The sequence below is a fragment of the Lytechinus pictus genome, chromosome 3 (assembly GCF_037042905.1).
Source record: "Lytechinus pictus isolate F3 Inbred chromosome 3, Lp3.0, whole genome shotgun sequence".
NCBI lineage: Eukaryota > Metazoa > Echinodermata > Echinoidea > Temnopleuroida > Toxopneustidae > Lytechinus > Lytechinus pictus.
In genome coordinates this window covers 27,744,828-27,889,006 of record NC_087247.1, presented here as the reverse complement: position 1 = coordinate 27,889,006, position 144,179 = coordinate 27,744,828, and the positions used below count along the sequence as shown (strand labels likewise).

At 35.6% G+C, this 144,179-nt stretch overlaps 8 protein-coding genes across 11 annotated transcripts in view; 5 read left to right on the top strand and 3 right to left on the bottom strand.

Moving 5' to 3' along the window:
- Positions 1-15,443, top strand: part of LOC129282890 (uncharacterized) — an 18,077-nt gene extending 2,634 nt beyond the window's left edge. For 2 of the 4 annotated variants that reach the window (XM_064096752.1, XM_064096751.1), the window contains 9 exons: positions 1,045-1,250; positions 6,267-6,477; positions 7,509-7,642; positions 11,294-11,404; positions 12,618-12,696; positions 13,291-13,534; positions 13,819-14,359; positions 14,657-14,843; positions 15,175-15,443. In XM_064096752.1, the coding sequence (XP_063952822.1) occupies positions 1,161-1,250; positions 6,267-6,477; positions 7,509-7,642; positions 11,294-11,404; positions 12,618-12,696; positions 13,291-13,534; positions 13,819-14,359; positions 14,657-14,843; positions 15,175-15,428 (1,851 nt within the window). In that variant the 5' untranslated portion in view covers positions 1,045-1,160 and the 3' untranslated portion in view covers positions 15,429-15,443. Of the gene's footprint in view, positions 1-1,044; positions 1,251-6,266; positions 6,478-7,508; positions 7,643-8,620; positions 10,283-11,293; positions 11,405-12,617; positions 12,697-13,290; positions 13,535-13,818; positions 14,360-14,656; positions 14,844-15,174 lie in introns of those variants that run through there. The other 2 variants (XM_064096750.1, XM_064096749.1) reach the window with 2 other exon arrangements.
- Positions 15,444-36,233: 20,790 nt separating this feature from the next.
- LOC135153563 (uncharacterized) lies at positions 36,234-39,849 on the top strand. The gene is made up of 3 exons (XM_064096748.1): positions 36,234-36,578; positions 36,903-37,051; positions 37,539-39,849. The coding sequence occupies exons 1-3, from the start codon at positions 36,322-36,324 to the stop codon at positions 37,712-37,714; spliced, it is 582 nt and encodes a 193-aa protein (XP_063952818.1). The 5' UTR covers positions 36,234-36,321; the 3' UTR covers positions 37,715-39,849.
- Positions 39,850-41,736: 1,887 nt separating this feature from the next.
- LOC135153562 (uncharacterized) lies at positions 41,737-45,591 on the bottom strand. Its single transcript, XM_064096747.1, has 3 exons — positions 45,070-45,591; positions 43,788-44,024; positions 41,737-43,244 (listed from the first exon to the last, which is right to left on the bottom strand). The coding sequence occupies exons 1-3, from the start codon at positions 45,432-45,434 to the stop codon at positions 43,076-43,078; spliced, it is 771 nt and encodes a 256-aa protein (XP_063952817.1). The 5' UTR covers positions 45,435-45,591; the 3' UTR covers positions 41,737-43,075.
- Positions 45,592-46,212: 621 nt separating this feature from the next.
- On the top strand, positions 46,213-56,891 carry LOC129257501 (uncharacterized). Its single transcript, XM_054895836.2, has 6 exons — positions 46,213-46,525; positions 47,152-47,237; positions 48,069-48,210; positions 49,780-49,989; positions 51,161-51,299; positions 53,293-56,891. The coding sequence occupies exons 1-6, from the start codon at positions 46,285-46,287 to the stop codon at positions 53,462-53,464; spliced, it is 990 nt and encodes a 329-aa protein (XP_054751811.2). The 5' UTR covers positions 46,213-46,284; the 3' UTR covers positions 53,465-56,891.
- Positions 56,892-60,908: 4,017 nt separating this feature from the next.
- On the top strand, positions 60,909-73,888 carry LOC129257502 (ADP-ribosylation factor 4-like). The gene is made up of 6 exons (XM_054895837.2): positions 60,909-61,142; positions 65,192-65,272; positions 66,034-66,143; positions 67,541-67,612; positions 68,898-69,023; positions 69,465-73,888. The coding sequence occupies exons 1-6, from the start codon at positions 61,076-61,078 to the stop codon at positions 69,546-69,548; spliced, it is 540 nt and encodes a 179-aa protein (XP_054751812.1). The 5' UTR covers positions 60,909-61,075; the 3' UTR covers positions 69,549-73,888.
- Positions 73,889-74,440: 552 nt separating this feature from the next.
- Positions 74,441-96,600, top strand: LOC129257503 (zinc finger MYND domain-containing protein 10-like). The gene is made up of 12 exons (XM_054895838.2): positions 74,441-75,000; positions 76,950-77,058; positions 85,505-85,672; positions 86,247-86,326; positions 86,749-86,827; positions 87,687-87,775; positions 88,898-88,998; positions 89,627-89,799; positions 90,368-90,493; positions 91,151-91,272; positions 92,502-92,627; positions 94,289-96,600. Exons 1-12 carry the CDS (start codon positions 74,897-74,899, stop codon positions 94,383-94,385), a joined length of 1,374 nt encoding a protein of 457 aa, XP_054751813.2. The 5' UTR covers positions 74,441-74,896; the 3' UTR covers positions 94,386-96,600.
- A 992-nt stretch (positions 96,601-97,592) lies between these two features.
- Positions 97,593-113,496, bottom strand: LOC129257504 (pleckstrin-like). Its single transcript, XM_054895839.2, has 9 exons — positions 112,774-113,496; positions 111,883-112,041; positions 111,018-111,187; positions 104,739-104,833; positions 104,031-104,206; positions 103,387-103,557; positions 102,672-102,755; positions 101,663-101,741; positions 97,593-101,162 (listed from the first exon to the last, which is right to left on the bottom strand). The coding sequence occupies exons 1-9, from the start codon at positions 112,819-112,821 to the stop codon at positions 101,014-101,016; spliced, it is 1,131 nt and encodes a 376-aa protein (XP_054751814.1). The 5' UTR covers positions 112,822-113,496; the 3' UTR covers positions 97,593-101,013.
- Positions 113,497-121,939: 8,443 nt separating this feature from the next.
- LOC129257505 (mucin-2-like) lies at positions 121,940-140,558 on the bottom strand. The gene is made up of 9 exons (XM_054895841.2): positions 139,887-140,558; positions 137,038-137,290; positions 133,162-133,244; positions 131,896-132,251; positions 131,222-131,459; positions 129,935-130,056; positions 128,575-129,412; positions 127,307-127,661; positions 121,940-125,192 (listed from the first exon to the last, which is right to left on the bottom strand). The coding sequence occupies exons 1-9, from the start codon at positions 140,457-140,459 to the stop codon at positions 124,606-124,608; spliced, it is 3,405 nt and encodes a 1,134-aa protein (XP_054751816.2). The 5' UTR covers positions 140,460-140,558; the 3' UTR covers positions 121,940-124,605.
- Positions 140,559-144,179: the final 3,621 nt, after the last annotated feature.

The window sequence follows — 144,179 nt, the reverse complement described above, 5'->3', positions numbered from 1 at the left end:
ATAAACAAAACCTTTACTTTGTCTCATTTGTCCTTTATATCAACTACGATACTTAAATATTACCTTGCCTCTAAACTATATACTCTGAGGCATTATTGACTAGCAATAACTTTACTCAAACCAATAACTAGGCTTTCATTTCACCTTCACTGTATGTGTTATTTGTAATTATCAGGGCTTTAAAATGCACCAAAAACTGGCATTAATGCCTTATTTCCAAACTCATACATATACTGTATCCTTTTCAACAACTAGAACCAAATGTAGCTAACAAAGAACAACATTTGTTTATTTGACATTCCATTTCGTTTACAACTCTGAACATGAATAGCCTACTATGCACTGTGTGCGAGATTACCACACAGTACCGTACCGATATGCTATTACGCAACACTCTTCATGTGCATGTCCAATTACCTATCAATGTACAATGTCAATATACGTTTATCACACGTGTATTCTATACGTAAACTCCAAACACTTTCACCAAAGTTATGAGCTAAATTAACAACAAATTAATTATCGTCTCGAGTTAATTTTGGTTCCATATATTCAGTTAAACATTACATTACGGAAATATAAAGGTCCTTTTACTTACAACATTGGACTTGTACCGATTATCTTGAATTCTACTGTAAAGTCACGACGGGCTGAACTTTAAATCTTGGTCGATCTTGGCAAGGCAAATTTCCAACGCCCTCTATCGACCCAGATAAATGATGCTACAACTCAATTAACGTCTCTGACGTCATGTTAAATATTTCAAAGAAAAAATACACTTTCTAAATCTTACAGTCGCATTATACTATAAGATATTAAAGTTGAACACAGCCTCATCAAAAGATTATGTGAAGACACCTACTGTATTCTATCCTGTATTTAACTTTTTTTTCTGACATAAATCTATAAAAGGGATTAGGTTTCCCATGTGAAAAGAGCTGTTTGCCTTCTTTTGTGACACACATTGATTTTAAGTTCATTCATTCAATATACTTTTATTTGCTTATTACTTGCCTTTCTCACAATACATCTTATCTTTCATAGAACTTCTGGTATCTGCCCTGATTAAGTTTGAGGACGATGGACTATTCAGAGTGAAAGGGGCTTGGGAAACTGCCTTTGTTATTTACAACCATTTATGTAACCTCAGCGAAACCAGTATGGTCCTCTCCCTGAAAATGGGAGAAGAAGGAATGGTGAAACTTTGCTCACACAATATTGATAAATACAGAGGAAAAATATCACTGCGGGTGAGTAAACACCACGGTTTGTACCAGAGAAAAGGTTGTATACATGAGGGTTCAGGGCCCAGGGCAATGTTGTCCCCCCCCCCCTAAATGCTCAAGAGAAACCTAAAAAATAAAATGAAAAAATAAACAGAAAATCCCCATGCAATGCAATGATAAAGGGCAAGTCCAAGAAAAGGTCACCCTGGAAGGAAAAATTTCATCTTTAATTTAAGAAGTTATCTTTGGTGGGGTAAGAAAGCCCAAATGTTGAATTTTAAAATTTCATTAGGAAAACTGTGATAATATGCATTTTTATGCTAATTTGGAGCACCTAATTTGCATAATTGGTAAAATGGGCGTTACGTATGGGACAATTTTAAAAACTCATAGAAAATAATAACAAAACTTCTGAGATTTAGTCATAGGTGGGACATGGACCCCCTAACATCTTATTACTTTTGGGGGAAAAAAGTGGTGTCATCTAATTAATTATGCAAATTAGGTCTTGTCCAAGGATGGAATGTCCCATACGTAACATTTTGAGGATGTTTTTTTAAGTTATTTCTCATAATACAATACTTGTATTGTTGCATCTCTGGGAAGTTCTAATTCATTAAGTATGGAAATGTTATACCACAAAAAGTTTCAAAAATAGAGTTTACTTTTTAATTAAAAGTTAATTAAAAAAATGTTACGTACGGGACAACATGTTACGTATGGGACATTTACACATAATGTCAATTGGGAGATTTGTGTACAAAGTGAATGGAGAAAAACCAATTTCAAGAGTGCTCTAAAAAGTGATTATTTACCTTTTCTTTAGTTTTTAAAGACTGATTTGTTATGAATACTGAATAATGAAAACGATTGAAGCGAAAAAATTGTGAAAATTGAAAAATATGAAAAAAATAAAAAACAATAGAAATACATAAGAAATTCATGAACCATGAAAAAAAAGTTGAAATTACTTATTTCCTTTTCAGTCATATCAAATATGTCTCAATAGAAAATTTTAAAAGAAAGAAACTCTTTTGTTATTTCCATATTTTAAATTATTTCAATTTTTTGAATATGGGGAAAATTGTGTACGTTCTCTATGGGGACAAAATGTCCCATACGTAACTGTCCCATACGTAACATGTCATTAATTTGTTTAATTAGAGTCTGTAATTAGAGGGATTTGGCTTATGACATGAAACTTGCCTTAGATATACTAGAGTATTGTGACTTCTATCACAATAACTTACAAGTTGTCAAATGAAATACTTTCAGAGAATTCTCAACTTGAATGTTTTTTTTTTTTTTAATTGTCTTTTTTTTGCGTCCCATACGTAACGACACATCTTTTCTCTCTAAAAGGTCAAGGTCATATATCATTTTTTGCATGATTATTCTTCTCCTAGATGTCTACCATCATGAGGGTATTCAATCTAATCAAATTCATTTAACGCTATTTTTCAGGTCATTAAAGCCTCTGAAATGTCCCATACATAACGCGCGCGAATTCTTGGACTTGCCTTTAAGCTTCTCCACTGTTTAAAGTAGCCCCCAAAATTAAAAAAATATATATATATATATCATTTTTGTCTGGTATGTTCACATAAGTTTACAAATGCATAGTGCAAGCAATAAGTTAATTAAAGGAATTAAAATGTTCATAAACCTAGAAAAGTGTGAGCAAAATTTTTGAATGAAAGAATTTGTATATTATAAAGAAAAGGGGGAAAAGCATTGAGTTTTATATTTTGTTGTTTCTTCCGAATTAATGAAAGGAATGAAGAAAGAGCCAAGAAAAAATGTTGGTTTAAGGTTCTTACATTTTTATGTTTTATGCAATGTGAGTCTTTCAAAGATATTTCATTTTGTGATTTAATGTACAGTCAGACGGCAGGTCCCAAGAAAGTGGCTTCTTTTATCCAAGTGATATTCATGACTTGAGATGTTTTGCATATTTAGTGAGCTTGATGCGGACCGAAACACCTCTTTTCATTCGGTCATTGCTGCTCTAATTGTGCATCGAATTTCATGAATTTGGTATCATTGTAAAGAAGAAAAATCATTCTTCCAGGTCATGTGTTTGAATTTATTCAAAGATTTTGTAATATAGGTTAAAATTTTGATCTAAAATATGCTACAAAATAATTATTTTCACCTGACAAAAGCTGCTATTTTCACACTTTATTTTTGTTTGAGCCCAAATGATTTTAGATCATGATATAGCTGAATATGTATGCTTTAAAATGATATAGGTTTCAAAATAAGAATTGGTTTAATCGGGTCAAGATCACACTTTTCATTTGCCAAGTACATAAAGCAGCTTGAAAACAAGAATACTGCACTCTGATTGGTCAAAGAGACCACACACAGGCAAATTCCAACGGTTCCAGTGTCTGGGTTCATGGGAAGGTCACACTTCCCATGTGATAATCTCCTCAAATACCCCGCACCTGTTGTTCTGTGAACCTTATCCAGCCAATCAGAACTCTGGGTTTCATGCAAGTACAAAATTTCAGAAATCTCGTCTTGTACCTTGGTGGGAAAAGTGTGATCTTGACCTGATTAAAAGGTGCCGCATATCAAGAGTGGCATTGTGAGAAAGTACAGAAGTTCAGCTTTATGGTGATATACAGTAGATATTATTGAGGCTCAAAATAAAAAGTTTTGCACAATTTGCAAAAGAAAACAGAGGAAGAAAATTCAGTTTTGAGGCACATTTTCAGGCCAGAAATTTACTTATTTAACAAAATATTGTATACAAAATAAATGACCAATATGAAAGAGTAACATTTACTCTATCTGATGGTGCTATAATATTTCATTTAACTTGAGGTTAAAACAGGTAAATTCTTAGAGAAAGAAAATCTCACGAATCGCAAGATTTTGCAAGGAGGAGGATTCAGCCACGAGATGATTTGGATGAATCTGGCCTTTTTGCTCATTAGCATAGGGACCTGCGGTCTGACTGTCAAAAATGTGGCTGTGATTTTTCCTTTACTATCAAAATTAATCAAAGGAAACATAAATCATGAATTTTACATTTATTTATATCAGCTACAGTGTCTATCAGGAATAATATCAAGATGGAAAAAAGAATCACATGACTATAAAGTATATATGTCTATATAATAATACCAAATGTATCATTAATTTAAAGTAAACTAGATATTTTAGATTCGAAATATTTGAAAAAATACAGTAATCTGTTGCACTTGCAATTATGCAAGCTTTGTATCAGCATTATAACCTTACAATAAATGGTTGATTAAATTGGAGTAAATTGAGTACAGGATACACAGTTGCAGCAAACATTTCCTTTCTATCGGAAGTATTACCGTTTCCTGTAATAAGATCTGGGGCCCGTAACACAAAACTTAGCAATGATTGTAGAACATTTTTCTACGATTGATTCCATTGACTACAGTGTACAATCAATCGTGAAAATCAAGCGTACGATCAATCGCTAACCTTTGTGTTACGGGACCCAGGATCCTGTTGTATAATACCTCTTTATTCAGTTGTTTAAAGGGCGCTGTTGTAAAAGTATAAGTAAATTATATGTTATATAAACATTATTTAAACATTTTATGCCAATTATAAATAATACTAAATGTCATTTCCTTTTTTAATAGTAAATGAAGATTTTCCAAATATTGTTAGTTAAAAAAAATTGAAAATATTTTCTTTATTTGTAAATTATATAGTTTGTCCCTTCAATTTATTTATAATTAGTTTTGAATATTAATTATTTATAAATAATAGTAAACAAATTAGTTCTTATTCATTATTAACAATTATAATTTCAAATAATTATTTACAAATAATTAAATTTCATTTTGTATTATTTATGAATAATGACATATCATGCTTAAATAACAATTATATAGTACATATTTTGCTTAAATAATACTTTTTACAAATGGCACCCACAGTGGTGACTAAGATAGAAACTTAAAAAAAAACTTTATTTTGTTGGATGTTGAGCAATGTTACTATGGTAGTCAGTGACTACCATAGTAACATTGCATCCCTTGGTCAATATCTCACCTTCTATAGTGGCCACTATTAATCAGCTTCACTGAAACTTTGGACTCTTGACGGTAGTTGAATAGTCCTTGCACTTGCAGCTGAATCTAAACACGAATCTTACTCTTAGAATAATGATTATATTCAATAATCATAGGTGTTTGGTGGATTGAAACAGATACATGTATGCAATATCATACAAAAAAAAACTAACTCATTAAAAAAAATACTCTCTGTCCAGTACATTGCACAGTATTTACAATATATGGTAAATCTAAGATGGCCCCTAACCTGTCTATAATGGCCACCTGTCTATAGCATTGACCAATTTTGTCATTTCCCTTCGGTGGCCACTATACACAGTTTGAGTGGACATGGATAACTTAACAGCTTTATTGAACACCTTGTGGTAATATGTATCTGAAGTGTATTAAACGTTCATTTTACCTCCATAATCCAGTATTCTATTTCGTAAAGTTCAGTCTTTTTTTTTCCTTTTTCTCATGAATTTACTAGTTACAGTTTCATGTAAAACAGTCTGTAGGTTTTCTTGAATTGCTCTCACTCAATCAAATTAAAAAAAAATCTGCCAAGGCTCTCATGGTAATATATTACACTATAGGTAATTGTAATTCTTCCCCCTTTTTGATTAGATTTTCATTGTTTTCCTATTCTTTTCTGTGCCATGAAACATCTTTTTATGATGGATGCCGGGGCGTTAAAAATGTCCATATTATTATTTATCTTATCATCACTTGTGTTTTCACTAGATTTTGATCCCCATGTGGAGTACATTTAAACTTTGCTGTAGTGAGACCATCCACAGGAAACAAAAAATGTTGCCTTCAAATTCAAAGACAGGTGGCTGCTATATACAGGTTCTTAGACATAAACTGTCTTGATGGGAATCTATTTTAGTGGTCACAATAGTGAGTTGGTTGCTGTAGAGAGATGGCTGCTAACAGGTTCTACTGCACTTATCACAAGTTTCTTTTTGTACTTTTTTCATTAAAGGACATTCAATCTCTAATCCGCGTCTCCCTGAGCATCCTATGCAATATGTCGACCACGCCCGGCAACAGGCACCTGTTTCGGGAAGAGGGTGTGGCCAAAAAGATGCAACCGTACCTGGAGGGTGACCCTTTTTTTAAAACCATCTGTATGATAACCCTTGCCTATATCATTGAGGAAGGACAGGAAGAGACTCTCGTAGAAAAGGAAGCTGGTAAAGTATATACTAGTAGATGGGGTTTTTAAACACAATATTATCAATCAGTCTTTTTTTTTTTTTTTTTTTTAGTTCTGTTTTTTATGCAATTTGCTCATTACCCAATAATTTTTTTTATTTTTATCAATTTTTATTCTTGATCTATGGAAAGACTTTTAAAATATGATTTTAATGATGATCCTGGTTAGTCAAATTTTCTTGATTGTATAAAATAGTAGTAATAAAGGTGCTGCTTTTCCGACTGCGATGGCGGCGGAGTCAACATTGGAATCTTAACCAAGGTTAAGTTTTTGAAATCTCATCATAACGGCCTAGTTCATGAAACTTGGACATAAGAGTAATCAAGCATTACTGAACATCTTGCCTGAGTTTCAGGTCACATGACCAAGGTCATATGTCATTTAGGGTCAATGAACTTAGACCATGTTTGAGGAATCAATATCGAAATCTTAACCAAGGTTAAGCTTTTGAAATGTTGTCATAACTTCGAAAGTATATGGACCTAGTTAATGAAACTTGTGAGGTCAACAAACTTTGGTAATGTTGGGGGAATTTGTGGAATTGTCATCATAACTTTAAAAGTTTATAGATCTAATTCATGAAACATAGACATAAGTGTAATCAAGTATGAATGATTGTTTTGCACACGTCTTTGGTCACATGATTATGGTCAAAAGCCAATTTGGGTCAATGGACATAGTATTTTATTATATGAATTTTTTCGTTTGTTGCTATATTAAATCACGTAATGCAGGCGAGACTGCCAAAGACGTTCCACTTGTTTAAGTAAAAGAAAGAAAAGAAAAAAGGAAGAGAGATGAGCTCAAAAAGTCAAGAATTATATGTCGTGTAACTCATATTACATGTGTATATCAAATGAGAAAGCCCAAGTTGTCCTCCCCCCCCCCATATCAAAATACCCTGGTGCCACCCTTGCTTACAGGGTGTAGCTGTTGATAGTTTCTAAAGATTCTTAAAAATTGTATTCCTTATTCTCATTTGTGAAAATTGATTGAAATTATTTACAGATACCTTAGAGTACCTGGTAGGCATCCTTCGAGATGCTTTGAAGAGCCCCGACAAGAGGTTCCGAGGGTTGTGTGACCGAGAGATCGCTTCAGCTCTCGGTAGGTTAGCTGTCCACGATAGTAATAAATGCAAGGTAAATTCCAATTTTTATATATTTTTTATATTTGAGAACTGAATTGCAGGGATGCCACTTTTCAGACTGAAGTCAGAATTCAGACTTTTAAGACTTATTTTCAGCTATAGAAAACACATTTTTTCTAAGTGATTTGCGAAGTTTTTCTTTATCAATCTTAGTGGCATCTTTTAAAATGTTATTGCAAGTTTGTGAGTGAAGAAACTTGGAGGCATTCAAAGGAATTTACAAATGAATTCTATCTGAGAAAACATTTTAGAGAGGATTTCATGAAGATCATGCTACCAGATTGATCTATTCCAGTGCTTAATGCGAAAATACTGAAAAATATTTGGCGGTAATTCCCAACCTATTTTGGTAAATTATCACATTTTCTAATGTCTACAGGATATTCACCTATTACCCATTCACAGCCATTTTTGCTAAACATGATATAATTTCGCTTTATTTTTAGTTAGTCTTGTTTGCCAATAGAAAATACCTTCTTAGCCTAAGACAAGTTTGTTTGATGAAATAAACTGATAATAGGCCAAACTGTCATTGGTATGGAAAAGTAATGTTGATTAAATGGCTATTCATTTAATCATTCAAAAAAATTATGGATAATTGGATAATTTATGGATAATTATAATATATGCAAATATAATAATATATATATAACGATATTACATTTCACGTGTTGGACATAGATGAGATAAAAGAGGCAAAAAGGTAATGCATTATACTAGTTCCAACAGAGTTTATTTTCAAGTCCAAATTTTCGACGTAAATCCCACGTCTTCTTCAGGGTTACAATAAAGCTCACAGTGACAAAATATTGTAACCCTGAAGAAGACGTGGGATTTACGTCGAAAATTTGGACTTGAAAGTAAACTCTGTTGGAACTAGTATAATGCATTACCTCTTTGCCTCTTTTATATATATATATTATGATACATACAAATATATACGTGCATATGATGTAGAACGTTTTTTGTAATTAGATTGACATTAATATTAAAGTTGATATAAGAAGACGATCACAAAAGTAGAGATCTTTACATCATTAGAAAGCTTTCAACCTACTTAATATCAATAAGTTAATTTAAGACAATAAAACGAATTGAAAATATTAAAAATAAGCGATTAAAACTACCTAAATATGGAAGTCATCGACGCCAATTCTCACGGCGTGAATTCGGTTCGTTTTGTGTGACGTCACGTCATGGCACTATTTGTTTTGACAAAGTGGTGGGGCCCTGTGTTGTGTGGAAAGTCTTCGTCGATATACTCCCGATACATTGTTGTTTGAGAGCTTATGATGTTATTACGAGTCAATTTGTTGTTTTCTTTCGATTCATTTTGAATAGATAAACAACACAAAACATTATAATACCCAAAATATTATTTTTATATCATGTAATAGACTTTTTTTGGGGGGGAAGAGAAACCACAGTGGTGCAAGGTGTGTGGGTATACTGTACTGTAATGAACAAACATACTTGCGAAACTTGGAGCAAATAGAACGAAGTGTGTTAAACTATCGTCGATATTTCAAACTTAATTGTGACTATACACATAATCAACTATGTTTTTTAGCCTAAATCATCCCATCGAAGAAATACTTAATGTGAGGATATTAGTTAAAAGGGAAGTTTAAATCACGATTTCTCGACTGTCAAATGCAAGCCGACGACATTTGTTGTGATATATCTATCCGCGAGTGATGCGGCTATTGCACACAAGCGAGCGGAATCGACAAGGTTGGAGGCGCCTGGCCTGTGGGGCTGGTAAGTTGCACGCTCCGCTAAAGTTATGCTCTAGTGACCCGGTTACTCCGTTGCTGCTTGGATTTTATACTCTCGGAAATTTGGTAATTTTGTTTTGATAGTCTGATTTTCTGCTTTATAGTGCTTGTCTGTGTAGAGATTAGTAATGAAGGATGGTGATGGGCCGTCAGGTTTGGAGAAAGAAGAAAAGGGGAAGGCAAAAAAGAAGGATTCCGGAGGGTATCGATGCATGGTGATGCATTGTTCGTCGACTTATGCAACCACTACTGTACATACGATGCCAGGGCCGATGCCTCGACCTGGAGGTACCGGTAGGTTTAGCTCCTACCAAATGGCATGGATCAACTTTATCAAAAGACACCGTGTGTTCGACCACTCAAGGGTGAGACATATTCATGTGTGTAGCCTGCATTTTGATCAATCACAATATGATCAGACACAGCTCAAAATGTTTGAACTGGGACTACGTAAATTGCCTCCGAAGCTGCTGGCAAATGCCATTCCCCATATCTACAATCCTACTGCTGACCCTGCCAGTGGCAGTGGACATGGACACCGTGATGGCACCCTTCTACATGTATCTCCTAAAGTGAGATCTAACTTTAGTACTTCAACATTGGCTAGCCCTTCATGTCCTTCCGCTAATGTTGTCCCGTCTGCCTCATCATCATTGGATGATCAGGACCCAGATAGATCATCTACATTTGTTGGCCTTGAGCATGAACATGATGGTGAAGACTACTCTCAGTACTCTCAGACTCCAGTGAGCGCAGTGTCGGCACCGCTGGAGCCAGTGGCTGGAACTGCAACTTCGCCGACCTCTCAGGATGTTCGTAGGAAACGACAACGAACTTCATATAGCCGGAAGAAAGTGAGTAAATCATCTAGAATTTAATAAGGCATGTTAGGACTTAATAGGAGTCTAATCAGTGTATTATTTTTTTTGTCACGATAGGTCATTTGGGCAAAAATAATTTTCAGAGTAGAATCTAGAGTAGATCTACATCTAGACTTGCCTCTCATCATTACGGGTGTCTAATGTTAGTTCCAACAATCAAATATGGATATTTTACATGTCTAGAGCCAAATCTAGACTCATTAAATGAAACATCAATATGAGGGGGGGGGGGGATGTGTAATGTAGGCCTTCATATATATCTATATATAGAGTGTGAAGCTCAACACTCAGTCATATTGGTGTATCGGTAAATGTTGAATGCTGGTGTTCTACTTCTGACAACTTGCTTTGGTCTAAAGGAAAAGCAAATTTATTCAATTTCGGTCAGGTCTGAACAGCAGTGCTTGGGTCTGATGGGTCGTCAAATATTTTTTTATGCCATGCCGGTGACGATATTTCCCAATTGAATAATAGGGACGTTGTATACACATTCCAAATTCATCTTGTTTATTAATTTTTTTTCCAATAAGAAAAATCATAGGAGGCACAACATGCCCCCCCCCCCCACCCTTGCACCAACTGCAACTTTTGGATGTCGTTACACATTCTACATGTAGCACACATGATATTAATTTTCTTGATTTTGAGTAAGATGTAAAATTTACTACATGATCTCCAAGCAAAAGAGGGATCAGAGAGAGCATAACCAGTATATTCACAATGTTGACTTGATGACCTGAATAAGTGTTCCTTAACTTCCTTTAGTTTCTGATAACACATCAATGTATATGTTTAATCTTAGCAGATTTATACGTAGGACTTTTCTCTCTCCTGTTCTCCAACTCTATACTCTTCAATGTACAGTATTTATAGGTTCTGTTTGTACTGCTTTTTACATTGTCATGACCGTATTTTGTTTTCCCCACCAAAATTATATTCATGAGATCATGATGACCATAGTTACTTCTCTACTTTATTTGGTAGGAGGTTGTCGAGATAACCGAGGAGTATACACGGAAAGATGATGAGGAACGAGCCTCGGCACGTACCAAAGATATTCTTGGGCGTAGTAAAGGTTTCCAGTGCTCGGTGAAGGTAGGTGAAATTGAACTATTGAACGATAATGCTATGACATGAAAGGACAAGTCCACTCCAACAAAAAGTTGATTTGAATAAAGGAGAAAATTCCAGCAAGCATGACACTGAAAATTTCATCAAAATCGAATGTAAAGTTTTCATGTATGACATTTTAAAGAACTAATGTCACAAAATAGGCAAGTGAAGGAACTGATGACATCACTCACTATTTCTTTTATATAAATATTCAAAATATTTTAATTTTCTCAATTGTCCTGTGAAACAAAGTTTTCTTTCTCCCTGAACGTATGGAATTGCCATTGTTTTAACATTTTATGGTTCAGTCAAGCTGGTCCTCATTGCCAAATCTGTTTTAAAAAGAAATGTTGTGTACTGTAATTCAAACAAAGAACAAAAGAAATATTGAGGGACATCATACATGTACATGTAGATTCTCTCATTTGCTTACATGTGACTAAATTGTGCATGCATATAACCATTTAAGTGAAAAATAAGCAGAACTTTTAAAATGTACATGTAATTATTCAACCATCTTTTTTTTTTACATCTTAATATTGATGAAATTTTCAGCTTGTTTGTCTTGTTTGTTTTATTTATTCATTATTCTTGACAAATTGGATAATATATGAGGGGCACAATGTCCCTCAACCCTGGGTGTATTGTTGTTGCACAGGTTATTTTGATGAAACTGGATTTGTTTTTTGAAAAAATTTCTTCACCTCCAACTTTCTAAAAATTGAAGTAAACCATACACTGTGTGTGTATGGGGGAGAGTGTATTTGTACAGTATATAATTGTCATGGGTGTTATCAAGGATAGTACTTTTTTTTCTATTTCATGCCATAGGCAGATTTTTTTTAAAGCAAATTAAACAAGTTCAGTACATGACACAAATGTTTTATGGATATTGGAGGGAAATGTACAAATTTTTTTCTGCATGTTAATGGCCATCATGGATGTTTTGATCAGAAGCAGAATGTTCATAACAGTTTGAATGCATACAACATGTAGTCCTGGTAGTGTAGCAAAAGTAACTCAAGAACCATCACTTATCCAAAATGCACATTTATTTCAGTAGCATTAACTAATTTACATCCTTAGGTTCATGGAGTTGCAACTTTTTAGTTTCTATTTCAACTACCAAGTGATTCATGTGTCTCTTCAGTCAAAATACTTGTGAGTAACCATTAATAAACTAATCAATTTTCAGATGGTTCATCGGAGAGTTGGCATTCGGAAACAGAGGCGCACCTGCAAAGTGCAAGTAAAGCCCATCACTGTGTCAAAGGGTAAGTGGAGAAAATGATAAAAGCAAGTCTTTGTGATTTTGATAAATGGAGGATCATTTTGAATGCGTTCTAATCGAGCATAATACATGCACCACCAATGTTCATGATCATGGGAGGCTTGGGTGTTGACAACCTGAAATTTTCAGTAATAATAACGTCGACTTATCTCTAATATTCAATGTGAACAAATTTACTTGTATGTATAATACAGGAATTTTTTACCAGATTATGACCCCCCCCCCTTTTTTTTAAAGGAGGATACATAAAAATCTTCAATGTCAAGTTTATACACGTACATTCCGTATTCCTAAGTGATGGTACATGTAATTTCCATTTGACTGAGACAGAAATCTGTTGAATGATCCCGAGAGATGTGATAACAGTTTGAGCCACAAATTATTTCTATGGTCTCCAGGATTTTTGTTTAGTTTTATTTCTTGTTTTTGTTTTGCAGTTTTTCATTTAGATTTTTTTTTTTTTTTTTAGTTACTGTTCTAATTTATTCTTGAGTCTTACAGTCCAAATAGGAAAGTAGCCTACATGTAGTGTAATAGGAAATATGTTGCTTTTACATTTTCATGTTCTTCATGATAGGAAAGCAAGTGAATTTTCCGAAAGAGCGTGCAGCAGATCTTTGTGATGCAGTCACACAGACTGAAGGAATTTTTGTGTTGAAAGCAGCCAACCAACATGTTGAAAAAGAAGCAGTGGATGATGTCGAGGATGAAGCAACGGATGATGAACCAGCAGATGATGAACCAGTGGATGATGAGACCAAGGACCCCACATATATTCCAGGTGAAGAGACCAACTCACCACGCAAAGAAGGGCAGTCAAGGTAAATTTTGTTTTATCCTATTAAATTCATTTGACATAAATATACAATACCCTATTCTTGACATTGTTCATTAATTTTAGTAAAATACAAAGCTGTTTGACATCACAAAAATACATAAATATAAAACCTGATCTAAATAATATATGGTGAATATGCAACTACCTGTGATCAGTACATGCAAATTCAACTGTATTTGTCATTTTTCTTTTCAGTAATGCCTCGGAATACTTGTAATCCTGAATTCTTTCTTCTTATTTTCTATTTGTTGTTTGTCTTCTTTACAGATCTGAACCAAAGAGCCCTTTAATGCAGGAGAAGTTTATCGTGTTTGAGAGTAACCTGATGGAGCTCTTTGAAGTATGCATCTCTTGCCTTTCTAAGAATGTGCATGTGGAAAAAGTTTCTTCACAATCTTTAGGATCTGCACTGAAAGTTGTGACAACCTGCCTAGACTGTGGTCTTCGCCGGGAATGGCTCAGTCAGCCAAAGGTTGGTGACATCTACGCGGGCAACATGCTTTTGTCTGGTGCTATTCTGTTTGGAGGAAGTAGTCCCACTAAAGTGCTTCGTGTCTTGCGACACATGAATGTGAAGGCCATTACAGTGGAAACATTCATGAAACACCAGCGAGAGTACCTTCAGCCAGCAGTCATCAGAGTAGCCAAGAAGGAGCAGAGGAAGCTGATCAACGAAATTCCAGAAGGGGAGCCTCTCATCCTTGGTGGTGATGGGCGGTCTGATTCTCCGGGCCACTGTGCAAAGTATGGATCGTACACCTTGATGGATCTCAAGAGGAACAAAATCTTGGATGTGCAATTGGTCCAGGTATGGCAAGAAATTTTCTTTTACAATTCTTTTACAATTCATAATCAATATTTGGGTGAGTGCTATGGGAATCGAACAGATCAAATTAAACTGGCATGCATTGTTATATAGATATATGTATGCATAGCTTGAAAAAAAAGTTATTTTTATAACTTTAAGCCACATTACTCTTTCAAAATGTATTTCTTCTACTCAGAATTTTTCATTGCAAAGGGAATCAATTTGCCATTTTTTTTTCCTATCACATTTCCTAAATTGGTATTTAAATTGTTGTTGCATCCTTATATTTTCTTACAGAGCAATGAAGTTCGCAATAGCAATGCGATGGAGTTGGAAGGTCTGGCAAGGGGACTCACTAGTCTGAAGGAGAAGGGGGTCAATATACGTATGCTGGTGACAGATAGGCACCTCCAAGTGGCTAAATGGCTCCGAGAGAATTATCCTGACATCAATCATAGATATGATGTGTGGCATATTGCGAAAGGTATGCAGGAAGTACTTTCATTTCTCATAATTATCCTTTGTTTTTATGTTTTGTTATGTATTATGTTGAATTGAGAACAATGTCCGGTCCATTATGTTGAATTAAGAATAATTCCAGGTCCTTCCTCCATTTTCCCCTTTATTTTCAGAACATGATGGGGGGGGGGGGGGGGCTTGGTCACCATATGCCCATCAATGAGAAATTGTATCCTCTGAAAGTAAGGTTTTCTTTCATGTTTGCTCTGATAGTAACAGTCCCTTGTGTAGAGATCATTTCTTATTGACATGCATAGATATATTGAATAAGAAACTTGGTTGAATTATCATCTTAGGTCTGAAGAAAAAGATCATCGCAGTGTCCAAGCTGAAAGATTGTGAAGTTGTTGGCAGATGGAAGCGGTCCATCAACAACCATGTTTATTGGTGCGCCTCATCAACCCCAGATGGTGATGGAGAGGTCATGGTGGCCAAGTTCAAGTCTATCCTAAATCACATGCGGAACATACATGAAAACCACAGTGACGTCTATCCTGCATGCTCTCATGGAGAGAATCATGGACAAAGAGAGTGGATGAGGCAAGGTTAGTATTGCTAGGACAGTTTTTTTGCATGTTAAGTAACATATTTAGTGAAGATTAGTGGATGCAAAACAATGATAACTGCTTGATTGCTAAAACAAACGATTACTTGCCAGTAAAATTTGCAGGGGCGATTTTAACAATTTAATGATGCCCTACCAATTTTGATAATTCAGCTTTGATGTGCAAGTAGTCAGGTTGTCACAATTTTTAGGCAGGAGAATGTGTCTTAACTTTGGTCTCCCTAAATTCAGTGTGAAAGGAATAATGTATGAACTTAAACTTGCCTACATGTACATCCAATGCTGATTTATGGTACATATGGTGTGCAGAGTGAGATTTGAATTGACTGTGATAAGAGAACATGCATGTATCACGACCTGAGAAGCGAGTCAATATCAAATGTCAATTTATTTAGCTATGCGAATTCACATAAAAAAACAAGATACTGTAGATTGTGTCTTAATCGTGTCATGACGAAAAAGGGTGATGGCACAACAAATGATGACTGTGATGGGTATGCAGACTTTTATAGATATACACCATGTGTAAGTTATTTATCTAATCCTTTTCATTTTGATAATTACAAAATAGTACATACTACATTGGATCAAAGAAGTACAGGAAGCAATGAGAATATTTTACATTTAAGTTTAAGGCGGGACGTCAATATCCGGGAGGGGTGTGCAAACGCGTTTGCACGCCCTCATTACTTTTCATGCACGGGCTTGCACGCCACGAAGTTAATGAGGTTGAATTTGCATATCAATAGAGCACCCTTGCGATCATCGCGGAGTGACATAACGAGCCCGTGCAGTCGCGTTCTGGCACTTCTATTGTTCCCGGGCATTGGGCTGGCAAGCCTAGAGGAATTTATTGGCGCGTGTAGAGAAGTTCCTTACCTCAATTGTTTGCCGTGAAATGTTGTGAGGGTGCAACTACTAGTATAATGAATGACGATGTGTGCCGTAATTAATTGGTTGGAAGGCGTGACAAGTATTCAAAGGGACAAGAACCTGGACGCAAAAATTTTGCTCCGGCGAATCGCTTATTCATGCTTACACCTTCGTCACATTTGCTATACGGCGGCCGTACGGCGAGTCAATAACAGCCGTTTTAACATTTTATGTACGAGCTACATAATGTGGTTTGTATAAAAATGAATAAAATGGCTGCATTCGACTCGCCGTACGGCCGCCCTAGAGCAAATGTGACCAAGGTATTAGTACCTGATGATGTGAGCTTCCAAAAATATGTATATAATTCCCGTAAATTCCTGACAAAGATGGAAAGGGAAATAAATTTTGTTTTGGCTACCAGCGGAAGTAAAATGCGATCCGTCAAAGCGTTCGATCAACCGCGGCGACTGCGCACAACGTCTACAGGCGCTGGACCCACTGAATCAGCTTGCAGAGCTCTGTTCGCTCCTGAAGATGTGACTACAACCGTGCCTATAATAATTCCAAAAACGCTGACAAATACGGCCGCATTGTCACTGGTACGTGATTCCTCCGAATTAGTCCTCAGAAAAGTTTAGTCACGACTCAGTATCGTTCTTGCGGTGTACCCGCACGCTTAATATCAGTTTAGATACCATGTGCGCGCAAGCATACACAATACAAGGTACTTGAGGCAGAGCTTTGCCGCTATGAAACAATCTTCTCTTTACGCCACGTATAGCTCCAATAGCTCTAGCTTTTGCAGTAGCGTACGCAGAATTTTTGAAAGGTAGAGTTCGAGTTCAATGAAAATTTGACAGAGGTTTTCACTCCCCCCCCCCCCATTAGGTCTTTTCATAAAAAAAAAATTACAAGCAATTTTTTTTTATCTAAGTGGAGGGGGGGGGGGTGAACTCCTGCAACATTCCCTGACCTTACCTCGGTCATTTTTGCTCTATGACGGCCGTGCGGCGAGTCAAAAACAACCGTTTTAACATTTTTTTTTGTAATAGCTACAAACACGTGGTCTGAATAAAAATGGATAAAACAGGTGTTTCCGACTCACCGTACGGCCGCCGTAGAGCAAATATGACCGAGGCATTAGGAACGCAAAATCATGAGGATGGAAACTTGGATAAAGCAATGTACATTATTCAATATTTGTTATGACTTCTCTTAATATCATGAAATGGCTGAGCAAATTACTTGTATATTTCTTTAAATAACTCAAAATGATGAAGAAACGAGTATTGATTTGAAATTATGAAATGATGAAGATTGACTTGCATTTTTACATTACAAATGTTTATTTTGCTTCTCAAATGGGGGGCATGGACCGACTGTGCCCCCCTGCATCCTCCAATGCTCATGGGTACTAGCATTCGTATTTATGCATACAACTTGTTGAAATCCTCATCCATTCCCATTTCCCAGTCATGTTCAGTTCTTAATCTCCTTTGTTATTCGTTCTTTGAGTAGTTCGTAGTGGTCAAGAATTTGTTTAAATTATTCTCAAGACCCCAATGCACTTGAGTTACTTCGTTTTAGGAAAGATAACTCTTAAAGTCCCTTTGAAGCTTTGAAGTGAATGCCCTGGAGCGACTTGAATGGGTTCGATTAACTAACACCGTCTCGCACGTGTTGCGAACAAAGAAGGTGTGAAAATTACAATTAACAACTAACAATAGGAAGAATCCGTTTCAACTGAAGTTACGCAACGATCTCTGATAATCTCTAATTGTGCTTTCTTGACCCCAATGAATCCTCCCAAACCACATTGTCCAATGACGGAACTACTACAAGTAGTCAGCGTTTGTGAAAACGGAATGATGATCGAGGATGATATAATGGTGATGGTAATAATGATGTTGGTGATAATGAAGAAGGATAAGGAGGATGAGGATGAAAGCGATGGTAATGATGATGACGATAATAACATTTTTTTGTTTTTTAATCTATAAACATAATGATGTGTGAATAAAAAAAGACATTATGATCGTGATGATGACATCGAAAAGAAAGGTAATGATGGCTGATTATGATAATGGTGATGATTATGATTGTAATCCCAACGATGATGGCAATGACAAGAATGGTGATAATAATAATTATAATGTTGTTATAATGGTGATGGTAATAATGATGGTAATTGATCACGAGAATATTTATTACGACAAGATTGCTGATTATGGTAGCAATATAGTGATGATCAGAGGATAATATTTTGCTGTGGGGGACAATAATGATGCACCCTATGAACAAAGGATATATCCTCTGCTCCGCCGCCCGCGGTGATGATTTATTAATGTTTTATGATGAATTTATTAATGTTTTATGATGACGGTGATAATGACAGTGATGAAGGTGCTGAGATTAATTATGATAATAATCCTAGTTTTGATGATTACAATGATTATGATTATGGCGATTGTGATGGCATGACAGTGGGGGAAGGGGCATGCTTGTCGAGATTGAATTTCATTTGAAAATTAAAGGTAGGTCCTAGACTGAACAGTTTCATGAGTGTTTCTCACCAAGGCGAACTTCTACTTCAAGCTAATTACGGAGCTGCAACTCTCTTTAGTTGGTTCGAGATTCGACCCATGAACCTCATATACAGAGAACGAATGATCAATAACCAGGTAACATAATGGTATACGATGTCAATTATGGACGAATTTTTCTCCTTATGTCTATTTATCGTATGGTTGACATCACAATGAGGCAAAATTTGATTGCATGGTGACTTCTTAAAAAAAATCCTAAGTTTGGGATTTTTAAGGGGAAGGTAACACTTATGCTGGATTTTCCCCAACAAATATGATTTTTTAATCTTGTAAGAATGATGGTTGAGTGAACAGGAATTGTAAATTTAGTGTAGCCTATTCATCTTGTAGACCTAAGCAGTGTGTTTTGTGAGTCAGAGTAATGTGATGGTACCTGTTACAAGCGAGAGGGCGAGATATGGTAAGACTTGGTTGAAAGGGCATTCATCATCTTTTTGTCATTTTACAAATAAAATTCTTATGTATCTCCACCCCCCTCAATTTCCCAGACCCCTCTCACTTCCTGGATGGTAGCCTATTAAAAACTTATTTGCCACTGAAGTGACCAGTGGCTGATAGTAATTTTTTTCTTCTTTTTATTGAATGATTACCAAGAAATTGACTTGATTATAATTTATGAAATACTTTATTGAAAAACTGAATGTTTGATTGATTACATTGCCCATTGAAATAGTTGATTTATTGATAAATTGTTGATTGATAGGAAAAGTTGATGCCCCAATTATCATTATAATTAAATTAACATTCTGCTCTGGACTTCACGCGTACATGACAATAAAAATCAGTCACTCAACAGAAGGGGTGGGCGAGAGAGAGGGAGGGGGGCTAAAATGTTCTGTTGACCATTTTTCCATCAACCTACTTCTCCCACTTACGTCAAATCTCACCCCCTATTTTCCTGACTCCAATGAACACATTGCTGAGAGCCACATGATAATGTTGAAATGTTGCCCAAGATGTGTAATTTTGTGTAATTTATGTGTAATTTTTGTTCAATTTAATAATTCATGAAACTTGCTTAAACATTCATAACTGGTTGATCAATAATTTATCACAACGCCCTTAACATTGCAAGTTCCAAAGCCAAATGATTTGCCCGTAATATCTGGATTTGCCCCTCAAAAACTGACAAAAAATGGAAGGCTAATTCCAGCCCAGCATAATTATCATACCATTTGTTTCAGTAGGCAGTGTTCGCTCAATCGTGATAGTATTTCAACTTTTTGGTGTCATATGAAAGTTGATTTTAATGGCTTCCATAACATGCAAGTCTTTCCCCCCAAAGTGATATATTTTTTATTTGGCAGCCATTTCAAAAGTGTATAGTTTTTTTTGTGGGGGCGCACTGTGGTAGTAGAAGGGAATAGTTATAATGCCCGTAAAAGAAAAAAATTATAAAATAACCAGAGAACCAAATAAACGAAAAATCCATACTCCACAACCCGAGCCTCAAAATAGAGGCTCTTCAAAAGTCCGGCAAATGCAGAACTTGCTCTTGTATAAGTGACTCGACCCTGGCCTGGTACTTCTCCAATACCCAGTAGAGTCGAGACGACGCGTCGCGACGGTTGGCCGTGGATCTACAGGTAGTCAACGGGGGTCAAAGCTTGTGCAGTCGGAGGCAGCCGGACTTGTGCAAAACAATTCCACTCACAATTTTACGATTGGAAGCCAGCATTAAGAGAAATGTAACAAAGTCGGGTACAAATACATATTTCTAATACCGGTAGATATAAAACTTTAATGCATGACTGATTACGACCCTTTATGTGATAATCACTTCTCTTCAAGTCGGATCTGACTTTTAGATAATAGATAATCTACACATTTCCGTTTCACGAGTCGTTACTCGTATTATGGTATCGGCAAAGTGAAAATAAAAGATCAATACAGTCGAGCCATAAGAGAAAAATTACGAGGAAATTAATTACGTGCAAGTCAAGCATGTTCGATTGATACACGTTTGTAAAAAGTAAAACACACACATTAATTATATAATTGATTTATTTGTTTTCTCATGTCTTAAAGATAAAATAGACCTATGTTTTTATCATAAAGACCAGCCGCCATTAACAAATTTAATAAATATCATCCCGTGTCTTTTCTTTGATCATGTAATGTTTAGAAACATAGCTGCTGCATAATTAGTGTGATTCATTTTTGTTTTGTCAAAATTATCTCATCGGCGATTCCGTTAAAAATGCCCTATAATGGGACCTAGAGTTACATGTATATTTGTATTTTACGTGCATTAAAGCCATCGACAAGCTATGAATCGGCTTGGAGAAGACATGCACGCAACTATAATAGAGTCTATAACCATGGACCTACTAGTACACAGTAGTAGGCATTCAGCATGTTCAGGGTTTCACATTCAAACCGCTATACGCAATCTATAGCATAACGTCAATTGAAACGGATTTTCCCTTTTGTTAGCTGCTTTGTGATTTTCACACCTTCATCCATTGTTCTCAAAACGTGCTAGACGGCGTAATTGACCCAATTCAGGTTCAAGGGGTCGTTATAGCTATATAGGATCGTTGACTTCAACCAAGGACCTATAGATGTACAGTGCAGGCACATTATGGCCCACTCTAGACAGTTGCATGAAATCACCCGAAATATCTTAAATATTCATGAATGCATAATGAGGGCGCGAAATCTGATGATATTATGGCCTGAAATCTGGACATTTCAAGCACCTTTGTAACTATAAATATGATGCATCAAGTTAATATATTTAACCATTAATGCGAACGCAAACCGTGAGCCAATTTTTTTGATAAACTGTCATGAATGAAAAGGGGATTTCAAGTAGTTTGTTGTATAATCAATATTGAGACATACATAACTCGCCAATCAAAATGCAAGCGTGCAGCGCTAGCTAAGGCGCGATAGCACACACAGACCCAAAAAGGGATATTTTGAAAATTTATGGAATGCACGAGAATAATAGGTACCAATCAAAATTCGCGAGTGCGCAGCACGAACAGAAAATATTAATATTCAGACCATAAAACTGACATGTTTACAGAGCACTTTTTAAAAATCAATTTGTAAATCACACAAAATAATGAAGTTAAATTTCCGAGGTGAAATGTGTTTTGTAAATTAACTTTCAAACTTGATATCTAAACTCATTGAACAAGATATGAAAATCACCTAACAGGCAATGCGAGGGCGAAGCACGAGCGAAAATTGTATAGAGTGACATGAAAGATTTTTTCCCCCCAAGTCTTTCCCTCATCTTCCTCTTCTTTTTACTCCTCTCTTTTCCCTCCTCTTTTCCCTTTTTTCTATCTTTTTTGCTCGTCCAAGGGGGGGGGGGGGGGGGGGGGGGGGAGTCCCTCGCGCCCCGAACCGCCTATGCTCTACGGAAAACAAGGTATCGTAACGAAATGCATATATAATATATTTTAACCTGTTGACACCTTCAAACAATCTTAAAAGATGTCCTGATAGATCGCAAATATGAAAGGCTACCAACTGACTTCTATTTTGTCTTATCTACGTTTCCAACTTGTCGAGAAAATGCATCTTTAATATTTCTTAACGGAGAACAATTAAGGGATCATAACGAAAGGCATATCAAATCTATTGTGTCTTGTTGACCCCTAAAAACAATTTTTAAAACATGTCCTGATAGATCGCACACCCATCTGAGATGTTTTTTACTTCTATTCTGTTTTATTTACGTTTCCAACATCGTCAAGAAAAGACGCATTTAATATCTCTTAACGGAGAACAAGGGATCACAACGAAAGGTATATCAAATATAATTTAACTTGTTGACACCTAAAAACAATTTTAAAACATGTCCTGATAGATCGCACACCCATCTGAGATGTTTGTGACTTTTATTTTGTTTTATCTACGTTTCCAACTTTGTCGAGAAAATGCATCTTTAATATTTCTTAACGGATAACAGGGGATCATAACGAAAGGTATATCAACTCTATTTTAACTTGTTGACCCCTAAAAACAATTTTAAAACATGTCCTGATAGATCGCACACCCATCTGAGATGTTTGTGACTTCTATTTTGTTTTATCTACGTTTCCAACATCGTCGAGAAAAGACGCATTTAATATCTCTTAACGGAGAACAAGGGATCACAACGAAAGGTATATCAAATATAATTTAACTTGTTGACACCTAAAAACAATTTTAAAACATGTCCTGATAGATCGCACACCCATCTAAGATGTTTGTGACTTCTATTTTGTTTCATCTACGTTTCCAACATCGTCGAGAAAAGACGCATTTAATATCTCTTAACGGAGAACAAGGGATCACAACGAAAGGTATATCAAATATAATTTAACTTGTTGACACCTAAAAACAATTTTAAAACATGTCCTGAATGATCGCACACCAATTTGAGATGTTTTTTACTTCTATTCTGTTTTATTTACGTTTCCAACATCGTCAAGAAAAGACGCATTTAATATCTCTTAACGGAGAACAAGGGATCACAACGAAAGGTATATCAAATATAATTTAACTTGTTGACACCTAAAAACAATTTTAAAACATGTCCTGATAGATCGCACACCCATCTGAGATGTTTGTGACTTTTATTTTGTTTTATCTACGTTTCCAACTTTGTCGAGAAAATGCATCTTTAATATTTCTTAACGGATAACAGGGGATCATAACGAAAGGTATATCAACTCTATTTTAACTTGTTGACCCCTAAAAACAATTTTAAAACATGTCCTGATAGATCGCACACCCATCTGAGATGTTTGTGACTTCTATTTTGTTTTATCTACGTTTCCAACATCGTCGAGAAAAGACGCATTTAATATCTCTTAACGGAGAACAAGGGATCACAACGAAAGGTATATCAAATATAATTTAACTTGTTGACACCTAAAAACAATTTTAAAACATGTCCTGATAGATCGCACACCCATCTGAGATGTTTGTGGCTTCTATTTTGTTTCATCTACGTTTCCAACATCGTCGAGAAAAGACGCATTTAATATCTCTTAACGGAGAACAAGGGATCACAACGAAAGGTATATCAAATATAATTTAACTTGTTGACACCTAAAAACAATTTTAAAACATGTCCTGAATGATCGCACACCAATTTGAGATGTTTTTTACTTCTATTCTGTTTTATTTACGTTTCCAACATCGTCAAGAAAAGACGCATTTAATATCTCTTAACGGAGAACAAGGGATCACAACGAAAGGTATATCAAATATAATTTAACTTGTTGACACCTAAAAACAATTTTAAAACATGTCCTGATAGATCGCACACCCATCTGAGATGTTTGTGACTTTTATTTTGTTTTATCTACGTTTCCAACTTTGTCGAGAAAATGCATCTTTAATATTTCTTAACGGATAACAGGGGATCATAACGAAAGGTATATCAACTCTATTTTAACTTGTTGACCCCTAAAAACAATTTTAAAACATGTCCTGATAGATCGCACACCCATCTGAGATGTTTGTGACTTCTATTTTGTTTTATCTACGTTTCCAACATCGTCGAGAAAAGACGCATTTAATATCTCTTAACGGAGAACAAGGGATCACAACGAAAGGTATATCAAATATAATTTAACTTGTTGACACCTAAAAACAATTTTAAAACATGTCCTGATAGATCGCACACCCATCTGAGATGTTTGTGGCTTCTATTTTGTTTCATCTACGTTTCCAACATCGTCGAGAAAAGACGCATTTAATATCTCTTAACGGAGAACAAGGGATCACAACGAAAGGTATATCAAATATAATTTAACTTGTTGACACCTAAAAACAATTTTAAAACATGTCCTGAATGATCGCACACCAATTTGAGATGTTTGTGACTTCTATTTTGTTTTATCTACGTTTCCAACATCGTCGAGAAAAGACGTATTTAATATTTCTTAACGGAGAACAAGGGATCATAACGAAAGGTATATCAAATCTATTTTAACTTGTTGACACCTAAAAACAATTTTAAAACATGTCCTGATAGATCGCACACCCATCTGAGATGTTTGTGACTTCTATTTTGTTTTATCTACGTTTCCAACATCGTCGAGAAAAGACGTATTTGATATTTTTAACGGACAACAAGGGATCAAAACGAAAGGTATATCAAATATATTTTAACTTGTTGACCCCTCGAAAAATATGTATCACCAATAAATATGAGATGCTACCAACTTCGATTTTGTTTTATCGACGTTTCCAACTTTGTCGAGAAAATGCATCTTTAATATTTCTTTACGGAGAACAGGGGATAATAACGGAAGGTATATCAAATCTATTTTAACTTGTTGACCCCTAAAAACAGCTTTAAAACATGTTGTGATAGATCGCACACCCATCTGAGATGTTTGTGACTTCTATTCTGTTTTATTTACGTTTCCAACATCGTCGAGAAAAGACGTATTTAATATTTCTTAACGGAGAACAAGGGATCACAACGAAAGGTATATCAAATATATTTTAACTTGTTGACCCCTCGAAAAATATGTATCACCAATAAATATGAGATGCTACCAACTTCTATTTTGTTTTATCGACGTTTCCAACTTTGTCGAGAAAATGCATCTTTAATATTTCTTTACGGAGAACAGGGGATAATAATGGAAGGTATATCAAATCTATTTTAACTTGTTGACCCCTAAAAACAGCTTTAAAACATGTTGTGATAGATCGCACACCCATCTGAGATGTTTGTGACTTCTATTCTGTTTTATTTACGTTTCCAACATCGTCGAGAAAAGACGTATTTAATATTTCTTAACGGAGAACAAGGGATCACAACGAAAGGTATATCAAATATATTTTAACTTGTTGATACCTAAAATCAATTTTAAAACATGTCCTGATAGATCGCAAACTATTCTGAGATGTTTGTGACTTCTTTTCTGTTTTACTTTCCTTTCGTCAATTATATTTCGTCATGGAGAACGGGAGTTCATAACGAAAGGTATACAAAATATATTTTCACTCGTTCGCCCCTCAAAACAATTTAAAAGCATGTCCTAATCCGCCACCGTTTTGCTTGCGCGACTCTCGTAAACACGGATTTTTTTTTTTTAATTGGTAGGGCCTACTTTGTACAGGAAGCTAGCCCCAGGCAACCCCTATTAGGTGAGCGGCCAGAAGCCAAAAAGTGCCTTATTTCTTGACTTTAATCCCCCCGGCTGGATCAAAGCAAAATCATACATCAATTTAAAGGAAATTTTCTGAATTTTTCGGAATTGGGCATTAAAAATGGTGTAATGTGTAGCATCACCATGGAAACCAGCCTTGAATAAGCCACGCCCATTTTAAATACTTATTGAATATTTCTTGTGAATATTGATTTTTTACTCATTAATTTGAATTATCAGGTATTTTTTCTTATTTTCAAAGGATAGATCCACTATATATTGTAAGAAGAATTACTGAAAAACAACTTAGCATGAATTTTATGAACATTTTCTCAGAAACTGTTGCCTAGCAACAAAAATTTCCTTAGCAACCATTTAGCTCCTTAAGTAAACCACTTATTTTTCCATTTCAAACCTAACTTTCAACTTTTTAACTAGGTTAAATTAAACCAAATAAATTACACCAATGAAATTCTATGAAGTATCATTGAAAAATAATAAAAAGAACTGAAAACCCCCATTTTAACCATTGCGAACCTCAAATAAATTTGCTAAGCTCTAACTGACATACCCCTTCACATTGTACAAATCGCCATATTATGTTCATTTTGACTGCGTGCATTGAAACATGTATGTACAAGTCACATACTTTATATTTTGTGGTGACAAAGTTGATTGAGTTAATAATACCTGATCAATTAACATGTAGTATCTTGTCTTCAATAGAACAACAACAAAATGACCATTTCATATTACCTATGGATACCAATTCATTGCCTAGCAACGACTATTTTCCATAGCAACGACTATGTTAACACTCTTTTCCCTGGACAAATCTGTGGAAAAATAGTCCATTATGAGCAATAATACTGACACAATTATCATATAGATGCCTACAACCTCGTTTTCAATAATCATTCAACAAACTGACTATTTTATAGCTTCCTTGGAGACAAAGGTGTTGCCTAGAAACAATATTCCCTAGCAACGGCTATGTTACCACTCTTCCTCTCGGCCAAATGTGCTGAGGAAGTTGTGCCTTAGAGTAAAAATATTGAGAAAATTAACATGATAGTTTGTTATCGATAGGCAAACAGCATTCCGGAGTTGTACCATTATCTACTGACACAGTTCCATTGCCTAGCAACACTATTTACCTTAGCAACGATGTATTTTTCCCCTTAAAAATCTTGAGGAAAATAATCCACTTTTAAGTGTGCAGTACTATTTGTTAAAGGGATGGTCCAGGCTGAAAATATTTCTATTTAAATAAATAGGGTAAAATTCACAAAGCTAAATGCTGAAAATTTCTTAAAAATCGGATAACAAATAACAAAGTTATTGAATTTTAGAGTTTATCAATATTTTTTAAAACAGTTATATGCACATCGTCATGAATATTCATTAGGTGGGCTGATGATGTCACATCCCCACTTTCCTTTTTCTTATATTAATACATGAAATCCTAAATGTTTCATTATTTCATACATGCGTAAATGATGTGTCTGCATTATGATGAAATAATTTGCGGCAATAATAACTAATGTACTTAATCAGTTGTCAATCCAATTGTTTTAGTTCTTGGTAGAACAATTTTGAATAAACCTAATTTCATATAATAAATTACAAAAGAAGAAGTGGGGATATGACATCATCAGCCCACCTAATGAATATTCATAAAGATATACATAAAACTGTTTCACCGGAATAATGCAAATCTTTAAAATTTAATAACTTGTTATTTCTTATCCGATTTTGATCAAATTTTCACCATTTTGCTTTGTGAATTTTACTCTATTAGTTGAGATATAGAGATTATCCAGCCTGGACCATCCCTTTCAATAATATACCTACATGCATACTGGCAATGGTAAATTAAAGGACACCACTTCATTTCTCTTATTTCTAAAAAAAATCATTTATCCTTGTTTGTATATTGCTTGTCTACCAATTCTAAACAGTGCGATGAGCATGGCATTTAAACTTATCATACATAAAAGAGCAGCTTTAAAGAGAAATTTAAATGTTGAAGATAAAAAGAGAATAATATGGTTTGGAGGATTCATAGCTGGGTACATAACATTTTTTTAGTGTGCTACAGTAGGTATAGCATTGATGATATATTAGAATGGACAACACTACTCTTCAGGCACAGTCCCTGATTTGATCATAAAGTGGGTCTTCACCTAAGGCTTGTACAGATATTTTTTTTCAATTTCAGGGACGTCCTATACTCCATTAAGTCATTGGCAGAGGCTTTTGGCTGCATATTCAGATCACTTTCCTCGAGTGAATATGGAATGGTTAACAAATGGATCTGTTTTGTCAAATAATACCTAATCACCCATGCATGTCCAACTTCCAAGGTTGTGTCTGGGTGGAGGCTGTAGCCCAAAGATGCCAAAGTTGTGAGTTCGACAAGTTTCTGTTGAAACTTTAATACTATTAAAGTGTCAGAAGTTAAATCACAGGGAACTTTTCATGTCACTTTCAATTTGATAACTCAAGAAATCAGAGGGATGAAAGTATGAAAACCTGGGATCTTAAGACTTAATATGATGGTTGTTTACCTGATTACTAAGAAAGCATGAATGCTTGTAAGCAAACAACCCAGAGGACCGACAGCTTAATGTCCTCTCCAAAACCTGGTAACATGGTAATGAGGATGCGCCTTACAAAAGAGCACTAATGTACCAAGTGGGAATCAAATCAAGGTCACCGGAATCCGAAACCCCCGCTCTATCGACTGAGCTATCATTCCTGATTAGGCCAAGAAAAGGCCAAGAAAACCATGAAAGATAGAAAGGCTTACTAAATTGGGAGATGTTTTCTATGTCTATATAAGTGTCATTATGTAATATGGCATGATGTTTGCACACATCTATTGAGACAACAAGGGAGGGGCATACAAGAAAAGTCCCTAAATATGGAGAGGAGGCATATCAGCTTAAGTGGTCTTTGATGTTGTCCTTCAGGTATTTTCTGCTACAGCGATAGTGTCAGTGACTCCGGATGTTAAAAACTGATGCCTTAAATACTCAGTTTAAGAAAAGATGTCTGAAAGAAAAGGATTCCTCTCAACATGCATACACATGTAAAGGACATCGACAAAGCTTCGAGAAAAGCTTCGGGAAAAACAGGTACACATGCCACTATTGTCGGGCTTACACTAACGCTACTGTTCGTTCCATGGAGATTTAGATCACGCAAATGCACTCCCAACATCCAGCAGTATCATCTGACAAATAGTGTAATCCCTAGAGCTAGCAACTACAATTACTTGGGTGTTACAGTTTCTTCTGATCTGCGATGGAACAAGCATTGCCAATTCGTCCGGCAGAAAGCAAGTCGTACTCTTGGACTCTTTCCTCTTGTACAAGAGATGTGAAGTCGAGTGCCTACACATCCTTAGTGCGCCCCCAACTAGTATATGGCTGTGAGGCCTGGAATCCTGCTTGAGCAAGTACAAAGATCAGCGGCTCGCTTCGTGTACTCGGACTACAGGATTTCCACATCACCTTCATCTCTTGTGACGTCATTGGAATTGGATGCACTACACACACGCCGAATCCTTGCCCAATGTTCCCTCTTTCACAAAATCCACTACCATCATGTCTTCATAACTCTTCCACTTATCGTCACCCCAGCAACATTTTATACAAGACATGATCACAACTTGAAGTACATCATACCTGAAGCCACAATCGACCCCTTCAAGTTCTCGTTCTATCCAAGAACGATAAGGAACTGGAACAACCTACCCAGCTCAGCTGCCAACACCAAAGGAATGCCCAGTTTCAAGGAGGCTGCTCTCCCTGCCATCAGAATGATGCAGCCCCCTGTTGGATCCCAAATGATTTAAATTCAAAAGCTTGGTTTTTACTTGCACTCAGCATAGCATGTTTAACTGTACATATAAAAAATTGCTATGTCTATCCATCACCATTTCTGCACTTCATGATGCTCCTTCCAGTGGCTCACTTTATTCATCATCCCAGTATAGCTTCTGTATGAGCTGCCAAAGGGATCACTACATCAAGTATCAAGTAATGTAAATCTTTAAAGACATCCATGGTATAAGAAATATGTCTGAGAATATATCTAAAACTGATGTAATTGGGATGATACCCCTACAGTATTGCTAAAACATACTAATCTGTATTTGTAATGATGATTTGTTCATATAATAAGGCTGGAACATCTAAATTACAGCCATAATTTTGTATCGCTGCTTGAATGGAGTGGGAAAACATTGAACTGTGCAATAATCTCTAAAGTAATAATCAATCATCAGTGTGCCAAAACGAACTCAGTGATGATCTGGCAAGTCTAACTCCTTACTGTCCTATAAATCATCTCCAAAAAGACCCCCCAATAAGAGTGTATTCCACCTTAAAAACAGAGAGCAGATCAAAACCTGAGGGTCAGGTGGTAAAAAGCCAACCTACCTTGGCGTCATTCTAGACCTTTTTTCATAGAAAGAACATGCTGCCAAAACAAATGCAAAATTTGGAGCAAGGAATATCATTCTGAAGAAGCTGGGAGACAGATTGGGAATTGACAGATGCCAAATCTATCTGTACCACAGCTCTTGCTCTATGCTTCTCCACTGCTGAGTATGCAGCCCTTGCTGCTATATTGACCCCAAGTCTTGAATGGAGCTTGCAGAGCCATCACTGGCTGTTTGCGACTAACAGAAGTGGGTAATCTTTACCTACTCTGTATTATTGCCCCACCGTACGTCAGAAGAGAAGTCATCAGCACAGATGAAAGAAAAAAAAATCAAGAACATAGTATTCCACTCGTCAACCATGAACCTGCCAAGAGACTCAAATCTAGACACAGTTTTCTCCGCTCAACAGAATCCCTTGATGACTCTGCACGCATGAAAGCGTCACCCTCTGGTCTAACAATCTCCAGTCTGTGATGCACAATCTCACCTATGGACTTAGTACATCACTATCCAGGTCCAAGTGAAGAATGGCCTACCTGATCTCGTTTGAATCGCCTATGGGGCTACAATAGGGCAGGAGAAACTACCTGTAACTGTAAGGATGATCATAGGATACAAAACTTTTGTGTCTGCTCCCTCCTACCAGAGCTATGAACTGCCACTGCCTTTGCCACTGCACGAGAGTCTTTTCACAGGAAAATATCATGTAATTCTTGTACCATTAACAGGACACGACATCTGTAGTGACCTAAGAAGAAGTTTGTCATTAATTATCTTACTGGTAGAAGACACCTATTTATGGTAATCTGACATTTGGGGAAAAATGATTATTTGCTCAAGGGTTGTTTGATGGGGGAGGGAGCAGGGACTTAATTGGTTCCTGATGGGGTTGTCGGTTAGGCTAAAACTTTGCTGAAAAGGTGCCTATATTCTGATTGTTAGTGTTTTAAGGTGAAAATTACAATTTGCCAGTGAATGAGCAAAGACATTCGATGCTAACAATCTTACCCCATATCTACATACCCCCTTAAAAAGCCACCTTTTGGAGAGACAAACTCCTGCACACCTAGGCTCTCTTTGGTCATAGTATACTGCATGGTTTTAAAGGGCAATATTTGCTCTGTGCCCATCTTCTCGGGTCACTACACAAGTCCTGTGTAGTAGAGGGTTCATGCAAGATCTGGCTTTTGGGTTGAACGACTCCAGGGGTCCGTTTCATAAAGGACTTGCAACTGTTGGAACTTTGCCATTATGGCAACTACCATGGTAACAGGGCTCATCAGCCAATCAGAATCAAGGTTGCCATGGTAGTTGCCATAATGGCAAAGTTACAACAGTTGTAACTCTTTATGAAACGGGCCCCAGATCTTTGGAAGCGCACGGCTCTGGTGGGGGGGGGGGGTGCAAACCAAAAGGTGATGCACTGTCTGATCTTCCCCTCAGTCGTAGATAGTGTCTGCATCCCTGCTGTAGCCCCGAACTGCATATTAAGGACTTGCACCTTCCTGATCCAGACCATAGGCGATTAAGACATAGTCAGGATGACCATTCGTCACTTGAACCCGGGGGCGTGATTCGCTAGGTCACATGGAAAGCTTTTGCGTCATAGACTGGAGGTGGTTTGACCATTATAGGGGGATCCTTTGACTGTGTGCATAGCCATCAAGGGATTCAGTCAAGTGAAGTGAAGGATTCGAGTCTCTTTTTGGCAGGTTCATAGTTAAAGAGTGGAAGAAGGACATATTTTTCTTTGCTTGTTTTTCCACCCATTCTGATACCTCTATGTGTGGGGGACTGTGCCACACACTAGGTAAAGATCATCTTCTCTTTTGGTAGCGGACAGTCGGAAATTGCTCTGCAAGCAGCATTGAGGATTGGGTTAAACTTGAAGCGTACAGCAGAGCTTTTGAACGGATGGTTTGGCATCTGTTCCCCATATCGTGTTAGCAAGCCTCTTTTTGATGTTGTTCCTTTCTCCAGCTTTTGCCTTTGTCTCGGCAATATGTTCTTTGTACGCAATAGTGACGTCAAGGTAGGCAGGCTTGCTGGCATGTTTCATTCACTTTCAAGTTTCAACACCATCTGACCAGCAGTTTCCGGTCTGCATCTCTATTGTTAAGGTGGAAGACGCTAAGTTGGATTTTCTCTGGATAGTAAAGAGTCAGATATGCCAGAGCATCACTGAATGTTTTTCCACCTCTTCTGCTTTTATGAGGCAATGCACAGTTCATCAGCATAGGTAGCTCTTGGTGTTTGGGTGGATTAGTTGGTCGTTTGTGTATTTGGACAAGGACAATTCTTTGTGGGGGACCATTTTTCTGCCTCCACCATTTGCTGCTGGAACCACTGAGATTCACAAACAACCGGTTTGGGGGCATGTTCTGAATTAGCCTTGTCAACTTGACGTCCTTTGTCATCACAATGACTTTCCTCGTAAGTAGGCCTACCCTATGATTAACTGGTTCATAAGCTGCAGAGAAGTCAACAAAGGCTGCTCCAGTTTTCAGACCTTCCTCAAACCATCTGATGTACTGAGTCAGATTCAGTACTTGATAAGTAAAGGACTTTCCTGGCCTGAATCTTGCCTACTTGAATGAGGAACTCAGTCACAAAGGGAGCAATGCGGTTAAGCAGGAGCCTTTCAAAGGGATTGTGTGTGTGACAGAGTAGAGAGATGGTTCTGTAACTCCTTGGGCTGATTGGGTCTTTGCCTAGCTCGAGTTAGGCAACTACCCTCAATTTCCTCTTGCCATATTTTTTTCATGCAAACAGTCGATTAATATGTCAGCAGCCATTGGGCTGCAACAGGTCCAAGAAGTGTGATCTGCTCACAGAGGACATCTAATCCAGGTTCCTTGTTGCTCTTCATTATAATAGCATAGCACAAGCAGACAAGACGTTCATGCTGAATTGTCTTGTGTTTTCAAATGACTCTTCAGTTGGGACGCTGTCTCTGCTCTTTTAGGGAGGTTGGCCCTTCGCGGGCAATAAATAGGGTGACCATGACTGTACACAAGAAGATAGTGGGTCACTTGGTCGGTGGTCACTAGGGGTATAGTTTGAGATATAGTCGCATAGTCGTTTTCAATGATCCGAATTGTTTTCCTGGCTTTTCTGCTGTAGTGAGTCATATCCATTGATTTGTTAAATCACTGTCACTTTATTTTGTTACTATCCATAATGGCAGTTGTCTATTTCCCCCCACATTCAAGTGTATCGGCACCAAAGGGGTAATTCTCAAAGCTCCTGAAAATTTTATTGTACAGCAGCTTCGTCATCCGTCAAGCCAGGAGAATAGTTTGTATACGGCCTCCTCGTGGAATATTTTTATGTGATGATTTCTTCAACAGCTTTCCAAATGTGTCGTAATGAGTACGGAGTGCTGGAAGATCCTGTGGGTAGGTATTCGGATATATGACAAACTGCTCCCAGATTGCTTTCTTCAGGGTGAAACGTCTGTGAAAGGGAACTGTGCGTGGAGTGATGTCTGCATTCACCTTCAGCCCAATCGGTCGATGTTGAGTGTGCGGGAGAGGGTCAAGCACAACCTTCTCACATTTTGTTCGGTGATGCAATCTGATTTGCATCTGACCAGTTCTCCTCAAGTTTTCCATTTCATTGGTTTATCCATACCCCCAGATAATGCTGTAACTGTTTAAATCCCCAATAATTACATTTCCTCGATCGGAGATGGCTTTTCGGGGAAGGGAGGAAGATTGGTTAGGAGGTTTATAGAAAGAACTTAAATAAATACTCATAACTTCAATGGTTAGGACTTTGCCCGTTAGCTTGATGAGAGGCCTACTCCTAATTAATTCTACTTAAACAGATATTTGACCTGCTAATTAACTGCTGAAATCAGTAATGCCCATAAAGAATGTATAGGGACTAACCGGTTTTAGTGAGCAACAGGCTCAGATTAGAGTAATTTTTGTTGTCTACTTGATAGATTTACGACATACTGAAGATCTCTTGATCTGTGTTTAAATCAGGGCAGGTGATCATTGGAAAGCTTTTTTTCACCAGGTTGTGCAGATAAACCAGCAATACAGCTTGAAGGTCTGCAAGTAGTCTATTGTGTTAACTGTCCCATTGCCCATGCATTGGTATGATAAAAAAAAAAGGGGGGGGGAACCTTGCAACACAGGAAAAATGCCAGAATTGCAGATAAAAACTTTGATAGAGCATTGTGATTTACACATTTTAGTAGGTACCCCCAAAAGTAATTAGCTTTTGAGTTCACAATCACTACAGTTTAGTAATTATATTTGCCATACTGATAAATAATTTTGTTTTCCCATTGCAGACACTTTAAAACTTATTGAATGGTCTTGGATATGTATTTCCCTTCCTAACATGTACGATAAAAAGTTCCAAATAACAAACTACCCATTTCCTCTCCCATTGCCGTATGCTGTGAAAGGTTACATTTTTAAACTGAAAATTTTCACAAAATTCACCAAAAGTGTGCAAGATATCCTTCAATTTACTGAAAAAGCGCCCCTTGCCAAACTCAGTAGCTTCGCTCCCTCGCTTTGTTTCTTGGAATTTTTTTAATCGTTTTGCCACCCCAAGGAAAAAAATGTCTGCATACAGCCATGCCCTCTCTCAATATGCCGACTGCCTGACCAGATGGGTGAAACTAATTGTCATAAATGCTTAGAATAATATAAGATGCATTTTGAGGACAAAAAAGGGAATTTTTTGGGAGGTTACAGGCTTGAAATATCACCAAAAAGTGATGGTTGCTAGAGAAAATGCTGTTGCTAGGCAACACAATGGTTTCCATAGGTAACGGAAAAATCTATGAAGTACTCTATTATTTAGATTAGAACAGATAACGTGACACAGCAGGGTATCTAAGAATGATTTATAACAATATTATAAAATCCATAAAATGATGCCGATATAGTCGTAAATACACACAAACATATTAGTGATATCCGTCACATGCAGGGGTTAATCAAACATGGCAATAATGTAATTTTTCATGATCATTAATGCATTATACATCCTAGTTATCCTCTTTTATCCCTTTTTCATCAAAATTCACCTTCTTCATTAGTTTTTACAAATTAAAAACTAAAAAAAAATGATAAAATGAATTAATCTGGTCAAAAAATAAGAGAATATTGAAAAATGAATATGGTTGCTAGGGAAAAAATGTTGCTAGGCAACAGTTTTGAAATCAAATATAGATGAAATATATATTTGGTTGCTAGCCGTTATCATATCATTCAATCTGTAGTGATTTTATCCTCGTAAAGTCTATATTCATATATAAATTAGTGTAATTAATTAACAAATATAAATGATAAGTTACTGCTTTGCATTTATCACAAAAATGGGCGTGGCCTATTCAAGGCTGGTTTCCATGGTGAAGCTACACTGTGCGACACTTTTAATTCTCAGTTCTAAAAAATTCTGAAAATTTCCTTCAAAATGATGCATGTTTTTGCTTTGATCCAGTCGGGGGGATTAAAGTCCCAAATTTTGGCCTCTCGCCGCTCGCCTATATTCCCCCTCTCGTAGATCCGCCCGCACCTCACGCGCTGCAAAGCTTCGCTGCAAATGTTGATCCGACGTGCACGCCGAACACTGACCTCAATTTATGTGAAGTGTACGCTGGCGCGCTGTGTGTGTGTGTGTGTATGTGAACCTGCACTATTCAGTGTATTCTCGTGCGACGCTCCGGCGGATTAGCCAATAGCGATCGAGATAATAATTGCCCCGTTCCCCAGCGTGTACGGATTATGCAAATTAGCTTTAATGTAGAATATAACGGTACTTCGTACTAATCTCTTGGAACTCCTTTGCACACTCTCATTATGGAACAATGGCTATGCACGCGTTGGAACGCATTTGGGGTTTTGACGCCTCGCCTAACTCCTGTTTTATTTTTTAAATTCACAGGTACGAAACCGTTTGAAAAGTTGTCTGAGGAACTATCAAAAACCAGACTGTTGAATGACATGAAGAAAATGTCTCCTGTTGACCAGACCAGTTCAGTCGAGGCCTTTCATAGTGTGATGCTCTATTGGTGTCCTAAGATGCTGGCCTACTCATATGCCGGGATGAAGTGCAGGTAAAAAAAATTGCAAGTCTATGTAGTTGATTTTTGGGTTGAATGAGTGTGGAAATACGTGCTTGACCGAAGCGGTGATTGAAAGTAAATGGCCCTCAACCTCATTACAAAGATTTCTATATTATTCTTCATCATATTCTTGAAGAAAAGCTTTGTCATAGTTTTAATAAAATAGATTAAAGTTTTTACATATTAGTCATGATATGTCTACATGTACTGTACATGTATAAAGCCCAATAGTGATATCGTGGTAGAGAACATCTTGTACTAAAATCGATTACAGTTATTATTTTATTTTTTTCTTTGTACTCTGATTATTTGTAGATTACATCTTGCCGCCTTGCACTGGAATGAGAATGCTGGTCGAAGTCATGCAACTAAGGCAGATGGGACACCTATGTACCGTATCAATTACCCCAAAGCCAAAGAAGGCGGCCACACAGTTTCCAAAGTGTTGACAGCTTGCACATTCAGTGAGTATATTTCAACCTCCCTTCCCCTGTAAAATAATTGTTAGAAAATAGGGGGTCTTATGTTAATGTGTATGTACTTATGAATTTTGTCGTCTGTACTCTAGGTGATTGATATTTTGTAAGGTAATAAAATCAATAAATTATGAAGAAGTATCCTAAAGACAGTTCACATAGAGATCTGCATTGTTAGAAATACTTGCCATGCGTGTGTTTATTCATTTGCCTCCTGAATGATATGCCAGTGCATGTCATGGTGGCAATGTAATGCGATTATAAGATTTTTTTATTTTTTTATTATTAAGCAGATTTTCACAAGGTTTTGTATTTTCTGTATTTGTTTCATTTTCACATTGCATATAATAGAAGAGAAGCAAGTGCTTCTTGCTTATTTTTCTTTACTTACATGTAATTTTGATTTTTTTTTTTTTTTTTTCTTGTGACTTTTAGATACTAAATACATTTGAAATTGATATATTTTTTTTCATAGATTATGTGAGAACACTCATGGAAGAGACAATGCAACTAGTGTCTGGAAAACAAAAGATCCGGTCTACCATCCCAGAACTGGAGGGAAAGCCACCATTGTGCTCAGGAGTTGATCGTCCAAGTAAAGCAGAGGCCATTGATCAGTTACAGGTACATCGTCGATTTTCAAAGGAGTAGAGATGACATTGTGAACATTAACCTATCTATTCCTGGAAGGAAAGCTCTCAAACAAGTACCTGTGGCACCCTGTGATTCCTACCTATTGTTGGAACTATTTTGCTCCTGTCAGGATTCTATGTACATGATACATCTATATGTAATGTTTGTAGATTGATGGAAAATACAAGTGCTAATTCAAATTTATATCATTTGACATGAAAACAATTATGAGAATTTAACGAAGGAAAATATGCCTAAGTCAAATCTTTTGGGCCCACAGCCATCTATTTTTCTTTTTTACCTTTAATTGGTATATTGCACATTATTTTCCATAATACATGTATGTTCTATGGAAGGCTGAACCATACAAAATTACCTGTATTTGATATCTGATTCATTGACATCTTTAAAATCATAGTCTTTACAGTGTTCCTTTGCAATATACATTTACACTGTATGTGTACATATTGACATTGTTTTGACACATTATGGCTTGACATTGAAGCTGGAGTTAATCTTTGAATAAGTATTGATGCATTTCCTTTAACTTGCCAAAATTAGACAAGTTGCAATAATACGATATGTTCATTGAGATTGACATCATTTATATTTTCATTATGGAAGGCTTCATAAAGAATTTGGCTGTCCTTCCTAATTCTTGTTTGATGAAATAAGTTTGTGGTGAGCTGCCTGATGTATGTTCATTGCGAGATGATCATAACTTGACTTTTGCCATCTTTGCAGTGTCGTTCTGCATCGTTTATATAAATTGTCATTTCAAGTTGGAGCTTGATGCAATTGAAACTGGAGTTTATCTTCAAATGGTATGAACATGTTTAAAAATGACAATTCCCTCTAACTTGCCAGAAAAGTCTTACTCATGTTGCAATAATATGATATATATTCAGTGAGAACTCATTTATATTTTTATCATAGTATTTAATTAGCTATTGCCAAATGAATGATAAGGGTCTACAATCATGTATGCATTAGCTGCTATTTTTCCACCTTGTTTGTAAGATGACTTATGCTTTATATTTTTAAAAGATTGTCAGAGTTTTTGAAGTGATAAAGTTCTGAATCATTACTGCACTAACTATCTCCAGTGGTGAAAACATGTTTGTCATTATATGCATTTTATTTGTAATTTGATGATTCAAAAAGGGGAGTTTTTGCAAGAAAGGTCTCCAGATTTTGTTTCTCAAGTCAGTTTGATGGTACATTTGTTAAATTTTTGTTGAAGGTGGAATACTGATTGTTCGATATAAACACTTTTTTTCTAGACTTAGAGCAGTATTTAGACTAGTAGATTTACACTATGTACATGTATGTTTATGTAAAGATTATCTGATTCAATGGACTCTGAAGTTTATTCTTATGCTTTATTAGGAAGCAGTAAGTACTATTCATCTCAAGATCTGAACCTTATCAGAAAGTATGCTTAGAAACTTTTGATGTTTTAGTTTTTTGTTTGTATTATATGTAAAAAGAATTATGTTAGGTGTACTTCATTAGATGCTTGGTTCTTTTCAACACCATTGCTTTACTTGTACTTCTCAACCTCAATAACTTGACAGGAATTGTCGAGATGTTGGATTAGTTGAAAAAAAATGTAGGGATTATAAAAAAAGTTGTTTGACAGTATGCTTGGTACTTTTCAACACTTTTATTGTACGTGTATATGTACTCATCAATTTTATTTGCATTATTACAGGCCTTGTTTTGCATTAACAAAATTATGCTAGTTAGTACTTGCAGTGGCAGATCCAGGGGGGGGGGGGGGGGCTTCTGATCAGTGCCCTCCTTTGGAGAGTCAATATTTTCAATGTGTATAATAATTATTTCGTTTCTTTTTCTCGTCAAATTTTCCTTGGGTAAAATGTGCCCCCTTTTTGGAAAATCCGGGGTCTGCCCCAAGTACTTGCATACATGCATCTTGTGGTCATCAAAATTCATTGCTGTACAATTACTTTTCAGTGTTAGTATCTATATCAAAAAAATTTTCATAGCCTTTGGAAAAGAAGTTGGTTTCTTGTCAGTCTGTTCTTTTTCTATATTGATGATTTGATATTACATTTGTTTTGACCAAGACTTACATATATATTTTGTTTTCATCGCCAATAAAAAGTTGTGCATTTAGAGAAACACATCTGAACTACTTTGTTTTTAATACAATTATTTATTCTCTTCATGAATGGCAGGTCTGGAGGTAGATCAAAGTTTGGTATTAAGTATGTGCCACTGGGGTGGGTGTGAAAATATCTTCTCTACCCATCTCGATTTATTTTATGAAAAATGTACATGTGTCTTTACACATCTTTTTCATACAATTTATATCAATTTTATAACAAAATTTTAATATTTGAATGCATCTGTTATAGGATTGCAGACCTTTTCAGAATATGGCACCATATTCCAAACTTAGACCTTCTCATAATTTTTTGTCTCATCATTGGCCATGAACCCGTGGTTTTGCGATAGAAATACATAAAAAATCTGAGGAATCCTTTGATAAAGCGGGAGGGGTACCGTAAGTGTTCCTCGAAGCAGCGCTACAACTAATAAGGACAATGATCTTATTCCTGTTCCTTGTCATAATAATAAATGCACAATTTCTTTGACAAAGTTTACCCTCAGCCAATCAACGTGATCCATAGGCCTATTTGCACCTCAAACAGTTATTGCAAGTTTGTTAAAAAAAGTTTATGAAACGTCCCCAGGTTTTTTTCCTTCTTTGTTAGAATGGAAAAATATCATGGGAGAGGGACAGGGGACTGTCGGCCCTCTTGAAAACTCTGTTAAAATATGTTTCCCCAGATTTTCATGTTTTAAATTACCATGGTATTTTGATGGGGGGTGGGGCAAGATCCACATCCTAATTTATTTTTCTTATTGAATAGTAGGGATAGGCAGTTACACAATGAGGGAGCACAAACCCTGATGGTAGATGTCCATCAATGAGAATTCAAACATTAAATTTATTTTATATTATACACCTCATGATTTTTTTAATTATGAAAAAGGGAAAGTAAGAAAAGGAAGGAAAGAGAGAACAAAGGAAATAGAGAAGTATTGGTTGTGTATTTGAGAAACGTTTGACTTGACCCAACTTTTTAAGTACCTTGGTACCAATGCCCATACACAGCAGGGGGGGGGGGGGGTCTCCCTAAATTTTTGAAAATTTACATTTTTCAACAAAAATTTCCAAAAAATTCACAAAAAGTTAGCACAAAATCCTCCAATGTCACTTCACAATATGTAAGTGTCCCAATGACAAGCTCTGTTGCTCTGGAGTTTTAAAAAAAGTGTGTGTTCTGCTACCAGCAGTAACTTAATAGGATCCACTGCATCTTATATTTGACATGTTCACTTCTCATGCTTGGTCGTCTTCATTTTCATCACAGCCACCGTTATCTATTGCTCACTTTTCCTCTGTATCAACACTCATAATAGCAGCATCAGCAGTGCAGCACATCACCACTTCCCTCAAATCATCATCTTATAAAACACAATTACCGTATCTATTCCTCTATTAGAACAGTCATAGAATGCTCAAGACTTCCTAGGGATGTTTGAATAATGAAATTAAATTTCTGGTTTGTACATGTACTTGCTACTGAAACTGAATATTCCTTGTGAAAGGAAAATGAGTACGAAAGAAAACTTAATTTTCATATTGAATGTGCAGTCCAATTCAGTGTGAAAGCTAGAAATGGGGTTCTATGCTTCCCAAGAAAGTCTTGAACATTGTGATCCCTTTCATAAAGCACACATAAATATGTAGGGCAATTCCATAAAATGATAAACCTTTTTGAAAATCCGACCTAATTTTTCTAGTCTTCACTTGATAAATTGGCCAAGTCATGGTCATTTGACAGCATTTCAGACTGTCAAAAGAACCAAAAATCAGAGACAGAAAATTTCAGGAAGGTCCCAAATATAGGGGTTCGGACGCACATATTTTATAGAATTGCCCTGTAATTTACATCAACAATCATTTAAGCATCATTCATCAAAAGAAAAAAAATTCAGACAGGAAATTTCAAAATTCCTAATAAGTCTATTTGTTTCTTCAGAATTATCATCTACATGTACATTACAAAAGGCAAACTAACTCATCTTCATTACTTGATTTCCAAGTAGAAGGGCCTTGGAAAAAGCAAGAAAATACATATCTACATGTAATTCCCAAATGACTTTGACTAGACGCAAATAAAAAAAAAACACCATCAAAATAAAGCAAAATATACATGGACCATAGTTCAATATTACAATCACAGAAGGCATATACCAAGATAGTTCGATCCAATACATTTCAAATTATTTTGAATTCAAAATACAAGTACAGTTGTAAAAGATATATGGCCTTTTAAACAATTAAATGACTTCATTTATCAATATCTGCAACAGGAAGAAAAGACATTACATTATTTACCAGGCACCCAAACAGCTAAGCAATAACAAACTGATGAAGATGACGAAGTTAGAATACATTGTGCAAGTCCATAAACCCATTAACTAATGTTTTTGTCTAATGAAACTTCTTTAAAAACAATTTTACTCTGAATTACACTCTGAGATGGGAATAAATGTATGTTATCACTTTCTCATGGTATTAAGATGCAACACAAAAACATTGCTTTCCATACAGGAATTAAACATATATAACTCAATATTTTGAAACAGATAATGGACTAAAAATCAATATCTGCACAGCTACATGTACGTCAATACAGAATGACCATTCGACAAGTAACTTCACCTGTACAATGTATCCTTATTATATTTACAATTGTTACTATATATAATTCTAAAAAATAATTATTAAAAACCATCAAATGCAGGATTTTTTCACCTGCAAACCATTTACATTTTGATTTCCAATAGATGAGACATGTAAATGTTTTCCTATAAAGATAAATCATACATGTAGGCCTAATGCTAATGATAATAATCAAAACAAGGAAAATAATGAACTGTACTTGATAATATGACATATCAAATAATGTAACCCCTAAGGTCCGAACATGTCTTGAAAACTCTGAATTCCAAATCCACTTAAACAAATAACAAATTTAGTAAGTAGAAACCAGTTCTACATGCAGAATGAACAATGCATCTATACAGTCAATTTAACTCATTATATTATACAGTATAGAGAGACATGCACACTGATGTAAGTAACATCAAAATCAGAAGATAACTACATGTGAGTGAAGGTACATATATAAGGTTCATGTAAGTACACTTTCAAACATTTAAAATTTAATGGATGGCATCTTCAAATACTGATCAATGTACAGAGCTTTGCATTTTGAGTGCTGAAACGTAGCAAAAAACTGCCAAAACAAAATTATGATATATATATACATAAGTCATTTATCTTCTCAATACTCGCAGAACTGTCCCCTTGTAAATTCCAGCACCATCAGGATAGGCTCGCATGATTTTTGAGTGTATGCAGGCAGGTAGTTGCACCCTTATGTCTTTGCCGAGAAAACCCCAACACCAGCGGACAACTTTTCTATAAGCCACATATCTGTATTTCCTGCAAAATAAAAATACAGAAGATTAATGTAAAGAGAGACTTAAATTAAAATACTAAAACCAGAAATACATGTATGCAATGGTTTGAAATTCCCTTCAATTTTTTGTTTGCCGCAAGAATGATATAAACCCCAAGTTTTTATTACTGTAACACCATCAGAAAAAAAACATGTACATGTAAGAGACATTGTCAATTTACCATGCTTGGTCAGGTCCATACATGTAAATAAAAATACATGAAGAGCATGACACTACATGTACCTGATAAAGTGCCTGCTTAAAAAAGTCTTCCTATTTTAAAAACTTTCTTTCAAATTGAAAAAAAAAACAAATATCCAGCTTAGACACAAAAATAATTACACTAATTTCCTGGTTAATATGTCAAACATTGCATAACCCCAAATAATTTCATTTTACCCTGCCTCTTTGAAAACTAATGCACAGAAAATATATTAATCAAGAACAAAATTTTTCTGATTACTGTTGAAGGCTATACATTATCTAGTAAGGAGGTAAAGTCCATGTCAATGACCATGATACTTACTCATTGTTTCGGTTACCAAAGGCCCTGGCTGCTCGCCTCCACCTGTCCGTGTACTCCATCCATCCAATATATAAAGATATTGGGTTCAGGATGGCTGACTCAAACGCCTCTGTTGTAGTGAGACAGTCTACGCCTAAAGCGTCCGTTTCAAATGAAACTTCAGGAATCTCCCTGCAACATGTGCTGTCACCTGCAGAGAATGAAGGTTCCACCCTGCAGTGGCCACCACATAGACACCTAAAAGTAAAAAAAGAAGAAACATCAGTATTAATCATCTTTTTTAGACTCCTCTTGCCTGCGGATTTTAATGCAATGTAAGTCTATGAGATATTTTGGGGAAAAGATGCAAATTATGTGCAGTGGGCACTGGCACATCCAGAGGGAGGGGGGGGGGGGGGGCACATCTGACTCGTGCCCCCTCCCTTTGAAAGCGAGTATTTTTTTTTTCATTTTGTTTGTCAATTTTTTTTGGGGAAATGTGCCCCCCCCCCTTGAAAAATCCTGGCAGTGGGTACGTGTAGATGAAGATACGCTGTTTGTGGACAACACCTCATCTGGATCAAATTTTAACACAAAACTAGTGCTGTAGTGGTGCTCTCCATTCCATGGGGGGGGGTCAATTGTATATTTGCAAGAGACTTGACATATTAGAGCTAATAATAATATAAAGCAGACCTCATGCGATACTTATTACATCATGTTTGTACCTCCTAAATGTATTCAATGCATACACTAGTCAATTTTCTACCATCCTTCATGTAAGATAAATTTTAAAGAAAAACGTGGCAATAAAATTGTTCGCAGGTGCTGAATAGTGTTGGGCTACTACCGGTACTGAAGTCTCACTCAGCTCAGCTTCGGACTTGTTGGGTGAATTATTTTTTTTAAATTCCATAAAAGCGTTTGCTCGGTGATATAACCTTATCGTTTTTATTTTCTTTTACATTCAAATTAAAATTACTGGTTACGTCACCATCTTTCGGATGGTGACGTTAAAGGTCGGTCCCAGACGTAAATAATCATATCTGATTGATACACGTCTGACAAAACTCAAATACACACAATGACAGAAAAAATTGTAGCCACTAACGAATAAGATCTAATGATATTTCAATCCCGACTGAACGAACTGAGCTAGCTGAGCCTGAGAGACACTGACACTGTCCGTCAAATTGACAAGTGACAGTGACTAAGTCACAAAGGCAAGCAACTAAGAAACGTGGTATTATTAGTAAATGAATGGAGTCTCTAAGCTAAGTCAGATAATTAGACAATAACTAACCAATCATTATTCATTAACCGATGAGGATCGACATCCCGGGGAGCATCTCCGTCGTTAAAAAGGCCATCATCGTCATCTTGTCTCGGTGGTGGTTCATGGAGATACGGTTGCGGAACATCGGGTGCTCCCTCGGCTCCTAGGCGGGCCGTTCCCCTGGCGCTGGCCTCGGTGGCTGCGGCTGGCATAGGAGCGTTATAGTCATCGTCAACGACTCCCTCTTCTCCGATTTCTCCATCGTCTTCTCCTTCCTCACTCGTTGACGCGTCCTCCCAACTACCGTCGTCCTCGTAGCTCTCTTCATCACTTTCCTCTTCACCTTCCTCTTGAAAGTCCTCAAAATCCATAAAAAGATCGTTCTGTTCCATTCTAGCGCGTGATCCAGTATAAAGCAGAAAGCGAGAGTCGAAACAAATGTAAACAAACACCGCACGTGTACGTAGAGCTTGGGGGCGGGGGAAAGCAATCGACCGGATCTACTTTCAAAGTCAGGCCGGTCTTCGGCACACGAACGTTCAAAGATTTCAACACACAAAAAAATAAAAATGAGTGAAGAAAATGTGACATAAAAGAATGTTTCCGCAAATATTTCGAAATCGTAAGCCCGATAATTATTATTTATTATATCAGCGATATATATAAGGCAAAGGAATATGTACACAACCATTATTTAGCTGAGTTTTTAACTTTTGAAAAAAAAAGGAAAACATTTTCTGGAGCTCTGTGTATGATTTTATGTGGAACATCCGGGGAACATAATGAGAGGGCAGGCATGACGTGACGTCACATAGACTGAGGTGGAAATCGTGAGAAGTTTCCTGGCTCGTTAGAGATGCTATTTTGGAGGCATTTTAGTGGAGGATACCAAGGTGCCAGACGACTTTTATGGTATTATATGTGGATAAACAGATTATATATGTAATATGCTTTCCTTACATACCATATTCCAGGATATTTATTTCCTTCTTATGTCAACTTTAAGATTGGAATTGAAATTGGAACTGAAACTGATATTGGAAATTGAAATGAAATTGAAATTGAAATTAAAGTCCCGTAATATAAATCTTCACACCATCAACATTGTAATTATCATAGTTTGGTCCCGTAGTAGTCCTATTAGACAAACTTGGCCCATGAGATTGATTAAGAGAATGTAAAAAAAAATTCCAATTTAATCAACAGATTCTAGAAGCTGGAGGGCTCCCTCTGTTGGTCAAGATGCTAAAGGACAGGAGCACGGACACCCAAGAAGCTGCTGCCAATACTATATGGAATCTGGCCTTCTCGGATGAAGGCCGTCAGAAGATTGTTGAGAACGGAGAATGTGTGAAGCTCCTGGAGTCGCTCACGCAATCCCCGGAATCAAACGTATCAGACGCAGCAAAAGGGGCATTATGGGTAATCACCAAGGGGCAGGCCAAGCAGGTGGAAAATGACAAAACGGCTGAAGAAATGCAAGGTAAGAGGGACTAATACTTTGTCCCACTGTACTATCCCCACGATTGGCCTATCGTAGGTGATCACAAAAAATTGCTGAACCGTTGATACATTTTCTACAATCAATAAGATTGCCATGATTGATCTGGTGCGATCACTTCAATTACTTCCACAATTGAAACCACCATTTTAATCGTGGCGCAAACTTTGACAGTGGGAACTAGGTATTAAGAAGATATATAAAGATGACCTGAGCATTTTATGTCAAACATGTAAAATACAGTGTCGGATCCAGTCAGGTGCGCACGCCCATTAATCATACATACATTTTAAACTAAGGAAGTTGTCACCTGTGACCCCTCCATTCACATGCTCTTTGCACCACTTCTATTTTGAAATTCTGGACCCACCACTGTAATTTACAAATCAAATTCTGAAGGTTCATCATTATTTTCTTGATGAAAATTTCTATATACAGTTCTTGGTTCCCTTCAAAAGTAAGAGCTATTTATAATCAATATCTACAATTGTTATTTTTTTGTAACATGGTTTGTCATAGACTAAAAATCATGATTAAACTCCAAATTTGTAGGATCCTAAATATATATATTTTTTTAATTTCATAATTTGTATGTTCATATTAAGCAGGAGGGATGGAAAGTTCTAAACATATCATGATCAGTTACCAATGGGGATCACAGCCGATAGTTCTGAAGATAAGAGATAATCTCCGAGTAAGTGAAGATTAAATGATGTCAGGTAGCCATTTCATAAAGCTGTTCATAAGCTACGAACGACCTTGCGAACAACTGGTGACCCTTTCTTGAGAGATCAAATCAATCTTAACTCCAATAATAATCTTTGATAAACCATTTACTTCAATAGAGTGTCACCAGTTATTCGTAAAGCTGTTCTTAAAGTCATTCATATCTGAGGATCAGTTTAATGAAATGCCCCCTGGACTACTGATTTTTCAGTACTCTTGACAGTGAATTTATCCTATTACTGTAGATATATAATCTTTCCTTTCTTTGGATTGATGGCAGTACACATCTTGGGAAAGGTTATACACAATTTTCTACTGTTTGTAATGGCAAAGTCTCTATCAGCATGTAATGACCAACACATTTTTTAGATAAACAAGATGATATAATTTTCTTGGGACATTGGCATTGACATTTTTTGTAGATGTCATGATAAAATATAGTATCCCATGTTATTTTATATGATGAATAATTACATATTTATACATGGTGCCAGTATTTCATATTAAACTGATCTGTATTTTTTAAATTATTTACTCGCTGATGATCTTTCAGAGGCGGCCTTCCAATTAATCCTTTAATACTGCTTTTTATGGCAGTCTCATGCATTCCATGCTTCTTAATATTTTTAACTATAATCATGACTAAAATTGTACATTTTGAATGATTTTTAATTCAGATACTCTTAACTGTTGTTACTGATTTATGTAATATAACAATTGTTGCTTTGTATATATCTTGTTTGAATGCAGAGTAAAGTGAAATTTAAAGAAAAGATATATATGTTTAATATTCCTGAAGACTGCTGGCTACCAGGTATGGCTTGATGTTGATCATATGCATGGCTCTACACTGCAAGCAATGGCAGAGGCTGTGGAGAAATCATATATAGTTCTTATGTGCATCTCGGAGCGGTACAAGGAGAGCCCAAATTGCAGAACAGGTATGTCCGTCCACAGAATTAGTTTTGCATTATTTGATCCAGTCACTCCAAATTAGATATCATTAGATTAGATAGCATTCTGGAGCTAGTATCCTGAGTTTAAATTAAAGTTTTAAGTTTAAACTAGAGGGCCATCCCATAAAGTAAGAATAGAAAAAACAGGTTGTCAGATGTACAAATGGGTTGAATATTTTATGGAATTGCAAAAAAGCCTATGGTCAGCCATATTTGCATTATCTACAAGCAGTTTGCTTTTTTTTATGGTCCTAGCCATATTTTGTACTATTTATTGCATAATTATGTACACTGTATGATTTGTATATACATATTTTTATGGTTGAATAAATTGAATTGACATTGAAATTAGTGTCATAAAAATTTGGACGATACAAATTAAATTGAACTCAGAATTGTCATTTACAATAACCCCAAGTTCTAGACTTTTACCAGGAGTCTGTAATGCAAAGCTTAGAATGATCGCAGAATAAATTTCTACGGTTGATTGCATTGACTGCAATGTACAATTAATCACAAAAATCAAAGGTACAATCAATCGCTAACCATTGTTTTATGGGACGGGACCCATGATTCTTACACCATAATTAACACCCTGCATCATAAATTGATGTTTCTTTCAGAGTGACTTCAGGGGAGCACTTCATCAAAATTTTTGTCCGACAAGTTGTTAGATCTGACAACTTTCCTTGAATTTGATTGGCTGAGAAGCACTGTTACTATGGTAACTGTCGGATTAAATGGGATTTGTCCGATAAAACGTCTGACAAGTCCTTTCATGAAAAACACTCCTGGTTCTTCAGTCTACCAATTTCCCTCGCTTTCTATTCCCAGACATACTAGCGCTGATAACCTAACATGCCCATTATTACTTCTCAGTTACCTGCCTCTTTAAGCTCATTGAGTGGTATTATGATGATCAAACCTAGGTTTAACCCGAGTCTAAACTAGAATCTTAAACCACACTCCTTTGGAATGCTGGGCTTCATAATATTTTGTCCATATTCTTGGCACTTAATTACCAATTAATTCATAAAAATTTGTTATACTTTTTCTATTTTTCTATTTTCCTATTCTTTCCATTTTCATGACTCAGTAGATCTTTTGACACTTGTCTGCTGCTGGATAAGAATAACTTTTGATTGGTAAATGGGTTGATATAACTGGCACAATCTGGCACTCCATGAATGTGTAGTCTAAGTCAATCCAGGGCCCTGTCTTACAAAGAGTTACAATTGATCCAATCAATCGTAACTCTATGGAAATCCATCAGTGTCATAATTTTTACAGGAAATTTGAAAACTGTCCTTTGTAAACAATGGAGAACACACCAAATTGTCAAGAAATCAATGAATTTATGGATATACATTCATATCTATATTTTTTTTAAAATAAACATGCATTTTATATGTTGACTTTGCTGGCTGTCCATATTTGCGATTGACCGGATCAATCGCAACTCTTTGTAAGATGGACCTTAGGTTTAACTAAACCATGGCTTTCAGAATACCACCCACTGTTGCTCACTGGTTGTGTTTCTTCCTATGAGAACAGAGGCAGAATACGCCTACCAGCTCAAAAAGAGGATCATTCCTGTGATGATGGAGGAGTACTATCAACCGGACGGGTGGCTGGGTTTGATACTGGGATCCAAATTCTACATGGACTTCTCTGGAAGACTAGATCAAGAAGAAGAGATGGTCAAGCTCTTAAGAGAAGTGCAGACCCATGCCCCTGGTACTGTAAAGGTTGCTGGTGCAAGTGGTGAGTTTTTAGCGTCACCCTCATTTCATTATCAAGATCTGTTAAGTGATTCCATTGATGTTTTAATGTACAAATATGCAAATAGCGAAAAGGCATGCGGTGGTACGAGGTGAAAGATAGATTGTCCCTTTCTTTCACCGAATGCGAAATGTCGTACCATTGCACAAGTAAGAATATTCACTGTTTGTGTTGTACAATGCCACAGAAATTAGTGAAAATATGAGCAATGATTGATTTTTCTTACGTTTATGAAAATGAGGAAAGAATTAGTGAAAGCCAAAACCAAAATCCCTTAAACACATCACAAGAGCAGTGCAGATTTAGCCAGTAGACCCATATGTGTATTGCACCTGCATTTATTTACTAAGTGTAATGAATTTAATCATATTTTTTTGGTGATGTCACCTTCCCAGCCATGCAATGGTAAATTTTGGATGGTACATGTGGAATGGAACGAATGTTTCATATTCAGCCTCCCATTTGTTGCGTACAACAACCTAACTAGGCTTTGTACAATAACACATATCATTGAGGGCATTAGTAAGAAATGCATGAGATACCTTTGGAACAAGGCATAGCCGAGGGCGTAAGGCAGTTTCAAAGGTAACGAGGGTGTGTAATTATTCTAATGCACAAGCAAAATGTGTATTAAAAAGTTGTGATGTGGATCCTAGTTATTCGATAAATCATCCTCATCACAAAACCATGACTGGTCTATAGAACTAGTCATTGTTACCAGTTATTAGCAAATTTTCCTGTAAGATATAGTAAATGAGTGGCTATGTGACAGATTTCAACCAAACATTTGTTAGTATCCAGATAAGTTTGATAACCATTTTATGATATGTATACCTACACTCTTGTATGCCCTACTTGTAGTAGAATGACTGTTATTGACATTAAAGGAGTAAAGGACCACTGAATTGGAAATGGTAATTTGGTGTTGATATTTTTATTTTGAAATACGTTTTTATCTCTTTAAATGGTATCATCAACTCACATTTTCTCCCATGTATACATTCAGAATATAAGCAGAAGCATAGTATACATGATGTACATAAAGATCCATGCTTCGGATTGATATACTACAGACATGTATAATATACCCAAAACCAACTAATCAGAATCATTTTATATATTTGTTATTTCTCTCTTGTCTTGCCATATGCAGATCCTAAGAGCAGGACAGACGTAAAAAAAATAAAACCTGTTGCTACACAGTTGTCTACGAAGTCAGATACAACATCAAAAGTCTTGGATTGGTCAAATGAACAGGTTCAGGACTGGCTTAAAGATACAGGCCTTGATAAGTGAGCTTTTATTCTTCAACTTTTCTTTTAGTTTTTTTTGTTTTGGCGAGTTTGGATTTAAAGTGAAAGTAAAATTAAAAAATTGAAATTTCCAACACCCCATTGTACAAAAGATGATTGCAATCAGACATGCATGGCCACTGGCCAATCAACATTGTTGTTTTATGTGCATATTGTTCAACGTACCAATTGTCAGCCAATCAGAATAATTGTTTAAAAGGTTGATTTGATAGATCTTTGTGTTACATGTCCCGAACATTCAAATGGGAAAATATTTGAATACCCAAATATTGTGAATTTATATAATGAAAGTGACAGTCAAGAATACATATATAGGGGAAGGCGGGGTAAGTTGTGACACTTTTTGCATTTTGCATGATAGAATTTATATGACTAATAATATTATAGAAATAAGTACCTCGCCTTTAAATATGACTCTTGGGAAATCTTTTTCACTTATATACAACTTTCTACCCCCACACTGAAAGTCGTTGTGACCTTTGAAAAAAACAATGTCAAGTGGCACAACTTGCCCCATCTGTGGGGTAAGTTGTGCCACCTTCTAGGGTAAGTTGAGCCACAAGAACTATGTACAAAATGAATGCGCGAAGAACCAGCATGTCAATATTTTATTTAAAGTCTTTTCACTTGCTAATTCTCTATAAATACTAACATTCTCTAAAAGTAAAAGAACTGTCATGTGAATTTGCTCTTTTCTGCCTGCATATTGATGGCTTTTTAAGGTTTGATTTTTTTTTTTATTAACATTACCATAAGAATTACCATGGCTCAACTTGCCCCATGTTGGCTGGCTCAACTTACCCCAGTCCGAACTTAATGCGATAATTTCGCATCCACACATTTCTTATGCATCCATCATGTAAAAGACTGTGACAAGAATGAAGGTCCATACCTGGACTGACAATGTTGTTCTTATGTCCCTATTATATACGTAAAGATGTGTGTGTGTAAAAAAACACTTATCTATATTTCACACCCTTTTTTACTTTTTTGGCTGAAATTTGTATTTTTCCCTCTAAAAAAGTACTTTTTGTTTCAAAGTTGAAAACAATGTGGTGGGGTTAAGGGTTATGTGATGGGTCATCAATACATGACACCACCACAATGTCTGACCCATTCATTATTGGCCTGGGGGTGGTGGCTCAACTTGCCCCTATGCTCAACTTACCCCGCCTTCCCCTCCTAGTTGACAAAGGGAAATAAAAAGGATGGAATTATACAACAAAAATGCATCATTTAATGCCATCATTTGATAAAAAAGAAACTTTCATTTTCTTTTATTGCACAAACTTTTTCAATTTGTTATTGTTATATTTTCATCTAAATATGACTGTAGAATTTGTGTTCATAATTACATAAGCTAATTGGGGTTGGTTGACACATTTTTCTTCCACCAATATTTAATGAAAAAAATGAAACTCAGTAGGTTTTACTACGGTCGGGGTGTGTTACCACAAACAAGCTTTTGAATGCCATTAACAGGTGATCTTTTGTTTTACTTGACCCATGTACGTTTACAAATGATCTTTTGTTTTTCTTGACCCATGTACATTAACAGATGATATTTTATTTTACTTGACCCATGTACGTTAACAGATGATCTTTTATTTTACTTGACCCATGTACGTTAACAGATGATCTTTTGTTTTTCTTGACCCATGTACGTTAACAGATGATCTTTTATTTTACTTGACCCATGTACGTTAACAGATGATCTTTTGTTTTACTTGACCCATGTATGTTAACAGATGATCTTTTATTTTACTTGACCCATGTACGCTAACAGACGATCTTTTATTTTACTTGACCCATGTACGTTAACAGGTGATCTTTTATTTTACTTGACCCATGTACGTTAACAGATGATCTTTTATTTTACTTGACCCATGTACGTTAACAGGTGATCTTTTGTTTTACTTGACCCATGTACGTTAACAGGTGATCTTTTATTTTACTTGACCCATGTGTACAGATGGAGATCATCACTGCAAGAATGCGATGGAACCTTCTTATTCAGTCTTCATAAGCTGCGATTGGAAGCACCAGAGTTCTTCTACAGCTCCATCCAAGATGATCAGTGTCTTCAAAAGTTGTCAGAAATTTTCAGGTTTACCAAAGCTCTTGAGACGGTGATCAACGAATGAATTTAGACAAGTTAAAAGTATCATGCCCCATATTTTACCAGGTCTTTCACTGTATAGGGAGAGCTTCCAGATTTTATAAGTCACATAGTTTCTAGAAAGTCAGTCATGTAGAAGATATGCACTGCCACTCATATTTTAACACAACACATATCATTGGGTGACATTTATTTAAGCCTTTTCTCAAAAGTTGTGAAAATAGACATGTTAATTGAAATACACATAGTAAGGATCCTCCTAGAATATGTGTATCATCTACAGTGCCATAATTATTTTAGTTAAAGCTGCTAATATGACGTTACACTTGTTGTGAATCATCATCATGTAGTATGCTTTAATTCAATAGATGGTACCCGGTAGGAAGAAATTCCTTGAATGCTTTGAGCGCCTAGGCAGCCCAGCTAAAGCCGGGGAAATAATAATAGCAGGGCCCGCTGGGAGAACAGTTTTCAGAACTGAAGCGGCTTCCCTGGGTAAATATACCTATATTATTATTATTATTATTATTATGGCTCTGTTATTTACTTCTCAGTAGCCATTCAACTCGAAAAGCTTTCTTTGAAATACCCCACTGCCAATAAAAATTGTTCCCAGAAAATACTTCTGCCCTTGATATATGTGATCAAGGTAAATTTGGTTCCTCATGTTGTTTTGCCATGGTTTAATTGAATAGAAGTGCCATGTACATGTAACTATTTACTTTATATTCAGATTCAATTGTCCCCATATTCTGTGAACAAATCATTATATATATTTCAGGTTAAGCAATGTTCAGGGAAAGTATAAGGCTTTAATTTGGAAATGATTTTTTTTAGGGGCAAATGCAATATCTGGTAAAACTGTTTACTATTAAAGAGCTGCCAAGTGGTACTGATTTTCAGTATTAAGTACTGAAAAATGAGAAGAATACTGATGGTTTTGTGCAACACACTGATTTCTAAAGTTTCAATTTTCTGAGAGCGAAGTTGGCTTAGTCGGTAAACGTCTGCCTGTTGAACCAAAGTTTGTGGGTCTGAGTCCACCCCTGGCGGATGACTGAAGCCAGTGCATTGTGTGTAAACGTCTACCCCCTGTTCCATAGATGCAGGCTATGTTACAGTGGAAAACACTCTGTCCCTTGGATAGGATGTTAAATGGAGGCCCCATGTTGAGGAGAGTCACCACCTTTGCACGTTAAGAACCCACTGCACTATTTGTATAAGAGTAGGGGAGAAACCCCAGTGTAGTGGTCCACCTGCACTCTCCCAATCAGTTATATCGGGAGGAGAGACCTGCGGGTCACAGTGATTCAGTTCACTCTCGCCTCCCAGGCACAGGTGACGCCAAACAAATAAAAATAATAATTTTATGTGTTGTTTGATGTTATTTCTATGAAAATACTGATTTCCTCATCTAAATATTGATTTTCAACATTTAAAATACTGAAACGTTCTTGTTCAGGTAGCTTTGCTAACATGTAATGCCTCCTTGCGAAATCTTGCCAGTGCCTAGCATTTTCCCGTATCCAGGCTGAATTGGACAAGCAACCTGGTGCGCATATATCTATGACTCTTGTCTTTCAAGTGGAGCATGATGGGTTCAAATCCCAGCAACGATGTGTTTTTCTTCAGCTAAAAATTTATCCAGATAGTGCTGCACTCGACTTGGTTAAGGTGAATGGATAGCTGGTAGTAACAATTCTTTTGAGTGCACTGAGTGTTAATGATAAAGTAGTAGCTCAAGCCAGGGTGATAATGAATACTCCTTGTATCCTCTGGCAAAAAGCACTGTATAAATCCAGCTATTATTGTAATCATTATCATTTTGATATTTGAGTGCACCCAAATCACATGAAAAATGTTAGTGATTTGCTTGTTATAAGCAATTAATGTTTATTTTTTCTTTAGTTTGTATATCTATGAGTTGAGGTATGTGTTTATAAATGGAGAAACCATCAACTTCAATGTTTACAGAAAACAAACAAATTTTAATTAAAAATTATTTTATGCAATGAGGCCTTCATCAGAAGATGAATTATAAAATTCCTAGGTTTTCTTTTCATTCAAAAAATGAAAATTTAATATTATGTTCTTTTTTATAGTTATGTCAATTATTGAGCTTTCTAAAGTAACTGTTGGTTATGATTGAATTTACAAATGATTTTAACAGAAATATACATGATTTTATCCATACCTGTTTTATCATTATTCCAAAGAAAAAGTACCGTACCTCACTTGAAGTTGATCCACTCGTTTTTGTTTGCCGGATTTGACAGTGCATCTGTGTAACTGCAGAATAAAGAGAAATAGATTGACAAAGATTTCTTTTTAATGAAATTGGATACCCAGTACATGAATTATGAACATATGAAATTTCAAAATTGGTCAATGGAGTATAAAGATTTGCTGATAAATTCCCTTTGGCAATTCTACTTTCTACTTGAATCGATTATAAGTGCAGAAATAGAAGTATTGGGTGGTGTTTTATAGCTATGGTTTAGTTATTTTTTTACTTTTATGAGGTGCCGTTGTCAGCCTTTTCACCAAGTAAAAATTTGTATACTTGTGTCATGAAATGAAGCTAGATTGATTCTCCACTGCACCCAGTTGAAATTTATGCCTTCGCCATTGCCAGATACGAACTATAATGCATTCTTTATTTATTTAATATTGTCAAAACTGACAAATTAATTTATCCACATTGATAATCTAGAGGTGAAATTATTGCATGATGAAGTCATTCCCAAAAGTAGATATCATAGTCATTCCTATATGCTTGCATTCATATACCAAGTTTGAAGTTAGTCCTTTAAACAGTTTTGAATTTGTCACAAAAATTACATATTTGCAGGTCTGATGTTTCTATCATTGAATTGATTATTATGTATGATCCTTTATATGTATTACCCCTAATCAGTTACTAAGCTTAATATTTTATTTGGGTTTTTTCTGAGTAATTTTTTTTTTTATGTTTAAATGTCTTGAAGAGCATTTTCAAACATTTTGATGTCAGATATGCCCTTTTTTAAGACCAAAGTCTGAATTCAGATTTTTAAAATTTTATTTTGAGCCATAGAAAATATGTTTTTGGTGTGTGAAATAGCTCATTCTAGATGATATACACTTTTTGTTTTTGTATCAATTTAAGTAGCATCCCTGTGGGGTATAGGAATATATTTATTTTTCTACATTTGTATCATATAATTGCAATTGAGCACAATTTTCTAATAACAAACTGAAAATCAAGTCTTATTTTTATATCAGCATATACTTACCTCTTTCTTTTCAAGATGGACTTTTTCAAAGATTTAATATCAGATGTGTATACTGTATTTAGACAATTTTATAGAAGATAATTTTATAGTGATGTTTTGTAAATCAAATTTTATATTTTCACAATCAACACATCATGAGCGGGTTTTGTATGCAATAAAAGTCCAATACCATCATTTGTTGTGATCTTTACTGGTTTGTTTTAAGTATTCAGGATGATGAGTTTGATCAAGGTTTCAATGAGGATGTCCACATTGTACATGTGTGTCCTTGATAGCCCATTATCAACATTCCCTTGGTCTACTCTTCAGATTTCTATTACCCATGCATACAAATATGGGAGGGGGACATGCAGAATAAATGAATAAATCTATCACAAAAGTATTTTTTTTAAAGTCAATTTTTGTCTCGCCTGCATAGCAGAGCGAGACTATAGGCGCCGCTTTTCCGACGGCGACGGCGGCGGCGGCGTCAACATCAAATCTTAACCTAAGGTTAAGTTTTTTAAATGACATCATAACTTAGAAAGTATATGGACCTAGTTCATGAAACTTGGCCATAAGGATAATCAAGTATTACTGAACATCCTACCTGAGTTTCAGGTCACATGACCAATGTCAAAGGTCATTTAGGGTCAATGAACTTAGACCATGTTGGGAGAATTATTTTCAAAATCTTAACCGAAGGTTAAGTTTTTTAAATGACATCATAACTTAGAAAGTATATGGACCTAGTTCATGAAACTGGGCATAAGGTTAATCAAGTATTAGTGAACATCCTGCTCGAGTTTCAGGTCACGTGACCAAGGTCAAAGGTCATTTAGGGTCAATGAACTTTGGTCAAGTTGGGGGTATTTGTTGAATTACTATCATAACTTTGAAAATTTATGGATCTAGTTCATGAAACTTGGACATAAGGTTAATCAAGTATGAGTGAACATCCTGCTCGAGTTTCAGGTCACGTGACCAAGGTCAAAGGTCATTTAGGGTCAATGAACTTTGGTCAAGTTGGGGGTATTTGTTGAATTACTATCATAACTTTGAAAATTTATGGATCTAGTTCATGAAACTTGGACATTAGGTTAATCAAGTACCACTGAATATCCTGTGCGAGTTTCAGGTCACATGACCATGGTCAATGGTCATTTAAGGTCAATGAACTTTGGCCGTGTTGGGGGTATTTGTTGAATTACTATCATAACTTTGAAAATTTATGGATCTAGTTCATGAAACTTGGACATTAGGTTAATCAAGTACCACTGAATATCCTGTGCGAGTTTCAGGTCACATGACCATGGTCAATGGTCATTTAAGGTCAATGAACTTTGGCCGTGTTGGGGGTATTTGTTAAATTACCATCCTAACTCTGAAAGTTTATGGATCTAGTTCATAAAACTTGGACATAAGAGTAATCAAGTATCACTGAACATCCTGTACGAGTTTCAGGTCACATGACCATGGTCAAAGGTCATTAAAGGTCAATGAACTTTGGCCATGTTAGGGGTATTTGTTGAATTACCATCCTAACTCTGAAAGTTTATAGATCTAGTTCATAAAACTTGGGATATAAGAGTAATCAAGTATCACTGAACATCCCCTGTGAGTTTCAGGTCACAAAACCAAGGTCAAAGGTCAGTTAAGGTCAATAAACTTAGGCCATGTTGGGGTAATTGTTGAATTGCCATCATAACTTTGAAAGTTTATGGATAGAGTGAATGAAATGTGGACATGGGTGTAGTTGACAAGTCTTAAGTCACCGTTCAAATGTCATTTATGGTCAATGAACGTGGTATTATGTCATTATATGAATGGTGTTTTTGTGAATGATTATTTTATTGTAGTTTTCAAAGTTAGCACTGCTGCTATAATAAATCGCGTAATGCAGGCGAGACTGCCAGAGGCGTTCCACTTGTTTCTATTGCACTTTGCTCGCTCACAGCTTTTTAAAAATATATATTATATTGCCCTATAACGCTCATTACACTTCTGCTAATACACCATGAGCTAAGCCCATTTGGCCTACTATCAATTTAGTAGAGTGGCAAAATAAGCCAAAAAATTTGAGGGGGCCAGATATGGCATATCTGGTAAACTTTATAAAAAGTTTCGAGCGAGCAAAAATTTCCAAATTCCAATTTTGTGATATCATATTTCACCATTCTATCCTTTTCTCTTTTTTTTCTGGTCACGAAATTTTTTTTGGCCGGGGGGAAGCACCCCCCTGCCCCCCATCTGTATGCTACTGATATAGGCTAATTGCTATTTGGTCAACACTATACACTTGGTTTAATACCCCTCTAATTAATTATCAAGTCTCATGTCCAGATGGTCCGAGTCCAACTACACTTCATCTATTAATTTTTTTCTTACTTTGTCAAATGAAAATTTCGGTTCAGAAACTTCATTTAATCATGGAGACAAGTTTTGTTACACCACTTGTGGATATTAGGAAAACAAATGGCTATATCCTAACTAGCAGTTATACAATGTGGTAAATAACAATTCGATCAAATTAGGAATAGACAAATTGGTTGTTTGAGAACAAATGAAAGTGGAAGAAGCAGATGTCGGCCAATCAGAAATTTACCCACAATAGATGGCCTCTCTGCAACATGATTTTTGTAACAAGAAATAACAGTCTAGTAATAGAAGTTCAATTTATTTTGTGACCATAAAAATTGCTATGATAATTTCATCACCCGGCTCTTCCGTTTTTACCTTGCACTTTAAAGAGCCTTAAACAGTAAATGAATTTTGTGAAGGGGACAGAAAAAATGAAAAATTATCAAAATGGTGAATGTTTGAAAGAAATCAGACCAGGAATAAGAATGGGAGAGGATGATCACATTTCATGGTATACCGAAAAATTGGGAACCCCCTCCCCCAGCTCCTTCGGCCATTGTTTGGGATTCTGATTGAAGAAGTGATTGTGTGTCCTATGTATGATAATTCTTTCACTTTAAGCTTTTATGTTAAGCTTTAGATTTATTTCCCGACATCTGTTCATCAAGGCTCTGACCTTATTGTCATGGTCTCTTTTTGCTTCTTCTACTCCTACTGTATAACTATCAACTTCACTACAGTATCATAACTTCAAATAACGGAGGCTTCAAACTGACATATTTTTGAGTTCAGCCATGTATATGGATTCCATCTTTAGCACTCATTTGTATCTCGCCACAGATGCAGCTATTCATATTGATTGGGGAAATATACCAGGGGCCGCGGAACGGTTTTCAAAGTGAGGGGGGGGGCTGAACCAAAAGTGGGGGGGGGGGGCTGACCATGCTAAAAATCACAATCATATGGTCATTTTTACGGTTTTGGAAAAAAGTGGGGGCTGAAGCCCCCCCCCCAGCCCCCCCCCCCCACGGTTCCGCGGCCCCTGTATACTCATTCATATACTAGTAACCTAATAAAAGTAGTAATGAATTTGAAGTTATTAACATTTTGGAGGATTTACCAAATTCACCCAAAATAAAAACAGTCACAATCTGCCTCTGATACCAAATTGTTGGAGTTTTTCATCACTAAGGGTATCTGAAAATCACAAAATGTCCAGAGTTTATTGACAGAAATGACCAAATGTCTGCAGTGCTTAAAAGGGAAGTTTACCCTGACAAAAACGAATTTTATTGTAAAAATAAAAAAAAATATTATAAAAGTGGTGAAGGTTTGAGGAAATCCATCAGATTAAAAAAGTTATTAGAATTTTATTTGTTTGATTTGTGACATCACTACGAGCGGCTTAATATATTAACATGTATCGTGAAAAGACGTGAATTTTAAAAACCAATGAATCATTTTCTCTATTTAAGATTGAAAATGGGTTTTATTCAAATATCATGAATGAAGAAAATTTGTAGTCATTATGAACCACTAAAAAGTTGAAATTCATGCATTTTATATTACATAACATGGGCTAGCTGCTTGTATGCCGGGCTTGTATTTGTTATATCACAAATAAAAAAAACTTTAAATTCTAATATATTTCTTATAATCTTCAATGGATTTTCTCAAACCTTCACCAATATTTTTTCCACTATGTTTACAATAAACTTTTCGTCAGGGTGATCTTCCCCTTTAAAAACTAAACAGTCAAAGGGGTCATCTCTATTTTACCCACCCCTTAATTCCTAAACACAGCCCCTGCCCCCCCCCCCCCCCCGATCTCAGAGCGCGCATATTTGTGTGTCCGTTCGTGCAGCGCGCATACATTACACGTATATGAATTGACGTGGCACGACTGTACTTCTCACGATCTTAGACTCTGGCCAAAGTTTCTAAATTGCTTATTATTACCCAAGGAAAGAAAGGAATTTTCAAAAATCTAGATTGACGTGTTACCACATACCAACTTGAAGATGGGATTGTATTTTTCAAGTGCTTTCAATAAACTTTTCGGCAGTAAAACTGTCAGAATATTAATGGGTAAGTAGACCGTGTGAGACTAGTGCCACAGTCACAGTGGCTTAGACTTGAGAGCCTTAGTGCCGGTATTGGTTAACTCTGGGACCTCCGCCCCCGGAGCGGCGGCGGAGCTCAGAGCCATGAATGGGGTCCAGTATCACAGGGGTACGGTAATCGTCGGTATAAGTTAGTTCCTATTTTCTTATAATTGACAAAAAATAAATTTAGTTTGCTTTTCATCGATTCGGCATTATCGTGATCCAAGTTCCCGGTGACTCGAATCCACGGACAATTTTTCACAACGTAAAACATGTCCTACCTGTCTCAACCAACCTTGTCGTTGCAGTCGCATGTCACGTAATACGTATCTCTTTTCACTTTATTGGCATCGATCGGGTCTACTAAATAAATCAGAATTGCATCGATCTACTTCTTTTCAATCTCTATTGCTTTATTTCGTTAACCAGTACTTTTCATAATCATATAAATAAATCGGGATTATTCATCTTTTCATGTTTCTCACAAAAATTTTTGCTTTATTTCGTCTATATTAAATTATTACGTTTTTACTAAATAAATCAAAAGGCCCTATCCCTCTTCAGTCTCCATTGCTTTATTTCGTCGATTTCTAATTTAAATCAATCAGAATCGCATCTACTTCTTTTTCAGTCTCTATTGCTTCATTTCGTCAACGAATACTTTTAAATCAGGATTGTCTTTTTCATGTTTAGATGTTAATCTGACAATTCAAAGTTTGCTTTATTTCGTTTATTACGTTTTTACTAAATAAATCAAAAGGCCTTATCCCTCTTCAGTTTCCATTGCTTTATATTTTGGATTCCTAATTTACTAAATAAATCAGAATTGCATCTAGGCCCTACTTCTTTTTCAGTCTCTATTGGCATTGCTTTATTTCGTAAACTACTAGGCCTACTATTAATAGTAAATAAATGATGATTGTCTCTTTCATCTTTTTCTGACAATCAAAATTTTGCTTTATTTCGTCTATACCTTTTTACTAAATAAACTTCAAAATTGCATCTAGCCCTATTCCTTTTCAGTCTCCATTTCGTCGATTCCTAATTTACTAAATAAATCAGAACTGCATCTACTTCTTTTCAGTATCCTTATTGCTTAATTTCGTCGTCTACTATACTGTATATGCTAAATATGCATAATTATATCCTTGTGATTCAAGTCCCCCTTAATGATCCGAATTAAAGCAGTGTGCCACTTTTAGACAGTTTCCTATTTTCGATAATATGAATAGAATCAATAGAATTGCATTAAACAACTATAGAACTACTCGTGATCCAAGTCCCCCTCTAAAACAAAACGGCAATTAACCTGTTGATATTCATATACCCCTCATTTCCCTCCTCTTCAAAACCACTCTGTCACTTTTCGACAGTTTCCTAGAGATGATAAATGGATATTTTCGATAATATGAATTAAAATCAATAGAAGCACATTAAAAACATTAAATCCTTATTACTCCTCGTGATCCAAGTCCCCCCGTAAAACGGCAATTAACCTGTTGATATTCATCTACCCCTCATTTCCCTCCTCTTCAAAACCACTCTGCCACTTTTAGACAGTTTCCTAGAGATGATTAATGAATATTTTTAATAATAAGATTCATTACAAGTAATGAAAATCACATTAAAACACTATTTAACTGTCTAATTACTCCTCGTGATCCGCGTACCCTCCCCGTGTTAAAAATGTCAAATTTCCCATAGGAGGGGACTTGGATAACTAGGAGTACTATTACTCGTGATCCAAGTCACCTCATAAAAATACAAAACGGCAATTAACCCGTTGATATTCATTTCCCTCTTCAAAACCACTCTGCCACTTTTAGACAGTTTCCTAGAGATGATAAATGAATATTTTTCGATAATAAGAATCATTAAAATCAATGAAAATCACATAAAAAAACACTATTTAACTGTCTAATTACTCCTCTTGATCCGAGTCCTCTTCCCGTGTTGAGTATGTCCAATTTCTTATAGGAGGGGACTTGGATAACAGGAGTAGTATTAGTCGTGATCTAAGTCCCCTCTCCTAAAAATACAAAACGGCAATTAACCCGTTGATATTCATCTACCCCTCATTTCCCTCCTCTTCAAAACCACTCTGCCACTTTTAGACAGTTTGCTAGAGATGATAAATGAATATTTTCGATAATAGGAATCATTAAAATCAATGGAAATCACATTAAAAACACTATTTAACTGTCTTATTACTCCTCGTGATTCGAGTCCCCTTCCCGTGTTGAGACTGCCAATTTCCCATAGGAGGGGACTCAGATCACGAGGAGTAATTAGACAGTTAAATAGTGTTTTTAGTGTGATTAATTTTGTTTTATTTAGTGTTTTTTTATCATTGGTTCATCAACTTGGAAGATATACAGCAACAGGAGAGAAAAGAAAAAGTGTCTGAGTCAGTTGTTATTGTGTCAATGGGAAAACGTGTGGTGGAAGGAAGTCCCCGTTTAGTGAGAAGCTTCGCACACCGTTTCGCATCGCGAACAATAGATTTCTTTTGAAAATCTTCCAACCGTGGATTCCATTGAAAGATTGCCGATATTTGAGGTGTGTCTCAAGTTTGTCCCCAGTGACTTGGATGACGATAAGGCCATCGATTCTTTACTTTATCTTCTTAAAGTAACGCCAATATATTTATGATTTCAAATTAATTTCCAATCAGTGAGAAGAGATAAACAAATCTGGATCCAATTTGTCTACCCCCCCCCCCCCCCAAAAAAAAATGGCGGTGACTCCCGATTCCTGATTTGTACCGTCCTGATGAGACTAGCCAGATTGTTGATGTCAAGACTAATCTTTATTAGTTGAGACTATGCATACACAAGACAAAGCTTTTTCATAAAAAGTTCATTTGATTGAAAAGAGATCATGGAGATAGATTAATTTAAATTAAACTTGCATAATATTTCATCAAATGGATGAGAAAGTTGTGAATTTTTAAAGTTTCATGATTTAGAATTGGATCTAGATCTAATTTTTAAAAATACTTATCTAGATTCTAGTTGAACATTCTGTTTTCTGGTCAATATGCAAATGAAGGGAGTCGATCATGACTCCTGTCAGTCATGATTCACATCGCCCATTCAGTATTTAATTTTTTTTTTGTATGAAATATAAAAAAGAGGTTTGACTCGATCCTCTTTGATACTACAAGATGGAATGTGCATATTGGTCAGCAAAAATGGAAATAGACTCTTTAACACAAAAGAAAGTGTGAGTGAAGTCATTGACCATCTTATTGGCATATCACTGCATTGTCCTAGCTTTTTTGAAATGCTTTAAAATGCTATAAATTTATTTTACATGCAATTTTAAAGAAATTTTCAGCTTTATGTCTGTTTGATTTTTCTCTTTTTATTCAATTCCATTTTTTATTGGAATTCCTCTTAAACTTCCTCTTACACTCTGGGAGTTTAGCAGCCTAGCTTGGGTAAAAATTGTAGGGGATACAGAACTTTGTAAAAGAGTAACAAATTTGTCCAAATTTTTTCCACTAACATTGCATTTCAGTTAATGTACATCATCCCAGCTATCAAATTGTGATTCCAAATTTTTTACTCATGAAAGAAAGAAAAAAAAATTGAACCGTCATCAAGTACGTTCAATGCAAAAATACACATTGAAAAAGGCCAGATAGTAGATGTTGAGAGAGACAATGCATTTCCATGAATGACATTGAGATGGGGGAATTCTTTAAAATAACTGGTGAAAAAATTATTTATTTGTATTTAAATGTTAATCTTGACATATTTATAAAGTTTGAATTATTAGATGTTTAGATAATTTGTTCTCCTGTAAAGATACGGATGCTCCCATTCTGTAGTCAGCTGGGCATGTGCTCAGTGATCAAAGTTGTAATGTAAAGCAAAACTTTGCAACCACAGCAATATGGAAAACTTGTTAAATTACAGAATTCTGAAGTATATAATTTGAAAGTCAACCAGTATCAACTAAATTCTTGCAGATATATCTATATTTTTAATTAGTCTCATTTGGTACCTGTATTTTTTTTTTATAAAGTTGGACTGGATGCTGCAGGGAAAACCACAATCCTGTACAAACTAAAGCTAGGAGAAATTGTGACTACCATTCCAACAATAGGTAAGTACCCCCATTAACATGTACATGGACATGTACCATGGATGATGATGATTGATGATGATAATAATACAGACTGTGCTGATACGATTTTATGCTAAAATTAGAATTTATAAAGAAAAAAAGAGACCTATTATGTAGCCATTCCGTAAATTTCACTCTTAATATTTCAGATTTACTTGTTAATACCTGGGGCTAGTAATGGGGTCAGAGGTAACCCACATGGCTTAAATCGATCCAATCCCAGTAATGCTATAGCCAGAGATGCCCAAGAAATCTGCTTCAATGCCCAATTCATTGGCCATTTATATATTGCTCCTATCCATGTTTAGTCGAGCACTCTTACCAAGGTGTTTTGCACTAGTCATATTTGGATTATATTTATCATTTGGCTTTGATCTAGAAATGTGCCCTTAAAAAAAGTCACCTTGACCTAATACATGTAGATTGTGTACTAGTAGATCTAAGTAATAAATTCAAACTTAGTTACATTTTATTTGCAATAATCTGATTCCATTGTCATTTTTTCAACATATTCTAACTCCATTGTCCTTTTTTCACAAAAAATGAGGATTCTTGTAATACTGTTAAATTTCCTTCAAAATCTATTATCTCTCATTGTCTATTGTAGAGAATGTAAATTTCATGTGAATGGATGTCCAGCTCAATATTGCAGAAGTTGTAATACCAAGTATTCACATTAACATTTCATTCAAGAAAAATAATTTTTATACATGCTGTTGATTGTCTGTTTATTTGTGCAGGATTTAATGTGGAGACTGTGGAATACAAGAACATCAATTTCACAGTTTGGGATGTAGGTGGCCAGGACAAAATCCGACCACTTTGGAGGCACTACTTCCAAAACACACAGGTAGTGTATATTTTTATCTAATGTATGACTTCTGGTTCATCTAAAAAATAATGTACTCAATCTTGTTTCTATATGATTTCCAGATTTTCATTTTCATATTTCGGTCATTTAAAAGTGCATTTTTTGTGTTGTCATTTAATGAGAATGGAGGGGGGGTTCATTGAACATAAAATAAAATATCTAACTTGCAAGAAGTTGTGATGTCTCGATTTGATACTTGCTATCTGTTCCTCTTTTCAGTATTTTGTATTTTTTAATGAAAATACTGCAGGTTTCATTTTTGGCTCGCCTGCATAGCAGAGTGAGACTATAGGCGCCGCTTTTCCGACGGCGGAGGCGTCAACATCAAATCTTAACCTAAGGTTAAGTTTTTGAAATGACATCATAACTTAGAAAGTATATGGACCTAGTTCATGAAACTTGGGCATAAGGTTAATCAAGTTTTAGTGAACATCCTGCTCGAGTTTCAGGTCACATGACCAAGGTCAAAGGTCATTTAGGGTCAATGAACTTTGGTCAAGTTGGGGGTATTTTTTGAATTACTATCATAACTTTAAAAATTTATGGATCTAGTTCATGAAACTTGGACATAAGGTTAATCAAGTATTAGTGCACATCCTGCTCGAGTTTCAGGTCACATGACCAAGGTCAAAGGTCATTTAGGGTCAATGAACTTTGGTCAAGTTGGGGGTATTTGTTGAATTACTATCATAACTTTAAAAATTTATGGATCTAGTTCATGAAACTTGGACATAAGGTTAATCAAGTATTAGTGAACATCCTGCCGGAGTTTCAGGTCACATGACCATGGTCAATGGTCATTTAAGGTCAATGAACTTTGGCCGTGTTGGGGGTATTTGTTGAATTACTATCCTAACTCTGAAAGTTTATGGATCTATTTCATAAAACTTGGGATATAAGAGTAATCAAGTATCACTGAACATCCTGTACGAGTTTCAGGTCACAAAACCAAGATCAAAGGTCAGTTAAGGTCAATAAACTTAGGCCATGTTGGGGTAATTGTTGAATTGCCATCATAACTTTGAAAGTTTATGGATAGAGTGAATGAAATGTGGGCATGGGTGTAGTTGACAAGTCTTAAGTCACCGTTCAAATGTCATCTATGGTCAATGAACGTGGTATTATGTCATTATATGAATGGTATTTTTGTGAATGATTATTTTATAGTAGTTTTCAAAGTTAGCACTGCTGCTATATTAAATAGCGTAATGCAGGCGAGACTGCCAGAGGCGTTCCACTTGTTTAATAATAATTTCCCTCAAAATGGAAAATGTTGTCTCTACCAAAAATACTGCAATATAAATCCTTGTATTTATACGTTCATTCTTATCTTCTATGATCATTTTCAGTGTATACATGTATCTTTCCAACTTTAGGGTCTGATCTTTGTTGTAGACAGTAATGACAGAGAAAGAATGGATGATGCAAAGGAAGAACTCAGCAGATTAGTAAGTGATGTTTTCTTAAATAAAAACTAACTATTTGTAGTTTCAGCAAACAGTAATTTCATGAGAAAGTCATTTTGAAATACAGATCAATTGTCACCATTTCATGGTAGCTTTAGATGTTGTTTGTTTACACAAACCTGATTCTGAAATCATGAAATCTAAGCAGAAAAATGGTCATACTGAAGATCACTGACTCATGTGGGACTGTTTATTATTATTGTCAGCATTTCTCAGCAACTGCACAGAATTATTTATTTCATTTTTATACATGCAAACACTTTGGTCATTTAGTGCAATTCGTGTGAAAAAAGTTGATGTTCTATTCATGAACACCTACAAATAGCCTTGAGTTGGCCTTGTGGGCTAAGCAAGTGAATCACAAATTTTGTTTGCGCCAATTTCTTGACAAAATAAAATGAAGAGGAGTTTAAAACTGCAAAAATTGCCAGCCTACAACAAATGCATGGCTATAGGAAAGAAGACTTGAACTTTCATATGTTTAGAGATGCATGGGGGACTTAGAGTTATTTTCTACAATTAATAAATCAAATTTAGTTGTAGTGATTAACCTTGTTGTAAGAAGCAGATCAGCAATCAATCGCAGATTTGTCATTGACTGTGGTATAAATGATTGATTTGGGTACCCCAAAAAGATTTGCAATTGATTGCAAGTTTCTTGCAACATTACATCTATCTCTACTTTAAAAAATTTACTCAAGGCTCACCTTCTTATATAATTTCTATTACAAAATAATTTCACTTTTCCTTTCCACAATAATGCCTCACAGCTAATTTATTATCATTCTTGTCATATTATGTATAATTTTGAACCACACTACAACTCATAAAGATTTGTCATCAATTCATTATATTTTGTTATTATGTTATCTTATGCCTGTTTTATAATTTTGTTCTTATATCACGTTTTTAATCTTTTTAAATGTTACATAAATCTATGTCCATTTCTATGGTAATTTACATTGTTTTATTTTTTTTTCCGATTGTTAAACTACTGTTTTTATCTTGATGCTACTTTATTGTAATTATATTATTGGGATTCAAACTTGTACGGGTTTTTCAAACCTTGTTTTGTATCCCTTGACATGTTTTTCTTTGTATGTTTTACTTGTCTAAATAAATACAAATACAAATTTAAAAAAATACAAACATTCCATTTGTATTTGATAAGTGATCAACAAACTATTTCATATTTGAAATTTAAATGATCATAATTGCAGTATTGTACATGGGATTCATTCATTTTTTTTCCTTCTTAAACTTGAAGTTGGATGAGCAAGACTTAAAGGACTCGGTTATACTGGTATTTGCCAACAAACAGGACCTCCCGCAAGCTATGAGTATCGGGGATATGACATCTAAATTTTCAGACTGCCTGCAAAAAAAAAACTATGTGAGTATTTAGTGATGAAACCAGAGGGCTCCCTAAGCTTTTCAGTATGAGGCATTCTAATTATCCTTAAAGTGCTATATCAAGTGTAACAACATAAACGCAAATATAAGACAATTAATGGCAGGGGGTGGGGAAAATACTGCTTTGGGCTCAAAAGCAAAGATCAAATATCAAGTTTAAATTTGATTTGACTTGGGCTCTTGTACATGAAACTATTTTTACTATTGATGCTTATTTGATGAAAGGAGAGTTGTGTGTGTGTGTGTGTGTGTGTGTGTGTGTGTGTGTGTGTGTGTGAGGGGGTGTGTGTGTGTGTATCTTTGTAAATAGAGATATATCTTGTTTAAATCAGTAACAGTATATGATTTTTTTTTGCCATTCGATGTGAGATGTTAAATATTTGAAAATCCTGTCTACTTTCTTTGACTCTGTCTTAAACAGTTTATTCAGACTGCATGTGCAACGCAGGGTACAGGACTTTACGAGGGATTGGATTGGCTATCACAACAGCTCGCCAAGAAGTGATTTCCCTGCCATTATCTATAGACTTTATTCCCCTGCATTTATATTCTGCACAATTTGGCATGGTGTCTTGTAGTAATATCCTGTGTATACTGTAAATTCAGCATTGTCCAGCAACCAACAGGATCCTTTTCCATGCGACGGTTATGGACATCTGGTTAAAGCTTGTCGAATATCAGATTTTTTTTTCCCTGAGAAATTTCAGGATACCATCACAAGACACAAGAGATACAAAATTCCTTTCTTGTATGTCACATCTTGAAGAAATTATATTCATAAGACATTTGCTTTGAAGATTGACAAATTTTCCAGATTTATCCCTGGGAGTGTAAGGAAATATACCATTACAGTAGGTAAGAATTTCCTTCTTGTATGTTGCATTCTTTAAGAAACTATTTTTAACATTATGTGAATTTCTGTGACTCAACAAAATTTAAGTCAATGTTTAACAGTTAGTATTAAATTCACTTTCCATGTCAAGGACTGTATAGATCTTAGATTTTTATCATTTCATCATCAACAGTTTACCATGAAGTCAATTTCAGAGATTATATTGTAGAAGCTTGGATGTTTGTTGTGAAAATTTCTGAGTCTATGAACTTGAGAAATTTGTTTACTCTGTCATTGTTTCAAACCAAAGCCAAATTAAAAAAAAACATAGATAGAACAACTCTTGAATTTGTATTTGTTAGTAGAAGATAATTCTGTGGAATATTAGCATATGATATTTATATGGTACTTTTCATTCTAATAGTCTGTGGAATTTTCACATTATACTCAACAGCTGAGAATAGGATAACAGTGATATTCCAAGAGTAAGGGCCAATATCATGTGATCAAGTGGAATATTTCTAGCATTCCATGTAATGAAGCCATCCAATATAATTATTTAAAAAAAGGGTAATTGAGAAAATCATGTCACTTATCACAATTAGTTATTATGTCCCCAATTCATGAAATCAGTTTAATCATAAAAATGTGACTTACATGTAGCTCTTTATGGCATCATAGTGCAATGCTCATTGCCCACATTGTCTATTTTGTGCATTTTCACATGCACATTTGACAGTGCAATATGGTACCATATTGAACAGCAAGTCTTGTACAGTAGCCCATGGGATTTTTTGTCAGACTTTGGTGCTTTGCGCAATACGCTCTCATACTGCACAGGAAATCATGCAGACAAAAGAAATGATTTTGATGCATCGTTAACCCAATATAGATAATAATGGCTTATATTTATGTGGCACTTTTCATGTTTGATATTAAATGCATTTAGTACCTATTGAAAGTCCAGGTTTGCATCCCCTCTGTGTAAAGATTAATGATGATGTCCCCACATTTTTATTTCCTCAAATTGTTTAAACCATCACACTTCATTATTGTCTATGTTGATTAATTCTGATAGCAAATATCAAACTGATTTTTCAAAGGTTTAGGTAATTATGTGGGAAAGTCATGCATTTCTTTTTAGACATTAGTTTGGGTAGTGAGATAACAGCATGATAAACAGTGAAATAATGGGGATATTCAAGTGCTTTTACTGCTACATTTGCAGAGATACATGCTCATCCACAATGAGTAGAAAAGGTATGTGGATTGACATCATTATCAACTACCTTAATCAAGTATCACATCCGAGAATATAGCCTATATATATATATATCAGTCTTATCTGATTTTCTCCTCATGTGTGCAGAAAATGTGGCAGATTAAAATCATATGCCCAGATTGACTTGCATTTTATGCACATAATTTAATCAACGATGATTGAATACATGTTCAACACTTTTCATTGTGCACATTTGCACTTCTCTTATTGAACCAACCACACAACATGATATGCCAAGTTGATGGCATATTTTTATTGTGCTTGAGATATTATAACTCTTCTAAGTTAGTCCAATGGTTGGTTGAATATCTTGCTACTTCTGCAGCGATAAATGTTTGTTTTGTTATATTTATTTTATATTTGTTGCTCTTGAGGGAGATACCACATGTATTGTCCAAATTTCAGTCAAGTCTGCGTAAGTAGACCTTTCATGAGCTTGATAGTTTAGTTCGGTGTATATATTTCAATCATAAAAATATAATGTACAAGAGTAACATATACAGCAAATATAGCTTGAAGATGTGGAAGAAAAGGAGACTTAAAAGTAGGTTCGCAAAACTTTTAAGGAATAGTCCCCAACAATAAATGTGACAAGATTACTTGGTTTTACATTTAACAAAGTTTGAAATAATTGCCCATGTCGAACATATTGTTTGTCCTAAGAGATTTCGGCACACTCACCCGTAAATGATGGTAAAGATGGTCTTTGAATGTGGTACTTCTCCCTGAAGTATCAGCTAGTGGAAATGACACAATATGACTTTATTTTTCATTTAATTGATCATTAGGAATAATGAATATATTTCATCCCCTTTTTTCACCTCCCCCCTTCTCTGGTAGTACCATCCCCCGGACAACAAAAAATGAATATGTATAGGGAGACAAGGAAAATACAAATAATAAACTCCTCTTCTTCCTATTGCTCATGAAAACTACTCTCATAGAGTTTTGTAAATGACTGACTTATATCTGATTCAATGTTGCTGTTGTATCTTGGGTTTTCAAAAGGCATGTACTATTCAGATATGAATATTTAAGAATATTTATGAATATTTCAAGTAACCATATTGTATAGACTTGAACATAGCACTTGACAGATTTGTTTTCTACTGTTGTACCAGTAATTTGCTAACACTATATTTCTTAGGACGTTTTGTCACATTGACCCGTGTTCCAAAGTCCAGTTTAACTTAAACATGGTTCAAGTCTGTGCTCAATTTATGGGAAGCCAATAATGTCAAATTTTGTTAACATAGTAGATTCCTTATTTTTATTTTTACGGTATTATGTCTATGGTGAAGAGATATGTTTAAGTTATTATTCCCAGACATTTTTTAATGAATGCATTGGGCACCAAATGTACTAATGAATCAAGCCTCTACTGTTAGAGGTCTATGTCAAAGTTGGCTGTCCATAGTTAAACCACAACTTTACACCAGAGTTGAATTAAATCAGAGTTCAGTATATGGGCCATTGTCATGTAGTTTTTCTTTTAATCTATTTTCCCAATAATCCTGATGCATTCCACCATTTCATAATCTGTTTATATCATTTATTTAGTTCATCGCAGAAGTAACGCGTACTGTAAGAAAAGGGAAGGAATTTAAAATATTAGTTTGCTTAAAGTCCTAGCTTACTAGGCTTGGTATCTGAATGATTTTTTTCTATATTTTCCTCAATGTTTATCACAATATAGGTGTAGTATTCATTCACTTGGTGGAAATTTAAGCTGAAAGTTTCATAGTTTTAGATCAATTTTGTTGTCTACTTTGGAGACAAAATATTCTCCATCTCAATTTGCACTTTGCTTCAAATCAAAATTGTAAATATAACAACTTGAATATACTGACAATTCCCCCCCCCCCTACATGAAAAATTTAAGATATATGTATACAGAATTATTGCTTTTAATATACAGTAGTGATTATTATGTTTTACATGTAAGAGGAAGGAAAGTGTGATTCTGGGTTGATAGGAGGAAAGTTTCAATATAACCATGTGCTATTCACATTAACTGATAAAGGAGTTGTAAATAGCGAAAATCTTAGAAATATATAAATTTCCATGTAGATATTTTGGCATATACATGCTAAACAATAGGTTTGATGGGTAGATTTTTCACTTATGCACAGTTTTGTTTAATTTGATATTTTTTTTGCCTTTCTTTTCATGATTTTCACTGTAATTTTCACGAAAAATTGTGTTTTACATGAAATTCTGTTAATTCCATGTTCTTCACGAATTCCATTATTTGTTTCTGTTTTCCTCGTATTGGAAAATTTGGGTTTTTCATATTTATTTGAAACAAATTTGCTGCCATGTACACAGAATGAGGTCTCTGCTAAAAAAATATAAATAATGGCCCCAATGGCCTTATTATACAGAGCTTCTTGATGGGAGATTTAAAAAAAAACAATCCTAGGTATTGTTTCCATGTAAGTGTTCTCTTTCTTCTTTGTTATTCTTATTTATTCATTGTTTTTGTATGTTCCATTACAGATATTGTGAAAGTAAATAATTATTTTACAATGTTAGTAGTTACCTAAAAAAAGGACATTTAGTGTGGGGCTGTATGGGGATTTAGTTTCTTTATTGCATAATGTATGACTCTGCCATTGTTAAAAGATGACAGAAATATTACTTGTGATTTAGTTACACAGATGAGAGCTACATTGATTACAACACTGTATGATAAAGATTGATGAAATGAATAATACAAATATCATGTAAACATGTTTTAATATTTTTTATCTTTTCAATTCAAATTAGAGAGAAAACAAGATATATATAGTGCAGGAAAAGACTGAAAGGGAGAGGGGGAGATATTTAGAGAGAAAATGATGGAGGGGGAGAGAGAATGGCAGGGGAGAAATAGGTAGTGGGATGGGCAATGAGTGGAAAATCTACAGAAAAAGATAGAAAGGGAAGAGAGGCAGCCAGGGGGGGGGGGGAGGGAGAGAGAGAAGGGGAGGGCAGAGGGAGATCGAGGTAATGGGGTGGGTGAGCCATGAGGAGAGGAACATCAACAGAGAGGAGACAGGTAGGGGAGGTGGAGGGAGAGAGAGGAAGTGGAGTGGGGTGGGGTGAGGGTGGAACAAGTCTATACAGCAAGAGAATGTTTATTAGGGTGACATTCTGATTCAGGAATTGGGTGACTGATTTGCAAAATATGATTGAAAATATGAAGTTTAAGTAAAGCCCAAAGAACTCATCAAATATTCCAGTAAACACAAATATTTTGAGTTCTATAACACAATTTGAATTTTCAGGGGCCACAGAACCGGGGGGGGGGGGGGGCTGGGGCCGGGGGTATATCAAGGATATGTTTATTTGTTTGAAATATTTAGTACATATCTACTAAAGTTAGATCAAGAGAAAATATATGATTATCAAAAATATATTTATATTTATTTACAATATTGCAAAGTGCGTGGTTAATTTGGGACATGATGACAGGAATATGGATCCACAATGGATATTGATGTGGTCTGGGGATATGGGGTCATGGACATGGTCAAAGCATGTCCATGGTCAAAGGAAAAAGACACCATTGGGATCCCTTGGTCTGCACTAGCACTGCCTTGCCATGTGCCTTGTCTGGATGGACTGGCGGAGCGGCCTAGCGTCTCGGCGGCGCCCGCCCGCGCCGCATCAACATCGGACGTTGTCGTTGTCAGGGACGCTATACCAGTGATCGAGCTATCGAGACTACTACGGTTGTTGTTTTTTCCGATAAAACATGGCAATTAATGATCCGTCTAGACAAGTTCTTCTTTCAGTTGAGGCTGAGGCATACGTTGAATCACTCGAAACATTCCGCGTCCAAGACATAGGTAGCAGCAAGTGAGTAAAATACCGCAATAAATTACCAAATCAAACATAACACAGACGAATCCAATTTTTTTCGTGTCCCACAGGTTCAATTTCATGTTAGCTATCCCCCCGTCCGTACTCCGTAGTTCATCATCATCATCATCATCCGTTAAAGTATGATGGTGGGCCCCAAGTCTGCGCACCTAACAATTTGAGTTAAGATTTAATTTTTTTTTCAAAATCTTTCAATTAGTAATGTTCCTTACATTATTAAGAGTAAGTGTACCTCTAGGCCCTACCAAATTTCTCATTAGGCCTAGGCCTAATTATTTAAAAAATGAAAGAAAATATAGGATTTTCTTGAAAAAACCTGGGGCAGTCATTTTCAGATTGAAAAAAAAATTATACCTCATGTCTGCGCACGCATTCACTTTGCACACGATTCGGGGATTTTGATGAGAAAGGCTGCATTTTGAGGCCGTCACATGAAATGCCCTAAATTCATTATTTTTCCACCATTTTGAGTCGGATTTTTTATGAATACCTGTCTATGTATTGCATGTTTAAAGTTCGTGCTCGTTGCGTATCTTCTTTTATTAGAATCGCGCAGATACACGTGTGCGCAGACAAGGGGGACTGCGCAGACTTGGGGGAACTTGCCATACAGTCCACCAGGTTGGTGTATCATCGTACTTGTAGAATTAAAAAAAATCAATAAATAATAAAAATAAAAAAATCAGCGCAATCTTAGCGCAACTTTATTTTCTGCACCTCAGCCTTGAAGCTGGCTACTAGTTCCCACAATTTCTTTAAATTTACTCAAAGGTTTCATATGATTTTGTCTCTTTATTCTCTTATATTCTGAAGAGTAAACTATACCTAGATCTAAGACTAGGTGTTGAAAAATTCTCATCCAGTAATAAAAAGTTGTATTAGCAAAAAATTACGATGTCGATGATGCCTGGCTTCATAATCATAGCTGTCTGACTCTGATTCTGACACTCCGTGACATACATAGACACTGACATTATGTCTATGAATGATCAGACAAAGTACGTGCTGCTAATAATTATAATAATATTTGATTATGCCCAGAATGAACAAATTTTTGGTTTCGAATGGGTCCAAAAATATGGATCGTTTTCGAAACTTGAAGTTTCGATGTGTCTATAGCCTAGCCTGGAGGCTTCTGGAGAGTAAGAGTAGTACTACCGATGTAAGTTAAGCTTACTCTCCATGAAGCCTGCGTCGGCATATTATTGCTCTACACCCACTGACGAATTGGGCAACAATAATGTTGCGCCAAAATACTTGATATTTTTAATTTTTTAGCCTATACTTGTGTACATGGGCTACAATATTGGTTGGCAACTTTTGGCCAAAAATTGTTAGTTTTTTTTTCATAAAATGACGTTTGAATTCATTAAAATATTAAAAGTAGAGGAGTGTTTACTTACCCATATGTTGTCGCCATCTTGCCGTCTTTGTTCGTAGCCAAAGATACTAGACGCGTATATCATGAGCAGTGCCAACTTAAGATTAAAAAAAAAATACTTGCGTCGGCTGATAAATATCATGAATCGTAAAATATGAAGTGATTTCATGACATTTATTAGCCGACGCAAGTATTTTATTTTATTATATTTCATATTCATTGGCTTATGTCACCCATCGTAACATTTGCCTGCAGTGAATTTAAGCAGTAACTTACACTCCAAAACATATGATACAGGATGTTAGTACCCATAATTTTTTTGTAAAGTGAAAATTTGAATGCATCCTAAAACAAGAGACAGACTATGACTGAAAGAGATTGCTTTATTATTAAAGAACATTTATACTCTGGCTACCCGTTTCCCTGGTATTTTGAAGGCATTTTTGTAGAAACCTTTTACATTATTTCTCTATGTATATTGCTAGATAATCTGTGTTTCTTTCACTTAATTTCTTAAATTTCACTCTTTTCTATACGTACATAGATGGATGAAACAACATGAATATTTAGAGAAACTCAATATGCAAGCTGTGCTTCACGCTTCAAGCAACCAAGATGAATTTGTCAAAGAGATGCTTTTATCACATGAAAAGGTCAGATAAGTAAAAATGGCAATTATTTATTTCTTCTGAATTTTAGGGCCTGTATTCTGAACTCTGGTTTAAAGTTGTGACTTACCGATGGCTAGCCAATCATAACATAACTCTCTAACAACAGGGAAGTTTAATTTGTCTGCACAATTGGTGCTCAATTGATTTCATAACTGCCTGGGAATAATAAAAAGATACATTTCTTCACCATTAAAACATGGGGAAAGAACACAATAAATAGTAGGCGGCAAGTAGTAAGAATTCCCAAAATTTTCTGTAGAATCTGATTTTTTGTGCTTATCCCCCTATTTTTAGGGTGCTGAATACGAATCTGCTTGTTGCCAAATTTATAAATGCCGTCTTCGACCGTTGCCATGGCAACAGATTAATTTCTCAAAAATTGTATGTATTCCCCTGTAAATGGTAGATAAACATGATATAAATTAGCCAATAGATTGATTTCAGGGTTCCAATCAAATACAAATGAAATTCAAAAATATTTAAGATCATCAAATTGGTTCCAATTGGCCCGTTGTCATGGTAACGGCTCATTTTTCCTCCAGAAAAGTAAAAAATGTGATTTAAAGTTGTAGAATCTGTTTTTTGTTTCATTTTCCCTGCGTTTAGGGTGTTAAACAAAGGAGTGGTTTTTGCTTAATGTATAAATACACTCCATTGCCATGGAAACCAAATAATACCTAATTTGGTAAAAAAAGGAAATAACATGGTAAAAAAAGACAATGGTGAGAAATAAAATAAAAGCAACCTACATGTAATCTACTTGCGTTGGGTTTTTCCCACTCATTTAGAATAAAAACTACATAAGTGTTATGCATGAGTTTATTGGAATGATAGGAATTGATGTTGCCTTGAGAATGCTTGAATTTAAAGATAAATATCAATATTGCAAATGGCCCGTTGCCATGGTAACATCTTATTTTTCTCAGAAAAGAACAAATTTTGATAAAAACATATAGAGTCACATTTTTTTAGTTCATTTCCGCTAAGTTTAGGTTGCTAAAAATAAATATGCTTGTTGGTAAATATGTAAGTACCATCTCAGACCATTGCCATGGCAACCAAATACCAACTTATTTGGTAAAAAATAACATGTTGAAAAAGGTAATGGTGGGATGTACAGTAAAAACGAACTAATCTACATGACCAAAACCAAAAACAAAACCAAAATTACGTAATTATTCTGCATGAATTCATTAGAATGATAAAAATTGATGTTCCCTTGGGAATGCTTGATTTTATTAATAAATATCAATGTTGCAAATTGCCTGTTGTTATGGTAACGGCTCATTTTACACCAGAAAAGTTTTAATAAAAATATGTAGAGTCTAGGTTGCTAAACTTGATATTCTTGTTGCTGCTGCTTTGATAGTGGTTAAATAATTTAATTTTATATGATAAATATCAATGTTGCAAATGGCCTGATGCCGTGGTAAACATCACTCCTCGCAAAGTTCCCTTCTGCAGACTTTCAACCTGAAGAAAGTAAACTGAGCAGTTTGGCATAGATCTGAATACATATCTTCAGAACCTCCCTGCACTCCCTACTCATTACGACATATTTTTTGAGCTGCTGAAGAAATCATCAAGGAAGAATATTCCACAAGAATGCCGTACAAGCTATACTCAGGGCCGGCAGAAACACCATGCAGATTCGGATCCTTGGGAAAGACTCTACAAAGTCCCAATCTAGGTCCCAAGTGGCCAACCAGCTTCTAGTGAACAGCCAAGGTAACCCTCATAATTACCCGCGAAGATCCACCCTAAAAGTGTGCGGACAGCCTGCCAAGAGTCATCTGAGTTCACAAGACCTTTCAGCATGAACGACTTGTGCAATGCTATCAAAGCAATGAAGATCAGCAAGGCAGCTGGATTGGATGATGTCCTCGATCTGTGAGCAGATGAAACATATTGGACCTGTTGCACTCCAACGGCTGCTTGACACGCTAAACTACTGTCTGAGTGAAAGCACAATGCCAAACTTATTGAGGAAATCAAGGGTAGTTGCCTTACTCAAGCCAGGCAGAAAACCAGCCAATGCAAAGAGCTACCGGCCCATATCTCTGCTTTGTCACACATACAAGATCTTTGAAAGGCTCCTACTCAAGCACATTGCTCCCTTGGTGAATGAGCTCCTCATTCCAGAACAGGCAGGATTTAGGCCAGGAAAGTCCTGTACTAGTCAACTGCTGAATCTGGCACAGTACATTGAAGATGGCTTCGAGAAAGGGTTGATAACTGGAGCAGCCTTTGTTGACCTCATTACAGCTTATGACACAATCATCGAATACTCACAAGGAAAGTCTTTGAGATGACAAAGGAAGGCTTAAGCTGACACAGATGATTCAGAGCATGCTCTCAAATCAGCAGTTTTTGTGCATCTCAGTGGTTTCAGTAGCAGAAGGCTGACACACAAAAGGTCTCCCACAAGGAAGAATCATCGTCCCACTCTTTAGCATCTACATAAATGACCAACCAATCCACCAAATATTGAGAGCTACCTGTACGCTGATGACATTTGCATTGCTTCACAGAAACAGTCCTCTGAAGAGATGAAAAAGCACTCAGCAATGCTCTGGTAGGCCTGACTCCTCACTACGCTGCAAATCATCTCTGGGCAAATCCAGAAAAAAACCCAACTCAGTGCTTTTCACCTAAAAAACAGAGATGCAGACCAGTAACTAAGGTTCAGATGGTATAGAAAATGGTTGGAACACACCAGTAAGCCAATTTACCTTGACGTCACCCTAGACATTTCCCTTACCTACAAAGACCATGTTTCCAAGACAAAGGAACAGCATCCTGAAGGAGCTTGCCAACATAAAATGGGAACAGATGCCAAAACCATCCGTGCGACAGCTCTTGCTCTATGCTACTAGACTGCTGAGTATGCAGTCCCCATCCGTTTTCGGTCATCACATGCTGCAATGATTGATACAGCCCTGAATGCTGCTTGCAGAGCAATTACTGGCTGCGACAAAACAAGAGCAGATGATCTCTACCTACTGTGTGGTATTGCCCATTTACACATTAGAAGATAGGTGCCAGCAAAGGTGGAAAAAACAAGCAAGAAGATCACCCTCTTCATCCACCCTTTAACTATGAACCTGCCAAAAAGAGATTCAAAACAAGATGTAGCTTCCTTCACTTGACTGAATCCCTTGATGGCTCTGCTCACAATCAAAGGGTCACCCAATGGTCCAACCATCTACAGTCTGTGACGCACAAGCTCTCCTATGGACCTAGCGAATCACTTCCTAGGTTCAAGTGAGGAATGTGGAGTGTAAAGATCTTTTTTTGACCATTTGTGCTCTAATAAATTATTAAAAAAAATAGCCAGTATGCCAATATTTCTAAGGGTTTGTGAAATTAGGGAGAATTCAGCTAGAGACCATTTTGAGAATATTTTGGGCCATTTGGCCTAGTAATCTGACAGAAATATTGATTTAGGGGTAAAGTTTTCAAGAGATTGATATGTGACATCTATTTGCTGAATTGAATTACCCCAACTTCAAACTCCAAGGTGGCTGCCAATTTAAGGGTCACAAATGTCTATATTTTAAAGCTAAACGTTAATGGAATAAAATAAATTTGCCAATCACATTCATGTATAATGTGTTTCTGGACAATTAATTGTATGAAGAAAAATTGACCATGAAATTCGTATAAAAGCTTTGAAATGGCTGCCGGAAACCATTAAAAAAAAAAAATGTGGGTGGATATTGCTATAAAGCTGATAAAAATATTATAAAGAATGAGTTTTATAGGGAAAAGGAAATCAAAATCTTAAGTCTATTTGATGAGTTGAAGTGATATTGACCTCCTGAACAGAGATTGACTATGATATAATTAAAATATCCAGAGTGGCTGCTGGTGGCCAGTTTGAAAAAAAAAGGAATTTGGGTTCATTTGTGCTATAAATGAGTTTTTAAAATAGCAACATGGAGATTTTTGAGGTTAGGAAATTAAAATCTTAAGTCCACACAGTTAACTGACCTAAACTTGACCGCCTAATCAGAGATTATCGCCATGAAAAAATCAAACTGACAGCTGCCTGTCATTTTGAAAAATGACAACTTTACGGGGTGATTCCATTTTGATAGAGAGTTGTTCAAAATATTTATTTGGGGGTTTTAGAGTCAAGAAATCAAAATCTGAACTACCTTTGACATACTGACCTTGCCTTTAAAACGAATCGCGGTCGGTAGCCATTAAGAAAAAAAGGGTCAAGGGTTGCAATATGGCGTTCCTCAGGGTTTTGTACTGGGACCTTTAATTTTTACTTCGTATTTATAACCACTTGGGGACACTTTGAACTGGTGTTCAGCCGCCTAGATAATAGTCACTTCAGCACATTCAGAATCGAGCAGTCGGTACCATTTCAACGGCCAGAAATTATGACCATGTGTTTCCTTTGTTCAAAGAGATTCACTTGCTACTGGTCAAAAACAGAATTATAGAAAAAATTGCTTTGTTTACTTGTCCATTGATAACCTGACACAACAATACATTTCATGCTGGGTTTTTGTTTACAGACCCTTTTCTATCCCCCAACTTAGGTCAACAGTGCATAAGTTTCACTGGTCCCAATATTCAAAATCCGTTCATGTCCTTCTGTACAATTGTTTTTTTAAAGCTTACAAACCTATGAATTTTATTTGTAACACCCACTTTATGTATTGAAAGCACTTGAAAAGTAGAATTATTCATTTTTATAATAATAAATAAAATAATATAGGATTTGTATAGTACTCCTATATTACCCTGGCTAAGCTGGACTACCGCATCCGGTGCTCACAGCTTTTTAAGGACTTATATCCTGCAGGTACCCATTTATCTCACCTGGCTTGAGTGCAGCACAATATGGATACATTTCTTAATGAAGGAAACACACCCTGGCTGGGAATCGAACCAATATCCCTCAGATTGAAAAAGTCTTAACCACTAGACAACGACGCCCCCCCCCCCCACAATTATATTGGAAATTGCTTTGAGCATGTTTACATGAAGAAGTGCTATAAATGTTAAAATGTATGTATTTATTTAATAGAAAGCTGTTCAAGATAATTTAACTCCAAAGTTTATTTGGCAAATTGACATAATCATGGCCACCTATTAGATATAACTGACCTTTTGAGGAAACAAAGGTAAAATTCTTCCATTTTTAATGTAGACTCAATGTGGGACTTTCATGAAAACCCTATTCATTTAATAATAGAATCCTAAGGGTTTTTTAACCTCAAAAGACCCTTGACCTTCACCTAGTGACATGATATCTAATTATCTTGAAAATTAATAAACCTAAGTAAAGTTTTTGATGTTGATACCACAGTACAGTCAAAGTTCATTGACCATAACTTTAACCTGAAACTCATGCACAATGATGTGATAGTTGAATACCTTTATGTCCAACTTTCTTGAAATAGATTTATATACGCACTCTCAAAGGTTTGTTTTTTCAGAAACTTTATGAGATTCAATGATAATAAAACAACATGGTCAAATTTTGGTGATCGTAAAATACCTATGACCTTGATCATATGACATGAAACTTGTGCAATATGATTTATTATATTTAATGATTACCCAATGTTTTGTTGAAATATCATAATATAGATCCATATATTTCCAAAATTATGAAAATATTTCTAAGTTTACTTTTTCAAAATGGACACCACCTGCCAATTTGGTTATGGCAATAATATCAGATTAGGAGGTCAAGACCACATCGCCTCCTGACAGATTTAAAATTGTCATTCATCAAATGTATGCCCCCCCCCCTTATTATTATATTTTACACTTTTAAGCACAAATCACCCAAAATCACTATACTCAAAATGACTATCTGCGGTCATTTTGGAGTTACAATACTGGATTTCATGCAGAATAAGTACCATTTTTCTTCAAAAATTGTCCAGCATTAAAATGAGTGTAATTGGATAATTCATTTGAGTACATGTTATGTGGATTGGATTTAATTCTAAATTGAAAATGGCCCGAAGAGAGTATTTTTACATTAACAAGCATATGTACAGTTGAGGACAGAAGTTTACATACACCTAGGAATTTTTTAAAAAGTTGACAATTGCCAAACATCATTAAACTTACTGTATCTTATAAACTATTTTTTGCTATCATGACAAATTTGATATCAAACAAATGAGTATGTCTTGCCCCTTCATCAAATTGCTTTGTCATCTGGAGCTGAAATATTTAGGTGTAATTTTTCCAAAAAAAATCTTCATATTTTAGACGATTTAAAAATAAAAACTTGACAAAAACATTTCATATTTTTGCTAGTTACTTGTCAACACAAACATTTCAGATCACACTTTTTGTTCAGTGGTGACATATCATGATAGAAAAAGTGATATAAATCATAGATTTGACATTTATATATTTCTATGAAACGACGTTTGAAAATATAATAACAATAGAATAGTTTTATACGAATATTACTACTTTTCTTCAAACAAAATTTCACCTGATATTTACTTTAATCCCATCGGCATCCTTATCATGTGAAAGAGCTTAATATGCTCTTTCATTTGACACCAAATTCGTCATGGTAGTATTTATATTTCTGAAGATATAGTAAATTTTAGGATGTTTGGCAAACGAACAAATTTCACTGAATTCCATGGGTGTATGTAAACTTTCGGCCTCAACTGTATGTTGAGCGACCTAAAATTAGGGGAAATGAAAGATTTTTTTTTTTTTTTCAATTTTGTAATTTTCTGAGAAAAATAAGATGTTACCATGGCAATGGGAGGTTTGCAACATTTATATTTATATTTATATTAAATGCAAGTGTTACCAAGGCAACATCAATTCTTTTCTTTCTAATGAACTCATGCAGACTACTTTCTGTATTTTTTGTTCAATATTTAATGGTTCAAACCTTACGCATGTAGATTGTGATTTTCATGGTATTTTCCACCATTATCTCCCCCATGTTATTTGGTTGCCATGGCAATGACCTAAGATTGTATTTATACATTTAGCAACAAGCACATATAGATCTAGCATCATATAATTAGGGGAAATGAAAGAAAATTCAGATTCTACAATATATTTTATCAAATAAAAAATAAGCTGTTACCATGGCAACGGCCAATTTGCAATATTGATATTTATCTTTAAATTCAAGCATTGTCAAGGCAACATCAATTCCTATCATTCCAATGAACTCATGCATAACACTTATGTAGTTTTTTAGTAAATGAGTGGGAAAAACCCAATGCATGTAGATTACATGTACATGTAGGTCGCTTTTATTGTATTTTTCGCCATTGTCTTTTCTTACCATGTTATTTCTATTTTTACCAAATTAGGTATTATCTGGTTGCCATGGCAATGGAATGAGAGTGTATTTATACATTTAGCAAAAACCACTCCTATGTTTAACACCCTAAACGCAGGGAAAATGAAATAAAAAACAGATTCTACAACTTTAAATCAAATTTTTTACTTTTCTGGGGGAAAAATGAGCCGTTACCATGGCAACGGGCCAATTGGAACCATTTTGATGATCTTAAATATTTTGAATTTCATTTGTATTTAATTGGAACATTGAATTCAATCTATTGGCTAATTTATATCATGCTTATCTACCATTTACAGGGAAATACAAGCTATTTTTGATAAATTAATCCGTTGCCATGGCAACGGTCGAAGACGGCATTTATAAATTTGGCAACAAGCAGATTCATGTTCAGCACCCTCAAAATAGGGGAAATAGCACAAAAAATCAGATTCTACAGAAATTTTTTGGTAACCTTAAATATTATGACGAGGAGCTGTGTACTAAAAGATGAAAGATAATGTAAACAAAATTTTGACATTTTTGATTTCCCATTATTGTAGCAGTTAGACCACTGCCTGTAAAAATAAAACTGGACTTCAACGGATCTATTACTCACTTACTCTTTCTGTCATGCAATACATTATTTTTTGTAGTAATATCCTGTTTTTATTCTATTTAATTCAATTCATTTAAAGTACTTTATATGTTTCATTGAATTTCAGAAGTCTGAAATGAACTTACTTACTATATCTAGGTTTAAAATTCTTTATTTTTGTTTTTGAATTTGACAGTGTTAGGGCACCTTATTTTTTTCTTGATGTTATAGATGAAATGAATTTTCAATTTGTTTAAAAGAATAAAATGCAATAGAGGAAGCACTTAGTTTCTACATCTAGGTTCGAAATGGTTAATTTTTGCTTTTGGATTTTACACTGGTAGGACACCTAAAATTATTTGAAACATAATTGGTAAAATGTATTTATGTTTTTGTTTAAGCTCACGATCGAAATGCACCTATCTCTCTATATTAAGAGGAAAGGCATATTATATTTTCATATTCAGTTTTGTATACTGGTATTCTACTACCTGTGGTAAACCCAAGGGTATTTTGTATTTTTTTTCCAGATACCTGTTGTGATTCAAGAACTACTTGCTCTTGAAGTTTGGAAGCAGAATGTTTTTTCTGTCATTCAGAGAATGGACTTTGAACCCAAGACAACCTTTCCTCTCTACATGGCTTTGTACCACGAGGCCACGCTCTCAAACTTGTTGGAAACAATTCTTTTTCATAAGGTGAGTTTTGGGGAAGAAAGTCATCCGTGGGCTTGATGGAGTCATGTACCCACATAAATGAAAATTAATTATTTTTTATATATATTATGAAAATGAATGGAATAAGAAAAGAATACGGGGGAGGGGGGGGGTGGGGGATAAAATGATATCAATAAATGATGTTACATTAATCAATATTCATATAAAGGTTTAGTCGTTTTCTTGCTAAAGTGTCTTCTGACAACATTGCACCTTGTTTATTTATTTTTTCAATGTTCTAAATTGAATTGCACTCGTGGATCGTTGTAAGGGGTTGTAAGTAAGCAGTAGAGGTGGATTAATAGTAGTAGCAGAAGTAGTTTAGGTAACAAAATTTTCATTTAAGTATTGTGTAAAAAGTTTTGCCATTAAGTACATGCTGAAGTCTTTGAAATATGATTTAAAAAAAACTTAGATTTTCATTCTTACATTATACTTACTGCGATTATGAACAATGATCTTGAAACACAATTCAGTTTCCAACTTGGTGCTTTTTAAGAACCATGATGATTTTTTTGGCAATATAAACTGGATACTTCAAAACTTTCTGTTACAGGAACCATGTGAAGCTGCTGAAGAATGCATTTTAGATCTGGTTGATTACTGTCATCGTAAAATCACTGATCTCATTGCAAGGTATATTATGTAAAGCAGTCTTGACAAGAATTTAATGTGTAGCCCTTTTCTCTTCAAATTGGCAACATTAATATTTATCTTTCATAGGTGCATTTTTTTTCAATTTTTTTTTCAAAAGGTCTTTGTGTTGGAAATAGATAAAGATTTGATAAGAATATCCTTACAGATTTGAAAATTGAATGATTTGCTATTGAATTAAAACTAAATTTTAGGTTTCAAATTGTTTTTTGCCAATTAAGGAGTGTGGTAGTAGCTAGTAGTATGAATCAAGAAGATACATTTAAATTTCACCAATACTAATTTTAATGATTGTTTATAATTTTACTTCCCATGGATTTAAAGATGCTGATGGATTAAACAGTTTTAGTTTCACTAGATTTTCTGTAAAGTCGTTTAACTTATTTTGATTGATTTATATGTAGGCAAGAAGAGAATGGTGATAAAGAAGAAGCAGATCTTCCTCAGGATGGCAAATCAATAGATGAATCATCTGCGATGGAGGTAGGTTGTTCTTAGGGGCGGCAAGGGGGGGAGGTGAGTCGGTCAGGGAGGCTACTGCCTCATATGATTAAAAGAGAGTTTTGGGGTTGTTTAATATCCCTCTATTATTCAATTGAGAATAAAAATATGTCACCTTTACGTTGTTTTGCCCCACCCCCTATTGAATAATTATGGGGTTGCCCCTGGTTGTTCATTTTTTTCATTAAAAGATTAAAGAAATATTTTTGAATTTCTTGGTGTATGTATTCATGTGTGCCTTGCGAAGGGGTGGGGGGACTTCGGGGGCTACTGTTTTAGCTTACCAGCCAAGATTTGTACATTGGATGCTACAATTTCCATGGCTATTTGGGGCATTTCTGGGGCAAATTTCCCAGGCACCCCTTGTAATTATGTTTATTTTCTAACAGTATATGCGATCATCTACCACAAAACCACCACTAAATCACAAATTTATCTTTCCTTAATTTAGCTTAATTGGAGAGCAAAAAATCATAGCTTTGATATAACTTGCCATGACTTGATCCTTTGAATAATGCTGAGAATGTCCAAGAAAAGTGAGATGTTTTTGCTTTTAAAAAAAATGCCGCTCATAGGAATCACTCCACCATATCAACTTCATATTAATTTCACAGTGCAAAAAAGGTATGTAATTCAAACATCCTTAATACTTGATTCTTTTATGGGGCATAACACACAGCTCTGCAATGCTAATATGCAGATATTCATAACAGTGTAGTAAGTTGGAAATGACATATGGAGATGGCCTAATTTCTGTTCCTGTAAATCATTTACTTAATCATCACTCTCAGTTTCTGCATAGTAACACATTTGAATGATAAATTGCCTTTTGTATTTTCAGGAATTAAGGAGACAGCAGCGTAAGATCCAGTATGACGTGAGCATCAAGGCAATATCCATATTTAGATACATCACTGACAATCTATCCAGGTATGGAGGGAGAAACATGTTTTTTTTAATAATATCTTTTAAGGGTGTTTGTGTCTTCCCCTTTAAGTGAAAATTGATGATTTTCACCATAAAGGAATGAATGAAATGGTGGAAAATGCACATTGTGTTGCTAGATCTGGCTGGGTAGTCTCATTTTCATTGGACCAAATGGTTCTCTACAAACTAGGATTAGACCATTTGAAAATGAAATGAAAAGTCAACAGAGTTTCACACTCATTATAATACACTGTTTTTAGCTTAATATAGGTTTCATTATTTCATGACATTTAGAAACTGAAACAGAAATAATAATAATATTGATATTTGTAGGGGGCTTGATAGGGATGTTTCAAATTGCGCAGGTGGGCTGAATGACATTAAAAATAACACATTTATGAACTAAAAAAAGAAATGGATAGCTTGAATTATCTCATACTTGACTAGCTCGATCTATAATCATGCTAGAAAATACCATGGTTTGAAGACCTTTGAATGATTTTTTAAATACCTTGACTTATAAAATAATAATAATAATGTGATTTGTAATGCGCCAAATCCACTCTGCAGAGTGCCCAAGGCGCAGTAAAAGAAAGAGAGAGAGAGAGAACAGTACAAATACAAAGATAATTTGAGGAACAATTAAGAATAGGAAGCATTGAACAGACGCGTCTTAAGGTACCGTTTAAATGTTTCAATGGAAGTGCAGCGACGGATAACCAGGGGAAGGTCATTCCAGTGAACAGGGCCAGCGTGAGCAAAAGCAGATTTGGGAACGACTAAGAAACCAGAGTTGGATGAAGGAAGGGACCTGATAGGAGTGTATTTGTTAATTAAATTAGTAATATGAAAGAGGTGTTGTGGCTCAGTGGACAAGTCTCCAGACTTTAAACCACAAGGTCCGAGGTTCGAATCCCACTACAATTGTGTTCATTGGCAAGACGTTTATCTACATTTGCCGCTCTCCACTCAGTTGTAGTAAATGGGAAGTCAGTTGGAAGAAATTCCTTAAATGCTCGAGCACTCAATCAGAGTAGCCGTGCTAATCCAGTGATAATTGTATTAAGTGTTATATAAATGTTGCATATTATTATATTAATACTGATCTTTATTTTAATTCTGCAGTCTTTCACTGAGTGTGACAACAAGAATCTTAAACACCCTGGATCTACCCAGCCTCCTAGTACAGCTTGTCGACGATCCACCATGGACAAAATACAAAGATGGTATGTACATTACTATTAATATCATTATTTATTTGGGCATCACATGTGCCTGGGAAGCGAAAAGCAAAATGAATCCTTGTGGACTTTTGGTCTCTCCTTCCAATAGAGTACCGAAGTGTGACGTCATTAATTTTCCCTTTTTGCATTTCAGTGTTTTTTATACTATATTTTGGCAGTGCTCTATGAAATACCTCCAAAATCCGAATTTGGTTGGAATCTGTCCATGGGGGCCTTAGATATGACCTCATGAATACATAATTAGCCCCATTAGAACCAACCCAATAATACATTGATTTCAGTGGGGCTAATGATATATTCACGAGGTCATATCTATGGCCCCCATTGACCTATTACCACTAAATTTGGGTTTTGGAGGTATTTCATCATACTCAACCAAAATATGGTATCAAACACGCTAAAAAAAATTGTGACATCATCACTTTGGTATGACTGATTGGAGCTGTTCAGGTGGCCTACACCTACACAGGGTAGGATATGCAATTGGAAATAAAAGATTTCTACATTTTGTCATCTTTATTACATGTTCCCTTTGGTTGACAATAAATACTTGTGTTTTTTCCCTCCGTCCATGTGTTATTGGATATTACCTGTATTGTTATAATAACAGGAAAGTTGACCAAGTACATAGACAACAAGTGGCAAGAGGTAGCCCCCAGTGACAGGCTACAGTTGACTAAGCTTGAGGGGCAGGTCTGGATTGCCCTTTACAACCTTCTCATGGGACCAGATTGTCAACAGAAATATGCGTTCAATCCACACAACAAGGCCCAAATACTCAAGGTACCATTATGTCCCTGGTGGACAAGAATTTCAAATTTTGCAAAAAAATATATAACTTTTTTTTTTACTAAATGATTGGTTGTGTGATGTGAAAGTCAGGGAGTAATCAAACTTTGTTTCACAGTATTATAAGAAGAAAATTTGCATATTTCATATTTCATATTTCAAAGAATATAAAGAAATAGTGATTGGGTGATGTCATTGGATTCCCTATTTGAATAGCCTACTGACTGTGATTTTCATATAACTGTTTTGTGAAATTGAGAAAGACTTTAAAATGCCTATTAAACTATGTTATTTTATATCCCACTAAGAAGAAGTTTCAGCATTAAGCATGTTTAATTCTTTGTATTTTTATTCCAATTTTAGTTTGGTGTTTTCATTCCCTTTAGGAAATATTTAAGAAATATTCTGTAACAATATTGAAGACTTTCAAATCTAAATTAAAGTCTTGTCTAGTCTTGTCTTGTCTAATATAATCTGTTCTTTGATCTATCATCTATGAATATCATATATAAATACTTATCATGCTTAATATTATCATTGTCATTATGTATTTTTATTACAGTTACGATCACATCTGACAGAAGTGTTGCTAGATCAGATACCTAGCTTGTGTGATCTCCAGCGCTACCTTAGCAACCTCTCCATGATGGAGCCCCCAGCAGCTCAGACAGGCCTAGTTTTAGAACAGGTAAGATTGGTGGTTCAACCCCTAGTAAACTAACAATTTGAACCCTCCACCTGTCAAAACTTTATGAGTGATAAACTTGATTGATAGTAAAATTGATTTAGCGATATTGAGAGTAGACCAAGTGAATATAAGCCTTAAAATACACATTTTAAAATGTGTAAGAAGATGTATGAATTGACAGAAGGCTTTAATTCTGTGTTATCGAAAGAGGGAGTCTGCCCCCCCCCCCTGGAAAAAAACACCAATGACTAACTGAAAAATGATTAAAAAATAAAGGAATTACAATTTCAGGGATTGAAAACAATATGGATTTAAATCAAAGATTTCTAGTAGATCTTATGCATGTGATGTCATAATATCATAGCGGCCTCCCTCAGAGGCTATAGGAGAACACAGGTAAACAGAGTTGTAGCTGCAGATTACCAGCGCATGCAAGGCAGGGGTTTCGGCCTCTAATATGGTGGCACGATGATGTCAATTGCATATGGTCCATTCTCAATATCAAAACAAAACAAATTAGAGAGAATTTAAGAACATGTATGTAATTAAAGGAGTAATGGATATTGATTGCATCTCATTTTCATTTGATGTTGGTTTTTTTTTTTTATATATGTATGACTAACCAGAAAGGAAACCTTTTTTGTACACTCAATATAGGTTCCAGAGATCCGGGAGAGACTTCTGAAAGAGAATGAAAGCAAGTGGAAGGCTATTGCCAAGCATCAAGTCAAGAACTTCTTTAATTCTTCTGCCCAATCAATGAGGGACCAAGCAAAAATGTGAGTCTCTATGGAAAACATTACCATTTGCTGCGAACTGATAAATTTATGGCGAACCCTATATCCCTGTAGCTGGCTACCAAAGAAGATAATTTTCATCCGTGACATAATCTCTAGTATTATTTGGTGAAGTTTCCCTAAAACAATGTAATTCCTTGAATCTTTTTTATTGATGACAGTGTTAGGGATGTTTGAATGGTTTTCCCCTTTGAGTTTTGGAATTTGCCAATTTTTTTTAAAAATAAAATTTATTACCCAAATAGGGCTTCCACGATTGACAGATTTCATAAATATCTTTTTAACCTCTTTAAGAGGGTAAAATATTGGGTTCAAAGTTTTCCCTTTATATTATAGTTTTACACATTCAAGTTCAACAAAGTCTTCTTCATGGATGTCAGTGGCATACAGATGGAGGGCTTGGGCCCTCCAAAAATGTCCATGACCAAAAAGACAAAAATTAAAAAGAGAAAAAGAAGTAAAGGAAAGGAAAAGGTTGAAATATAACGATATTTGTTGAATATGACATTAAAAACCTATCACAAAATTGGGTTTTCCTTTTTAAAAGGCCAATATTTTTGCTCGCTCACAACTTTTAAAGAAATTTTCCCCACATACACCATTCCATGCCTCCTCAAAATTTTTGGCTCATTATGTCACAAATGGATGTATAGAACAAATGCATTGTGTTTTAAGAGTTTATATCAGTTTCAATCTTACATATGTAATTTGTTCAAACATATACAAAACACCAACCACAAACTTAACTGTCTCTTACCAGCAAAACGTGAAACCAGATACACACTGAGAAAAACTAATTTTCTTGACTTACCAAAGTGTAAAACCAATAGGTATAAAAATAGTTTTATTCCCTGGTGCTTATATAATTTGCAATGATGATTTATGTTTTGTTTCAGATTCTTGTTTTTGTCTGGACTGAGTTAATGGCATTATTATGGGCGTGCAATTTAGGACAGTATTTCTTGATTTTATGTATGTCTGTGAATATGTGTTTCTCCTTTTAAATGTATAATAATTATATTTTATTACTTTAGATATTTTAAGATACTCTTTAATATGATGTTTATTCAATTTTAATATATAAATTATCAATATTTGTAAGATATGAAGTTTATAATTGTCAACCATTTTTATTTGTACATAATCCAACCTTGTATACGGTTGCAATAAAGATTGAATTGAATTGAATTGGTAATCATCTCTTTTTGTAGGTTTGCAGACATGTATAACTTTGATGTACTAGAGTCCTTGATAGCCGAACCACCAAAGTGTGCCCTCTGTGGTTCACCAGCTGCCAAGAGATGTTCACGCTGTCAGAATGAATGGTACTGCAGAAGGTCAGTATTGTTTATATTAATCGAATAAAAGTTATTAAAGATATAAAGTTATGTTATGTCAGGAAGGTCTTACATAAAGGGGGTGTGGTCAGAAGTATCCATTATCAACACATTCACTATCATTTCTTTATTTTTGTCCCTACGAAAAATGTAAGTTAATATAGCTTCTTTCAGGGTTACCAGCCCATCAGGGAAATCAGGGGAAAATGTTTTACTTCTTCCAGTCAGGGAAATATCAGGGAATTTGATTAAAAAATACATAAAATCAGGGAAAAATGCGTCAAATGAGGGAAAAATCAGGGAAATTTGATCAGCCCAAAAGTCGAAAGCACGGTAGTCAGTCAGACTCTGTTATACTTTTTTGCATATCAAAACAACATCCATTGAACGACTGGATATGGTGGTACTAATTAGTTTTACACTATTGTTTTTATACTGAAAATACATGTAATTCACTGCAACAACTTAGAAAACATGCAAAACCGGGAATGGGTTTAAATAATTATCAAGGAATTTTTAAACTTCATCAGGGAAAAATCAGGGAATTTTGTTTTCTTGAAAAGCTGGGAACCCTGTCTTTATGACTACATTATCCAGTGACAAGTTGGTGATAAATGATCCATGGGAGTATTTATTTTACTATCACTACATTACATTGTCCATGGTTTAGATAGTGGCAGCCTTGATCTTCTTTCTACATAATTCATTATTAATCCTAGTTATTAATGATCCATCATTTATCATTCTTGTTTATATTATACATTTTCTATTCTCTTTGCATTGATGGTTCAAGTAAAACTTTTTCAAGTTTTAACATTTGATATTTCAAACCGTAACATACAAACTATCACATTTCAGTGTTATGCTTCCCTTTTCAAAAGAGAACAATATTTGTTAAACTCGACTTTTTGCTGAGGGTAATTCGTCTTTCTTGAAGTATGCAACCAGGGCCCCATAATACAAAGGTTGACGATTAATTGCTAAATGAAATGGGTTATCAAGACTATCTTTGCATGCTGTAGACTGACATGGAACCAGTCAGAATGGTTCTTTGATTTTAGCAATTAATCGCTGACCTTTGTGTTACAGGGCCGTAATGTGTTTATGTGAAGGCCTATTTATAGTTTATTTCTCTTTCATGTATCTATGTGACACCAGACATGGTGGCTCAGTGGTAAAGTGCCCACCTCATGAACGAGAGGCTATGGGTTCAATCCCAAGCTGAGTCACGCAAAAGACTTGAAAAATGGGACCTTCTGCCTTCTTGTAAGGTGTTTGACGTATTAGAGTGGAGAAGGGTAAATAATAATGTCATTTAGAGCCCACTGGGAGAACAGTGTAATAATAATAATAATAATGATATAGGGTATCTGTATAGCCCACATATTCACCTTGTTAGGTGTTCAAGAGATTACCCCAGCTAAGCTATTAAAGCTAGTCTACCAATGATGGTGCTTACAGCTTTTAAAAAAATTACTTCCTGCCAATACCCATTTACCTCACCTGGGAAGGAATTTACGGCTGGTATTCGAACCCACGGCCCTCTGTTTCAAAGTCCTGCGTTTGATTCCCAGCCATGGCATAATTTACTTCACTAGGACTGAAGTGGCTACCCTGGGTTAATTATCTTAATATTTATTCTGTGTTTTATATCATTACAGAGAGTGTCAGGTCAAACACTACAGCAAACACAAGATAGCATGCAATCTCATGGTGGAAGCTGAACAGAAACTCAAAGAAGTTTCATTAAACAGCTAGCATTCAAGAATCACAGACTATCACACAATGAACATTGAACATGGAATAGCTCATCTGTGGAGAGTGCATTTACAGTAACCACGGTAACAGATTATTCCCATCCACCGCTGTTGGAAGGGCAGCCAAAGGGGCCTGGTTATCTAATGCATTGACTACTGAATTCTGAAATTGCCATATGCTTTGTATGGGAGTGTCCAGTTCAGTTGCAGTTGGCAGTAGAACTGCACTTAGGTGGAGACTAATGCTGTGAATGTGATATTACAAAGGAACATTACACCATGACGATGATGATGATGGGTTCTTATAAAGCGCCGGTATCCGCCTCTGCTGGGCACTCATGGCCCTCGCTCAAAACTAGGAACTGTGTCTCACAAATTTCAATGTCTTCAAACAGTGCTTAGAATCATCATTCAGTTCAATCACTGTTCTTGTAGCGCTTACAGTTATGTCATTTTTGCGATGATGTTGGAGTGATGACGCTTATGCCATGTGACGCTGACATTGATTACAATGATTAGCGCTCAAAGGATAACATCGTGGTAATCTTTGCATTGTTGGTGCCAAGCACAGTGAGGAAGGGTGGTATATTTCATAAGAAATTGAATTAAATATTTGATGAATACCACACTAAAATAAGTCATCTTTATACCAAACAAATTGAAATTCATTCAAATACTACTATTCTTATAAAAATTTATTACAAAATGCAGTGTATCTTTTGACATCTTTTTACATGTTCAGGATTTAAAATATGTTTTTGGTGAATGAGTTTACAGCAAATACTTCATAAAATCTTAGCCTTACTTAACTCAAACATTGTATTTTTAGTCTAAAAATCACTTGACCAATGTGAAACAGTGTTGCTCTATACTGTTTGTTGAAGATTGAGAATGAATATAATCATTCATCTTAAAATCAGATCTACAAATTATAACTTTGTTACATGTTATGCCATATAGCTATATAGATAGCCAAAACATATAGCCAAGTGTAATTAGTCCATAGCACGACACATGATATGATCGAAATCTGTTATTTTCCCGGCTGGTCACCATCGATAAAAATATTTACCAGCTGGTCAAATGAATATATTTTACTACGTGTATGGCGCCCTCTCGGAGAATAAATGTTGCCAATGCATGTCTAATCAATTGTATCAGTTGGCTCAGACGAGAAGTTTTTTTTTCCAATTCCTTGTTGGTAGAGTTCGCATATGGTGTGTGAATGATGATATTTAATATTTCAGATATTTTCTTGCGGTTTCACTGCCCCTTTATTTGTAATAAAGTTCAATTCAGTGTAAAATTGGAATTTCAGGTGGTATTTCTTGTACAAAGACCTGCATCAGTAAGTACAAAAAATGCATTTAATAGATATGATTCATATATGATTACCATAATGGATTTTAAAGTCTAATAAGTCATGTTGATTATTGTGATGATGAAAAACAAGTGAAATCCATTCATGGCTGTGTAAGAGTCTACATCTCCTACACTCATGAATAAACTATAAAAAAAAAACTCACCAGCTTTGAAGTGCTTGATACAGAAATAGATGATAAGACCTCCAATTCAACAGAAGTGCAAAATATGTGAATGAAGAATGGGGAGGTCACGCTGCAATGATGACCACGCCCATGAGGCCTCAACCCAAAATGCATTGCGATGAGGTTGAGTGAAGTGTTCTCCAAAGTAATACCGCACAAATCCCACTTGGACAGCACAAGCGATGGGTACAGTATTTATGGATGGAAATCAAAATGATTTAGCTAAAAGTCGGTTTTCCTGATGATGATGCAAAATATGACTGTAGATAACCCAATGTGTAATAATCCACAAATGTTGAAGTGGTTCTTGCTGCATTGAGAGAAAATAAGGACGACTCCTAGAAATTGTACACATCCACAGTTGGTGAAGACTTACTACTGAGTGCAGTGAAGTATAGTTCATGGGGTTTTTCTCATGCTTTATTCTAACTGGTTTCTTGTTGCTAGGTGAGGAAAACACCTTGTAACGGTAGCAAAAGAAAGAGAGGTGAAGCATTCCTTGGATGTTAATGAGTACAAGAATGAATTCTTGGCTACTACTTAATAACAATTATGTCTAGACCAGCGGCACAAAAGAATCAAGTTGAAAAGAACAAAAGAATAAGATTGTGGATCACCTGTCCTGTGTATGGTCAAAATAAACTAATTGATGATCAAGCTCTGTTCAAAGGTAATTGATGACTGATAAATTACTCTTGTTGGTGGGTGACGTTTCATAAAGCTGTTTAAGTTACTCATGACTTTATGTACGACTGGAAACCGATTCCGGCTCCATGACATTTGCTCTGATGGAAAATATGCATGTTAATTAAGCCAAGGATAAAACCAAACCTCCAAAACTAAATAAACCATAATCCTTATCACTATTGAATTCTGAAACTATTGCAATTCTAACTCTATACCTATGCCGTCTGAGATTTTGTAGCTAGATCAGATTTTCAGTCATTTTAATTCCGTAAGTCCCATCAGCTAAAGTTGACATCCAATTTGTATATATAAATTATTATTGATAAGAAGCATCAGAATGCAAAGTTTATTTGTCAAATTTTGGTGAGAGTTGAAGGAAATTTAACTGCATTATTAAATGATAATAGCTGGAATTATAAAGCCCTTTTTGCCTGAGGATACAAAGTGCTACTATTATTACCCCGGATTTAGCTGTGCTGCCATATAGGCGCTGAAGCATTCAAGGAATTTCTTCCTACTGCGTACCCATTCACCTCACCTGGGTTGAGTGCAGCACAACGTGGGTAAATTTCTTGCTGAAGGAAAACATCCATGGCTAGGAATCGAACCCACGTCCTGCAGATTGAAAGACAAGGGTCATAACCACTAGACCATGACGGCCCCACTGTAAAAATAAGATTTGGTCACCAGTTGTGCATCATTTCAAATGGATTTATGAGATGTTTCCCTGATCAGGGTCCCGTAACACAAAGGTTAGCGATTAATCGCTAAATGAAACGGCCTATCAAGACCATCGTTGCATGTGCATTTTGCTCAGTAGACTGACTAAGAACCAATCAGAATTGAGCTTTCAAACTGGCCATTACTCACTAACCTTGCGTTAATGTGATCCCCTGGAATTATATCACAATGAATTAAAAATACAATAGACGTTAATGGCAAATCGACAAAGACATAAAAAGAAATGACAATGCTTTTTTCAAAATCTAGCACATTTTCTTTTTATTCACAAAATTTATTACAAAGTCAAGATGACCAGCATCATGCGATTCAAGAGTTCAGTGGGCTGTAACATCTTTTTGCATCCTCATATTTTGAAGTTCAAAATACAAATGAAAATTATAAACAAAAATATACCTTTAGTTTTGCTACTGTACACATTTGCAGGATAAAAAAACAGTAGTATATCAAGACTAAAATGTGGATTACAGTTGCTGCATATTGGACACCACACAACAACTACAAGCTACACGTAAATACAGTATGAATGTGTTTATACAGCTTCATGGACATAATAAAAAAAAACTAACTAACTCACATGAGATACAGTGTACCAGTATTTGAGACAATCCATGAACAAATAATTTGTCTATCTCAATTTTTTTGAATTGTGGACATAATGCATATTGGAATGAAGAAAGTAACAATATAAATAGGCACAATGGATTTAATATCAAATGCATTCTGAAGATTTTGATTATCCCTCTTTGAATGCATATGAACACCCACAATGCCCCATGTAGAAGGATGAACATAGAATCTTAACGAAGAAGTAATATCAGTGGATTGTGGTCATTAATAGTATTCAATAATAATACTATTTCTGCTTTTATATAGCCCTTAATACATCGGAACGACGTGTCTAAGCACTTTACAGATATATTATTATCCCGGTCATCGGATTCAATCAGTCATTCCCGCACACAATGTATGCACATCCTCGACTCCTTGGGGAGTATTCCAGTCAGTTGCCGTTGAGGCGCACACAGTACCACGACCCTCTGTTTACAAGGCTAGAGTCAGAACCACTACACCACAGCTCTTCCAACATTATACTTTGACTTTTATCCTGATATGAACTTATGAAGAAAGGTGGAGAAGGGGTGAACAGTGGGGGGTCAAATTGACCCTCGATCTGTCCAATTGAAAACGGCATAATTGTAGTTAAAATATATGACGAGTATGCAATATATTAAGTATATGAAGAACATGTATGAAAAACGGAAAAGGAAGGATACTTCAGATTCTTGACCTTGTAATTATTGCTCAGAAAACATTTAAGAGATAGAAAAGAATGTAATACTGTGGTGGATAGTACAAAAAGTACAAACTATGTGTAATATACATGTACATACAAAATGAGGAGTTAATTCATTTAAAGGAAGAGTGAACTGTGTGGGCTCTTATTGACTCTTATAATATGTTTTCAGATTCAGGCCAGAGGTCTAAGGCCCATATTCTAATATCTGGTTTAACTTAAGGCCACTGCACACCTTACGACTGTTCACGCTCCGATTTTGGAACAAATCGCATTTTGCTCATTTTCTGAAAATGTGAATGGAACATATCATTTTATTTGAGGTTAAAATTAATTGAAAGAATACTAATAATAACCATTTTGAAAGATTTCAAGCCTTTATTTTGGAGTAAAGGCCAAATTAGTTTCAAATCGTAGCCAACCGTACGACTGCTATGACGTCATTACGACTAGATATTAAATTTGCTTTTATTCTAAGAAGGATGATAGCATAGTCACAGATTTGAACAAAGGTTTTCGTACAATGATTTCAAACATTACACAGTAAGATATTCCAAGTCTCAATGTTAGCATCAAATTCTACTAGGTTTTATTCCAAAATTGAGTCGCAGACCAATCGTAAGGTGTGCGGTCGCCTTTAGACTACGGTCTTAGTCAGTGCTAAAATTGTCAACGTTTAGCTTACATTGTTTTTATGCTTATTTAGATCTTTCTCTGTGCCTTTATGGTATTCAAGAAAAAATCTTATTAACTATTCTCACATGATTTGTGAATGTTATAAGTGCAGAATAAGCTGATACTGATACAACCTCTGCTCTTGGAGACATGCGTCACAATCGGCTATCCATAGTGAAACCACAAGTTTAGATCAGAGTTTGAATTAAACCCGAGTTCAGAAACAAGCCTAGGAGTGTCATAAATTGAACTGAATTGTATAAACAACAAAAGCTATGCAATAAAATCATCTCATAACTCACACTTTGTAGGAAATATAAGTAGAAGTTGACCCAACTGTGCAAAAACAACCTTTATACAGTCAAGGTTTTCTCAAGTAAATTTCATTTCTGTGGCGATAATTTTGGAAAAAAGTTATGAAGAACAACCGTGAAGGATGTCTGGGTGCAATTAATATCTAAGGAAACCTCAAAGAAACTCCGTAATAACCAGATTAACCAATTCACATATCTACACAATAAAACTTGGCAATGGCAGTATCATAAATGTGATTTTTAGGGTTAACAAATGATTTCCAATTTGAAAAATAAGAAACTAGAATAATTCCTGTACTTTACATTACTTTCGATTATCTAAACTACCACCACTTTGTGGTTCATAATCTAAACATAGCTTTCAAGTACTTTGAATATTCTGAGATAGTCATATTCACACGCATTTCATGCTTTTCAGATTTAAAGCTGATTGACTAATTAGAGCTTGCTTTGTCTTACATCAAGTAACTCAATAAGCAAAAGGATGAATATGTAATTAAAGGGGAAGCTCACACTGATAAAAATGTATTAATATTATAAAAGCTGAAAAATAAAAAATGAAAAAAAAAAGGTAAGGGTTCAACAAAAGGCCATGAAATAAGAGAGTTTTGAATTTGTGACATAATTGAGCAGCTTCCCATATATAAAATAAATTCCATAAATCCTTGAGAGAAATACGTGCATACTAGCAGCTCTGAGGATAGAGCAGCATGAAAAAGGATTGTCCCAGGAGTCGGGAACAACATTAGTGCTGTTGAATTGCTCTCAACAAGACACTCAACGGCAAAATTTACCAGTACCGCTGTACAGAAATGTTCTTAGTCTAAAAGAGCGGTAACAGTATGCTCAGTCACATTTTTTTGGACTGTGTGATGTCAAACGTTGATCCAAGATGTACATAATGTGTTGTTGTGAAATACGCATCGCTGTGATATTCCCGTTGTAACAGAGCCTCTGTCAACGCATTGTTAGCGCTAACAATATTTCTGTGTAGCTGGTACAGAGGTTTTCAAAAATATCTTAATGTTACGTTTGTTAGTGGGTCATCGGTCAGAGTGAGCGGGCGAAGTACTGAAGGAGGGATATCTTTATTTTCTCTTTAGTTCGCTACGAGGAGTAGGCATGAAGAATTAATGAAAGACAGATTATTCTATCGTCTATACCAACAATGAGAGGGCTAATGATGGCTCTCATCTCGTCCTCTCTCCTCTGTGACCTTGCTTCAAAGACTGTACGATACAAACATCCAACTAGTCCTTTCATGAAACGCTCACCAGAAGTTTTTTAAAGATATTTTTTCAGTTCATTACCAGGTTACTGGTCCGAGTGAGTGTGGTGAAGTACTGAAGGAGAGATGCATGGCTGACTCTATTCTCTACCAACACTGAGAGGGCTGATGATGGCTCTCATCCAATCCTCTCTCTCCTCCGGAGTCCTCGCCTCAAAGACGTACACCTTACCCTTCTTGGTTGTAACACTGAAAAGATTCTGACGATTCTTGTTCTTCACTGTCACATCTGATCAAGAACAAAAAAAAAATTATTTTCATTCATTTCATCCCCCTATATCTACATTAAATGCATAAGAAATTTAAAGATGATGTATTCAATACTGTTTCTTAATCATATATCCCTAATTTCAAGTTGGGTCGTTGTCAAGTGTCTTCCAACTTCTGTATATGTACAGATTGTATGTATAACATTTTACTTTTCTCCTTCAGAAGACAAGTAGCTTTATCCATGGATTCAACATTCCAATCCATATTATTTGCCATCCTTAGATGGTATTAAACCCAAATTAAAAAAAAAGGTTTGACAGTGAACACTTTTTATACATAGTGTTACTTTAAGAAGACACATATCTGTAAACAAGATTCTGTTCCATAAAAAAATACACAAAATCAGGAAGGGTGCAAAACACCCAATTGTTGAAGCTTTTTTTTTATTTTGGGGTCAATCAATTAAAAGAAGTACATGTATGATGATTGACCCATAAACATATTCTAGAAGTCATATACCTGATTTTTCTCTTGCTTCCTGTACGCCAACAGCACACTTGAAGAGGGGAATCTCACCTAGTGGTTTTTCATCTCCTGCCTACAAGTGAAAACACAACATGAATATAAATAGAATAACATCAATGGTAAATTCCACCGATAAGTTGGTTCCAATAAAGTGGAAAAAATTGATAAAAGTATTGGTGGAGGTTTGTTGAGAATCCAGCAGAGCAAAGACAGTAACAACTTTAAACCTTTTTGATTTGTGAAATCGTATATGCGATCACCTGCCCCATACGTCATGTTATATAAATTCTATCTATATTTCCACTATTCAATTGTTCATGGTGAATAACAATTTATCTTTCTTACAGAAGGGGGATGAAACGATGTGTCAGAAAATAAATTAAATGCACAAATAATTCACTTCCATCTTTTTGTTAAAAAAAAATTGAATTTTATGGCAATTATATCACAATATATCATTTTGTTAGTATGTCACAAAATAAATGTTTTAGAAATTCATTGATTCTCTGTTTATACTCTTTGGTGGATGTTTGCAAAACCCTAACTAATGCATTTTTATTGTTTTACAGGCTTTTGGAAGGGAATTCCTTCATCATTACCCCCCCCCCCTATATATTAGAATTTTGGAAGGGAAGCAAGCAAAATTGTACCCCTTATCAAAGGCATTTGGAAGGAAAGCTTGCAAAGTTCACCCACCGCTCACCCCCCCCCCCCCCCACTAAAAAATGATAAGAAAAAAAAAATCAGGATTGTTCAGGAAAGATATGTACTACTCTGGAAAATATTTGTGGAAAAATGCTAAATGGCCCTCTATTTCAATGATATAACTGCTTTTTTTTACCCAAACTGAGCCCTTTCCCTAAAAATCAGGAATGTGCAAGTGGTGCAGGAGACCCCCTGAGGGGGGGGGGGGGCTGCTACATCGAATGCCACTACTACCTCATATGAGAAAAAAATAAAAGGGCTATCACAACAATATATGAGAGGACTTCTTTTACTATACCTTTGAACCCCTGTAATACTGCAGGTAGGCAGGATCATCCCATAGAACAAATAATCTTGCTTTCCACGTATGCCTAACATGCCCCTAGAATGAAACAAGTATATATATACATCTTTTCAAAATATTATACCTGTATATTGCAATGATACAAATTTCCTGGTAAATTGACAAACACTACAATTACAAACAACAACTTCCAAGAAAAACAATATTAAACAAAGGAAAGATGTAATAATTAATCTGTTGCAAAATCTAGGTTTATAAGGTAATTATGTTTTACTTGAACTATGACTTACTGAGAGAAATCAAATATTGTTTAGCCACCAACAAAATAGAGATCTTTTTGCATTTATTAATATTTTTGTATTAAAAAAATGACAAACCCAAAGGCAATATAAAAGCTTAATCACAAGACTATTTCTTTCACAACTTTAGGCTTAATAGTAGCAAAATAATTCTTACCTGGGCCATCTTTAAAACACCAGTAACCCCCCCCAAAAAAAACAAAAAAATAATAATAATGACAATAAATAAAGTGAATGAATAACAAACAAATATATTGAATAAATAAGAAAATTAATAAATGAATAAATAAAACAGGATAGAAATTACAATATAAAAATATAAATGAATGAATAAAATAAAAACTATAAATTCATATTGATCTAATATTCATTAATATATACATAATCATGATAATGATCACAAGATATACCCTTTTGAGTAGAAATCCTTGTTTGACTATCTTTCCTCCATGTCCTTTTAATGGTTTGATTGGCAGTTCATCTTTCCCTTTCTTTGGTAATCTCTCTTCTGTTTCAGAGTCGCTGCTTGATGAATCACTACTGTCCAAAACATTCTTCAAATTGGACATGTTCAATGATGACTGCAATTAATCCAAATAAAAATGAAAAATACAACATGACGTCATTTCTTTTTACGTATTAATACTGTTGTCTCCATGAAGTTACTAACAACACTTGAGCGTTTCATTAACTTTTTTGTCTAACAAGTTGTTGGATCTTACAACTTTTTTTATGTTGACTGACTGTCGGGTAAAACATTCAACAAATCCTTTCATAAAACATCCCCTGAACCTCTTCATAAAATATGTTTGACTCTACACTCAAAATGAATTTACCAACCAATCAAGAAACTTTTTTTCAAAATGGTATAATACAAAGCAGATTTCTGCCACAAATTGACTGAGATTAGTTAAATATGTATGCTCAAACCTTGCTTAATCATCAGGGACAAAAATAACATCAATGCACCATATATTCAGAACTTAATTTTGCCTGAAAAAAATAATGAATAAAAGACATGAATATATATACAAGAGCTGCACTGGGTACTTACAAATCTATAGAGGGCCTCCTCTTCATCTACAAATGTTATACGACAGGCAGCATTATCTAATCCACAGGTCATTGGTTGCAATAGGGCTAGAGAAAGTAACTTTGATCCTATCTCTATGCCTTTCTCTCGACCTTCAGCAAAGGACCAGTCTATAAGCCATGTAACCATTTGGTTGCCTGTGGGTAAGACAAATAAATAACAAAATATATGCAAATAATTACTATTGGTGAAAATGATAGTAAGCATTGAAACTGACGGCAGCTATATCTCTTTTGAGGCAAGCTGGATTTATTTATTCTCTTTGAAAAGATAGTGTGTACATCCCACTTGCCAAATTTTCCTTTTTATAAAAAATTTATTCTCTAACATTCATCACTTCATTTTATCAGCGTAAGAAATAAATATCTTAATTGCTTGTAACAAAATTAGAAGCAAAAAATTGCTCACACACATTACGTCAATAGCCAATTCTATTGTCACCTTCTTGGAGCAGAAAGAATGGGGCATGTCAAAATGAAACAAAAATCAAAAATGCTCAAACTTACAGCTTACAAAAATGTATTTTTGTATTATTTGCCGAATGAATAATAATACTTGCTTATTTCTCATCCAAATTTGAAGAGATTTTCAGTGTTTTGCTGATTTAATTTAATATAAATTATTAGAGCTTGAAGTACATTGTTATACTGTAAATGCATCTTTCCATACCTGTGAAACAATCTTTGTATACAGTGGTCTCATCCACCTTGTGCATACCCCTTTCAATACCAGCATCAGGGTCTTTCATTGCTTCAACCATATCACTGAAAATAAATAGAAATATACAATCATTACAATAGAGATGATCGCTTGCATAAAGGTGAAGGGGGGGGGGGGGGCACTGGACCCTAAAAGTTCCCAAACCAAGAAAAAAAGAGAAAAAGAGCAAAAGAAGGGTGAATATGATAATAAATTGTGTCAATCAATCACAAAATTTGATTTTCATTATGAAATTGTATATTTTTGTTTGTTTTGCTTGATTAAAATTGTTTAAATTAATTTTGGCCCATATGTGCTTTAATGCACCCCCCCCCCATGGGGGGGGGGGGGGCTCATTAGTCATTACACCACTGATGACTACGATGAGAATAATATTAGTAACCATGAATTCCAGGAAGAAGGAAATAGGATATTGGGAAGAAAAATAAAGAAAGATAAGAGTTAGTGAGAAGGAGATGGAAAAAATAAATCAAGGAAAAAAGGTACCAGTAAATCAAATGAGGAAAGAAAGAAGAATGAAGGAAAGAAACCTAGCAAGCAAAGAAACAAAAAAGAGAGAATGAAAGAAATACAGTTACAAACTTATGAGGGTTATTTGTACATGATAGGGGCAAATGGCCCTTAGCCTTTTATATATTTTTTTTCTGCAGTTAATTGAAAAAAAATCATATCTGTTTCAGGCATACTTCAGACATATTCCAGCATGAAAAATGTCAATATTAAGAGGGGTCAAATTCATTATGTATGAATATGTAAAAGAAAAAAAAGAAGAAATTGCAGAAGATAGGAAATAAAGAGAGGGCTAGAAACAGTGGCGGACCGTGACCCGGAGGAGACAAAGCATTGGAGGGGCACTGTATTGTTTGTGAACAATGCTGTGCCCCTCCAATGCTTTGTCTACTTCGGGTCACGGTCCGCCACTGGCTAGAAAGATACGCAGACATAGACAGAGAAAACAGTGAATTGATAAGGGAGCTGTTTTCCACTTGTTTCATGAACATACATGTAATTACCAACCGTTATGATTGAATTTCTAGTTCTATACACTTGGGTCATTTTTGGGTGGTAATTTTATGGATTCTGTTTAAAAAAAAAAAATTTGTACCTTATACCACATCTGGAATTCATCTTTAACAAGAAGTATGTCCTGAATACAATATTTTGATAAAATTGTTATTTCCTTTCAAAACGAAATTCATTTTGTTGTCTCTTTCAACACGTTCAATATTTTTACTTTCACTTTCCTGATATCCGTATTTCCTTATTATCTTAGCTAATTGCGTCCTGTTTTTTGCATTTAAAAAATATGTTGAGGAGCAAGGAAAGTGTGAGAAATTTCTACAAATCTTTTGTGAATATCTTAAGACTTGTTTGGATATGCATGTAATTTGACAATACAGAAAACTAATATAAACAAATTCTAGACACTTCAATAAATCTTCTAATTCCATTCATATTTCTTTTATCTAATTATATTTTTCAAATATTGTTTTGAAGAAGAATATCTGTGATAGCTTTTTGGAATAAATCCATTTATTTGCAAGCAGTGCATAGGAATATATGATTAGCTTTTGATTGCCTAGATATTTCCACATTTTAAATGAAATCCATGTCATTTTCACCAAATTTTGCAAAGAGTTACTTTAAAACCTGAATATTTCAAATATGCAAAAAAATAAAATGGGTTCATGTGCTTGATTTTTTGCTCATGAGCTTTGAAGTTCACCCAATTGGAAGTTCTCCAGAATTACAAATTTAAAAGAATTTGGCATTTTTAGACCCCACAAGATCATTATATGTTGAGGTTAAACCTCTATTACTAAGTCAAAATCCTTTTCTTTTTTTTACAGTAGGGGAAGGCGGGGTAAGTTGTGACACTTTTTGCATTTTGCATGTTAGAATTGATATGACTAGTAATATTGTAGAAATAAGTACCTTGCCTTTAAATTTGATTCTTGGGAAATATTTTTCACCTATAAATAACTTTCTACCCCCACACTGAAAGTCGTTGTGACCTTTGAAAGAAATGATGTCAAATGGCTCAACTTTCTGTGGGGTAAGTTGTGCCACCGTCTGGGGTAAGTTGAGCCACAAAAACTATGTACAAAATGAATGCGGGAGAACCAGGATGTCAATTTTTCATTTAAAGTCTTTTCACTTGCTAATTCTCTATAAATACTAACATCTTCTAAAAGTAAAAGAACTGTCATGTGAATTTGCTCCTTTCTGCCTGCATATCAATGGCTTTTTATGTTTTTTAATTTTTTAATTATATATTACCATAAGAATTACCATGGCTCAACTTGCCCCATGTTGGTTGGCTTAAATTAGCCCCGTCCAAACTTTTTGCGATATTTTCACATCCACACATTTCTTATGCATCCATCATAAAAAGACTATGACAAGAGTGAGAATCCATACCTGGACTAACAATATTATTCTTATTTCTATAATATATCTAAAGACGTGTGTGGGTAAAAAGCACTTATCTATTTCACACCCTTTTTCACTTTTTTGGCTGAAATTTGTATTTTTCCCTCTAAAAAGGTACTTTTTGTTTCAAAATTGAAAACAATGTGGTGGGGTTAAGGGTTATGCAATGGGTCATCAATAAATAACACCACCACAATGTCTGACTCATTCATTATTAGCCTAGGGGTGGTGACTCAACTTGCCCCTATGCTCAACTTACCCCGCCTTCCCCTACTGTTCATAATTGTTTACTGAAGATGGATAATTCATTCATATTACTATCTGTTTTCCCTTTTAAGGCTAGCATCACATTTATTTCTTTCAAATGGTGTGAAAGAAAATGAAAATATTATCTCAAAAAGTTGAAATTTCTATAACAAATCTGAGAAGTAAAATTAATGCTGCACTTTATTCAAAATCCTCCATAGCAGTTTTACCTGCACCATTATTTCAGAATGTAGACCTTTATTTTTGGACATACAGACTGTATGGATATGCTGCATGCTGAGAATGTTCAATTTGAAGTGCTTTATTGTTTCAAAGCGCTAAGAATAAAAGTGAAGTAATGATATATATTTAGGGATATGAACAAGAAAAATATGAAAGTAAAAACACTTAAGAGTTCACTATAAACAGTTTATCATACTTCCAATGTACTGCTTTCAAATAAAGTTATTAACAATAAATAACTAATCATTTCAAATATTATTCAAGGAAGCTCATTTTCAGGTACTAAAAGTAGATTACTTGCTTCCCATAGCAAAGATCCCTTTGACATCCATCATGAACAAAGAGACATTTGGAAGACAAACTGTTTGCTTTTCCTTTCAAATTTACTTTAGGTAAAGTGAACCAGCTTTGTGCAGACTCATAAATTTCCTGTTTTTCTGTGTGCAACTTATGAGTCAAGCATGGGGGGGATTGTACCCATAATATATATCCCAGCTACATGTATTGGCCAATTAACCTGTAAGATGCACTTGTTATATATTTTTGAGAGCTTTATGAGTGAGCACACATCCATTAATCATTCATTTTGTTAATTTGTCATTTAGATGCAATTTTTGTTTTGATTGCCTTTTAAGTGAACATAATTATGTCGATCAAACCAATCCTTTGAAACTGCATTGGGCAGAATATGAATGACGTGAATTATGAATGAACAAATGGGTTTACAGGCAAAATGAAAGGTACAATAGGGCAGAGGAAATTGTCTTTGCCTCTGTCAGGTAGATTGTATAGGGCAGATTATATTGAATGTCAAAAGATCAATGTAAGAATCCATGCCTGATCCACCGACAATGGGACTTTCAGGTTTACTTCCTCATTCTTTCATGGTAAATCAACGCTTGGCAGAATGAAAGCACTGCCTTCATTGTACCAGAGGAATTTAAAGAAGATTAAAACCATTTATGCTGGGCACCATACTTTAATGACACTTTTGTTTCATTGAATATCAGCTCATTAGATACCATAGAATCCTTTGTATTGAAAGCATAAATTATCTGCCATTGTAATCCCCTGAATCTTAAGTTCATCCACTGACTAATTACCACTGACTACATTGAACATAATTTCAAAGAACTATCTTGGATTCGATTGATATCCCAAAAAATAGAATTTCTCTTCCGTACAAGTACAAAGAATGCCTCTTCTTCCAAAATTTATCAAGGTAGATTCTTCATGAAGTTTCATTCATTTTTTTGTGATTTTTTGCAATTTTGTACATGATATTTTACTACAGGATATCTGATGTGTGATGAACGTAATAGTTTAATGCTGAAACCTGAAACTGTTAAGTGTTAAACTGCATGTAAATACAACATGTTTAATGATGGGCTATATATTAAGGCTATAGTCTACGTAGATGCAATTGTTATCACAATGACATTGCCCAGGTTAAATCTTATCAAATCATTACAACTCAAGAGTCCATACATTTGGACTATATACATGTTTGATCTCCAACATAGTTTTAAAGATGAAAATAGCCTATACACCTGCCCATGGGCCAAATTTCAAAACCATTTCTATACAACCTTTCATAAAATGAAAAAATAAATATATCTTCACCGAAAGTGTGAATTTATGTTCTATATCACAATATGAATAATTTGGTGTAAAAAAAATCTCTTGAAATAGAAGGTTAACCTTTTTTTTTTAATTGTCTTTTTGACAAAGTGTGAATTTATAATCTATATCACAGCATGAACAAGTTGGTGGAAAAATCTCTTAAAATCAAAGGTAAATGAATTTGTTAATTGTCTCATCCTAAATCCAAACTGTTCAATACAATAATTATTTGTCTCATAAACACTTCATGCATATAACCCTTGAAAGCTTCCTACAGTTTGCAAAACATATTACTGGTATTAGTGTTCTTATCAAATAGAAAAATTCCTATTTAGGGAGAAAAAAATTGCAATTTCAACATGTGTGTTCTGATTTCTATGGACAAAAAATGTTGAGAGTATTCAAGAGGAAATTTAAGACAATTCCTTTCTCTGGAATATTTCTTAACTATGTTTATATTTCTTGGTTGTCTCTTGCATACTTTGTGAAAACCTCTCTCTACAATAAAACAATGAGGATATACAGTAGTTATAGTATATCACTGGAGCAATAACCACACAACTAATATAGATTTCAATCTCCTGACGCTTGTTTACCGAATACTTCCTTTTGAAAATGTAACCTGATTAAAATATGCCATGTGTTTTTTTAAACCTTAGGAAGTACGGGAAATACACATTTTACTTTTATTTCTGATACTTCATTGACATTTGACATCAACTAAGTAGTTAGAGCCATTGCTGAAACAAATGATTGCAACTAGAACTGTGTAATAAATTTCTGTATTGATATCCAGGGAATATAACAAATAACAATAAACAACATAAATTCTCACAAATCTTTACAGATGACATTCAGATCAGAAAAAATACAAACATATCAGTAACCATAATGCATATATTGTGCATGGTATGAACTCAATACTATACATGTTGTATAAAGTATATCAGAATAAATAGTATCCACAATGCACATACTGTAGTACGATCTAAATGACAAATGGAATAATACGAGAATGTTACACAAATTATACACATCATGGGGAGAGAGGGGGCACTGAGATTGAGAATATGTCCACATTAACATAACTCTTATGCCCAATTTTTAAATGAATGAATTTCTCTCTCCCGCCTCCCTTTTTGTCATTTTTTTTTTTGGGGGGGGGGGGGAGAGCAGGGAAGGGGCGAGCAAATATCACCATTTTATGTGTGATGATTTTTACTTGTCAATTTTTAGTACTTAGCAATCATGCTCTTTTGGGTCAACAAGAACCTTTTTTTGGGGAGGGGGTATTATTGATTTTCTGCCCACTCATATCTTTGATCTGTCTAAGTATATAGATGAGGTGGACAGCAAAAGATGAGAGAAAAATGGAAAGAGGATAATTGATGAAAAACAGGGCACTGGAAACAATTTTTAAGAGGGGTGCTGATTTGAAAAAAAAAATGACAAGCAAAAAAAAACACTTTTTGCTCCAATATGAAAATGAAGGTAATTTTTGGTTAAATTGTCACATTTTAGAATAATAACATGATTTCCAGGGGTGCTGCATGCCATGCCTGCCAATGGTGTATAACAAATACAGCACGTACCCCTAGACAAATCTTGGGGTGCTTCAGCACCCCTGCTTCTCAGGGTCATGATAAGAAATGGGTTTCATAATAAGGTGAAAAGTGAACTTACTGGTAGTTTATTTTACTCTGTGGCGAATGTAACTCCACATCGGTTTCCTTGGATCGATCGCATTCAACGATGGCTGCACCAATAGCCTTCGCCCAGCCTTCTCTCTCTTCCACCGTTGAGGCTTGCATCAAAAGCTCATGACCTTCTTGGTTTGTTATCATAAATGCAAACTATGATGAAAGATACAGAATTATTTGAGTGAATATTTGGTCAGACGTATCATAATGATGAGTATTGATCATTATTATTACTAGTATTACAAGATTATTATTTCTATATTACTTATTATTATCTATGGTATCATTACTTATTCTTATCATTATCATTATTATTATTATCATTATTAGTATTATCATTATTATCATTATTATCATTATCAATAACAATAGTAATCAATAATAATAAATAACAATATATCATTATTATTATCAATATTATCATTAGTATTTTCAACTATTATGTAAATTATTATCATTATTATTACCAATTATGATGATGATCATCATCATCTTCATATCATTATCATCACCATATTCACTATCATCATCATCGTCGATCATCATCACCACCATGATCATAATCACTGTCATCATCATTATCACCAACTTCATCATCATATTCATCACAATCATCCTCGTTATTATCTTGATCATCAACATCATCACCATCATCCTCGTCATTATCTTGATCATCGCCATCATCATCCTCCTCATTATCTCGATCATCGCCATCATCATCATCTCCAACATCATCACCATCAGCTTGATTATGATCATTATCATCATGATCACCATCATTGTCAGTTTAGCTTGACCTACATTATCTGGACTGGTCAAATCATATTTAAAATCTCATATATACTTACTCCTTTCTTATTTGCATATTGTAGACAAGGTGAAATGACAGAGCAGCCTCGAAGTTCAACGACCCCTGCAGGGAGGGCATCTGAAGTTTGCTTATAGTATGCAATGGAATCATTGGTTAAAACAAACCATCTCGTCCTCCAATTTGTTCTTTTATGACCCTGCAAAGAAATAGTGGATTGATCAATTTCAAAGATCACTACTGCTGCATCAATTCCCTAGCTCTTCCTCTATGTTGGAAAGTTAAGTCAATTCATTTACTTGTAATTTTAGTTTTTAAATCTCAATCTCTATTCCATAAAATTTAATACAGCAATTATTAATGAGAATAATATCAAAATATACTTATTTAACAATATATACATAGCAAAAGAAATAAATAATACTTTGGGGGGCAATATGAATGCTAAAATTATGGCAATATCAGAAGAATGTTTAAAACAATTATGATTATAGTTATTATAGTTATTAAAGTTTCTTTGCTCATTAAATAAAGATGGAAAATATTGTGGAAGGGAAGGAATTGTGAAATAGATTAATGTCATATGAAATTGGCCTATGTATATAGGATCAAGAAAAGGGGAAACATAAAGGGAATACAAGAAAACATATTGAAAGAAGCTGATTTGCTTGGTCAACATGGTCAAAGAACTATTGTAATACTCATATTCCACCCCCCAAAAAGAAACAGCACTGAGATAAGAATTCATAATTTAAAAACAAAACAAAACAAAAAGATAATGTCGTCAAGGAGTTATGAATAAAGATATTTCAGTTAAGACATAATACGTGTTTGGTTGTTCAGTTACATTCACTTACTTTATTTCTTAGCTCAGTAACATAATCAATATTATTAAAATGAATACGACAATATCCAGGCAATATCTTCCTACCTTCTTTACAAGGAAACCCTCCTTTATTATCATTTTACTGGTACTCATGCTGAAAATGATGATTAACTTAAGCTTATGTCATGTATGGTATTGACCAGGCCACTTCTTCGTTTTATCTGCTATCCTCCACCTTATACACGAAAAAGAAAAATATCCAGAGGGCAAAAATCTCCCAGCTCCTCAGCCTGACTCAACCCCCTTGATTTCTCAGATCGTTGAGACGGTCGGGAGAACGAAAGTCATGGGAAAGGTGCCGGTGCAATTTCCACAACCACTCCGATCCAAGATCGTCTGCTACCGTGCTTGCAATTTCGAAGTGAAAAGATCGGGTGGTGACTTCGAAAACTAATTCGGAGTTCCTCAGTTTCTATAGCATGCCTTTGAAATAAGAACTCCAAGTAGAGTTGTACCAGTAGTTGTCGATTATACCAAAGTCATAACAAAAAGAGGTATTCTACCAAGATCCGGTCGCCGATAGGGGAAGTTTCACCGCTTAAACGTTAGAGCCTGGATTGAAGCGGCGGCGCAAGTAGCAGGAAATACGCTTTGTGCAGCGGAGGAGAACAAACTTCCGGGTTCGGGACATGATGACAAAAACATAATACGAAGCGACCTTGTTCGATGTTTGTTTTGAACCCTTGAAGGCTGAACGAAGTTTTGTTTGTTTCGTGAAGATCGAGGAATAAACCAAAGAATAACTAGACAAAAATCAATGGATAAAGTAATTATCGATAACGCAAATTGGAGATAACTCCAATATGATGACATAATATATTGGAGAATGTATTTTTTTTGTGGGGGGGGGGGGGGATTTATCATTCAGATATCATTCACATATTTTGTATAATCTCTATATTTTAATTATCATTAATGATTTTTAATATAATTATAATGACAATGATTTGAATCGTAAATATTTGTTATAAATGTATGAAAATGATTTGTATCAATATTTATGTCATTTCTGTTGGAAATAAATCTGAATCTGAACTCTTTCCCTTTTCTCTCTATAACCCCCACCCCCTATCTCTCTATACCCCTCCCCTCTCTTTCCTTTCTCTTTATTCTCAGATTCTCTTCTTCTTAAACTTTATGTCTTCATTCTGATTGCCTGCGGGAGCATATCACAAAACAAAAATAGTTATTAACAATGAAAATGTGTTACAGGCTACCGAAATCAACTCAGAACAAATCTCTAAGTGTAAATCATGGACAAGGTGCCTCATGAAATAAAAATTTATCCCTTCCAAGACCATGACCAAAAGTTCCCGGATGAAGCGCAGGGCATGAATTTGCCATTCAATTTGTGCACTGAACTAGGAATTCGACCTCTTGTTCAGTGATGTGTGACGTACCAACTCCTGGGTGGTGTTTCATAAAGCTGTTACGAATGACTTTACGCACGGATGGAGCATGTTCTTGGGTGCTCTGTCAGCTACACATAGAGACCGATAGAGCTCAAGAAAGGATCACCAGTCTACTCCTAGTATAGCTACCGCTAGTCTACTCGCATCTGTTTTTGCACTGCTTTACATTTACATTTTGAGGAGCCCGAGGAATCATGATGAAACCTGCTAGGCTCAATTGTGTTATCCCTCATGCTGTATCCTATTCCCACCCTCAAGCTACCAAAAGGTACTGGGTCACATAAGTAAAAGGCATCAGCCGGGGCATCAGCTACCTCCCGGAACTTTTGGTTATACCTCGGTCACATTTGCTCTACGGCGGCCGTACGGCGAGTCGAAAATAGCCATTTTAACATTTTTTTTGGTACCAGCTTCATGTTTTTAATAAAATTGAATTAAACGGCTGTTTTTGACTCGCTGTACGGCCACCGTAGAGCAAATGTGACCGAGGTATTATTGTTGATAGCTAGAATTGTGCTGGTGGTGACTCAAACTTTAACACTTTCTGTAGCATGCCAAAAGAAGCTAAGCCTATCATTTGGATTTTAAATGTACTGAGCATTACTTAATAGTGAATGTTAATGTGTGCTACATCCTTTTATGAATGGCAAAGATTAGCCCCCCCCAAAAAAAAAAAAAAAAAATTATGATCTTCCAATAGAAAACATATGGACAAAAAATAGAGAAAAAATATAAAGACAAAATCAGGCAGATATAATTTTCTTTATCGTCTCACTTCATTGGAATTTATTAGGCAAGTTCTATTACTGAATAAGCCTATACTTTATACATACAGGTAGATACAAAACAATAATAATAATATTTAGCAATAGTTTGAGTGGTTGATCAAATGACTACTTTATATATATCTCCCATTGATGCACCACATTTAAATACTCCATTATTCTGAATCAATGATAGAAAGAAGATGTCTGTCAAAACAGGACACCATGTCCCAGACAGACATATTGCATGATCGGTCTGTCTGCCTTGTGTGAGGAAAGAGAAGATTAGACTCTATGTCATGCCTGTGCATATATGAGAGTGAGATTTGTCTAACCACTCTGTAGAGTTATATCAACAACAAATTCCTGCATATATCTCAGAATGGTCGACAATATTAAAAATATTATCGATACCATAATTCGTTCAGGTATTCTCCTTTCATTTTCTCACAATCACTCATCACCTTTATTACTTTGTTGCTTTTTCATGAAATAAGGTGGTACATATAACATATGATGTATTTACAATAATTGCAGCTGATAAGGTACCAACAAAAACAAATGAAATCAAGATTTATGAACTCAAGACTATACCCCATTTTTCCTGAATTCATATTCTCTTTTTTCTGTACCATTTTTTTTATATAACATTTTCTGTTTTTTCTTAACAAAAGAAACAATATACAATTGCATGGCAAAATAGAATGTATAAAGTATATACATACACTTTTGGAGGAATACATGTTAAAATAGTATTTCTTGGCTATTTCCTCTGATTTAATAAAATCATACTATACACTCTGTACATTTCAAGAAAAAAAAATGAATTGTTCTTTCTCAACAACATTAATATAAAATCACTATTTCTACTTTATATAAATTGAATCAACAAAATTTTGTTACTACTCAAAATAATTTCAATTTTTTTTCAGTAGAATTAATATTTTCTCAATTTTCATTCAAATTCTTGGTCTATTCATACTATTCAAGAAGTAGATAAATGGACTGCATTCCACATACGTAATTGCTGTACATTGACAAAACATGGATAGTTTAGTAGAGATGACATTCTTTCAGCAAAAATTCTAATAAGTTTGATAGCCGATTAATCGAAGACCAGAATACCGAGAATGAACATTCACGCATTGGCACTTGTGTATACACACACTAAATTAGATATTCAATAGGTCAACATACTATTAGTAGGCAATAATGAGTACCATCTGAAATCTTGACCCCCCCCCCCCCCCCCCGAAAAAAAGTTAACAAAGGTATACTTTTTTTTGTTAGAATTTGTATAATTTTCTATTAGATCATTTGATGATAACAGAGGGAAATCTACATTCAGAACATGATTACTTTCATGAAATCCTAATTTTTACATTGAAAATCACAGTGCATGATTGCCATAGAATAAATATATTACTATAGAGTCCACGTAAAGGCTAATACAGTTTGTATGTTTTAGTTTTGAAAATATAATTAAGTCGACTTTCCATTCAAATACCTCCATGTTTTCATATAGGGGATGATACCTTAAAGACACCATTATCAGGGTCAGAATCCCCTTCCCCCAGTATAATTCAATTAAAAACCAGAACGATACAAATAAATAACATAAATAAAAATTGAAAAAAAACCCCACATTATTTAGCATTCTTTGGTTGATGCAACTATTAAAATTAGTTGCAATGAGAAAATATTGGCATTGTTAACCAAAAAACAAAACAAAACAACAAGCACCCCTCACATGTTCTATGTAAAACCAGATTCACAGTTCATGTACTGTATATACCGTATTTTTCTAACACTTGGTCTGACATCAATGGTCTTTTTTTTCAATTTTTTATTAAAGGTCATGTCCACCCCAGAAAATGTTGATTTGAATAAATAGAGAAAAATCAAATTAGCATAACGCTGAAAATTTCATCAAAATCGGATGTAAAATAAGTTATGACATTTTAAAGTTTCGCTTATTTTTCACAAAATGATATGCACAACTCAGCGACATGCAAATGAGACAGTCGATGTCCCTCACTCACTATTTCTGTTGTTTGTTATTTTTTGAATTATACAATATCTCATTTTTTATAGATTTGACAATAAAGACCAACTTGACTGAATCATATAGTATTAAACAATGCTCATTCCACATGTTCAGGGAGGAATTAATCAATGCTTCACTCAACAATAAGGAGAAATATAGAATATTCCCTATTTCATATAATAAAATACAAAAGAAATAATGAGTGGATGACGTCATCAGTCTTTTCATTTGCATACCCACCAGAATGTGCATATGACTGTTTTGTGAAATTAAGCAAAACTTTAAAATGTCATAACTTTCATATTTTACATCCGATTTTGATGAAATTTTCAGTGTTATGTTTGTCGGTTTTTTCCCTTCTTATTCAAACACACTTTTTGTTTGGGTGGACTTGTCCTTTAAAGAAAACATTCTTGTACTTGACTTCCTGTAATCATTACATCTCAGACATTTTAATGAAAATATTCTGTAAAACCTGCAAAACCTAGATATAGGTGAAAACTTGAGTATGTAGTTTAGCATTTTGTGACCAAATATTAATGGAATTAAGCAGGAATTTCAAATCCCCTCGCAGCAGTTGCATTCTTTCGCAAAGCGTTTATCTCTATTTGTCACTTTCCACCCAGGTTTAGTAATTGGATACCCATTAAGATAGGATGCAGTCTTTAGAAAAATTGTATTAAGCATTATATAAATATTGGACATGATTATTTTTATTAATATTATTATTATTGTATAGATTATCAATTTTGTTTGTTATTATCGTTATCATCATCATTACTATTATTATTATTCTCTGACCATTTGTCAGTTATTGAGAAGTAGGAGTTATCATATTTACAGTTTGGCTAGATTTATCGTCATGTGCAGCAATGACATTACACAAAAGTGGAAATTTCAGTGATGTTGAGAGACGTGAAATGAGCGAAAAATAAAGTGGCAAAAATTGCAGTTCCTATGGTATTAGACTATTGAAGCAGTATTTGTTGAGGATATCCCATATATTGCACATCACCATAAATGGATGTGACAACTTTAGAGAGAGGGAGAGAAAGCTAGCATCTTTGAATGTGACTTAGGACATATTCCATTTATATAAAATATGACTCAATAGTGTCAAGGGTCATTCATTTTATTAAAACAGAGCATATATCATTTGTGTTGGTACAAGAATGCCCTTAGCAAATTATTTTCATGCACCCCATCAGTGCAGAAACGCCCTTATGCATGCTGCTACGAGCAGTGGTCCTACATGCCCTACAAGTGTGACCATACACAAGTAGTAGCTGGTATAGGGAAATGGAAGGGAAGGAATTTAGATTAACCAGTTCATGGGCGGGAATGATCTGGAAATTTGGATAAAACATTTCATGTTCAGCACAATAATTGAGAAATGTTTCAAAAGCTTTCTATGCATATACCATATTCTGATCAAAGTGAAAAATTATGATATACAAACAGCGCTCTTGCAATATGTACTCCCTTTACTTCATCTATCACCCTTCCCTTATTCTGCTACTTTCTGGAAAGACATATGACTGGAGAAAAATTACTAGTAACAAGTTGCCATCTATCACAATACATGAAAGCTAGAATGGTGAGTAAAAATCATAAGCTGACAAATTATAATATACATTACAAGAGGATGACGATAAAAATTGAAGAAAAAAAATCTCAATCATGGGTGTTTAAGTAGATTTAGGAGAGGGGGGTAGAAAGAGAAAGAGGTGAGAGAGGGGGGATAGAAAGAGGGGATATGAAGAGGGGAGAGGGAAAGAAAGGGGGTATGCCGAGCTGCCAACCTTGTGCAATCCCCCTCCCACCCCCCCTAAAAAAAGAGAGAAAGGATTCATAATTTCAACAAAAAGAGGAAATTCTCAACAGGACCATTAAAACCATACCTGCCAACCTTTGGGAGTGACGAACCGTATTCAGTGATCCTCGAAACTGTATTTTAAAATTTCAACCCACAAATGACCTTTGACCTAGTAACCTGAAATTACATTCATCAAATCACCTAAACTTCTGTAAGTTTGTGAAATAAATCAAATTTTCTCAATATGATACCATTTTCTTTTGAAAAAAAAAGAATATTATAATTCTTCTGAGAGAAAATCATACTTTATGAAGAAAAACGTAATGCAGTAATTTTGGTTTCAAAACAGTAATAATTACAGGAAAACCTTGGTGGTTGGCAACTCTGGGTATTATAAGGGGTGGAAAGGAATGATAGAGGGAGGAAAGTGAGTAGAGTGGGGGAGAGAAAGAGAAATATAGAAAGAAAGAGGGGGGAGAGAATGGAAGTGGGCAGAAAAATGAGAGGAGAGGCAGACAGGAATATTACAAGACAGGAAAGAGGGATGAAAGTGAGGAAAAAGAAAGATAAAAGGGGCAGAGAACGAGAGAGGAGATACAGACGAAACAACAAACTACAAAATATATTATGCACACAGAGAAATACAAAGAGAAAATCAAATCAAAGAGATAGAAAGGAGAAGAAAATATTCCAAGATTCACCCACGGTACCTATATAATATTGCATCAAAACACATCTCATGTGTGTAGAGTAGCAGCCTACAGGTAATCATCATGTCATCAAACCATGCAAAAATTGTGAAAAACCTGTTTGAATTTCCTGAGATAATTTCAAATGGTTTGTTCTTTTCATCAGAACAATATAAAACCGATTCCATACACATTCTCATTACAAATTTTTTTTTCTTTCCGGCACAATTCCTTGCAACGACAGACAGCGTAATATCACCACTTTATCATCATATCTATCAAATCTAAAGGAAATCTCACTTCCTTCCGTACATTCTAATAGAACATTGGCTTTACAACAGACGATGAGAATTTTTGGAGCTAAATTTATATCAAGCACGCAAAATTCCTCAATGTATCGCTAACCATGGTTACATAGTACTTTACTTCATGCATTTTTTTATTCAATTTCATTAGCGACCAGCCAAGGAAAATAACCTGATATATTTTGCTTACAGCCCTGCTGAAGTATTAGCACTGGAATGTCATTATCTTGGCATATTTCTTCTTTTGTGCTATTTACAATTAAAAAAAGGAAAATCATATTCAGATGTCTGTATGTAATTCTTGAGAGAAATTAATGAAAACCCATTTATATTTTGTTATGTCCCGCCATGAGGGCCAATAACCATACACTTATACCTTCAATGAAAAGATGATCGAAGAATCAGCTTTTATGTTTGCTATTATAACACACGGTATTTGATGTGAGCCATTAACATACACTAATCACATAAAATGTTGACTTGATAAAATTACTGGTCTTTGCATTAACATTTTCAATGCTGTTTGGATACTTATAAGGATGATTCATCAAAGAAGAAAAATTGCATTCAATATGCTTCAAAATACAATAGATCTTAGGATCAATGTAAATTTTATATTTAATCTTAACCTCGGTCAAATGTAGATTTCATTCATTAGTATTGACTGAGAGCAAGGATAAGAGCTATGAGCTTATAATAAATTCACACCATACACTAACGGATTATCAATGTTTTAAAATAGGATAATTTATAAACCAGATACTGCATGTAATCTAAAAAAAGAAGCAGTTGCTACCATATTTGCATGAAATGGAACCACTGAAAAAACATCTGATGAAAGCTTGTTAATTCTACGAGTTAATTCTAAGTTCACACTACTAGACCCGATTAAAAAATAATCATTCTAATTCATATAAAGATAAAATCAATATGAATAGTGAGGTATATTTATAGGTAGAAAAGATGGTGCATGGACTTGCTAAACATGTAGGTGCCGAAGACATTTAATTTCCTGGATTTGAAAATACCAAAGGAAAAGACTTAAACACTGCTCAAAAATGAATTTTAAAATGAGAAAATGTCAACCAAAAGTAATATGATCGCTAGAGGGTATTCATTTGTCTCCCAATCTACTATGGTCAACAAGGAAATTCGTGATCACTCTTGCAGAAAGTGTTCACTAGCTTTCTAGGAAATTTGTGATCACTCTCGCAAAAAGGGACCATAGTAGATTGCGAGACAAATGAATACCCTCTAGCGATTATTTCAGTCCGCAATAATGAACCTATTTAGTAAAAGTAATATGGTCCTATTTTCTGTGACAGCTGCATTTCTACAATAAGCCTTATTCCAATGGAAGATATTACTAACACAATGGTAGGGAGATGTGAGATGAGGAAGGGGGTAAAAATCAAACTAAAAGTAACTAACCAGTTTGGCACAATAGAATAAAATGGAAAAAAAAAAGAAAAAAAAGGAAAAGATATACTCTTATGGCTTGGCAAGTTAAAGACATCTACCGCATCCTGACTGCTACTCATCAGAAAATAAATAAACAAGGCTAAAGAAGTGTGGAGGATTACGTTTATGTCAGGGTCACATTTAGTAGTTAGGTAGTTAGGTTTTGTGATGTAAAGCGCTTAGATAAATTTTGATAGGCGCTATATAAATATTGAATTATTATTATTAATATAGCTCAATTATTGATCCTAAAGCTGCATTCTATGATTGATTGCACTGATTATTGTGTATGATCAATGGCTAAAATCAGCCCCAAGATCAATTGTTAAGCTCATGAAATGGAGCCCAGGCCTGGTGTACATTGCATGCACACAAACTTGAAACAACTGAAAGGTGTGATGATATATATGTATATTTGGTGATATAAATGCTGCATGAATCCGACCTTTTACCGACACAGAAAAAGAAAATGGTGAGATAAGATGAGGGGAAAATGTACTTAAATATGTTAATCATATGAATCCTTATTGATAAATTTATTTTGACATTTGACTGTGAACCATGGGGGGGGGGAGGACAAGACACTTAAAATGAATAAACTATTTGAGTTCATGATGAAATGATGGTCCTGAAATCACATGGAGTGATAAAGACTTAAACAACAGTTTTAAAAAAGGGGAAAAAAATAACCAACAGGAATTTATCAATTTTGCAGAGAAAAAGTGTATAAATATCTTGACTTGTATAGAGGGTATACATGCCTCTCTAAAACAACGTGTAAGATTTAGCTGAGAATTGTCCTATCCGTAACTAGTTCAGAATTTGTTATTAAATAGCAAGGTGGTTACAGTAAGTCTCAAAAACAAGGAACATGCGATTTTCTACTGAATGCTTTGAAAAAAACAACACAAGAGCTACATATACATTTCATTGTTATTCAATATACTAACATTTACGTAGAATAATACAAAAAGCTGAATAAATAAGGCAGAATAAATTAATTTGGTAATGAAAATAAAAGTAAAAGAATGGCAGGAGGGTCGTAAGCAACAGGGATTTGTTGTAACATAGCATGGCAGCAACTTGTACCGTAATCCATACATGTATTATGTATTTTATAGGGAGAGCGTTGTAGCATGAGCACAACATACAACCATTGTTTGGAAAGTTTTCCTACCACTCTACAACTTTGCTATACTCTACAGCAAAATATATCATTAATCAGCTTCTATTTCAACCTGATTATCTGTTAAATAGATTGCTTATAATCACCATGGCATGATATAGCCAATAAGTTCACTTGATAGCTGAATAAAGTCTCTGTTTTAAACCCTTTCTACAGCACATATCACATAGCACAAGTCATAATCGATGGTGCGAAGAGTCACATAAAATCGCATCTTCTCGGCATGACACAAAACGAGAACATCCAACGCTTTTCACCTTCCCGTCAATCCTCACAAGGATCAATATTTTTCTTGTCGATTTACAGAGATCTGACAAAAAAATTGCACTTGGTAAGTAATTTGAAGAAAAAAAACAGGCAAAAAGCTCCAACCACTTCTCTTTATGATGTGTCAATAATTGCATTGTCCTCCCAGGCACCGATATTAATGAGATTTCAATAATTTATTGATTTAATTGTATCATTCTATTGTAATAACTTTAAATGGGTGAAGGTTGTATTGGAATATGAAGAAAAACGGCTAACAACCCCTTCTAATAATCCGAAAAACCACAATCATAAAGACCTGATGAAAATACGAATATTTTATCGAGTCAATGCTGTCAAATTCTGTCAAATTACTGTTCATTAGTTGAGTTTCATTCTACACTCGTTTGGAAGCAGACTTCTGAAGTCCATAGATCATGTTGTTACTCTTTCCTAGTAAAACACAAAGAAAGGCTTGATCCACAAGAGCTTTAAGAGGGTGTAAACACTTCGGTTTAGGCCTACTCCGGTTTACACCTCTTGAGAATTAGGGCCAATGACTCTGTTCATTTGAACTATGATGCATCCAAATGATTATTACCACCGGTCAAAATGTTTATGTACTAAATCTTCCATCAGAATGAAATTAATATCAATATTAATAACTAGTGTCATTTATAAGGAAGGGGATTAGACTGAAAGCCCATCTGATAATACACATTTGTCTCACTCTCTCTCACACACACCAACATTCCTATCCTGATCAACTCCAATCCACTTTGACAAGAACAAAGTGATCTTGATGTATATTTATATATACAAGTAGCATGACCGCAATTCATAGGACCATACAGCAATTCTCTTGGAAACTTGGTGCACTGATAAAATAATCAAGCCATTAGCGCAATATGGCATGATAAAAACACTGAGTTATTGAAAACAGTGAAATATTTTTTTTTAAATCCCAATTGATGAATCTCTAAATTAATCTCTTACATCTTACTACAAAATCGTTGATTTCTTTGCTCTGTCTGTGTGCAGGGATTTACTTCAATCGCTGATAAAATCATTGATTTTTTAAAATATTTTATTTCAGTGCTAGCTTGGTGGCCATGCACGCACATTGAACAGTGTAGCGATTGCATCACTGATCTGAGACAAAAGTAGAATCATTACTTGAAGTTAAGTTGTAAGTTATTAACTTGAAATTAATCTGTCTGGACAAAATAACTAGGTTTTTCAAAAGAATGAGCTCAATGCAATTATTCATGTTTTATATTGTGTTAATTGGGAAGTCCCTTCAATCAGTGAACCATGTTTCACAAGTAAAACAACCTCTTGGTTTAAAATGACATACTGGCACAATATTAATAGATCCAAAATCAAATTTGATAGGAGTTACTACTGCATTCAATTATTGTTGAACTGGGATGCAGAACATTTGCTTACCCACAATATGATATTTCAAATTAATCCAAAGCAGAATAAAGGTACCTGTTCATTTGTCAATAAATGGATTGTTTGGTATTCATGATATCAAAGAACATGGATGGAAATGCATGACGACATGAAACAAATCCAAACTATGTAACAAAAGCTTGCATTTTCAGATATCTTTCGAGCACAGTTTTTCTGATGTATCTTTTAAAATTTCAAATGAAATCACAGAGTGAACCGCATAAATCTGTTTATTTTATGTTTTATCTCATTTCTATGGATTTTATGATTATTATCTATTAAATATCTATATTTGACAGAATTGGGGAACAAAAGTAACCGTTTCCATGCAGAATTAGGATTGTTTGTCCATATGACTTATTTCAGGAGCATTGAATCATGTTGGACATATATTGGAAAGAAAGAAGTTAAGATTACAACATCCTTAACCTTAGACGGGAATCAACACAGTGTACGGTCAGTGAATGCTATTGCTTCTGCCATGGCACCTGTGCTAATGATGGAGCTTCAGTTCTTGCCTTGGATCTCCTGTTCCACCCGGACTCAACACCGCCTGAGGGGTGTGGTCACCGACCGATCCAACGGTCGCAAGTCCTGTACCTTGTATCCTGATGGATTGATTGCCCGCCTGATGGTGATGATGTGACGTCTGTTGCTGCAGGGACAAGGCTATTGGCTGCTGAGCGAGGAGGGACGCTGCCGCTGCCGTGGGTGGCGACGACGCCTTGTTCTGGTGGTCGCCCGGCGTCACCGTCGCCACCGCGCTCTGCATGACAGGTGCGCCTGGAGTGGCAGCGGGTGCCCCGCTCCCGCTCTGCTGAAGCTGTATCCCGGAAAAGAGTTGATGATTGGCAGGGATGATGGCACTTAATGATTTCCCTTGAGCATCGATCAGGTTTGCCATGATGTGTTGTAAGGGTACCTGGAATGGGATGGGTTGAACGGACGTGGTCTGGTGTTGGTTGGTGTGCACGCCCCCTCCAGACATCGCCCCACTGCTGCTACTGCTTTTGGTATTCTGCTGCTGTTTACGGCTACCACTGGACTTGGAAGAGTTGGAGGTTGAAAAGGATTTGTTTGCTGCAAGAAAATAACACCCATATTGAATCAATGATTGGATATTTGATAAGAATAATCAGTATTTGTATTCGTGCAATCTTAATATCAAGGACTAAATATTCATAATAACAGTAATGAATAAGAGAGGCTACTTATTTAGCACATATTTCAATTCGTGTTAATAACCATTTTACTTCTCTACCCGCTTTAGAATTATGAAAAAAACAAAATATAAGTATAACTATGACATCAATTTAGCAAATGTAGGTCCTTTAACAAACAAGTGAAACGCCTCTGGCAGTCTCGCCTGCATTACGCGATTTAATATAGCAGCAGTGCTAACTTTGAAAACTACTATAAAATAATCATTCACAAAAACACCATTCATATAATGACATAATACCACGTTCATTGACCATAAATTACATTTGAATGGTGACTTAAGACTTGTCAATTACACCCATGTCCACATTTCATTCACTCTATCCATAAACTTTCAAAGTTATGATTGCAATTCAACAATTACCCCAACATGGCCTAAGTTTATTGACCTTAACTGACCTTTGACCTTGGTTTTGTGACCTGGAACTCACAGGGGATGTTCAGTGATACTTGATTACTCTTATATCCTAAGTTTTATGAACTAGATCCATAAACTTTCAGAGATAGGATGGTAATTCAACAAATACCCCCAACACGGCCAAAGTTCATTGACCTTTAATGACCTTTGACCATGGTCATGTGACCTGAAACTCGTACGGGATGTCAGTGATACTTGATTAACCTAATGTCCAAGTTTCATGAACTAGATCCATAAAAGTTATGATAGTAATTCAACAAATACCCCAACTTGACCAAAGTTCATTGACCCTAAATGACCTTTGACCTTGGTCAAGTGACCTGAAACTCGAGCAGGATGTTCACTAATACTTGATTAACCTTATGCCCAAGTTTCATGAGCTAGGTCCATATACTCTCTAAGTTATGATGTCATTTCAAAAACTTAACCTTCGGTTAAGATTTTGTTCGGTTAAGATTTTGAAAATAATTCTCCCAACATGGTCTAAGTTCATTGACCCTAAATGACCTTTGACCTTGGTCATGTGACCTCATACTCAGGCGGGATGTTCAGTGATACTTGATTAACCTTATGTCTAAGTTTCATGAACTAGGTCCACATACTTTCTAAGTTATGATGTCATTTCAAAGACTTAACCTTAGGTTAAGATTTGATGTTGACGCCGCCGCCGTCGGAAAAGCGGCGCCTATAGTCTCGCTCTGCTATGCAGGCGAGACAAAAACTTATTGACCAAAAGTAGTAAAATGAATCAAGTATATTTTTGTATTTGTAAAGTCAACACTCAAACAATAGAAAAATGCGAGCACTAAAATTATTACGAACATTTTCCAGTGAAAAAGATTAAAAAACAATATATTTTCTGATAATAATAATAACACCAACACGCTTAGATAGCGCATATCACTGCCAAATGCGTCCCTACGCGCTTAATTGGATATTATTACCCTGGCTTTAGCCCCGCAGCCTTTTTCAGCGCGGTGGCATTTCAAGGAATAAATTCCTGCCACGTACCCATTTACCTCACCTGGGTCGAAAGCAACAAAATGTGGATAAATTTCTTGCCGAAGGAAATTATGCCATGGCTGGGATTCGAAACCACGACCCTCTGTTTCAAAGTCCGAAGACTAATCCACTGGGCCACAACGCTCCACAGATGTAGATCTTACAAAACAAAACCTAATCTCCCTCACTTTTGCAACTTTCTTTTATCATTTGAAACTGTTGAACATACCATAGCACAAAGGAAATGCAATTAAGAAAAACATGTTGGCAAGTGGGCCATCATTTTGCATACCATAAAGAGGCGATAACAGCAGAAGGCCGTTTTGCTACGTTTTTTTTTTTCCCATAGGACAAGTGCCTGATTGATTTGTGTGTTTTGTAAATAAACAGCTGTCTTCTTAGGTAATTCTATTTTAATGTTAGACATGTTATTTTATATGCCGTCATTTGAATCTTATGTGATCCATTATATCATGTTTTGTTATGTCTACTCTGGATGATAAGGATCAATAAAGCATGAATTACAAAAAAAATAAAATAAAACAATAATTACCACTTATACTTTGGATTCCTGAGCTGTACTGAAAGCTCCCACTGGGAGAGGTCTCTGTGGAGTTTCCGCCAGGGCTGGGGGTACTCGTACCGCTCGGGCTGGTGATGTCCCCCGGTGGCTGCTGCTGCGGCTGCTGTTGCTGCTGGTGATGATGAATATGCTGCGGTTGGTGGGGTTGATGGAGTTGGGGGTGATGTTGATCGACCATGACCACACCACCACTCGCTCCCACTCCTACCACTGCGTTGCTGGCAGAGCTGCCACCATACACCTTGTTACCAGTGTAGAGAGTGGTACCGGAAGGAGATGGAATGATACCATTAGGGAGGGAGGTCAGCTGAGGACTTGAAGACTCCTGAAACAATGGCATGATAAAGGTAGATATACGACTTATACAACAATAAAAAATATACCTGTTTAGCACATACTTTATCAGAAGTCTCTGAGAGCTCTACACTCAAGGAGCATAATTAACCTGGCTTTTGCAGAGCAACTGTTACATGCACAGAGTTTCAAGGAATGAATACCTGCCAGGATCCCTTAAACCTCACCAAGGTCGAGTGCAGCACATGAAAATCTTGCTAAAAAAAATAACTCTTGAAGTAGGATTTGAACCCACAACCCTCTGATTTAGAGACGGAAGTCTAACCACTACGCGATGATTTCCATGAAGAATACCAGTAAATACCAATAAAATTAGAACTACATTCATTCCCCTAGATAAAGTCTCTTTCATAAAGGTTCTACTACATGATGTTACAGTTACGCCAACAAATCCCACACCAGGGGCCCGTAACACAAAGCTTAGCAATGAACGTAGAACTTTTTTCTAAGATTGATTGCATTGACTAACAATGTACAATCAATCGTGAAAATAGAGCATACGATCAATCGCTAACCTTTGTGTTACAGGACCCAGATTAATAAAAGCATTACTTCATTTTGAATAGAATATCATCTTTCTGTCATTTAAGTTTCATTGATGCGACTAAAGCATAAGGGATGGCTAGGAGTCGTGGAGGGTACTTAACAAGGACAGTGATATCATTTGACTTACAGTAATATGCACTTGATGAACTTGAGTGTAATTTCTAGTTTAAGAAAAGAAACTCATATAGTCAAGAAACTTAGGTAGATACACCGTTAATTGCTGCAATTAGTTTCTCCTAAAATGGAACAGAAGATTGTTGAGGAAGGGAATTATTCTACTCTCAAGTGGTTTCACTGGAGTGTTTCATAGGTGTGACCGTAGCATGAGTGATACTTACCGGTCTTAGGACTGGACTAGGTGAACTCCTCATGCTAGAAATCACACCCTGATCCTGGACGATGATAGTATCCCCTTGGACTGTGCCTATCTGCACCGTCTGCTGCGGAGAACAATGCACAATGCCACTCCCTGAAGGCTTACGAGTTCTTGAACTTTGTCTTTCAAGGTTCTTACTTCCCACATTCTTTGTCCTTGACTTGATATTCATTTTGCCATCGTGGAGCTGCAATGCTCCTATGTTCCCTATAACCATTGGTGCATTCCCCACGGCATTGAGGATCGGTAACGTGATTGCAGGCTGCGACGCTCCTCCGGCATTGTTCGTATTATCAATGTTAGTCACCACGAATCTGAGGTTCTTCAAAAGCTGTCCTTGCATATCCGAAACACTCGTGTTATTGTCCACATTGATCATATCCACCGGTTGGAGTCCGTTGCCTCCGACCACTGTGTACGTGGCTGGTGCTATTGCCAGTGGCACGTTGCTGCTCGACGACACAGTGAAAATATTATGCATTAAGTTACTGGAGCTGCTCGTCTGGATGATTGCGGGGGAGACACCCCCTGATGCCCCGCTCCCACTTTTCCTCCGTACCTTGGAGTTTTTTACTTGGTGCGAGAAGGTGCCGTCGCCGCTCTTGTCCGACCTACTGGCCTTTGATTTCTTGCTCTTTGAGGTACTGGACTTGGAGGGCTTGGCATTTGGCATCGCTGCTGAATGGAGGAGGCCTTGGTCCAGATGTGAGTTTGTGAGTTTGGGAGGCACTGAGGTGATGTTGCTGCCATTCTTGGCAAGATTTGGTACAACTGCGGATTCCTGAGAGTGACACACTTTCCTGGAAATTCACAAATATGGTAACAAAAATTGTAATCTCTATTTGTGAGCTAAATTTTCAGTGAGATACAACTACTACATCCTCAGTGGTATGATACAATATTCAATTTTGTATATATGCAATGCCAACAGAAAATGCTACAGATAGATTACATAGATTACATTGAACAGCACAGCTGACAATTAAGAGGAAAAATAAATCATTATAATTAGTACGATTATGATTATGGTTTTTATTATCATTATAGTTCTTATTACTATGATTATTATTATTACTGTTGTTATCATCACCACCACCACCATCATCATCATCATCATTATCATCCTCATCATCATCATCATCATCATCATCATCATCATCATCATCATCATCATCATCATCATCATCATCATCACCACCACCACCACCACCACCATCATCATTATCACCACCATCATCATCATCATCATCGTCGTCAACCTTATCATCACAATAACAGTATTATAATTATTCTTATTTTGTTTTGGCATAGTAAGGACTTACTTCAATGGAGGTGGTTTGAGTTGTCTTTCCACCAGACCAGCTAGAGCTGCCCTGAGACGGTCCTGCCGTCTGTTAAGCACCACCATACCTTGCTCCGTTCTCTTGGAGCCGTAAGTACACATCTACAATACAAAGGAAACAGATCATTTATTGCCTGATACCTTGCCATATGGTTTGGGGGTGAAAAATGTTATGTTTCATGGCTTAAGCAATGAAATGCCCATTCTGCTTTATAAACGTATTGATTAATTTAATTAGATTTAGTTTGGGATTGTCATTTTTCTTCAAGCAATCTGCTTATGATGACAATCCTTCTCCTGCAAATTGTGAATATCATATAATAATTTGGTAGTTAATCATTTTTGTCTGGAATTATTTTTATTTTTTTAGTACACTTTATTTATGATTCATGCCAAAAATGTTAACATATTATGTTTATTATGTTATGGAAAATGTATTATACGAATGTTCCATGGATGCAGAAGAAAACAATAAATCAAAATAGAGTTTACATAGTTTTCATATCATTTTCATAGTACACAATGAATGTGCAGTGTATTCAAATTTTTGTTCAGAACCTTTCAGGTAAGTTTTATCCATGAAAAAGGCTTTGATTTAATGATTTTGCTATTTATTACTAATAAATTACAAAACAATTTGAGCCGAGCTCTGGAAAAATGACTTACAGCAAAAGACTTTGGATGATTTTATTTCAAGTGTAAGGCTTGCCTCCTAAACAAATCAATTTCAAATTACTGTTAAGAACCTAACTCATGTATTAGTCTAAATGCTCTAAAAGTTGTTTTACAATCAAGGTATATCAACAAAAATGCCTTCTGCAAAAACAAACAAAAAAGGTATTGTAATCTCAAACCTATGATGGAACTGTCAGAGCAGCCTTAAAAATGAAAATAAAAAAATACATTGAAATTCATGTTAAATACTCCTCAAAGTTGACCATATCTGCCATTTTAGGGCCAAAATTACAGATAACCCTGATTGCATAACAGTTCCATGACATTTGCTCCAGCGAAAATTTCTCAGCTGAAATTTCCACACACTAATGGAATGACCAACTTCAACCCTGGATTTTACACTGTACCCTATATTAAACCTTATCCTAAACCTAATATAAAACCCTACGGCAACCCTACATCTTAGACAGATAAAGCCTGGAGCAAATATTGTGTCACCTGCATAAAAACCGCGAATTCAATGTTTTGCGATTTATTACTGATAACTTCTAAATCAAAGCAGTGCGAGCCGGGCTCAGGAGAAGAGACTTACAGCAAAAGGCCTTGGATGATGATGAGTGCAAGGAGAATCTAGTCTTTCCCCTGCCTCCTTCCCTTCCACACCCTGAGACGGTATCCTCTGGTGTGTCGGGGAGGGGTGGTGCTCCTGCTGCCGAAGTGGGGTAGGAGTCTGGGAGGTATCCAGGGGGACCACGACCACCGAGGAAGGGGAGGAGTCATCCCTCATCAGATGGATGGAGGAGGGTGGGGTCGACACAGACAAGTGCCTCCTTTGGAAAAAAAAATCAAATAGAATAAGATAGAGACATAAATATGGATAGTAAAGCTTCACGGAATGTTGATAACATTTTGATCCTCAAAAGTGAATATGCAGTTTTTACAGTTTTTCTATTGAGCTGTATCCCACCATGGTATAGTAAATGGGAAACTGGGTTGATAAGCGTGTGGGCGTGAATGGCTATGAAGCTATAGCCAATCAGTATTTTGAGCACAAAAATAGAGTGTATTTGAGTCATTATTCATATAATCATTTAAATTATCACACAGGCTAGGGGTATTAATGGATAAAGCAGAAAGGGGTTAGAGAAGAAGACAAAAAGGATAAGAGAAGAAGCAGAAAGGAGTAAGAATTTAAATAAAACTCAAGTTCAGAATAAAGGCCAAAATAAGGGCCATATACATACAACATATTGACAAAGAGCTTACTTCAAGGGATGTGCAGATGAGTTAATTATGACCGGAGTAGGACCCGGTCCCTGCAGAACTGGTACCGTAGGAGTTCCACCAAGATTCTGCGGACTTAGCATCTCCTTCTTGCTGGACGTCGATGACGATGGCGACTTCAACAAGGGCTGGGACCCGCCCGATGAATTGCTATGGTTATTGCTGAGGACAGTGGCAGTAGTGGTTGCGGCGATGGCAGTTGCTGCAGGAGTTGTACCACCCGCTGCAGCAGCCTTGGCGGCAGCAAGGGCCTGGGACCTTGCCTTGTGCTCTGCCAGGAGCTCATTGAAAGGGAGCCGTCTTCCCTGCACCGCCCTTCGTAGGGATAGCGAGTGAGTCTGAAAATCAACAAGAATATTCGAGTCAGAATCTAAAGAGAAGGGAACTTTTCTGAGTGAGTGGTTTTCAATTCTGTATTCATTGTATTTCAATTCAGTATTCTGAACTTTTATAAGGCTCAGACACAAAGAAAAGTTGTAATAATATACTTGAGACATAAGACAACACAGGAATATTGCTTCAAATATGTGCCCTCGGGACAAAATTATGGTCCAATTTGACAATTTGAGTATTATTAAAAGGTAATCACAAGAACTTTCTTAATGGCACTCTGACTAATATGTATCATACATCATCTGAAGTTGCAGTTATTCCTAGAATATTGAAGGGTTGCCTTCATTTATGAAATCACTTAATTGTTAAATTATACTTCTAAAGGGGCAGTGATAGTTTGAAGAGTAATGAATGCTCAGGATAGTGATACGGGCTTCCCCTTCCGAAGGCTCAAAATTCACAATAGGGGGTTTTGAATCCATGGTTTCAAACAATGGTTTACAGCTTTTCTGAGATTTCGTGAATTGATTTTGATTTAATAATTCACGGTGTACATTGAACAAGCATCCAATTAAGAATGCACACTTTAGCCACATGGACTCGTTCAAAACAGTAGGTTCATAAGTAGGCTCATGAATGTTGTAACATTCGTAACAAGCGTCGGTTTAGTGCGCTTTGGCATAAAGCAAGGATTCACTACTAGACGCTTTCTTAATATACATGCTGAATTCACCCTAAATCAATGAATGAAATCCTCATAAACCATGGTTTGAAAGGAACGATTCAAAACCACCTTCATGTTCAGGCAGAAGACATATTTGTCCTCTGCCTGAACATGAAAAATATGGAACATTAAAAAAATGAACATGAAAAAAAATTTCCTGTAAAGTCAATCACAATACAAAAAAACCGTACCTTGCAAGTAAGAGACCTTGTGCAATGTCTCTTATGCTCCTCACTCCACACACCACAATGCTTATCAGGATCATATCGCCGATCTATAGGGAAGACAGAAATACAATGAGGGCAATTCATTTCATTCATTCATTCATTCATTTCATATTTATCAAACAGGGTAGCCCCATCAGCAGTAAAATAATGTTTTACTTGAGGGAACAGAACAATATGCAAACATGTATATGCAATACAGAGGGGGCATACATAAAATCTAATGGCATTTCCAAGGATTTACCATGTACATTCCCCCCCTAAATAGAGGACCTTCCAAAGATCCTTGGTAAATGTATCTGCTTTCCAGTAGCCACAGGAAGAAGTAGGAAGGTGTAAGGGAAAAGCAAAAGGGGCCAGTGAAGAAGCAGAAAGGGGTAAGGGAAGAAGCAGAAAGGGGTAAAGGAAGAAGCAGAAAGGAGTAAGGAAGAAGCAGAAAGGGGTAAAGGAAGAAGCAGAAAGGGGAAAGAGAAGAAGCAGAAAGGGGTAAGGGAAGGAGCAGAGAGGGGTAAGGGAAGAAGCAGAAAGGGGTAAGGGAAGGAGCAGAGAGGGGTAAAGGAAGAAGCAGAAAGGGGAAAGAGAAGAAGCAGAAAGGGGTAAGGGAAGGAGCAGAAAGGGGTATGGGAAGAAGCAGAAAGGGTAAGGGAAGAAGCAGAAAGGGGTAAGGGAAGGAGCAGAGAGGGGTATGGGAAGAAGCAGAAAGGGTAAGGGAAGAAGCAGAAAGGGGTAAGGGAAGAAGCAGAAAGGGGTAAGGGAAGAAGCAGAAAGGGGTAAGGGAAGAAGCAGAAAGGAGTAAGGAAGAAGCAGAAAGGGGTAAGGGAAGGAGCAGAAAGGGGTAAGGGAAGAAGCAGAAAGGGGAAAGAGAAGAAGCAGAAAGGGGTAAGGGAAGGAGCAGAGAGGGGTAAAGGAAGAAGCAGAAAGGGGAAAGAGAAGAAGCAGAAAGGGGTAAGGGAAGGAGCAGAGAGGGGTATGGGAAGAAGCAGAAAGGGTAAGGGAAGAAGCAGAAAGGGGTAAGGGAAGAAGCAGAAAGGGGTAAGGGAAGAAGCAGAAAGGGGTAAGGGAAGAAGCAGAAAGGAGTAAGGAAGAAGCAGAAAGGGGTAAAGGAAGAAGCAGAAAGGGGAAAGAGAAGAAGCAGAAAGGGGTAAGGGAAGGAGCAGAGAGGGGTAAGGGAAGGAGCAGAAAGGGGAAAGAGAAGAAGCAGAAAGGGGTAAGGGAAGGAGCAGAAAGGGGTAAGGGAAGGAGCAGAGAGGGGTAAAGGAAGAAGCAGAAAGGGTAAGGGAAGAAGCAGAGAGGGGTATGGGAAGAAGCAGAAAGGGGTAAGGGAAGGAGCAGAGAGGGGTAAAGGAAGAAGCAGAAAGGGGAAAGAGAAGAAGCAGAAAGGGGTAAGGGAAGGAGCAGAGAGGGGTATGGGAAGAAGCAGAAAGGGTAAGGGAAGAAGCAGAAAGGGGTAAGGGAAGGAGCAGAGAGGGGTATGGGAAGAAGCAGAAAGGGTAAGGGAAGAAGCAGAAAAGGGTAAAGGAAGAAGCAGAAAGGGGTAAGGGAAGAAGTAGAAAGGGGTAAGGGAAGGAGCACAAAGGGGTACGGGAAGAAGCAGAAAGGGGTAAGGGAAGAAGCAGAAAAGGGTAAAGGAAGAAGTAGTAAGGGGTAAGGGAAGAAGTAGAAAGGGGTAAGGGAAGAAGCATAAAGGGGTTAGGGAAGAAGCAGAAAGGGGTAAGGGAAGAAGCAGAAAGGGGTAAGGGAAGAAGCAGAAAGGGGTAAGGGAAGTTACAGACAGGGGTAAAGGAAGTAGCAGAAAGGGGTAAGGGAAGAAGCAGAAAGGGGTAAGGGAAGAAGCAGAAAAGGGTAAAGGAAGAAGTAGTAAGGGGTAAGGGAAGAAGCAGAAAGGGGTAAGGGAAGAAGCATAAAGGGGTTAGGGAAGAAGCAGAAAGGGGTAAGGGAAGAAGCAGAAAGGGGTAAAGGAAGAAGCAGAAAGGGGAAAGAGAAGAAGCAGAAAGGGGTAAGGGAAGGAGCAGAAAGGGGTATGGGAAGAAGCAGAAAGGGTAAGGGAAGAAGCAGAAAGGGGTAAGGGAGGAAGCAAAAAGGGGTAAGGGAAGAAGCAGAAAGGGGTAAGGGAAGGAGCAGAAAGGGGAAAGAGAAGAAGCAGAAAGGGGTAAGGGAAGGAGCAGAAAGGGGTAAGGGAAGGAGCAGAGAGGGGTAAAGGAAGAAGCAGAAAGGGTAAGGGAAGAAGCAGAAAGGGGTAAGAGAAGAAGCAGAAAGGGGTAAGGGAAGAAGCAGAAAGGGGTACGGGAAGAAGCAGAAAGGGGTAAGGGAAGATGCAGAAAGGGGTACAGGAAGAAGCAGAAAGGGGTAAGGGAAGTTACAGACAGGGGTAAGGGAAGAAGCAGAAAGGGGTAAGGGAAGAAGCAGAAAGGGGTAAGGGAAGAAGCAGAAAGGGGTAAGAGAAGCTGCAGAAAGGGGTAAGGGAAGAAGCAGAAAGGGGTAAGAGAAATAGCAGAAAGGGGTAAGGGAAGAAGCAGAAAGGGGTAAGGGAAGAAGCAGAAAGGAATAAGGGAAGAAGCAGAAAGGGGTAAGGGAAGAAGCAGAAAGGGGTAAGGGAAGAAGCAGAAAGGGGTAAGGGAGGAAGCAAAAAGGGGTAAGGGAAGAAGCAGAAAGGATAATACAGGAAGTTATACATTAGTAATGTGACCTTGTACTCTTGGCCATTCATGAAAGCAGTTACATTCACAAGCCATACAGTGACATCAATGATATGTTGTGTTGTGGTAACAAACGTTCTACTTAACATGTATACAGAGAAAACAAGGTGCAAGATGCCATCATGCTAAATAGGTGTTTTGTCCGATGATTATGGGAGTTGTGCGGCATATTTTCATTACACAAAAGTGGCAATTTTTCTTTGTGCTCCAATACTTTTAGCCCTTGTACATAATGAAATACAAACGAACTAGCATGTCTAATGAATTATTTTCAGCACTGCTTAATTAGCCCTTTACATATATATGCACAAACATAATTATTTCACCAATCCTCCTTAAAAATTATTTGACAAAATATTGTTCACTGCTCATAAAAGAACAAAAGTGATCAAAGGTGATATGTCATAAAGATGGTCCTAAAGTTATACATGACTTCACGCACAACTAAAATATGTTCTTAAGTGCTATTAAAGTCAGCTAGGGATATTACTTATCACAAGAAAGGGCCATCAGTTGTGCGTAAAATCATAACTTACAAAAAAAAGCTTTATAAATCAGCCCTCTCACAGATGTGTGACATAAGAAGCCACCCAAAATAATATAACAGTGGCGTAATGAGACAAATTGGTGTATCGGGCAAAAATTTATAAAACGTTGCAGCGAGCAAACATTTCTAAATTTTCATTAAAAAATCAAATTTCGTGACAGATTTTGACATAATATTCAGAAAATAATATCCTATTTCACCATTCTCTCTTTCCTTTTCATTCCTTATCTCTTTGTTTTTCATGGTCATTAACTTTTTTTGGGGGGGGAAGCATCTCCCATTCGTATGCCACTGATATAAAAGAATTAAAGAAATAAAAAATTGCATGACAATAATAACACAGATATTCTTAATGCCTGGTATCCATCATGAGAAGATGCTCAAGGTGCAGAGAAGAAAAGGACAGAATTAGAAACATATTCAAGTAAGGGGAAGTGTTACATAGATATATGAATGCTTGTCCAAATAAACCAGGTTTTTAGACTCACATCTAAAGTCAAATTTGGAACAGCTTAATGGATCGGACCTCAGATGTGCAACATATTAAGATTAAAATCACCTCAAACATAGTAAAATGAATAATTACATGACAAGACTCACCTTTACACGGAACATTCTTATCTGACTTGACTGCGTTGACCTTCTTCTTCTTCCCAGAAGATTTGGGAGTAGGCGGGGTTATTGATGGTGCTGGTGGAGGGGTAGGGGTAGGGGTAATAGCTATGGGGCGTGGCTTGACTGGAGTGTATGTGCTAGAGCTTTGGTGGGTGATTTGGACGAGACTCGGAGCTTCCAACGGGAGCTGGACCTGCGGGAGGGTGTCGGCGACTGGGAGTGAGATGATTTGAGGCTGCTGGGAAAATCAAAGTCAGAGAGAAAAAAATGAAAATAATAATAGTACAGTGTACAAATCTCAGTGAACGCCCAACACCATTAGGGGCCTGTTTCATAAAGACTTGTTATAATAAAGGCAAAATTTCTGTAACCAAATTTACTATCAACTAATCAGACTAACAGATTGTAGTATCTTAGATCTGTTATTGAATATTTGTCATTATATATGAAATGGGACCAAGGTCTCTGTGCTTGAGGAAGCATGGAAATTGTTTTCTTTTAATGAGTGAAATTAATCACAAAACATCAAATTCTACTTTGAAATGGTCAAATTGGGTAATATTTCTTAAAGTAGAAGACTATAAAGATACATATATGTATAAATGACTGTTACACCTTACTTATTTCATACTTTCATAAACATATTTATTTTAAAGAAGTTTTTTCTGAAAGCTATAAAGGTTGTATGATATGCAATTCTATTCATCATGACAATTACCAACAGTTCATAAAATGTATTTTTTTAAATTTCAATGCAGTACTTTTTACTGTACATCAATTGCTTTTTAGAGCTCATCTCCAATAGCCTCTAAATATCTTCAGTTTTAATTTGTCTTGTTACCAACAAGCCTCAACAAGATACTGGGATTTAGTGTTATTAGGAACACCAATGAATCAATGATTATTAGATCCTGGGGCCCGTTTCATAAAGGACTTACAACTGTTGTAACTTTGCCATTATGGCAACTACCATGGAAACCTTGATTCTGACTGGCTGCTGAGCCGTTACCATGGTAGTTGTCATAATGGTCAATTTGTCATAATGGCAACTACCATGGAAACCTTGATTCTGATTGGCTGCTGAGCCCTGTTACCATGGTAGTTGTCATAATGACAAATTTACGACAGCTGTAAGTCCTTTATGAAACGGGCTGCAAAACACAATAATAAACCCCAAAGAGGTTACCTCCATAAACACTGAACCATCAACTTAAAATGGGTCAACTCGGCATGAACAATTAGCATACAAACTCAAAAGCATACATCTTTAATTTGATTACAAAACCATCATCAGGAATGATCCTTTCTCTCAGATCATCAAGGGAGAGGAATAGGATGCAAGGGCGATTCCTAATCTTTAGAAGATTTAGAAATGGTAATCTTTTTTATTAAGAATACTAATGGATGTTTCAAATAAGGAAATAAATCCTTTTCTCTAGAGTCTGGCTGGTTTCAGAGTTCAGACATTGGTACCATATACATTGTAGCTTTAATAACATCCACAGGATTGAGGCAAAGTACTCTATGTAGACACTGCATGTTGATATATGTGCCAAAAAAAGGGACAATTTTTTTTCACGATTACAATTTTTATTTTCTTCACTATTAATATCATAATTCACATGGAGATATCATGAATAGCATGAATGCATGTCATTGTTAATTTTGTCAGAACCAAAAGCTCTAAACTAGAGTGTAGTTTTTGCCATGTTTTAATTTCTGTACAATTGCCACAGCTTTCCATCTATATATCTGCATTCAGATATAGCTTTTCCTGACATAGCAATCTTGGCAAAATAACACCCAAACAAAGAACTCATAAAAACATGGTCAAAGGCTGTTAGTATTCATCCATTTACAGTGTAAGCACAAGATTTTGTCAGTGTCATTTTCGTCATTAAAAAATCAGGCAAGACAAACTGGATATAAAGAAAATAATCAATTTTTTCGACAACAAACCTCTAGAGTATGACAATTTCTAATTAAGGCTTAAGTTAAAGAAGCACAATAAAGCCTATTTTTTTAATCCACTAATTCAAGTTTTTTAAAGCAAAGCACTTGGCTGGCAAGCAGGGAATACACATAAACTTGCTTTAAAGCGTATTTATAGCTTTTAATTTGTACTGGCACCTTGGAATACACACTAGATAGATGTCACATTATAAATGCTGTCAGTGTTTATTATTATGATTTGTAAATTTCACTTTCTGTGCTGATGTAGGTATTTAAAAATCCATTAATTCCATTATTATACTGCTACCCCTATCAAACAAACAAGTGATCAATGTTAAAAAACAACATTCATTATACAGATCACTCTTAAACTCTTGAGGCAGAGTATTCTACTGACACTGATTAGTTCCCACAATTGTATCATTTGTTTTATTCCGCTTAATGGATTCACTTAATTCCAATCAATCATTCTACAATAAAAGCATCTGATGCATAAAGAATGCCACTAAGCAGGTAAATACAGATTACCATAATTACTCCTGTCATTGGATTGCTGTGCACTTCTCATGAAATGAGGAATTTATGTTTTAAAATGGTAATTACATGTATCATGGCAACAGGTGTGAGTTTACAGTCATCAAAGTGAAGGCTTCTATAGTAACCCTAATGACAAATTTACCATTATGGTAAGGAACAAAAAAGTTCTAACCTTTCAATACAAAGATTATGCAACAGAAATTACACTACAATAGTGTTGGTAATGTTTGTAAAACAGTAGTAGCGAATTTTACTCAAAATAATCAACATGAAAAAACTTTTCATTTTTGTAGTGAAAACAAAACAGAGGAACAGAAGAAAGGAGAATTTGATTGTATACAAACCGTTGAGAGGGACGTTGATAAACTTTCTACTGATGTTAGTGGCACAGGCATGTTTTGCACAGGAGGCGACGCTAGCACTACCTCCACGGTATCACCTGCATAGTTTTTATCAATAGAGGGCACACTTCTATCAACAAGTGACCCATCTTGCGATGGCACTTGAATGGACAGCTCCTGCGAGAGTTCTGCTGTCTGTAGCGATGAAAACGACGTAATGCCGCTCAAAGACGGCGATTCTAAAAGTACTGTATCCACGGGAGAAGATGGAGCTGAAAGTACATCGTGGTTTGAAGACGGCGGCGACCCTTGCGATGGTAAGTGAGGGTCGTGAGGTGGCGGTGGCGAGGTGCTGTGCGGTTGCCGTAGGTGATCCTCCAAATGCCTCATGGGACTAATGTCTATGGAAGGCTTTGCGACAGCAGCAATTAAATCAGGCACGCTTTGTGTCCTTTGTGTGTCTGATTCCGGAGAAGGGGAGTCGGCAACTTGTGGCAACGACACAAACAGCGGATGTGAGTTCGACCGAGAGGGCGGTCTTGATACCGATCTGCCTGTTTTCCAATGTGCATGCATTATCTGCTTATTGCAGGTGGGTGATGGGGCGTCTCCAAGAGGAGCGGGTATAGGCAAAGGAGGCAACGGTCCGTCCGGTGGCTTCCCATGGCGGAACTCTGAAAAGTAGAAACAAAAACAGATTGAAATGAAATGTTAATTTCATTATCATTGTAATCAAAATCATCCTTATTGTAAAAAATGTCACCATCATCATTACCACTATCATTATCATTAACATTGTCATTTACATCAACACAATCATCATCATCTTTATCATCATCACCATCATCATCATCATAATCATCATCTCTATAGTTATCCTAAACATTGTAATTTACATCAATATTTTCATCTTCGTCATCATCAACATCATCACCACCATCATCATTATCATGGCCACTATCATCATTATCACGACCACCATCATCATCTTCATTGTCATTAATACTTATCATCATCATTACCATCATCATGATGATGATGATGATGATGATCATAATGATGATGATGATCATCATCATCATCATCACCATCATCCCCATCATCGTCATCATCCCATCATCATCATCATCATCATCCCATCATCGTCATCATCCCAACATCAAAACCACCAACATTATCATTGTCAAGTCAATAATCATCATATAAGTTCTCAGTTAGTATACATGTACATGTATCTAATATGAATGGCAAACATTTGGAAGTTCCACTAAAATACAAAGGGCAGAAAATGTTAAACCATCCCCTTCCATGCCATCAAAGATTTCTGACTATTAAACTTTCAATATTTTTTTTTCCCAAAAAAAAAAATTGTTACATACTCATACAAGCATAATTATCTTTAATAAAGACCTTTAAGCCTGCACCAAGAGTTGATCAAGGATAATTGGTTTCCAGTTTCAACGCAGAATTCTGCCTTTCCCTTCACAAAAAATGCCACTCTAGACTTTAAGTACATATATTGTGGCAGCATACCTCATGATCATAAGTCCGAATCCATAGAATAGCATTTAATCGACATTGTTATTATGAAGTTTAAGATACAACAATGGCCTCGGTAACATTTACCCTCCATCATTCAATGTCTTCCTATTCATATCTATAAATAATGTAGCTCTATAGAACAGAGCCTATCCACGCATTGACCCACCAGAAAAGTGATCACGTATGGGTCTCATTGGGGCTTTCATCATGCACTGACTGGCTTTATATTGTGTCACACCATATCTTACATGTGTTTGGGGAAATTAATATCAGATGCTTCAAGTATCGGATTGTTAGTCCAAGCTCTATCCTCCCAGACAGCTACGTTTTTAACCATTCTGCACCAAAATGTTCAACATATGTAGTGTATACTACATGTACATATAGCTCTAGATATTACATGTATGACCTACAACGTATCAACGATTGAACATTAAATACATACCATACATGGAAAATGCACATGTACGTACAGAACTACTTGTATAGTACATGAAGCATTAATTCTCAAAATGACTGGTTAAGTATTTTATGCAGCTCAGCCATGTAATTAGACACCCAAGGCTGCAAATTTCAAGTTGAACCAATCAAAGAAGAATATCTATTTTTGGCTAGGTATGAATGTCTAACAGGTGTAAATCTGATTTTTCACTGCCTTTCACCTACAAATGACTGAGATACACGATCCTAACGAGATGTCAAATTTGCATGAAAAAGTATGTCTTTTTGTAACTTTTTTAATGACGCTAATAAAAAGTTTTCTGTTGCCTGTAAATTCACCATATTTTGTATTCTGTTTAATCTTATAGCCATTTTGACTTACATGTATCGCTTAGTTTTTGGCACTTTTTTAAACCAAGCTTGAGAATATTTCAAGTTAAAAACACCCTCAAAAATGTGTCACACGAGTCACAAAAATACATCTGTAGTTTAGTTTACTTAAAGAAGTATTAGGCAGTATAATTTGTAGTTGATAAAAGTAAGGAGCATATAGTCCCAAATTAAACCAGCAAAGAAGATTGCCAATGGGAGACCCTTTCATTATGAAAAAAAAACACCCTAAAGTGCTGTCACGCGAGTCACATTAAGGTTTTTAGGGTACACGCGAGTCATATCACAAAACGACCATATTTTGGGGAAAAGGGATAATGATTGCGATTTTTTAGACAGATGTCAATTATTTAGGCCTGAATGATTACTTTTATTTAGAAAAAAATTATTAAATTCTATTAATAACACATATGGTATTACAATGTGTAGTCCCACTATGTTTACTTTCGTGTAAGTAGATGTATCAGAGCGTGACTTTAAAATTCCTTTGTTTTAAAGATAAAGGGGATGCTAATGACCATAAATGTTTTGTTTGAATGAAATTTGGCCCATTCAACTACAGGTATAAAATCATGATAATTTGTTAAATTTGTAGTCCAAAATGATACTTGTCACGCGAGTCACACTCCTGTGTATCGCGAGTCAAATGGCAATCGACTCAAAACGATAAGTCAGGCGTCAATGAATTTTTCAACATAATATTTACAGATGTTTCAAAGTACTCTCCAGAATATTTTATCAAAATCTGGTGAGTATCTTCTTGGGAAATAACAGTCAAATATAGTAAGGTCAGGAATCTTCATAAGTGTCATGTCACAAAAACAAATTAAAATATCTCCAACAAAAACAACTGTGCAATATAAATTTTCAATAATCATTAAGAAGTTGAAATTTTATGTGACTGTCACGAGAGTCACAATGGAATGACTGAGCTACATGTACACATGGGTGAAGAACAAATGAAGAACTTTCTCATATTTATATTGATTAGTTTGATAATTTTCACTTATGTTTCACATTTACCATAAATATCTCAAATTTGCAACTTAAAACTTGCAAATTTTGAACATGTAAATTTGTATGCAATACATGTATGTATTTGTATGACTGGGTCATCATCATCATTGTATGGAAGTAGTAGATGAAACTGTAGTGCTGTAGTCATAACTGGTATTTTTCAATTAAAAAATGTTTGAATCTTGAAAAACCATTCGATAACTTCAATTCTAAATAAAGCTGGACATAATGACCCTATACAGTGCGTATGAAAAACAAGTGGAATGCCTCTGGCGGTCTCACCTGCATCATGCGATTCAATATAGCAGCAGTGCTGACTTTGAAAACTACTATCAAATGATTATTCACAAAAAACACCATTCATATAATGATACAATACTACGTTCATTGACATTTGACCTTGATCATGTGACCTAAAACTTGTCAGTGAAACTTGATAACCCCTATATCCACATTTTATACACTATATCTATAAAGTTTGAAAGTTATGACAGCAATCTAATAATTACCTCTAAAATGGCCAAAGTTCCATGACCTTTGACCTTTGACTTTGGTCATGAGACCTGAAACTCGGACAAAATGTTCAAAGATACTTGATTACTCTTATGTCCAAGTTTCATGAATCAGATCCATAAACTTTCAAAGTTATGATGGTAATTCAACAGATACCGCCCCACATGGCAAAAGTTCATTGACCTTTGACCTTGGTCATGTGACCTGAAATTCGCACAGGATGTTCAGTGATACTTGATTACTCTTATGTCCACGTTTTATGAACTAGACCAATAAACTTTCAAAGTTATGATGGTAATTCAACAGAATATTTCCTAAGTTATGATGACATTTCAAAAACTTAACCTTAGGTTAAGATTTTGATGTTGATTCCCCCAACATGGTCTAAGTTCA

Excerpts from the sequence above, each read along its gene's own strand:
- LOC135153563 (XM_064096748.1), top strand. The coding sequence starts at position 36,322 with ATGGAACAATGGCTATGCACGCGTTGGAACGCATTTGGGGTTTTGACG. Across the intron at positions 36,579-36,902 it reads TATGCCGGGATGAAGTGCAG|ATTACATCTTGCCGCCTTGC; the intron begins GTAAAAAAAATT and ends GATTATTTGTAG. Across the intron at positions 37,052-37,538 it reads GTTGACAGCTTGCACATTCA|ATTATGTGAGAACACTCATG; the intron begins GTGAGTATATTT and ends TTTTTTTCATAG.
- LOC135153562 (XM_064096747.1), bottom strand. The coding sequence starts at position 45,434 with ATGGAACAGAACGATCTTTTTATGGATTTTGAGGACTTTCAAGAGGAA. Across the intron at positions 44,025-45,069 it reads CGGTTAATGAATAATGATTG|GTGTCTATGTGGTGGCCACT; the intron begins GTTAGTTATTGT and ends TTTTACTTTTAG. Across the intron at positions 43,245-43,787 it reads TTTGGTAACCGAAACAATGA|GAAATACAGATATGTGGCTT; the intron begins GTAAGTATCATG and ends TTTATTTTGCAG.
- LOC129257501 (XM_054895836.2), top strand. The coding sequence starts at position 46,285 with ATGCTAAAGGACAGGAGCACGGACACCCAAGAAGCTGCTGCCAATACT. Across the intron at positions 47,238-48,068 it reads AGATAAGAGATAATCTCCGA|ACTGCTGGCTACCAGGTATG; the intron begins GTAAGTGAAGAT and ends ATATTCCTGAAG. Across the intron at positions 48,211-49,779 it reads GAGCCCAAATTGCAGAACAG|AGGCAGAATACGCCTACCAG; the intron begins GTATGTCCGTCC and ends CTATGAGAACAG.
- LOC129257502 (XM_054895837.2), top strand. The coding sequence starts at position 61,076 with ATGGGATTGTATTTTTCAAGTGCTTTCAATAAACTTTTCGGCAGTAAA. Across the intron at positions 66,144-67,540 it reads ACTACTTCCAAAACACACAG|GGTCTGATCTTTGTTGTAGA; the intron begins GTAGTGTATATT and ends TTCCAACTTTAG. Across the intron at positions 69,024-69,464 it reads GCCTGCAAAAAAAAAACTAT|TTTATTCAGACTGCATGTGC; the intron begins GTGAGTATTTAG and ends TGTCTTAAACAG.
- LOC129257503 (XM_054895838.2), top strand. The coding sequence starts at position 74,897 with ATGGCAATTAATGATCCGTCTAGACAAGTTCTTCTTTCAGTTGAGGCT. Across the intron at positions 77,059-85,504 it reads TGCTTTTATCACATGAAAAG|ATACCTGTTGTGATTCAAGA; the intron begins GTCAGATAAGTA and ends TTTTTTTTCCAG. Across the intron at positions 88,999-89,626 it reads ATGGACAAAATACAAAGATG|GAAAGTTGACCAAGTACATA; the intron begins GTATGTACATTA and ends TTATAATAACAG.
- LOC129257504 (XM_054895839.2), bottom strand. The coding sequence starts at position 112,821 with ATGAGTACCAGTAAAATGATAATAAAGGAGGGTTTCCTTGTAAAGAAG. Across the intron at positions 104,834-111,017 it reads CAGAGTAAAATAAACTACCA|TGATATGGTTGAAGCAATGA; the intron begins GTAAGTTCACTT and ends ATTTATTTTCAG. Across the intron at positions 101,163-101,662 it reads GGAAGCAAGAGAAAAATCAG|ATGTGACAGTGAAGAACAAG; the intron begins GTATATGACTTC and ends GTTCTTGATCAG.
- LOC129257505 (XM_054895841.2), bottom strand. The coding sequence starts at position 140,459 with ATGCATGCACATTGGAAAACAGGCAGATCGGTATCAAGACCGCCCTCT. Across the intron at positions 132,252-133,161 it reads CAAGGTCTCTTACTTGCAAG|ACTCACTCGCTATCCCTACG; the intron begins GTACGGTTTTTT and ends GTTGATTTTCAG. Across the intron at positions 127,662-128,574 it reads CTAGTCCAGTCCTAAGACCG|GAGTCTTCAAGTCCTCAGCT; the intron begins GTAAGTATCACT and ends CCATTGTTTCAG.